This window comes from Eulemur rufifrons, chromosome 12 (assembly GCF_041146395.1).
Source record: "Eulemur rufifrons isolate Redbay chromosome 12, OSU_ERuf_1, whole genome shotgun sequence".
NCBI lineage: Eukaryota > Metazoa > Chordata > Mammalia > Primates > Lemuridae > Eulemur > Eulemur rufifrons.
In genome coordinates, this window is record NC_090994.1 from 23235419 (window position 1) to 23379597 (window position 144179).

At 36.3% G+C, this 144179-nt stretch overlaps 1 protein-coding gene across 1 annotated transcript; it reads left to right on the plus strand.

Annotated features, from left to right (window-relative positions):
• The first annotated feature begins 239 nt into the window (after positions 1-239).
• Positions 240-99313, plus strand: LOC138393671 (disintegrin and metalloproteinase domain-containing protein 5-like). Its single transcript, XM_069485050.1, has 22 exons — positions 240-248; positions 368-692; positions 1278-1357; positions 10839-10894; positions 13423-13501; positions 13773-13849; positions 15243-15420; positions 16286-16351; positions 28651-28722; positions 28913-29079; positions 29851-29932; positions 38415-38551; positions 50428-50614; positions 62860-62955; positions 70733-70931; positions 75831-75921; positions 76897-77095; positions 90513-90599; positions 91958-92069; positions 97183-97342; positions 98634-98684; positions 99043-99313. Exons 1-22 carry the CDS (start codon positions 240-242, stop codon positions 99311-99313), a joined length of 2781 nt encoding a protein of 926 aa, XP_069341151.1.
• Positions 99314-144179: the final 44866 nt, after the last annotated feature.

A 144179-nucleotide genomic window follows, 5' to 3' on the forward strand; every position in this document is an offset into this window, starting at 1 on the left:
CATATCAGCAGGGATTGTATGAGATGTTCTGTATTAAATAGCTGTTCTGTAATGGTGTAGCCAACCATTCAATCACAGCGCTTGCAACATTTTTTGCAAACGCACTTTGCCCGATTCTAGCTCAACTGTTTGGACGGTACATTCATGTAACGGGAGGAAAGATGTTTGCTATCAGTAACCTGAGCATTTTTATATTTGTTTCTTTTCCTCACTGGAACCAGAAATTAGTTTAAAAAGCCATGGCCCAAGTAAAAGATAGAAACAAAAGCCTCACCAAGCAACACCCTAACCTGAGAAGTGAAAACCAGGCAGCCTTTCCAACACTAACCTGACCCTGTGTCAATCAACGCTGAGGCTTCTCTTGCAGGCAGCTGCGCATGCGCCCCGTCCGCTCGCGGCCTCCCCGCGAGGAGCAGAGAGCGCCCCCCTGCGTCCCCCGCCCCGGGCCCTCACGTGCCTCAACGCCTCAACCGCTGTCCCTCGGCGGCTCCAGGACAGCAGAGCCATGTTCCTGCTGCTGGCGCTCCTCGCTGGCCTCGGCGGGCTGCACGCAGGTCCGGGGGACGCGGGAGACTTGCCCCCCTCGTCCACGCCAGGCTTCCGAGGGGAACTTGACTCACTTGGGGGGCTGCACTTGCCGGCCCGGGTCCCGGCCCAGGTGTTTCCCGGGTTCCGTGCTCTCCCCACCCACTGTAAGGTCTAGGGCCAAAAAGGCAGAGAGGCGGCCTCGGGCAGACTCTGGAATGGTTTCCTTTTCTGTAAAATCAACCAAAACCAAATGTGTGGTTTTTTCCACATACAAAATTCTACTACCCTAGGAATAGTTGCAGCACCATAAAGAAGCTATTAATGATTTCCCAATTTGGCACCCACTATCCTCTACCTGCTCCATTGAAAACTGCAGATCAACCTGGTATCCAATATTGTGTATTCTTTTGTACAGATGATTTCACTTTCTCGATGCATCCGTGTTTTCTCATTTCTACGCCTCTTTACAACACTGTAAATTGGTATTCAGTGTTAACTTAGTCAAGCAGTCAAAGGACCGGACTGTGTAAACTTTGTGTGCGCGTGTTTTGTGGGGAGGAAGAGAGAGAGAGGCAAGGAGCGGTCAGAAATTTGTAGCTTAAGAAAGACTGTGGAAAGGACAAGATGTATAGATTATTTTAAAAATGACTGATAATGTAGAGAAACAAATGCAAAATTAGACTTAGAAATGAATAATGTAAGATCACAAGGGTCAAAATAACATTGCTTATTTTTATTTTTATTTTTAGCTCCTCATAAAACCTTTCTGCACACCACAGTTCCTGAGAAGATTTCACCATCGGGCGCAAAAAGAGGTCCAGAAAATAATGTAATTGGCAAATAATATTTTTTTTAATCTTAAATTTTGTTAAGTTGCCTTTAATGTCACGACTGAAGACCAAAGGTGCTGAATATGGGCAGGACACACTTCTTGGAGGGAGAGCTGATAGCTCAGAACAGGTTCACCACAGGGAACATTTTGATGTGAATGAACATGTGAGACTCTGTGTGTATGTTTCTGTTGACGATGAAGGATTTTAGGGATATTTTTGTTCACCTTTTCTTCCTTTAGTAGCTGGGTTTTATTTACCAACATGCATGCCAGGTAGCTTTGAACATCCATCTCTGTTGCCTCCCAAGCAAATTACTAGCTAGATTGTGGTGTATTAGCCCTACTACAGCTTCCTTTTCTGATTCATTTCATCTTTGTTTAATTTCTTTTTTCCTGAGATTAATAATACCCATCTCCCCTCTATTATTTATGAGCAATCTTTGAGTTTCTCATTTGTCCAGTCTCTAGGATTTTTAAAAGGGCATTTAATAATGTGGAAATTCAGTGTGTTTCTTTTAACTATACCAACTTAAAAAGCTAGCTTTTAATATTTTTTAACAACAGAAAATTATTGTTAATGTGGGATGTGATTCTGTTTGAATATGTTTCCTGTGATATGAAGCAGGACCTGCAAAACAAAGAGTGCCTAAGGACCTGGAAAGCTCCACAATTTAGCAAGTAAAAACACAGGACACCCAGTTGAATTTGAATGATATCTAATTGCCTATGCATGTGTACATAAAATAGAACTATTGCATGAGCTTACTTATACTAAAATTATCTGTTGCTCATCTGAAATAAATTGCAAGCATCTAAATTAGGTACTTCTCTCTTGATTTGTATTTTCCTGATGATTTGACTTCTCTTAACAGTTCCCTGTTTTGCAGAATTTGCTTATAAAACTCTTTGCAGTTACACTCTATGTTCCATTTATATTGTAACATAATTTCTGCAGTGCTTGCATCCAATTTACTTCATTCTTTTTTTAAATTGAACATTTCTTCACGAGAAAACATGCTGGACATTAGCATTGTGAGATGGTATACTGAACATGTACTGACATAAAGTTAACAACATTACCCTTCTTAAATTGCTTTTTCATTCAGCAGGATTATGTTGCACTCTCAACTTTTTAAAATGTCCACTGACAGAAAAAGACATTGTCATCAATTTTTATTACCTTCATCTCCGATACTATGCATGATGATTCCACTTCTACCCATGGTGGAAAAATATTTAGTAACTAACGTGCATATAAAATAATTTAATTATTCAAAGTATTCAATCTATTTCAAAAGACAGTCATGGCAAGTGCCATGATACCCATTTCAAGTTGGAATTTTTCTGTTCATAAGTAATATTGTTGCTTTTAAGAACAAATTTGACACCGAAAAAGATATATTTCTTTTGTCAATTATTTTCTTCAACACAATTTTTAGTAGACTTTATTTTTAAGGGCAGTTTTAGGTTTAAAGCAAAATTGATCAGAAGGTAAAGATATCTCTCATATTAATCCTCCAAACATGTGTAGCATCCCCCATTATCAACATCCCCCACCAGAGTGGTCATTTGTTACAATTGATGAACTTACACTGGCATATCATTATCACCCATAGTCCAAGGGTTAACTTTTGGTGTTGTGTATTATATGGGTTTTGACAGATGTTTAAGGACATGTATCTACCATTGTAGTATCATATGGAGTAGTTTCACTGCCCATGCAAAAAACCTCTCTCTCTGCCTATTCATCTCCTCCTTCCCACAACCTGTAGCAACCACTGATCTTTTTACTGTCTTCATAATTTTGCATTTTCCAGATTGTTGTATAGTTGGAATCACAGTATGCATCTTTTTCATATTGGCTTTTTTCCCTTAATAATATGCATTTAAGTGTCCTCTATATCTTTTCATGGCTACAGAACACATTCCTGTGTAGTGCTGTATAATGTTCCTTTTCTGGATGTACCACAGTTTATTCATTCACATACTGAAGAATGTCTTGGTTGCTTCTAAATTTGGGTAATTATGAATAAAACTCTGTAAACAACCATGTACTTGGTTTTATGTGGACATGTTTTCATCCTTTGGGTAAATACCAAGGAATGTGATCGCTGGATCATATGGTAAGAGTATGTTTAGTTTTGTTAAGAAACTGCCAAACTGTCTTCCAAAGTGGCTGTACCATTTTGCATTCCTCCTTATTTCCTCATTCAGCAATGAATGAGAGTTTTTGTTGCTCTGCATCCTTGCCAGCATTTGGTGTAAGTGAATATTCTGGATTTTAACCATTCTTATAGGTGTATAGTGGTATATCTTTGTTTAAATTTTCATTTCACTGATGACATATGATGAGGAACATCTTTTTCCTATGCTTATTTGACATCCATATATCTTCTCTGGTGAAGGTATCAAGTCCTTTAGCCCATTTTTAGATCAAGTTGGTTGTTTTCTTATTGTTGAGTTTTAAGAATTCAAAGTACATTTTGGATCACAGTCTTTTATTGGATATGTCTTTTGCAAGTATTTTCTTAAAGTCTGTGGCTTATCTTGTTATTAACTTGAGAGTATCTTTTGCAGAGCAGAATTTTTTAATTTTAGTGAAGTCCAACTTATCTATTCTTTTTTTTCATGAATAGTGCCTTTGGTCTTATATTTAGGAAGTCATCACCAAGCTCATCATCTAGGTTTTCTTCCATGTTATCTCCTAGGAGTTTTATAGTTTTACATTTTACATTTAGGTCTGTGATCCATTTTAAATTACTTTTGGTGAAGAATGTAAGGCCTGTGTCTTATCGGGGGTTTGCAATGTCCCCGATAAAGATAGGGTCCCCTGGCAGAATGTTGCAAGAGATGAAAGAAACAGAGACACAGACACAGAAATAGCATTTAAAAGAGCGGGGAAATCAGGGACCACCAGCATTCTGGTGCCAAGGTGGCAGTGACTGAAACCCAGCACTTGCTTTTTATTCTCTTTGCCATGTTGCAAAATACAATGATCTCATGCAAAAAAATCATGGGATACAATGATCAAAGGTCTCAGGTTGTCCTAGCTAATTTGCTTCACCTTTCTAGAAGTGAAAAACACGTAATTCTTCAGTAGGTACAACCCTTTTGATCAAGGTAAACTAATTTTATCTCAAGCTCAAGCTATGTACATGGATATCTATCTTCTAACTTCAGTAGCTGTGACCTGTTTGATCAAGGAACAAAGAAACTACGTACTTTTCCACTAGGAGACTGGTTTTATATTAACTGAGGCATTGTGAAGAGAAAGAGAGAGAAGGAACTTGGCGTGGTGTTCTAACAATGGAAGCCTTAAGACCCTTCTCCTAGGCTGACATATTGCAATCTACCTCTACAGCCATGAGAAGTTTGCATGTCAGGCTGCTCCATGGCTTTTCATACATGAGACCCCTTAGGCTCTGAGGTTGGGTCATGCTTTGCTGTATTCCCAGATCACTGATGTATGTCCCCCAACTAGGCAGTCAGCATCTGCCCTTATTTCAGGCTTCTGCTCAGGCAATTCCTTCACCTCTCACAGCCTCAGACATAGCATCCCTGAGTCCCAGTGGTCTTAATCCCATCAGTGTCTAGATAACTTTTTGTTTGTTTGTTTTACATGTGGATATACTCTAACACCATTTATTGCATTTGCTTCTTTGTCAAAGATTAGTTGACTATATCTATGTGGATCTATTTCTGGTCTTTTTATTCTATTCCATTGATCTATTTGTTTATTCTTTTTTTGTTGTTATTACATTTTTTTTAAATTTCAGCATATTATGGGGGTACAAAAGTTTAGGTTATGTATATTGCCCTCATTCCTCCCCCCCCAAATCAGAGCTTCAAGCTTGTCCATCCCCTAGATGGTGCGCATTGCACTCAATATGTATGTATATATCCATCCCCCCCCCACATCTGCCTGACACCCATTAATGTTATTCCTAAATGTGCTCTTAAGTGATGATCAGTGAAACCAGTTTGATAATGAGTACATGTGGTGCTTATTTTTCCATTCTTGGGATACTTCACTTAGTAGAATCGGTTCCAGCTCTATCCAGGAAAATACAAGAGGTGCTTTATCACCATTATTTCTTATAGCTGAGTAGTACTCCATGGTATACCTATACCACATTTTATTAATCCACTTATGGATTGATGGGCACTTGGGTTGTTTCCATATCTTTGCAATTTTGAATTATGCTGCTATAAACATTCGGGTGCAGATGTCTTTTTATAGACTGTCTTTTGTTCTTTTGAGTAGATGCCCAACAATGGGATTGCTGGATCAAATGGTAGGTCTACTTGTATCTCTTTGAGGTGTCTCCATATTGCTTTCCACAGAAGTTGCAGTAGTTTGCAGTCCCACCAGCAGTGTATGAGTGTTCCTATCTCTCGGCATCCACACCAACATTTATTGTTTTGGGACTTTTTGATAAAGGCCATTCTCACTGGGGATAAGTGATATCTCATTGTGGTTTTCATTTGCATTTCCATGATGATTAGAGATGTTGAGAATTTTTTCATATGTTTGTTGGCCATACTTCTGTCTTCTTTTGAAAAATTTCTATTCATGTCCTTTGCCCACTTTTTAATAGGGTTGTTTGATTTTTTTCTTGCTGATTTTCCTGAGTTCTAAATAGATTCTAGTTGTCAGCCCTTTATTGGAGGTGTAGCATGAGAAATTTTTTTCCCATTATATAAGTTGTCTGTTTGCTCTCATGACAGTTTCTTTGGCTGTGCAGAAGCTTTTTAATTTAATCAGGTCCCATTTATTTTTGTTTTTGCTGTGATTGCCTTTGGGGTCTTCTTCATAAATTCTTTGCCTAGGCCAATGTCTATAAGAGTTTTTCCCACATTTTTTTCTAGAATTCTAATAGTTTCACACCTTAGGTTTAAGTCTGTTATCCACTGAGATTTGATTTTTGTGAGAGGTGAAAGGTGCGGGTCCTGTTTCAGTCTTCTACATATGGCTATCCAGTTTTCCTAGCACCATTTATTGAATAAGAAATCTTTTCCCCAGTGTATGTTTTTGTCTGCTTTGTCAAAGATTAGATGGCTATATGAGGATGGTTTTATATCTGGATTCTCAGTTCTGTTCCACTGATCTATGTCTCTGTTCTTGTGCCAACACTAAGCTGATTTAATAACCACAGCCTTGTAGTATAGTTTTAAGTCTGGTAAATTAATACCTCCCATTTTTTTCTTGTTGCCTAAAATTTCTTTTGCTAAATGGGGTCTTCTCTTGTTCCATACAAAACGTAAAATATTTTTTCTATATCTGTGAAAAGTGATGTTGGTAATTTAATAGGGATTGCAATGAATCTGTAGATCACTTTGGGTAGTATAGACATTTTAACAATGTTGATTCTTCTGATCCACAAACATAGTATGGTTTTCCACCTGTTTACATGCTCTGATGTCTCTTTCCTGAGTGTTTCATAGTTCTCCCTGTAGAGGTCTTTTATCTCCTTAGTTAAATATATTCCTAGGCACTTTGTTTTCTTTGTTGCTATTGTGAAGGGTATTGAGTCTTTGTTTTGGTTCTGAGTTTGTCTGTTATTGGCAAATCAATGCCTTTGATTTGTGTGTATTGATTTTGTATCCTGAGAGACTTTACTGAATTCATTTATCAATTCCAGGAGTCTCTTGGTTGAATCCTTGGGGTTTTCTACATATAATGTCATAGCATCAGCAAAGAGTGAGAGTTTGATCTCTTCTGTCCCCATTTGGACACCCTTGATTCTGCTCTCTTGCCTGATTGCTTTCACAAGGACTTCCAGCACTATGTTGAATAGCAGTGGGGACAGTGGGCAACTTTGTCTGGTTACAGTTCTAAGTGGCAATGCTTTCAGTTTTTCCCCATTCAGTATGATGTTGGCTGTGGATTCATCCTATATGGCTTGTATCATTTTTACATAGGCCCCATCTATGCCTATTTTGTTAAGCATTCTTATCATAAAAGGGTGCTGGATTTTGTCAAATGCTTTTTCTGTGTCTATTGAGAGGATCATATGGTCTTTGTTTTTCCTTCTATTTATGTGGTGAATTACATTTATAGATTTGCATATGTTGAACCATCCCTGCATTTTTGGGAGGAAGCCCACTTGGTCGTGATGGATTATTTTCTTGATAAGCACCTGAATTCGATTGGCTAGGATTTTATTGAGAATTTTTACATCTATATTCATAAGGGATATTGGTCTGTAGTTTTCCTTTTTTGTTGCGTCCTTTCCTGGTTTTGGTATCAGGGTTATGTTGGCTTCATAAAACGTGTTGGGGAGGATTCCATCCTTCTTGATGTTTGGAATAACTTTTGTAGGATAGGCACCAATTTTTCTTTGTAGGTGTGGTAAAATTTGGGTGTGAAACCATCTGGGCTGGGGCTTTTCTTTTGGGGAAGGTTTTTTTATTGCTGTTTCGATTTCAGTTCTTGATATTGGTCTGTTCAGGAATTCTATTTCTTCCTGTTTGAGACTAGGGAGGCTGTGTGTTTCTAAAAATGTGTCCATTTCCTCCACATTTTCCAGTTTGTGTGCATAAAGGTTTTTGTAGAATTCATAGATGATATCTTGTATCTCCATGGCATCAGTTGTAATTTCTCCTTTCATGTTCCTGATGGAGCTTATTAGAGATTTTTCTTTTCTGCTCTTAGTCTAACAAAGGCATGTCAATTTTGTTCATCTTTGCAAAGAACCAACTTTTTGTTTTATTAATCTCCCGTATAGTTTTCCTGTTGTCCATTTCATTTAGTTCTGATTTGATCTTATTAATTTCACTCCTTTTTCTGGGTTTGGGTTGGTCTGTTCTTCTTTCTCCAGTTCTTTGAGTCTATTCATAAATGTCTGTCTTTTGGATATAGGCATTTATGGAAATAAACTTTCCTCTCAGGACTGCTTTAGCTGTGTCCCACAGATTTTGATAACTTGTGTCTGCTTTGTCATTTAGTTCAAAGAATCTTTTGATTTCCATGTTGATTTCCTCATTTATGAAATGATAGTTCAGGAGGAGGTTGTTTAGCTTCCACAACTTTGAGTATAAATGAGAGTTTCTGTTGGGGTTGATTTCTACTTTTATTCCACTGTGATCTGAGAAGATGCATGGTATAATTTCTGTTTTTTTAAATTTTAAGACATGCTTTGTGTCCTAGGATATGGTCAATCTTAGAGAATGCCCCATGAGCTGATGAGAAGAACGTATATTCAGTGGTTTTGGATAGAATATCCTGCAAATGTCAGTCAGACCCATTTGTTCTAGCATTCTGTTTAAGCCCATTATTTCTTCATTTATTTTCTGTTTGGAGGATCTGTCCTGTGCTGTCAGTGGGGTATTGAAGTCTCCAGCTATTATGATGTTGCTGTTTATCATTTGGTTTAGATCAAGTAGGGTTTGTTTTATGAATCTGGGTGCACCTAAGTTGGGTGCATACATATTAAGTATAATTATGTCTTCTTGTTGAACTGTACTCTTCACCATTATATAGTGACCATCTTTATCTTTCATTACTTTTGTTGATTTAAAACTAAGTTATCTGAAATTAAAACCACCATGCCAGCTTTCTTTTGGCTTCCGTTTGCTTGAAATATCAATTTCCACCCCTTTATTTTCAGTCTAAATGCATCCTTGCATGTTAAATGAGTTTCCTGGAGACCGCAGATATTTTTTATTCTTTTGAAAATACCACACTGTTCTGATTGCTGTAGATCTGTGGTAAGTCTTAAAGTCGAGTAGTGTCATTCATACAACTTTGTTCTACTTCAATGTTGTGTTGGCTATTCTGGATCTTCTGCCTGTCCATATAAAGTTTAGAATCAATTTCTTTATATCCACAAAATACCTTGCTGGTGTTTTTATTGGGATTGTACTGACCTATAGATGAAGTTGGGATGAACTTACATTTTGACAATATTGAGTCTTCCTATCCATAAACATGGGATATCTCTCTATTTTAATTCTTTTTGATTTCTTGCTACTATAGTTTTATAGTTTTTCTCATGTGTACATATTTTGTTAGATTTATACCTAAGTATTTCATTTTTGGGGTTGCTAATATAGTTTTTTTTTTTTTAATTTTAAATTCTACCTGTTCATTGTTGGTATACAGGAAAGCAGTTGACTTTTGTGTATTAAACTTTTATTCTGCAACCTTTTTATAATTGCTTACTTGTGCCAGGAGGTTTTTTGGTGATCCTTTCAGATTTTCTGCATAGATGATCATGTAATCTATGAACAAAGGCCCTTTGATTTCTTCTTTCTCAATCTGTATCAATTTTATTTACTTTTCTTGTTTTATTGCATTAGCTAGGGCTTTCAGTGTGATCTGGAAAAGTTGTGGTGATAGGAAACATAATTGCCTTGTTCCTGATTTAGTGATAGAGCTTCAGGTTACTCACAAGTAAGTATGGCATTAGCCATGAAGACCCTATCTCCAAATACAGTCACATTCTGAGGTAGTTGGTGTTAGTACTTTAACTTGTGAATTTTGGGGGGAAGATCACAGTTCATCTTATATCAGTTGGATATTGTGTATGAACAGTTGTAGAGTCTCTGGATAATGTTGTGTCTTTTGAGAATTTTTTCCTTCTGTTGGTTTTGTACATTTTTAAATTTTATTCTAGTTTTTTTGTTATAGCTTTGTTGTAAGATATATGTATTTTAAATTTTATTGGTGATTTCATATTTTCCTTTAATTTTCATCTTATTTGTTTAATAACAAGGGCTTTTTAGAGGACACAATTTTAAATGTCCCCTTCAAATTCCACTTATACTCCTTTCCAGAATGCCATTCAAGGGATTCTTCCCAGAATATTTGCCTGATGCAAGGAACCTTTTTATGCTCTAATACACTTAAGGAACTGAAAAGTTTTAAATGGCTATTTCTCTTGCTAAAATAATTTTAAAAAACTGACCAAATACACAATTTAATGACCACTGCATTTCATATTATCTTCTAGGATGTTCCCTAGACATGTCTTTGCTGTCCTATTCTCTCCTACATTTTATTCCAGAGGAGTCTGGTTGCTCACACAGATAAACAAAATGCAATGGCACTTTTTATGTTGCTGGAGGTGTATTGCATTTCTTGTAGTTCTATCTTTTGGGAGTGTCCCTTCCAATGAGCAGGGCAATTTACCTTCTAAAAGGGCTAAGGGAAAGGAAACACGGGTCCCCTCACGTGAGGTGAACATCCTTGATGGTGAGTTCTGTGTGAGCCAAAAGATGACAGTTATCAGGCAAGCTTCTCCCTTGGAAATGTGAGTAATAGTGAATAGCAGGCATGTGAGTGCTTTGCCACCTAGTTCTCGATCAAGAATTCTGAAGCTTCAAAGGTCCACATAGAAAGGAAAGCCAATATAATGATTATATATTATTATTATTAATTTTGTCAATATTTTAAGGCATAATTTAGAGAAAACATTATTTGGCATGCATTATTTACAAGTATTATTATTGAATTTTTTGTATACTTTTGTTATAGGTTGCTTATATCATTACAATAGAGGGAAAACCATATTTTGTCCATCTCAAAAAGCAGTAAGTAGTTATTTTGTTTTCTCAAATTTTACTTCTTTGGTTTCTTGATTTTTAAAAGTAGTTATAAATAGAATTATTTCAATTCAAATGTATTGATACCTGTTGTTTGCTGGGTATTGGGCAAAGTCCTAGGCATACAAAAGAAAATAAAACATGTTACACAGTTAAAGGATTCATAGACAGATTAATAGAAATACAGAGAATTTTGTTATAATATGGTATTTTAATAAAAACGTAAATATTATTCCTTGGAAATCAGGGAAGACTCTTAGGGAATAGGGAAGAGGCGACTTGCATCTTGAGGGGAGATATGTATAGTTAGGTATGTAAAGAAGAGCAGTGGGGTAAGGGGACATTCTATTTAAAGAGGAAATTATGTTTAAAACAATAGAGGTGTGAGAGAGTGGCTTCTCTGTGCAAAAAGTCAATGTGGATTACTAAAGGACATATTTTCTGAAGGATAGAGGTAAAAGATTCTGGAAAGGTAGGCAGGACTGAGGTGGTAGAAGATCTATAATGCCATGGCAAGGATATTGGGAACCAAAAATGATTTTAAGCATGAACTTACATAATCACACCGAGTCTTGTAGGCTGTTTTTGAGGCAAAAGTAGAGGTAGAGGTCGGTCGATTTATGACTATATAATAGTTAAGGTGAGTGATGATAGTTGTTTGAACAATGGCATCAGTCATAGCACTAGAAAGAAAAATGCAGAACTCAAGACAGATCTGGCAGATTGGGAAAAAGCAAAGAATCTCAGATAATGTAACTGTTGCTCAAGAAAATGGACAGGTTAGAGGGTAATTAACTGAGGAACATGAACAAGGGAGATATTTGTGTGAGGAAGAGGTAAGTTTGATTTTCAGTGCCTGTAGGATATCCAAGTGAGTTTTTCCCCTGGATAGATGAATGTAGGAATTTGAATCTCTGATGATATTCAGTGGGAATATAGCAACATAGATTTAACAATGAGGATATAGATTTATAGTAAGCAGAAGCTTGGCTATAACTTTTCTTTAAAAAATGAGCATTCATGGCCGGGCGCGGTGGCTCACGCCTGTAATCCTAGCACTCTGGGAGGCCGAGGCAGGTGGATCGCTCAAGGTCAGGAGTTCGAGACCAGCCTGAGCAAGAGCGAGACCCCGTCTCTACTAAAAATAGAAAGAAATTATCTGGCCAACTAAAATATATATAGAAAAAATTAGCCGGGCATGGTGGCACATGCCTGTAGTCCCAGCTACTCGGGAGGCTGAGGCAGTAGGATCGCTTAAGCCCAGGAGTTTGAGGTTGCTGTGAGCTAGGCTGACGCCACGGCACTCACTCTAGCCAGGGCAACAAAGTGACACTCTGTCTCTAAAAAAAAAAAAAAAAAAAAAAAAATGAGCATTCACACATGTGGTGCTTATAAAAAGATTAGTGGCTAAAAATTGAACCTCGAGAAACAGCAATATTTCTGGGATAGTTAGAACAAAAAGAATAGCCAACATGGAAGATTAAGCTGGAGGGGTCGAAAAGGTAGGAAAAGAAGGAGAAAAATGAACTTGTTATAGATGAAGTGATTGGACTGCAGGGTTACTGTTTTTAAGCAGAAGCTAGATGTCCAGTGTAGAAATGATTTTTAAAATGTCTTTTGGATTTGATATTCTGATTGTTATGGATGTCTTCCAGAGACATTTAAGGCTAAATAAGAATTGAGAAAGCGGAGGAAATGTGTGTAGGTAACTCTTTAGATAAAATCTTTTGAGAATTGAAAAAAATACAGAGAATAGCAATGGTAGGACACAGGGTCAAGGGAGAAGTTATTTAGGATGTTAATTACTTGATAATAACCTTTCAGATAGCATCAGGATAAAAAGCCAATAGTTTGAAATTATAAGAGAGAAAAAAGTATGTATCTTCAGCATACGATGCAAGATGGGATCCGTAGCACCACCAGTATAAAGTTTGCTCTAAATAGAAGAAGGCATCCTCTGGAAATAGATAAGGAGTGAGGATGATAACGGGTGGTCTGGGAGTGAAGGAACATGGGGGTTATGCATGAGTGGTGTCAAGTTTTTGAATAGCTACTGAGGGAAATAAAAGAAGATTCTAATTAAGGTTATTGAGAAGAACTTGACATTTAGCAAAGCTTAGTGAATATGAATTTGTAGTAAGTCCATGCAAATATTTTGTACTAACCTTACATTTTAATTTTGAGACTCAGGTATAAAATCTGAAATCAATAAGTGATAAAGACAAAGATTTGAAAATTCTACCCTGGAAATTGGGACCTATGTTATTTCACTTTGATATCTCTAGCAATTTGGGTTGTTCACTAACCTGCATTTTAGTATTGCATGTCACTTTGATTAAAATGCCTCTCATGGTGCCTAAATAGTATAAGTGATGGAAACATTTGGAAAATAGGATATATCAAGATGATTGGCACTACTTTAAATTCCTCAGTAAAAAGAAAATTTGTATTTAAAGAATAATTTTTTCTACATTTTCTATTTCATAACTTGAGCATGTTTTTTGATTTTTACCTAGATCATTTTTATCTTCAACTTCTGTTGTTTATTCTTATGACAACAATGATGTCCAACATTCTAAATCTTTGTTAGTTCAGGTAAGACATGTCATTTTTTAATTACAGACTTGTTACTCTAGATTTATTTAAAAAGACAAATATCTTGTAATTACTGGAATATTATTTTGCACATTCACTGAAATTGAATAACCTGGGCTGGTGCTTATTTCTACCTGGTATAAATTCATTGAGTAATTGCCAATCATATTAAAGTACAAAAGTAGCTAACGTAACAAATATAAATGATACATCTGGTGTGTTAATATGAAAATATTACCCATCTGTTTTTCATTGTGTTTTATTTTTTCAGATGGATTGCAATTATAATGGATATGTTGCAGGTTTTTCAAATTCTCTTGTGACCCTCAATACTTGTTCAGGACTCAGGTTGTAGACTATTTATAGATATTCAATTTGCCAATATTATATCCTGCTAGTCTATGAATTAACTCCTCATATATCTTTTCTAATTCTGTCATCAGCTTTGTTACTTCAATTCCCTAAAGACTGAACCAGAACTACTAATAAAAAAGGGTTGATCACCCTGGTAGCATCTGGTCCTGATGGGAGGCTACTTATTGATACTGACAGGATCTGCTGCTTGAGGATATGAACAATCTTGAGTTTAGGGAGAGTTGATTGGTGTCTCTATACTCCTTTCATTTTCTCAAATTCTGTTTTTGTCTGATTTCTTAATTTCCTGGAATGATTCACAATTGTAGAATGCCTGAAATTGATAGACACTGGCTCTGCACTCAGTCACTTTTAGGCCTGTAGTACCTTCAAGTCAGCTCACAAAAACAAATGATTTAGGGCATTAACACATTAACTGCCATGTGAGTTGTATTTAACTCATGCTAGTTTTGAGCTTGGGGCCTCGTGAAGCATATGTAACTCACACGTCTCTTCACCCTGGGAGCCCCATGAACTATTTTTCAAGTTGTGTGTAACTCACACACAGAAAACAATAAAAAATAACAAATTTTTCATTAAATTAGAAAGAATCATTTTGTTTTTGAAGTTTTTATTCTATTTTCGTAATAAAACACTGGGCCCCCTGGGAAAATAATTTTTTGTAGCGTGGCAGTCAATGTATTAAACAGATTAACAGCCCTTCCTAGTGTACAGATTTTCTAAGCCAGCCTGTAGAATCTGTAGGCACTCTTTTCCTGAGTCTTAGATCCCTTCTTTTTGATACCCTTAACTGCCTTCTGGCACTTAACACATTGACTGCCACACTAGAAAAATTATTTTTTCCGTGGGGCCACAGTGTTTTATTACAAAAATAGAATAAAAACTTCGAAAATAAAAAGATCCTTTTGAATTTAATGAAAAATTAGTTATTTTTTATTGTTTTCTGTGCATGATTTATATGCAGTTAAATCGTCAGTATTAATTGTAACAATAAGAACCTCAACAAGTAAGATTTTCATGAACCAAATGCAGTCACATATGCTTCACATGGCCCTGGGCTCAAAACTAGCATAAGTTAAATACAATGCACATGGCAGTTAATGTGTTCAGCACACAGATCCGTTCCACTACCGTGCTTGCTTTAAGATAATAATAAAAACAAAAGATTTGCAATATAGGGCAATATGCATCCTGTGCTATGGTGGTCTAGTTCTAGGGTAAAAGACCTCAAAGAACAAAGAGATAAAGTAGAAAAACCAGGTGACTTTAAATCCTAAAAAAAATTCTGGCCAAATTTCTCATTATAATATTAGCTTATAGTTTGGGTAGACTCATTTCAGAATTGTTTTGGTTATTTTACATTCAGGGGAATGGTGCAGTTTAAAAACATCTCATATGGAATCGAACCATTGGAGGCTCTATCAGGATTTGTGCACATGATTTATAAAGAAAAAAGTGATAACACTAATATTCCTCTCTTAGGAGACAATGACACTTCTGCTTGGTTTAATTATTTACCGTATCCAGTCAGAAAAAGTTCAGAAGTAAGTGTTCACTTTTATTTTAACTTATTCAGTATAATTTTGTGAAATAAAAAATACGTTCATAGCCAAGTTTCAGTTGGTGACTTGCAAATCTTAAAATTATTTTACTTTTTCATGAAGGCCTTACATGACTTTTAAAATGGCTAGAGAATGAATTTATGGTCATTGTTATGTTTGCTGTTAGATGAAAGTTTAGCAAAAAATCTTGTTAATAGGGAGATGTGAATATAGGACTAAAGGAAACTAAAACATTAATTTTCACATGTGAGCAATTAGATAATTAATGGAAAATAGTCCTTTTAGGTAATTTAGGTGAAAATTCTGTAATCTAGATTTCTCAGTTAAGTTTTTATTTCATGAGAGTTAAAAAATGGATAATATCAGTGGCTTACATAGGTACATGTAAAACAAAGAGATGAATTTTTCTTTCACGAAGACCTATAAACTGCCATAAATAACACACCTGGTGTACTGCCATTGATTGTAAACTTTAGTAGTATTTTTCTAAACTATGTTGTTTGCCATAATTAAGTTCTTAATAATCTGGCCACATGAAAGATTAATATGAAAATTAGCACAAGGTGAAGAAAAGCAAAGCTTTATGTTATAACTTACAATTTCTAGTTTCAATTACTACAAAAATCAAAGATATCTGGGTTCTTATCTATCTTGGGAAATTTAACTGAAAATTCTTACTAACCAGGACATTTTTTTGAACTGGAATCTTCTGAATAGTATTTAAATTTTGTATTTGAAAATAGCCTCATTATGTAATCAGTACCAGCACAGTTTATCTCTGAATAAAATTTCAGTAGAAGATAAATTTTCATAAATTCCTCAGGATTCATATTGTGTTGTTTTTCAGAGAACTGAATTTACGAAGTTATTCCCTCAGTATCTTGAAATGCATATTATTGTGGATAAAGGTCTGGTAGGTCCCATTTTATGCATTGTTATTTTTAAAATTATTTAACATTTGTCTTTAGATTTCATGATGCAATGAAAATGTTCAACTATTTTATTTTATTTTATTACTTTTTTCTTTTTTCTTTTATTTTTTTATTATTTCAGCATATTGTGGGGGTACAAAAATTTAGGTTATGTATATTGCCCTTGCCCACCCCCCATCCCCCAAATCAGAGTTTCAAACGTGTCCATCCTCTAGACACTGCGCATCCCGCTCATTATGTATGTATATCCCAACTATTTTATTTTGAATTTTCAATTAGCACATTCGTACAAGTTGTGAATAAACCAAGTTTTTGTTGATTTGTTTATTTTGTATATAGGATTGAGTCACTTCTGTACAGCGAAGCATCTTAATTTCTTAAAGCTTGCTGACTGTTTCTCTTTTTTCAAAAGAACTGCATCCTTGGTGAAAGGATAGATTACAACTCTCTCAAACCTTCAACCCCCTCATATAATAATAGTATTTAATTGCCTCAGCCTAATTGGAAGAGTAGTATGCAAAACAAATATACCACTTCTTTCACGTAAAGGGCAGAAACAGTTATCACATGTTTTCTTCTCAGATCTAGGTAAATTAAACAAAAAGAAAAACAAAACAAAATCCTCATAATGAGAATTCATGACTATACTTTTGATCTTACATGGACTTAGGCTTTGCATACATATTACGTACGTGGCTAGGATTCTGATCTGTGAGGCTACATTTGTCCCACTTTGGTAAAGAACTGAGGGCACCTGGTGAAGTAAATAGTATTTATCTCTGGAAGAATGCAACTTCAAGCAGGGTATCTCAAGATTCCTACAGATTAGTATCAGTCATACATATATGAGCTCACAGTCCATAAGGAAATAAGCCACCATGAATGATGGTTAGCAAAACAAAAAATAATAGTTTTAGATTTATAAAACCTTCAGATACAAAATTTTATAATATATATTACAATCAGTAGCATGATAGAGTGACTATCATTAACAGTAATTTGTTGTATTTTTAATTTTATTTTTACTTTTTTTGTGACAGACTCTCACTGTGTTGCCCAGGCTAGAGAGCAGTGGTATCATCATAGTTCACTGCAACCTCGAACTTCTGGGCTCAAGCTATCCTTTTTCCTTAGGCTCCTAAATAGTTGGGACTATAGTCATGTGCCACCATGCCTGGATAAGTTTTTTATTTTTTTATAGAGACAAGGTCTTGCTATGTTGCTCAGGCTGGTCTTGGACTCCTGGTGTCAAGGCATTCTCCTGTCTTGGCCTCCCAAAGTGTTGGAATTACAGGTGTGAGCCACTGTGCCCAGCCTGTTATATATTTTAAAGTAACTAAAGAGTGGAATTGGAATGTTCCCAACACAAAAGAAATGATAAATGCTTGGGGTAGTGAACCCAGTTACCCTGATTTCATCATGACATGTGGTATGCCTGTACCAAACATCACATATATCCCATAAATATATACAACTATTATGTACCCATAATAATTAGAAATAAAACATTTTTAAAAAGTAAAAATATTTTCCCCTGAAGGAATCTATTGATTTCAGAAGAGGTGAGTATGAGGCAGGAGAGCTGAGCTAAATGTTGGGAGGAATAACAAAAATTGAAGTTCATGGCGCACTAAAGAGTTGGAGGTATTTTAATATAGCTAAGTTTACCAAGTACAAAGCCAGCAATACCCAGAAATCATAATTCTATAAAATTTCAAAATAATTAATAGGAAAAAGCAGAATTTTAAGCATAATCAATGAAAAAGTCAATAAAGAAAAAAAAATCAGTATACATTTAGCATTTGTCTCATAAATGTGGGACAAATTTAAAAGCTAAGGTTAAGATAGAAGATTTAAGCTTAAATATACATGTAATTATATTAGCTGTAGAGGGACTAAGTCCTGCAATTAAAAACCAAAGATAAAGATGAATTAAAGGCAAAAACAAATACCATCATTCAAAACACATACATACATTTTGCATATAATTGACATCTAAAATATGTACATAAATAATGAAAGTAAAAGAATAGGAAAATATACCATGTAAACAGAAATTTTTAAAAACTGGTATAGCTAGATTAATATCAAAATTATCTTTGTAGACTTGAAGATAAGTATAAGTTACCTATTGTTGAATAGCAAACCACTCCAGAATTTAGTGGTTTAAAACAGTAAACATTTATTTATTTGGCTGGAATCCCAGAGACCTTTTTGCATTTTTATCAATCCCGGATCCTTTTAATCTAAGTTGGTGGTTTTTTATTGAAATAACTATCTTAAAAGTTTGTGGGCTTTTTTTTTCTTTTCTTTTTTTTAAATTTCTTTTTAACCATTTTTTACTCACAGAGAAAAATTTTCATTATGATTTCAAAGGCATAGGAATACACTTAAGGAGATATCAGCTATTTCATTAAAACAAAATATACATTGCTATGAGGTTACCAGTGGTAGGTATGAGATTAACTGTGGCCTTGGTGCAGTCCAGTGGAGAGCTTGCTAGGGAAGGTCCTCTAGTTCTCTTTCCAAAAATAGCCCTCTAGTAAGAAATCACCCATTGCTCTGTTTTCCAGTGAAGGAATGCAGAGTTTATTGTGTTTAATAATGAATTAGATTGTAGCAATTACAAGTGCATGGTTTGAAGTCAAAGAGATTTGGGATTAGATGCTAGTTTTGCTCATTAGAACTATGTAATCATTTTCATTGTGTATGTACTTTTATTTTTATTGTGTAAAAAACACATAACATTAAATTCACCATCACCATTTTTAAGTGTACAGCCCAGTAGTATGAAGTATATACACATTGTTATGCCACAGAGCTCTAGTTTTTTTCATCTTGAAAATTGATACCATTTCCATTAAGCATTAATTCCCTCTTCCCTCTGCCCCTCAGCTCTTGGCAGCCACCTTTCTACTTTCTGTTTCTATGATTTTGACTACTTTAGATACTTCATAGGAATAAAATCAAACAGTATTTGTCTTTTTGTGGCTGGCTTATTTAGCTAGCATAATGTTCTTGAGGTTCATTCATGTTGTAGCATGTGACAGTATTTCCTTCTCTTTTCAGGCTACATAATACTCCACTGTATGTATATGTCACATTTCTTTATTCATTTAGTGATGGACACTGGGGTTGCTTCCACTTTTTGACTGTTATTAATTGTGCTGCTGTGAACATGGTGTGCAAATATCTCTTTGAGAACCTTCTTTGAATTCTTTTGGTTATGTACCCAGCAGTGGAATTGCTGGATCATATGGTAATTCTATTTTTAATTTTTAGAGGAACAGCCATGTTGTTTTTCATAATGGCTGGACCATTTTACATTTCTACCAGTAGTGCACAGAGGTTCCAATTTCTCTACTTCCTCTCTACCACTGGCTATTTTCAGTTATTTTGATAGCAGCTATACTAATGGGATGAGGTGATACCTCATTGTGATTTTCATCTGCATTTCCTTAACCTTACATTTTTTAAAGATTAGTGATATGTTCATATGCTTCTTGGCTATTTGTATATCTTCTTTGAAGAATCTACTCCTCAAATCCTTTGCCTATTTTTTCATTGCTTATTTGTCTTGTTGAGTTGTAGAAGCTCCTTATATATTCTGTATTTTAACCCCTTATCAGATATATGATTTGCAAATATTTTTTCCATTGTATAGTTTGCTTTTTTATTCTATTCATTGTGTCCTTTGATGCCCAAAGTTTTTAAGTTTGAAATAGTCCCATCTGTCTATTTTTGCTTTTGCTGAGTGTGCTTTTGGTATCATATACAAGAAATAATTGTAAAATACAAGTCCTGAAGCTTTTCCCCTAACTTTTTCTAAAAAAGTTTCTTCTAAAAGTTTCATAGTTTTAGGTCTTATGTTTAGGTCTTTAATCGATTTTGAGTTAATTTTTGTCCATGGTGTAAGTTGAATCTAACTTCATTCTTTGCATGTGGATTTCCAGTTTTCCTAGCACCATTTGTTGAAAAGACTGTCCTTTCTTGTGTAGTATTAGCACCCTTGTTGAAGGTCATTTAGTAATATGGGCAAGCATTTATTTCTAGGCTCTCTATTCTGTTCCACTAGTCTACATATCTGTCTTTATGCCGGTACTGTGCTGTCTTGATTACTCTTGCTTTTTAGTATGTTTTGAAATCAGAAAGCATGAGGTTTCCCACTTTGTTCTTTTCAAGATGATTTTGGCTATTTTAGGTCCCAAGAAATTCCATATGCATTTTAGAATGGAATTTTTTATTTCCACAAAAATGTTGTTGGTATTTTCATATGGATTTCACTAAATTGTTAGATTTCTTTGGGTAGTATGGACATTTTAACAGTATTAAGTCTTCCAGTTCACAAGCATGGAATATCTTTCCATTTATTTGTATCTTTTTTATTTATTTTAACAATGTTTATAGTTTTCAGTGTACAAGTCTTTCACCTTATCAGTTAACTTTATTCCTATTTTACCTTTTTGATACTTCTCTTTTTTAGACTACCATAAATGGTAGTCTGATTGATTGATGGTTTCCCCTAAGTCCATTATGCTCTCTTCACTTTTCTTCATTCTTTATTCTTTTTATTCCTTTGCCTCTGTAATTTTTAACATCTTGGTTTTTTCCACTGATAGTTTTTTCTGCCTCTTCAAGTATGCTGTTAAATTCCTCTAGTGAATTTTTCAATTTAGCATTGTATTTTTCAGCTCTAAAATTGCTGTTTGATTCTTCTTCTTAATTTCTGTCTCTCTTTTGATATTCTCATTTTGTTCATACATCATTTCCCTGATTTTGTTCAGTTGTCTATCTGTGTTTTATTTGAATTCTTTGAGTATCCTTGGGACAACTAATTTGAGTATTTGTATGGTAATTGATATATCTCCTTTTCTTAGGGTTGGTTTATGGAGATCTAATTTGTATTTGTTACTTTGATTCAGGTATGTTTCCTTTTTTGGTATACCTTATTATTTATTGACTTATGTTGGGACTTCTGCATTTGAAAAATCAACCACCTCTCCCAGTCTTTTCATTCTGGTTTTGTACAGGGAGGCTTCCACCAATCAGTACAGCTAGAGATCCTGAAGACTTCTGAAGGCTTTTCTAAGGATGTGTCCTCTCTGGGTTTGTGCATGTAATCTTCTAATTGTGTTCTTTGTTGTCATTGTGTTTTAGGATTACTTCACATATTCTGGATATTAATCTCTATCTGATATTTGATTTACAAATATTTCCCCCCATTCTGTGGGTTGCCTTTTTACTCTGTTTGTTAATGGTGTCCTTTGATGCACACAAGTGTCAAATTTTATGTGGGCTTTCTGTGTGTCAAATTATAGTTCCTTCCATTTGTTAAAAACCACACTCATAAATTCTTTTAAAAACAGACGTCTTTACTTTGGGAGGCCTGCCAAGTTACTGTGTGACAACACCCTTAAAATTCTTAGAAGCCCTTTTGTATACTGAGATTATTTACTAAACATAACCTTAAGTCTTTCAAAGGTCTTAATAGTGTATTATAGCTACCCCTTTGATATGAGATTACTTTTTACTTTGAGCTTGAATGACTGGAAATGAGAATTCTTGCAAGTTCAGTGTTTTTTTTCCTTTATCTTATGTTTTTCTTCCTTTACCTTATCATAAGCAGCTAATATAAGCTGATTGAAATATTCAACACATTGATTTTTGGCCGGGCGCGGTGGCTCACCCCTGTAATCCTAGCACTCTGGGAGGCCGAGGTGGGTGGATCACTCGAGGTCAGGAGTTTGAGACCAGCCTGAGCAAGAGCGAGACCCCATCTCTACTAAAAATAGAAAGAAATTATCTGGCCAACTAAAATATATATATAGAAAAAATTAGCCGGGCATGGTGGCGCATGCCTGTAGTCCCAGCTACTCGGGAGGCTGAGGCAGTAGGATCGCTTGAGCCCAGGAGTTTGAGGTTGCTGTGAGCTAGGCTGACGCCACGGCACTCACTCTAGCCCAGGCAACAGAGCAAGACTCTGTCTCAAAAAAAAAAAAAAAAAAAAAATCAAGATTTATAAAATGCCCAACAAAGAATTAGAAACTATTGTCGTAAGGAAGCTCAGTGAATTATAGAGAACTCAGACAATTAAGGGAAATCAGTAAAATAATACATGAACAAAACAAGAATATTAACAAAGAGATAGAAACAATAAAGAACCAAATGCAAATTCTAAAGCTGAATAAGACAATAACTGAACTAAAAATTTACTGGAGGGATTCAACAGCAGACTTGCTCAAGCAGAAAAAGAACCTGTGAAACTATATACCAGGTCATTTGAAATTATCCAGTAAGAGGAGCAAAAGCAAAATAAAATATAAAAAAGAGTAGAGAAAGTTTAAGGAATTATGGGACAGCATTAAGTGAACCAATATATGCATTATGAAAATTTAAGAACAAGAGATACAGAAAGGGGTAGAAAGCCTATTTAAGGAAATAATGGATGAAAATTTTCTAAATCTAGGGAAGGATTCATGAAGCTTAAAGAACATCTAAAAGGATTAACCATTAGAAGTTTACATTAAGACACATGATCAAATTGTCAGATATTAAGAACCAAGGGAGAATTTTTAGAAAATTAATTTTATTTATTTTAATACAATACAAGTTGAATTCCTTTACATGTACATGTTGTATAGTGATGGTATCTGAGCTTTTGGTGTATCCATCACCTGAGTAGTGTAGATTGTACCTCATAGGTAATTTTTCATCCCTCACCCCTTCCCACCCACCCCCCGGTGAGTCTCTAGTGTCTATTATGCCACTCTCTGTGCCCTTGTGTAGCCATAGTTTAGCTCCCACTTATAACTGGGAACACGTGGCATTTACTTTTCTGTTCTTGAGTTACTTCACTTATGATAGTGACCACCAGTTCCAACTAAGTTGCTGCAAAAGACATTCATTCATTCTTATCACTGAGTAGTACTCCATAAATAATGAATAAAGAAAAGTACATTTTCTGTATTCACTCATTGGTTGATTGGCACTCCTTTTCATATTAATTTCTAGTTTTATTCCACTGTGGTCTGAGAAGATAACTTGATATGATCTTGATTTTTAAAAATTTGTTAAGATTTGTTTTGTGGCCTAAAATATGGCCTATCTTGGAGATGTTCCATGTGCTGATGAAAAGAATGTATATTCTGTAGTTGTTGGGTGGAATGTTTCGTAAGTGTCTGTTAAGTTCATTTGGTTTAAAGCCCAATTTAAATTCTGGGTTTTTTTGTTGTTGTTGATTTTATGTCTTGATGATCCTTTCTAGTGCTGTGAAAGGAGTGTTGAAGTTCCTCACTATTATTGTTTGGCTGTCTATCTTTATCTTTAGGTCTAGTAATATTTGTTATTTGAATCTGGGTGCTCTGCTGTTGGGTGCATATGTATTTAGGATCATTATGTCCTCTTACTGAATTGATCCTTTTATCATTATATAATGACCTTATTTGTCTTTTTTAATTTAAATTTTGTTTTAACAGATATAAGTAGAGCTACTCCTGCTTGCTTTTGGTTTCAATTTATGTGGAATATCTTTTTCCATACCTTTACTTTCAGTCTATATGTATCTTTATGGGCAAGGTGAGTTTCTTGTAAGCAGTATATAGTTGGAACATGGTTTTTATCCATTCTGCCAATCTACATCTTTTAAGTGGAGAATTTAACCCATTTACATTCAAAGTTAATATTGATATGTGCACTTTTGTTCTTGTCATATTGTTAGTTGATATCTAGTTGTTTTATAATTTATTTGTTTCTTTTCTCTCTTTTTGTTTCTGTGGTTTGCTGAACTTCTGTCATGTTGCCATTTATTCCATTCTCTTCATTTTTGTTTGATTGTTTTGTAAGACCTGTAAGTTTTATATTTTTGTGTATTTTCATGATGGTGACTATTGACCTTTTGTTTCCATGTTTAAGACCCCTTTCAGCATTTTTTGTAGTGCTAGTCTAGTGGTGATGAATTCTAACAGTGTTTGTCTGAGAAAGACTTTCTCCTTCATTTCTCTAGCTTATTCTGGCAGGATATAAAATTCTTGGCTGACAGTTTTTTTGGTTTTCAAACAAAAATGCCATCCTATTCTTTTCTGGCCTGGAAGGTTCCTGCTGAGAATTCTACCGTTAGCCCGATGGGGTTTCATTATAGGTAACTAGACACTTTTCTCTCGCTAATTTAAAATTCTCTCTTTCACCTTGACTTTAGTCATTCTGATTATAATGTGCTGTGGTAAAGTCATTTTTGGAATTTATTTGCCTGGGGACCTTTGGGCTTCCTGTATCTGAATATCTAATTCTCTTGTTAGTCTTGGGAAATTTTCATTGATTATTTCCTTAAATGGTGTTTTTAAACTTTTCAATCTCTCTTTTCCCTTAGGAAGTACTGATAATTTATAGTTTCAGATATTTCAAAGTCTTTACTTATTCTTTTTTATTCTTTTTTCCTTGTTTTTGTCTGACTGGGTTATTTCAAAAGACCTGAAATTCTTTTTTCTTCTTGGTCTAGTGAAGCTTTCAAATGTGTTTTGTATTTCCTTCAGTGACTTTTTTAGCTTCAGGATTTCTGTTTTTTTTTTTTTTAAAGATATCTCTCTCCTTGGTAATTTCTCATTTATACCCTGAATTGATTTTCTGATTTTTTTGTATTGGTTTTTGTATTTCCTTTGCATCTTGTTGAGCTTCTGTAGAGCTATATTTAGAATTCTTTATCTGGCATTATGAGGAATTCTTTTTGATTGGGATCCATTGCTGGACAATTGTTGTGGTCCTTTGGTGGTATTGTATTTCCTTGTGTTCTTCCATTGATAGCTTCACATCTGATTTAACAGTGTCTTGTTCCAATTTTTTGAAATTGCTTTTGAAGGGGAGAATATTTTTTCCTGAAGATGTATATATATTGTTGGTTGAGTAAGACACTTTGGTTTTGATTTTGGGAGCATGCAGTATGGTCTTTGTATGATTTCTTATCCGTTACACCGGTTCAGTAGTATCTGTGATTTCCTTTGTGGTTAGGGAACAGTTATTAGTTGAGACTGTGGTGCAGTTTTGGTGGGGACTTGAATGCCCAGCCAAGTCAGTCATTGGGCCCCAGTGATGGAAGCAGTGGGCTGAGTATGCCTGATTTTAGATTCCAGAGCAGCTTACATGGTCATCACCATGTCCAGCTGTTGTTATTTTTTCTTTTTTATGTTACTTTGTTAGTGTGTTCTTGGGGGCTAGTTCTTGGGCCAAAAATAGTTATATTTTAAGTGAATTTTTTATAGTATATAATTGGATTATGATTTTTTTAATCCACTCTTTGTCTTTGAATTTAGTATAGTCATACAATTTACATTTAGTGCAATTACGGATATATTAGGGCTTAATGTTATCATTTTATTTTTGCTTCTATTTGTCTTCTGTTTTTTTTTTTTCCTTTTTTCTCTTTTTTAAGAGATAGAGTCACACTGTGCTGCCCAGACTAGAGGAGAGTGGCTATACAGTGGCATGAGCCCACTAGTGATCAACATGGGATTTTGGCCTGTTCAGTTTCTGACCTTGGCTGGTTTACCCTTTCTTAGGAAACCTGGTGGTCTCCCTCCAGGAGGTCACCATATTGACACGAACTTTAGTGCAGACACCCAATCAGCATAGTGCAATATAGCCCCGAACTCCTGGGCTCAAAAGATCCTCCTACCTCAGCCTCCCTAGTAGCTGGGACTACAGGCACATACCACCATGCCCAGCTGTTGTTATTTTCTTTGTTTTATTTTCACTGACTTCTTGTGGGTTACTTGAACAGTTTTAAAAAATTTTATTTTGGTTTATCTATAGTGGTTTTGAGAATATATCCTTATGTAGCACTTATATAGCGGTTACTCTAGAAGTTATGTGTTTGTATACATATTAGTATATACACATACCTTACCTCATTTTGCTGGTATTGACATTTTAGCAATAGAAACCAAACCTCTATTTATATTCTTTTATATCCACCAATTTTATAATTATCTTAAATATTTCCTCCACATATATTGAAAACCACATCAGACAGTGCTATAATTTTTCTTTCAACTGTCAAACATAGTTTCTATAATGTGAGAGTAGGAGGAAAGTTCATCATGTTTATTTTTGCTCTTCTCTTTGTTCTTTCTTAGTTTCCACTATTTTAAGATTTCTTCTTTTATAATTTCCATTCTGTTTAGAGAACTTTATTTAGCCATTCTCATAGGTAGATATCCTATTGACAGATTGTTTTCCTTCAGATATTTGTTTTCCCTTCATTTCTGAAGGATAATGTCACTGGATATAGAATTTGGCATTGACAGTTCTTTTCTTTCAGCACATGGAAAATGTTGTGTCACCTTTTTTTGGGTTTTTATGGTTTCTGATGTGAAATCTACTTCCCATTTGTATTATTTTTCCTCTATAAGAAAGTGTGTGTTCTCTCTTACTGCTTTCAAGGTTTTTTTGTCTATATTTTGATTATGAATTTGATTCAAAGTTTGATTATGACATGCCTTAGTGTGGATTTCCTTGGATTTATCCTATTTGGGGCTTGCTCAGTTTCTTTAATTTGTAGATATATATATCTTTTTCCAAATTTTTAACTTTGTCAGCCATTATTTATTCAAATACTTTTGCAGGCCTATCCTCTTTCTCATCTCCCTCTAGTACTACAATGACAAGAATATTAAATCCCACGGGTTTGAGGTCTTCTCTATATTTTCAGCTCAATCCTCTCATTTTGATTGTGTAATTTCTTTTGTTCTGTTGCCAAATTCACTGCTTTTTCTTCTGCCTTATTTGTTCTACTGTTGAGCCAATCCAATGAGTTTTTAAAAAATTTCTGTTACTATATTTTAAATTTTAAAACTTCCATTGATTCTTCATCTTCCACTTTGCTGATATAAAATAAAACCATCTACTTACAACTGACTGATCTTCAACAAAGCAGACAACAATGTACACTGGGGAAAGGAAGCTCTATTCAATAAATGGTGCTGGGAAAACTGGATAGCCACATGCAGAAGAATGAAACAGAACCCCTATTTCTCTCCATATACAGACATTAATTCAAGGTGGCTAAAAGACTTAAATGTACAGCATGAAACCATAAAAATTCTAGAAGAAAACATAGGAAAAATTCTTCTGGCCATCAGCCTAAGCAAGGAATTTATGAGTAAGACTCCAAGTACAGCAACAACAAAAATAAATAAAGGAGACTTAAATTACGAAGCTTCTGCATAGCAAAAGAAATAATCAACAGAGTAAATAGACAGCCTACAGAATGGGAGCAAATATTTGCAATATTTGCATACATCTGATGAGGGGCTAATATCCAGAATCTACGAAGAGCTCAAACAAATCAGCAAGGAAAAAACAAACAACCCAAAGTGGGCAAAGGCATAAACAGAAGTTTTTCACAAGAAGATAGAAAAATGGCCAATACATACATGAAAAACATGCTCATCATCACTAATCATCAGGAAAATCCAAATTAAAGCCACAATGAGAAGCCATCTTTTTAAAAGTTAAAAACTTTTGTTATTAATTTTGATAGTATGTTAATAGAATTTACCACTTTAATACTAAATAATATATTGATGAAATGCATTGCATTAATAGGTCAAAAGATAAGAATCTTTATCATTTTCATATGTTTCAAAAAGGCATTTGATTAAAATTCCAACTCCATTTTAATAAAAGCTTTAGTAAATAGGAAGGCTTATAAATAGGAGTTTTTCAGCATGATCTAGAATACTCATCTTAAACTGAACATCACTTAATGATGAACTATTTGAGGGTTTCCAGTGAAAAATCAGCAGCAAGGTTCACATATTTAATATTGTCCTGGCATTTCTAAGCAATTAGATGTAAGAAGAGCTTATTGGGGAGGGGGAAAGGAAGAACCTGTGTTACATTGTGACATGAAAGGAAGTTTCTAAAGACGGTATCTGGTATCACTTTGATGGTGATCCTGTCATTTAGGATTTTCCCTCTTTCTGCGTATGTTTTTTGGTTTGGGATTATATGTGTAATTTTAGAAATAAGTGTATTTTGAAACATCACATTTTAAAATTGGGGATTCAGTTTTCATAAACAATAAGTTGTGCTCCAAATTGAGTGCATTAAATGTTTAAAATCATGTTATTAAAGATTTTTATTAAATCATTATATGTTACTGATTTCCTGGATTTCAGTTGGAATGTAGTTATATGGCTACTTTAGAATATAGCATGTTATACAAGGAAAGGGATATGATATGTTAATTACATCTACTAGTTTTTAAAAATCCTTTTATCTTTTTCAGTTTGATTACATGGGCTCTGACATAAAGACTGTAACACAGAAGGTGATTCAGATAATTGGCCTTGTTAACACTGTAAGTTTTGAAACTATTTCCTTTATATATTTTGAAAAAGTATAGACAATACGAATTGATATGTGTGGTATTTTGCTATGCTGTCAAAGAGTTTCCATAACCAAAATACTGTCTCAAATGTGTATATTTTTATAAATTTAATATAATGTTCAAATTTATGTAAAGTTATTTATTTGTATTCTCCTTTTAGATGCTTACCCAGTTAAAACTGACTGTTGTAATATCTTCCATTGAAATCTGGTCAAATAAAAATAAAATTTCTACTACAGGGGATCTTGATAATCTATTATTTCGATTTTCAGACTGGAATTACATGCATCTTAAGCCGAAATCACATCAGATTACATACTTATTTGTGTAAGTGTAGTATTCTGCATTTTATAACATTAAAAGAATAACCAAAAATGGCTTAACATGTTAATTATAAAAAATAAGCTTTTACTTTACATATTGTGTTCTACAAATTTGATAGATACCATAGGATGTGAAAAAATGTAAGCTAGCCTCCTTGTCCTAAAGGAGCTATCAGAGGCAAAATTTATAATGTTTTATCAAACAACATAAAGTAAGTGATAAAAGTGAAATTCCTCAAAAATCATGAAATAACTAAAAGAATTTACTTATGAATGATATAATTTCTTTGACATCCTTTGGCTTATAAGCTTATAAGTTATCATATTTCTATATTCCTATCTCTCATATAATTAATTCTTATATTTTTATTTTCTAATGAAATGAATATATTGAATTATCCTACTATCTGAATCGAATGTACAGAAAAATCTGTTCAACTTTAGTGAATAAATGAATAAGGAGGTCATAGAAAATTTAATTTTTATAGCTACAAATGTAGAGGGAACAAGAATAAAAATTACAATCATTAGTGTAACAGCCTTTTGCAGAAATTATTAGGTCTCATACTTATTCCTGGATGTTTATTAAATTCAAAATTAAAAAATGTATATTGAAATATTCTTTAATATTGAAGCTTTGAGGAAAACATTTAAATAGTATAATTCAGAGTAGCATGGTGCTTAGGATATTGTAATTGTTCAATAATGTTTGCTTCTATGAAAATTATTATTATTAACACTTTAAAATGCACTTATGAGGAAAGTTATTTTTTAGCTTCAGGAAACATCCTACCTATATAGGAACCACATTTCCTGGACGAATATGTGATAAAAATTATGCTGTTGGAGTTGCTCTGGTATGTAATTATTTGGTTTGCACTCACTATTTTCATGTTTCAAAATTTCCTAAATATTTTAAAGCATACATAAATATATTATTTAGTTTACTCATCCTTTTGTATCTTTTGCATTACTAATTTGGAGCACAAAAATGAAATTGTGTCATTGCTTTTAAAATAAATAGAACATTTAAAAGTTGAACTGATCACAGTGTCATATTGTTTTCAAAAAACATATTTGGCCTCTGTAAGTCAAATTTTAATTTTTTCAAACAGTGGTATACTATGTATCAATATTTATTATGTAGTCAATGCAATATTTATGTTAATTAAACATATTGATTGTCAATTTTTCTCTCTAATTGAATAATCGGTGTACACTATGTGCTTTTTTGTTAATTAATATCCATTATCTAATTTTTCCATTTTAAGGTAATTTTTTATTACATTAAATTCTTTATTACATGTACAAAGAGCAGACTGCTGTAAGAAAAAACAGCCATCAAATATTTATAATCTTTTGTTTTCTGGGGAAAGGGAGAATGAGTTCTTACTGCAGAGTCACACTTCATCTGCAACCAAGTTGTATAAAATTAGAAAGGAGTGCGTGGATGCGGACAGACAGGAACATTCATACACTGCTGGTGGGACTGCAAACTAGTGCAACCCCTGTGGAAAGAAATATAGAGATACCTCAAACAGATACAAGTAGACCTACCATTTGATCCAGCAATCCCATTATTGGGCATCTACCCAAAAGAACAAAAAACATTCTATAACAAAGACATCTGCACCCGAATGTTTATAGCAGCACAATTCACAATCACAAAGATGTGGAAACAACCCAAGTGCCCATCAATACATGAGTAGATTAGTAAAATGTGGTATATGTATACCATGGAGTATTACTCAGCTATAAGAAATAATGCGGATATAGAATCTCTTATGTTCTCCTGGAAAGAGCTGGAACCCATTCTACTAAGTGAAGTATCCCAAGAATGGAAAAATAAGCACCACATGTACTCACCAGCAAATTGGTTTCTCTGATCATCACCTAAGTGCACATTTGGGAATAACACCAATTGGCTGTCGGGCAGATGTGGGGGGTGAGGGGAGGGGATGGGTGTATACCTACATAATGAGTGCGATGTACACTGTCTGGGGAATGGACACACTTGAAGCTCTGACTCGGGGTGGGGGTTGGGGGGTCATGGGCAATATACATAACCTAAACTTTTGTACCCCCATAATAAGCTGAAATAAAGAAAAAGAAAGGAGAATGAACTTAGAGTGCTTCAGAAAAAGGATGTCTGCATTGATTTTTATGCTGACCTATTTGTACAGTTGGTTGACTTTTAGTATCACATACAAAGAAGCAAATTGTCATTGATAGATTACACATGTTTAAAACCAGTTCTGGTGTGTATCTTGTTCCCATTACTATAAAAGTCACATTTATTGATTAGGTAAGTCTAAAGCCAGTTCTGGGATTATGTGTACCATGACTAAAGAATAATGTGACACTTCTTAGGGACTTTATTCTCAGTCCCTGCCTTTACAACTCCCTTAGCCAAAGCTTGAGGAAAGACTATCAGCCATTGTCTGCATCTTCATTGATATTGTTAATTATCCTTGAAAATAATATTTCTTTGCTGAGGTCTGATTTTTAGTTTGAGTGTATATGCTGGGGTGTGGGTGTGTGTAAAGCAAATAAAGCAAATGGTAAGAATTATTAAATATAAGTTGTTAGTATATGTGTTTTTCTGGTGCTATTCTTCAGATCTTAATTTTAATTGGATATTTTTATAATAAAAATTTATACATGAACTAATATATGAGTTAAGCAAATATGCTATAAAATAGCAATATAAAATTTGATTATAAGTCCAGAAATTATATTTTTATATCAGCAACAAATGGTTTGAAAATTAAATTTTATGAAGATAAATACCTATCACAATATCCTAAAATATTTTTTAAAAGTTAAGAATCACTTCCTTGAATATAGTAGCCTATTAAATTTCTTGATATCAGGTAGTTTAAGTCCTCTGTGTTCTGTCTTAATACTATTTGGTCTATATATACATTTGTATTTTTATATAAATTTTAGAATCGGCTTCTCTAGTTCCTTGAAGAAAGACCATACTGGATTAAGATCGTGATGGTGTTTAATTTGGGGATAATGACATCCAATCCACTAACATGATTTATATCTCCATTTTTAAGTCTTTTAAAAGACATTGTTTTATAATTTTTAATGTTGAGTTTCATACATCTCTAATTTTACTTTTATGTATTTTATGAGTTCTGATGTTATTGGAACTGGTATTGATTGTTTAATTTCACTTTCTATTTTTTCATTCCTGATATATAGAAATATGCTTTATTTCCATATATTTTATATATATCCTGTATCCTGAATTTACATATGAGATCCACTAATTGTTTTTATGCAGTCATTTAGAATTTCAAATATACATTATCGTGTTGTCTGTGAACAAATACAATTTCACTACTTCTTTTTCTTTCCTTATTTAACTCACTTGGACATCCAGGGCAATGTTTAATGAAAGTGATGAGAAAGGACATCCTTGCTTTTTGCCTGAACTTAGGAGGAAAATGTTCAATAATAACCATTCAGTATGAATGTAGTTATGGGGTATCTGTGTGTTTGTGGGTTTCCTTTTTATCAGGTAGTGAAAATTTCCTTCTATTCTTAGGATTCTTAGAGTTAATATCATGAATTACCTGAATATTGTCAAATAAATTTTTTTCCTTGATTGAGGTGATCATATCTTCTCTTTTTTCGGTTAATATAATGATTACATAAATTGTTAAATTTGCCCAATTTTTCATTCTTAAGATAAACTTCACGGGGTAATGTTGTATTAACTTTTTTTTATCTTGCTAATGTTTTTAAGGATTTGTTTATTTAACAGTGATATTGCTGTGTGATTTTCTTTTATTGTAATTCCTTGTTAGATTTTTTAATACTGGGGTTATGCTTCCCTTATAAAAAAATTAGGAAGTATTCCTTCTTTTCTATTTTGGGAAATTGTTTGCACAATATTGATATTATTTCTTCTTTAGATGCTCATTAGTTATTTGAGGTATCTCCATATTATTTTCCATAGAGGTTGTACTACCAGCCATGTATGAGTGTTCCTCTCTCTCCACATCCACGCCGATGTTCATTGTTTTGGGACTTTTTGATAAAGGCCATTCTCACTGGGGATAAGTGATATCTCATTGTGGTTTTGATTTGCATTTCCCTGATGATTAGAGATGCTGAGCATTTTTTCATATGTTTGTTGGCCATTATTCTGTCTTCTTTTGAAACATTTCTGTTCATGTCCTTTGCTCACTTTTTGATAGGGTTGTTTGATTTTTTTCTTGCTGATTTTCCTGAGTTCTAAATAGATTCTAGTTGTCAGCCCTTTATCGGATGTGTAGCATGCGAAAATTTTTTCCCATTCTCGTGACAGTTTCTTTGGCTGTGCAGAAGCTTTTTAATTTGATCAGGTCCCATTTATTTATTTTTGTTGTTGCTGGGATTGCCTTTGGGGTCTCTTTCATAAATTCTTTGCCTAGGCCAATGTCTGTAAGAGTTTTAATGATTTCTTTATGGTTTTTCTATTTACTTTTAATTTATTTTTGTTCTTATCTTTGTTGTTTCCTTTTTTCTGCTAACTTTGGGTTTAGATTTTTCTTTTTTAGTTTCTCAAGGCTACGAATGTTAGGCTATTTGGGATATTACTTCTTTTGAATGCATGTATTTATTGCAATGAATCTCCCTCTTAAAACTGCTTTTGTTTCATTTCATGGGTTTTGGCTTGTTGTATTTCCGTAGGTGTTTTTCTTAAGATTTTTAAAAATTTCCCTTTTAGTTTCTTTTTTGAACCATTGGTTGTTCAGGAGCATGTTACTTATTTTCCACATATTTTTCAGTTTTCCAAAATTCCTGTTCCTGATTTCTAGTTTCATGCTATTATGGTTGGAAAAAGTAAAATTTTGAGAAAATTTTGATCATCTCAAGTTTGTTAGGACTTGTTTTGTAGCCAAATGTAGTCTATCCTGGAGAATGTTCCTGTATACTAGAGAAAAATGTGCATTCTGCTGCTGTTGGATGGAAAGTTCTATAAAAAAAAAAAACCTGTTAAATCCAGTTGTCAAAAAGTTTGAGGTTTGAGCCCAGGGAGCAGGGTACGTCTCCAATTCAGAAGCCCGATGCAATAGGGCTCAGTGGCAACCCATTCCTCTGGGGAGGAGGCACCATGTAATTCCTCTGGACCTTGACACAGTAGGACCTGGCAGTATCCCATACTCTCTGAGGCCAGGTGCAGCAGCAGCAGAACCCTGGAATGGCACGGCAAAGCTGTTTGGGCTCTGGGGAACAGGGAGCAGCACAGCAATGACTCCACTCCCCAGGAAGGGGGCCGTGTATCAGCAGCTCAGACTCGAGGGGATAGTCCTGTTCTAGGCATGCAGGCTACTGTATTTGTTCAGCTTGTAGTTTGGGATGTCTCAACTTAGTCAATGCTCTGTTTCACTGGGACATGTGGTACCACATCAGCTCAGCCCTGGGTTGTGCAGGTGCTCAGCTTCACCGTGGCACTGATTCTTCCAGAGGTGAGGCACCACTTCAGCTCAGGCTGGGGCGGGGGGTGGGGGGGGGAATGAGTGCTCTGAGCACCTAAGACAATGATTCCCAGGATGCAGGGTGCAACTTCAGCTCAGGCACTGTGGAGTATGACCACTCTGGGAAGCCAAGGCACTGTTACCTAGGAAGACAGGGCATCACTTTAGTTCAGGCATGGGGGTGCCTGGCTGCTCTTTGTGGCCAAGGCACTGTTTCCCTGGGAGGCAGGGTGCTACTTCAGCTCACTCCCTGAGGGTCAGGGCACAGCAGGGACTGGGAGGGATTGATGGAGTGGCTGTGCAGCAGCTTGGCCCCACAGGGTCAGATATAACAGCAGCTTGGCTCAGGGATGACGGGCCATCGGGCAGGGGTGTTTCAGCTGTGGCAAAGCCTCAGGGATGGAAGAGTGTTGCGGATACTCACCTCTGGAATAGGACACAATCCAGCAGTGCTGCTGGTTCCAAAATGGCGTAACGCTGTAGCAGTGCAGGCTATAGGGGCAGGGCACACTGTGGGCTCCTTCTCCTGGGGGAGCACAGCTCGTTTAGCCGGGCTTAACATCTAGGAGGACCATAGGAGTCCTCAGTGGTGAGGAATGTAGATGTCCAAGGTGGTGATGGGGGCAGCTGGGGTTTTCTTACTTAACTTTTCTGTCCAGAGAAAAGTCCCTCCTGGCTCCAAGCTGATCCCGATGGGAGGATGGAATGGTGGAAACAAAGTATTTCCCTCTCTTCTCCCAGTGACTATTCTGGTTTCTGTGCTCCACAGGGTGTCTGCTACTCCTTTGATGTACTTGGTGTTCTCATTTAGTTATTTTCATCAAAATGTAGTTGCTTTTTCATGTCTTTATGAGGGGGACAAGTGGTAGGGGCTTTTAGTTGGCCATCTTGCCAATGTCATACCCCTCCCAATGTCTTTTTTTAAATGTCTTTTTCATTTCTGCAAATTTTTTTAATTGTAGTTTAAATTTGTGTTCCTTTACCCATTCTGGTTCATACATTCTGATTTCTGTAAGTATGTGGCGTTCCGTTTACTGTCCTCCCAGGCCTTGCACTTGTAAGTGTCATATACGTCAGAGCCAGTAAGGAACCTGTGCAAATACCTGTACTAGGTATTTTGACAGAAGGGATTTAGAGCAGAGAATTGGTTATACAGGTATCTACAGTCCAAAGATATGTCAAAAGGGAATAATGAGTTAACAGAGAGAGAATGAAAAGATTCAGCTATGACTCTTAGGACTAAGGAAGAGTTGGTGTTACCAGAATTGAGGTCAGAAGAGGGGACAGCCAGTCTGCGCTTGGGCCTCTCGAGAAGAGGACACTGTCTCCAGCTGCTGCTACTTTCAAGGACCAAGATCAGACTGGTTCTGATAGTACTGGAAGAAACTGTAGTTGAGAAACTATTAGTCCTGGAGTAAACTGCAGATACGGGAATGACCTTCCACTCCAGGGGCAAAATGTTGCTCGTTGGGCAATGCTGACAGAAACAACAGTTCATGGAAAAACGAAAGTCAGTTCTTCCTTCCAACTGCAGTAGTTCAGTGACCTAAGGAAAAAAAAAAAGGGAAGTGTAATTTGCAGATTCTCAGCCCTGTGATCTTATAGCAGAATATAGAAGGACAGATTTGAAATCCATTTTGTTGTTTTTATAGTGCTTATATTGATCTGATGTATCATTTTTCTTACATGATTCCTTGGAATATCAGTTAATTTGGCTGGTATTTTATACCAATAAAAAGTGGAGTCTAATTATTTCCCCTTCTGGTTAATAGAGGGAATGCCAAAGTTTGGTAAAAATCTGATCTTTTCTACAATCCATTCCTTACTTCTGTCCTCATAACTGCTTTTGATCAAAAGCTGGGATGGGGGAAGGATCGTTTGGGTTCAAGCAGTCTTCCAGGAAATGAAATTACTAACTCTGTTTTGAAGGTGTACTGACACGCTTGATGCATTACTTTATTGTTGTATTGGCCATGCTGCTTTTCTACGTGCTGGTGGCTATAGTTGAACAATAACCAACCCAGGGCAATATAGAGCATCAAAAATTTAGAAACATCTCCCTTGATCATGGCCAGCTTTGTGAGCTGCTCTTTACTCGCTACTCTCTCATGGTCATTGCTCTCTTTCTCTCCATACGTAAAACACCAACTGCATTTCACATAACCAGAAATTTCAAATTAGTTTACAAGATAATTAACTTTCTTCTATGGTGTTATTTTTGCATTATGGAGATATCGAGAGGCTCCTATTATTTTGCTTTGTGGTTGAGGGATTAATTGATCTTTTTGTTGCAGTACTTAAATATGCAAAGTAATGGCATGTGCATAATTAAGGTATATAAAGGCTGGGTTAGTCCAAATATTTCCAATTTCTAATGCAAAATTATTTAAAATTGAGAATGATAGCTGTTTTCTCTCACCTATATGGCAACACTCTTTGTCTTCTGAGCCGGACTTTTAAAAGAAAATATAAACATTAGAAATGATATGGTAGAGTACGACAATACCTACTGTTATCTATTCCTATGTAACAGGTCACACCAAAACTTACTAGATAAAAACAGTATAGTTCTGTAGGTCAGGAATCTAGGAGCAGTTTAATGGGTAGTTCAGACTCTGGTTTTCCTTTTTTTTTTTTTTTTTGATTTATTTATTTTTATTATTTAAAAATTTTTACAGGGGTACAAATGTTTAGGTTACATATAATGCATTTGCAACGCCCGAGTCGGAGCTACAAGTGTGCCCATCCCAGACAGTGCTGGGCATCACAGACACTGGGTTTCTTACAAAGGCTGACCTCAGGCCGGGCGCGGTGGCTCACGCCTGTAATCCTAGCACTCTGGGAGGCCGAGGTGGGCGGATCGTTCGAGCTCAGGAGTTCGAGACCAGCCTGAGCAAGAGCGAGACCCCACCTCTACTAAAAATAGAAAGAAATTATATAGACAGCTAAAAATATATATAGAAAAAATTAGCCGGGCATGGTGGTGCATGCCTGTAGTCCCAGCTACTTGGGAGGCTGAGACAGGAGGATTGCTTGAGTTCAGGAGTTTGAGGTTGCTGTGAGCTAGGCTGATGCCACGGCACTCACTCTAGCCTGGGCAACAGAGTGAGACTCTGTCTCAAAAAAAAAAAAAAAAAAAAAAATAACAAAGGCTGACCTCAAGGTGTCAACAAGGGCTGTAGTTAGTTATCTCAGGGTTTGACTGGGGGAGGGTTTGCATTGAAGCTCAGTCACGTGGCTGCTGGCAGACCTCAGAAAATCTATTTCCAGGCTCACTCATGTGTGCTGCTCTACAGGTCTACCTTACCACATAGCACCCTCAGAGTCAGCAAGAACGAGCAAGATAGAGAATTTAAGAAGTCCATCTTTTTTATAACCTATCTTGGAAACGATGCTCCATTACTTCTGCTGTGTTCAATTAGTTAGAAGCAAGTCGATAAATGTGGCCTACACTCAATGGAGTAGGATTACACAAGACATGAATACCAGGAGACAGGGATCATTGGGGCCTATTTTAGAGGCTTCCCACTATAGAGAGAATGTAGAATTAATTTAAAAAGGCATAATTCAAAGAGGCAATGAAATATGGTGTTCAAGGATGTTAGATTTGCTAAGACAGCTGGTGTTATTTTAAGTAATAGTATTTTGAAATTTAATATAAACTATTATGTGGACTCATCCATGTTTAATAAGTCTATCATCAAAAATTTTATATAACACTATTACAATTGCATTCATGTAGGTATTGTGACTGCATTAATAAATTTAAAAAATGAGTTTAATATACTAATTTTTGATTATAGTAAATAATGTTTTATAACTATAATTCCTAGTTAACTCTTTTTCTTTTCTTTATATTTAGTATACAGATGGTTTATCCTTGGAGTCATTTACTGTCATTATTGTGCAGTTGCTTGGCATTAATTTGGGATTAACTTATGACAATACTGACATCTGCTATTGTTCAGGAGATGTTTGTACAATGACACCAAAAGCAGTGTAAGAATTTTCTTTATTAAATATGCATATATACTCTTAAATTATTTCTTTTTTCATTACAAACATTTGTATTTCTTTTTAGTTTTTTTTAAATTTCTAATGATGGATACAAAAGAGGTGTACATATTTATCATGTGAATGTGGTATTTTGATCCAAGCATACAAATCAAATCAGGATAATTGGGGTATCCATTATCACAAGCTTTTATCATATTTCTTTTTGTAAAGAAAATTCCCATTCCACTTTATTAGTTATTTTGAAATATACAACAAATTATTGTTAATTATAGTCACCCTATTGTGGCACTGAACAGTAGATATTATTCCTTCTATCTAACTGTATTTTTGTGCCCATTAACCATTCCCTGTTCAACTTCCCTCTCCTTTACCCATCCCAGCCTCTGGTAACCATCATTCTACTCTCTCTCTCCACGAATTAAATTTGTATTTTCAAGCTCCCACATATGAGTGAGAACATGTGGTATTTGTCTTTCTATGCCTAGCTTATTTCACTCAACATGATATCCTCCAGTTCCATCCATGTTGTTGCAAATGACAAAGTTTCATTCTTCTTTATGGCTGAATAATATTCTATTGTGTAAATGGACCACACGTTTTTTATTGACTCATCCATTGATGCACACACAGGTTGATTCCAAATCTTGGCTGTTGTTAATAGTGCTGCAACAAACATGGTAGTGCAGATATCTTTGTGATATACTGATTTCCTTTCTTTTGGATATACCCAGCAGTGGGAATGCTGGATCATGTGGTAGTTCTAGTTTTAGTTTTCTGAAAAACCTCCATGCTGTTCTCCACAGTGGCTGTTCTCACTAACATTCCATTCAACAGTGTTGATGGTCCCCTTTCTCAAAATCCTTAACAGCCTATCCTTTTGATAAAATCCATTTTAATTGGGGTGAGATATCTCGTTGAAGTTTTGATTGCATTTCTCTGATGACTAATGATGTTGAGCATTTTTTTGTATACCTGTTGGCCATTTGTATGTCTTCTTTTTGAGAAATATCTATTAAAATTTTGCCCATTTTAAAATCAGATTATTTGATTTTTTTGTCTTATTGAGTTGAGTACCTTTTATATTCTGGTTATTTTTTTTCTAGATTATATTGTCCTTTAATTTTTTTTTATTTCAGAATGTTGCAGGGGTACAAATGTTTTGGTTACATGAATTGCTTTTGTACTGTTTGAATCAAAGTTGTAAGTGTGCCCATCACCCAGATAGTGTGCATTGTACCCATTAGGTATGAATTTATCCACCTCCCTCCCCCCCCACCTGCTTAATTTCTGATGAGTGTTATTTCCATATGTGCACATAAGTGCTGATCGATTACTTCCAATTTAATGGTGAGTACATATAGTGTTTGTTTTTCCATTCTTATGATACTTCACTTAGAAGAATGGTCTCCAGTTCCATCCAGGTTAATACAAGAAGTATTAGTTCACCGTTTTTCATGGCTGAGTAGTACTCCATGGTATACATATACCACATTTCATTAATCCACTCATGCATTGATGGGCACTTGGGTTGTTTCCACATCTTTGCAACTGTGAATTGTGCTGCTATAAATATTTGAGTGCAGATGTCTTTTTTATAGAATGTCTGTTTTGCCTGTAGGTAGATACCCAGCAGTGGGATTGCTGGATCAAAAGGTAGTTCTACTTTTTCTTCTTTGAGATATATCCATACTCTTTTCCATAGAGGTTGTGCTAGTTTGCAGTCCCTGCAGCAATGTATGAGTGTCCCTATCTCTCTGAATCCACACCAACATTTATTGTCCTGGGACTTTTTGATAAAAGCCATCCTCACTGGAGTTACGTGATATCTCATTGTGGTTTTGATTTGCATTTCCCTGATGATTAGAGATGTTGAGCATTTTTTCATATGTTTGTTGGCCATTGGTCTATCTTCTTTTGAAAATTTCTGTTCCTGTCTTTTGCCGATATTATCTTCTGGTTACTAATCTGTTGTCAGATGGGCAGTTTTCAAATATTTTCTGTCATTCCTTGGGTTGTCTCTTCCTTTTGTTGATTGTTTCCTTTGTTGTGCAGAACCTTTTTAGAGTGATGTGATCCCATTTTTCTGTTAATATTTTTGCCTTGGTTGCCTGTGATTTTGAGATTTTACTCAAGAAATCTTTGCTCAGATCAATGCCCTGGATGTTTCCCAATGTTTTCTCTTAGTAGTTTCATAGTTTTAGGTCTTAGATTCAATTATTTAATTTATTTTCATTTGGTTTTTGTATATGGTGAGAGATAGGGGTCTATTTTCATTCTCCTGCATATGGATATCCAATTTTCTCAAAACAATTTATTGAAGAGACTGTCATTTCCCCAATATATGTTCTTGGCACCTTGGTTGAAAATGAGTTAACTGTAAATATGTGGATTTATTTTTGGGTTCTCTCTTCTGTTCTATTGGTCAATTTGTCTATTTTTATGTCAGTACCATGTTGTTTTGGTTACTACAGTTTTGTAGTATAATTTGAAGTCAGTTAATGTGACTCCTCCAGCTGTGTTTGTTTTGCTCAGGATGGCTTTGGCTATTCTGGGTCTTTTGTGGTTCCATATATATTTTAGGGTTATTTTTTCTATTTCTGTGAAGAATGTCATTGGTATTTTGACAGGGCTTACATTAAATCTGTAGATTGCTTTGGGTAATATGAACATTTTAACAATACTGATTCTTCTAATCCATGAACATGGAATATCTGTTTTTTGTATTATTTTCATTTTTTTAATCAATATTTTATACTTTTCATTATAGAAATATGAGAAAATTCTTTTCTTCCTTACTACTTTCCAGTGTATGGATTGTAGTTTTCTGTTTTGGCCAGCTTAAGTCACCCTCTAGGGGCAAGACATATGTATTGTATAATTTTAGTGATTCTGAAAGACCTGTGTACTAAAAAATAGAAAATATTGATAAAAGAAGAAACAGATAAATGGAAAGATATTCCATCTTTATTGATGGAAGAATTATCTTATTAAAATATTCATACTGCTTAAAGTGATCTACAGATTCAATGGACTTCCTATTAAAATTCCATTGTCATTTTTCACAAAAATAGAAAAAAAATTAAAATTTTCATGGAACCACAAAAGACACTGCATAGCCAAAGCAATCTTTAGCAAAAAGAATAAAGATGGAGGCCTTGTACTGCCTGGCTTCAAACTCTAATACAAACATGTAGTAATCACAATAGCATGATACTGTCATAAAACAGACAAATTGACCAATACAACAGGATATAGAGTTGAGGAATAAACCCATACATTTAAAGTCAGTTGATTTTTAATAAAGGTGCCAAGGATACACTGGGGAAAGAAGCATCTCTTCAATAAGTGGTGCTGAGAAAACTGGGTATCCACATGCAGAACAATGAAACTAGATCTTTGTCTCACACCATATACAAAATCAGTTCAACTGGATTAAAGACATAAACATGAGCCCTGGAACTCTAAAACTACTAGAAGAAAACATAGGGTAAAACCTTCTTGACATTGGTCTGGGCAATGATTTTTTTGGATATGATCCAGAGCACTGACAACAAAAGCAAGAATAGACAAATGGGATCATATCAAACTAAAAAGCTTCTGCATATCAAAAGAAACAATTAACAGAGTGAAGAGATGACCCACAGATTGGGAGAATATATTTGCAAACTGTACATGTGATAATGGGCTTAATACCCAAAACTATATAAGGAACTAAAATATTTCAATAGCAGGAAAACAAATAAGCCTGAGATAGGACCTGATACCTATTAAAATGGTTATTATCAAAAAGGCAGAAGATAAGTGTTGGCTAGGATGAGGAGAAAAGGAAACCCTCATACACTGTTGGCAGGGATGTAAATTAATACAGTCATTACAGAAACAGTATGGGGATTCCTCAAAATACTAAAACTAGAATACCATATAATGCAACAATCCCACATCTGGGTATATATCCAAGAGAATTACACTTAGTATGTTGAAGAAATGTCTTGCACTGCCATGTTCATTTGCAGCATTATTCACAATAGCCAAGATATGGAATCAACCTACATATTTATCAACAGATGAATAGATGAATAAAATATGATTGTCTTAGTCCATTTTGTGGTACTATAACAGAATACCTGAGACTGGTAATTTATAAAGAACAGATTTATTTGGCTCATGGTTTGAGAGGCTGATAAGTTCAAGAGAGGGCACTGCATCTGGCAAGAGCCTTCTTGTTGCATCATCCCATGAAGGCAGAAGGTCAGGAGAGCAAGCATGCACACAGGAGAGGGACTGAACTTATTTTTATAATTAGGCCACTTTTCATGATAGTGGATCCACACCCATAATGCGACATTAATTCATCCATAAGGACAGAGCACTCATGATATAATCACCTCTTTATGGTCTTACTTCCCAACACTGTTGCTTTGGACATTAAATTTCTAACACACAGACTCTGGAGGACATATTCAAACCACGGCATTACACCCTGTCCTCCTAAATTCATGTACTTCTCACAATGCAAAATACAGTCATTCCATTCCAGTGGTCCCCAAAATCTTATTCCAGCATCAACTCAAAAGTCCAAAGTCCCTTAGTCTCATCTAAATCAGATATGGGTGAGACTCAAGGCTTGGTTTATCCTGAGGCAAATTCCTCTCTAGCTATGAGTTTATGAAATTAGCAAGTTACATTGTATTTTGGTGCTTTCAAAATCAGATGAGGGGACAGACATAAGATAGTCCCATTCCAAGAGGAGGAAATAGGCAAGAAGGAAGCGGTAACTGGTCTCAAGCAACTCCAAAACCCAACAGGGAAAAACAACATTGTCTTAAAGCTGAAGAATAATCTCCTTGGACACCATGTCCCACATCCTGGGCGCACTGGGGTGGAGGTTGGGCCCCCAAGGCCTCAGGCATTTTTGCCATTATGACTTTCTGGTGCTCAGCCTACCCAGCAGTTTTCCCAGACTGGAGTCTGATGCCTGAGCTTTCCCGGACTAGAGTTGCACACTGGTGGCCCTACAGTTCTGAGGTGTCGGGGGCTGCCCCACTCTCATGGCTTCACTGGGCATTGTCCTAGTGGGTACTATCTGTGGTGGTCTCACTCCTATGGCTCTACTAATCATTTCCCCAGCGGAGGCTGCCCAGAGGCTCTGCCCCTGTGACAGGTCTCTGCCTGGGCTTCCAGGCTGTTCATGACATTATTTGAAATCTAAGTGGAGGTTGCCATGTCCCTGCAGTGCTTGCATTTTGCAGGTCTGCAGAGTCAACACCACATGGAAATGCCAAGGCATACTGCTTGTGTCCTCTGGAGAGGTGGCATGAGCCACAACTGGGCCCACTTGAATCATGGCTGGGGGAGCCAAGGAGAGCTGCAGCTGAATGCAGAGTCCCAAGGTGGCCCTGGACAGTGAGCCTGTGGAGGGCAACTGGGGCCTGTTCCCTGAAACCATTTTGCCCTTCTAGTCTTTGGGTCTGTGATGGGAGGGGTATCCTCAAAGATCTCAGAAATGCCTTCAGGGTCCTGCCTTCACTGTTTAATTAATAGAACCTGGTGTTCTTTTATCCATAGTAATCTCTTTAGCGAGGAGAGAGAACTAAGAGTGCTTGGCCACACTCTTACTATTCTCTGCCAAACATCATTTTTTATTCTGTACAGGGCCAGCCTGAGAGTTTTTCAAATCTTTCAATTCTGTTTCCTTTTTAATCATAAATTCTGTTTTTAAATCCTTTCTCCCCGCGCTCATTTTACTGTACATGTCCAAAAGAAACCTTGCCGCACCTTCAACACTTTGAGGCTTAGATTTTTTTTTTCTGCCAGATAATCCTACTTCATCACTCTTACGTTCTGTCTTCCAGGTAGCCCTAGGACACAAACACAATTCCATCAATTTTTTGCAGCTGTATAACAAAGATGGCCTCTACTCCAGTTTCCAATACCTTATTCTTCATTTCCTTTTGAGGCCTCATCAGAATGGCTTGTCTGTCCATATTTTTATCCATATTCTGATCATGACCACTTAAGTAATCTCTAAGAAGTTCCAGACTTTCTCTACACTTCTCTTCTTCTGAGTTCTCACCAGAATCGCCTCTAATGCTTCATTTATGGGAATCTAGGATTTTTCCAGCCTGGTCCTCCAAATTTGTGTAGCTTCTACCCATTACTCAGTTCCAAAGCCGCTGCTTCTACATTTTCAGGTATTTCTTACAGCAGCAGTCCCACTACGTGGTACCAATTTTCTGCCTTATTCTGTTTTGTACTGCTCTAATAGAATACCTAAGACTACGTAATTCATGAAGAACAGAGGTTTATTTCGTTTATGATTCTGGAGGCTGAGAAGTTCAAGGTCAGAGGGTCCTGCATCTTGTGAGGGCCTGCTTGCTGTCTCAACCCAGGATGAAAGGCAGAAGGGGAAAAGAGCATGCAACGCAGCAAGAGAGGGGATCACACTCACTTCTATAACCACCCCACGCCCACGGTAATGACATTAGTCCACTCAAGACAGCAGAGGTCTCATGGTTGAAGCCCCTCTTAAATGTACCACCTCTCAACTCTGTTGCATTACGTAGTAAGTTTTCAGCACTGGAACACTAGGGGACATACTCAAGTCACAGCAGTGGTATTTATACACAATTCAGCCTTTAAAAAGAAGGAAATTTTGTAATTTGTGACAATGTGGATGAACCTGGTGGAGATGATGCCGAGTGAAATAAGCTGGGCACAGAAAAACAAGTCCTGCGTTATGTCGTTCCTGTGTAGAGTCCAAAACAGTGAGACTTATCAAAGTAGAGAGTGGAATGGTGGTTGCTGGAGGCTTGAGGGTGGGTGGCGAATGGGGAGATGCTGATAAAAAAGTACAACGTTTCAGTTAGACGGGAGAAACAAGTTTGAGAGATCTATTGCACAGCATGGTGATTATAGTTAATGTATTACATATTTCAAAATTGCTGAAGAGTACATTTTAAACATTCTTACCAGAAAAAACAAGTATGTAAGGTGATGGATATATTAATTAATTTGGTTTAATTATTCAACAATGTATGCATATATCAAAACATCACATTGTACCCCATAAATGTATACAATAATTATTTGTCAACTGACAATAAAATTTTAAAAAGTTAAAATTCTTTGATACTTGCATTTAAAAAACTAGCATTGTACAATATAAAAATAAATGGTAAAATTCATGCTAATAATTTAAAATTTAATTTTTGTTTAGAATGACATTAAATAGCAAACAAATAACAGCATGACAAGTTCAGAGAGAGAAAGAGAGCAAGAGAGACTGCTGAAGAAAGGAAAAAGATTTTTATTTTAATATCATTAACAGTACTTTCCCCCTGCTTTATAAACAAGGGGCCCCAAATTTCCATTTTGAATTGGTTCCTAAAAACTGTGTAGTCGTGGTTGTTCCACGTCAATATCAAGACTTGGTATGCTCAGGATGTTCAATTTGAGTAATTTTGTTCAGGGTGTAGTATTTTGTCATGTTGGTTTTATCTGCTCCTCTCTAGAAACTAGCAATGTTGAACATATTTTCATGCTTCATATCACCAATGTGTTATTTGGTGAAGTGACTATTCAGATATTTTTTCAATTTTTTAAAATAAACATTTAGATTTTCATGTTCTTAATGAGTTGTAAGATTTGTTTATATATTCTGGCTATGGTTTCTTTAGTATATACATAATTTTCAATTATTTTCTCTCAGTCTGTGGTTTATCTTTTCATTTTATGTATAGTCTCTTTTTTGAGATTTAAAAAATGTGATTAGAAGTCTAGTTTATCAATTTCTTTCTTTTATGAATTATGGTTTTATAGCACTCATATTTAGTTTTATGATATATTTAGAGTTAATTGTAGATGTGTCTAAGTTAATTTTTATTTTGGCATGTGAACTTACAATTATTCTAACACTATTTGTTGCAAAACCTAGTCTTTTCCCCACTTAATTGAATAGGCAACTTTGTCAAAAATCAATTGACTATAAATGTGTGGATCATTGGCATCTCTATGCTATTTCATTTTATTTTCTATCTTTATAGAAAAGCACACTCACTGTCTCTATTAATGTAGCTTTACATTAAAATCAGGTAGTGCAAGTCCCCCAAGATTTTTTCATATTTTCCAAAATTGTTTTGGCTAGTGTAGGTCTTTACATTTTCATATACATTTTATTATCAGCTTTCCAATTTCTACAGAAATTCCTCCTGTGATTTTTATAAGCATTGCACTGTTCAATAGTGTAGTTTGATTTCAGGAGGATTACCCTCTTAACAATGTTGAATCTTTTGATCTTTGAATATGGTATATTCATTTAGGTCCTCTTTAATTTCTTTCAGCAATGTGTTATATTTTGCATTTAACAGGTCTTGCATTTCTTTTGTTAAATTTATCCTTAAGTATTTTATTCTTTTTTAATGCTATTATGGATAGAATTATTTTCTTCACTTCATTTTTTAGATGATTCTTTGCCAGTACATAGAAATATAATTGATTTTTTGATATTGACCTTGAGTGCTGCAAACTTGCTTAATTTTTTTTAGAAGTTCTGGGAGATTTTATTTGTTGATTCCTCAAGAGTTTTGATAAACAAGATCTTGTAACCTGTGAATAAAAGCAGTTTTACTTATTTTTTTCGTTTTTGTCTACTTGCATGTCATTCCTACTTATTGCCTACTCGCACCTGAGATAAAGTCAGTCCAGTGTGGATGGAAATGGTGAGAGTGAGAGTGAAAATCCTTGTTTTGTTCCCAATCTTAAGGGAAAATCATTCAGGTTGTTACAGTGCTATAGTTCATAAAACTATAGCATGATCTTACCTATAGTTTTTGTTTTTAAAATAAATCTCTTCGCTTTTAAAATAGCATCCTTTATTCCCTCGTGCATTTTGCTGTTTACTTTTCTGTGTCATTTCATCACTGTGAGGTGTCATTGGTGACTGCTGTGCTCTCTGAGTGGGCAGAAGACATTTCCCAGTCCTAGTTGCCTCATTTTTTTCAGTGGGGGAGGGATAGTTCAGGCTTATGTAGACAAAGCCTTCCCTGGCCACACATTTGTTATTGCAGGTGCTTTCCTGCCTGTGGAAGACAGGGAATGATTTGTTTTTTATTTTCCTTTGAGTGTTTAATAGTTATTTCAATAATATCCTATATAGTAATAGAAAAATAATTTTTACAGATCTAATTCAGATTACACATTGCATTTAATTGACATATATGTCTTTATTCCCCTTCAATCTGGAACAGAGCCTCAGTTTTTCTTAGTCCTTTATGACCTTGGTAGTTACTATTTTGTGGAGAGATACTTTGAGACCATGTAAATATCCTTTCCTTTATTAAATTTTCACCCATAAATTTTAGCATCCTTTGATAGTTCTTGGTTAATTTATTACTATGATACTTGTCAAATAGTGAATGTCATTCATTCTATATTTGTACATTAGCATTCAATTATAGGAAGCTTTTTTCTTTCTCCTCCATTTATTTATTGATATATTTGTTTATATTGGCATGAACTTGAATTGTTATTTTAATCATTAGTATTATAATCTGTTAATATCATTATTTATTTGATATGCATATTCTCCGAGATTAATTTGGCTGTGCATTTGTTGTATCAGGATTCCTCTTACCGGTGTGGTCCCACCAGTTGGTGACTCTCAGTGGCAGAGGGGAGTCTGAGGCCTACTATGTCAGGAGAACACTTCCCTTGGTCAATTACTCTTAGCAGAGATTCAGATTGATCTCCCTTGCTGGTGGTGCTGTGCTCACCTGGTGTTTTCAGCAGGACTCCCGTTAGATCTTGGGGAGGAGTGAATCTACTCAGTTTACCTTTTTTTGTCAGGTTGAAAGCATTAAGCCTGGATCATTATGTTTTTCTGGGTGGGGAGATATAAGATGCTGAGCTACTTTGTTGTTCTTCTAGTCCTGGGAACTCAAACCGGTTTAAGTCTCTCTTTTGACTTTTCAGAATTCTCCTTAAGTTGCTTCGTGCACTAGTTTCAGATTTTATACTTGTATTTAGTGTGGAGAAGCAGGGTAAAGTAAGCTTATGTCATCTTGTCTGAATAGGAAATCTATAACTGATTTTTATTGGAAAGAGGTTTAATTTTGGAGAGCAGAAACTCTAAAATATGCTATTAAAGTTAATACTAACATGTTTACATAGGCATTTACGGAAGCAGTACAGAAATGAAATTAAATAGATAAAAATATATTAAATACTGGTCAAAAATTTTGAATTCAATTTTTTGGCACTAGGAAGAGGATAATAACACAATTACTAGTTTGAAGACTTGACAAAGTTCATAGGATAGGTACAAGGGGCATTCAAAAAGTTCATGGAAAATGTATATTGTGAAAAAACTATGCATAGATTTCAAAATATTTTTTGCACCCAAACGAACACATTTAACTTGTTATAGCATATCTGAAGAAGATCTAGTTTGAGGCGCTAAGAGGAATAAAACATCAGTTTGAAAAGAAACCCCTATCAGAGCAACTATAAATTGTGCTACTATTCAAGCAAGAACAAACATCAAATTTATGGTGAAGTGTGGGTGGAAGAACGTGAAATCATTGTTTTATGAAAAGTTTATGGGGACAATTTCCCAAAGCAACCAGCAGTTTACAAATGGATCACTCATTCTAAGAAGGGATGAGGATGAGATAGTGTTGAAGATGAAGCTTGCAGTGGCAGACCATCCACATCAATTTGTGAGGAAATAATTCATCTTGTTTGTGCCCTAATTAAACAGGACTGATGATTAACAGCACAAACAATATCACACACCATGCACATCTCAGTTGGTTCAACTTACACAATTCTGACTGAAAAATTAAAATTGAGCACACTTTTCACTAGATGGATGCCAAAACTCAGATCAGCTGCAAACAAGAGCAGAGCTTTCACGGAAATTAGAAAAAAAGTGAAATCAAGATCCTGAACACTTTTTTGAAGAATTGTAACAGGAGATGAAACACGGCTTTACCAGTATGATCCTGAAGGCAAAGCACAATCAAAGCAATGACTTCTAAGAGGTGGCAGTTGAAGCAAAAGCAAACCGCTGGAAAGCAAAGGTCATGGCAACAGTTTTTTGGGATGCTCAAGGCCTTTTGCTTGTTGACTTTCTGGAGAACCAAAGACTGATACCACCTGTTTCTTATGAGAATGCTTTGAGAAAGTCAGCCAAAACATTAGCAGAAAATATCTGGGAAAACTTCATCAGAGAGCCCTTCTCTACCACGACAATGTTCCTGCTTATGTCTCTCACCAAACAGGGCAATTTTATGATAGTTTTGCTGAGAAATCATGAGGCATCCACTTTACAGTCCTGATTGGCTCCTTCTGACTTATTTTTGTTTCCCAATCTTAAAAAATAAAGGGCACCCACTTTTCTTCAGTTAATAATGTAAAAAAGACTGAATTGACATGTTTAATTCCCAAGGACACTCAGTTCTTTAGGGATGGTCTCAATGGCTGGTATGATCACTTACAAAAGTGTCTTGGTATTGATGGAGCTTATATTGAGAAATAAAGTTTATGGTTTTTATTTTTATCTTTTAAATCCATTTTTTCCTGAACTTTTTGAAATTTCCTCTTATATACTAGGTCTTGTATAAAACAAAATGAATGACTAAAAAAGAATTTTGGAATATATTATTCTTCTCATTTTTTTCTTGATGGAGTTAAAAAAGTGTGTTAAACATAGTGGCAATACAATAAATGTTTTTTAAGGTTTGCTTATTGTTTTCCATGAAGAATAATGCTCTTTAAATTTCTGTTCAAAGCACCATATTAGGGGAAGTGTAGAGATAAGTAGCAATATTTTTTGTTATACTCATATTTTTATATTTTAGGCACTCTAGGGGTATAAAGGATTTTAGCACCTGTAGCTTGGATGACTTTAAATATTTAGCTTCATATAATGGACTTCATTGTCTTCAGAACAACATTCCTGATATACCAGTTTACAAACAAGCCAAACAAATATGTGGCAATGGATTGGTGGAAACTGGTGAACAATGTGATTGTGGCACTACACTGGTTAGTAAAAATGTTTTCAATTTTTTCTTAATTTTTTATATATGTGTATAATAGATATACAAGAAGATAAATACATTATCTGTTAGTAAAATAGATTTGAAAAATGCAGTGTTCTTTGAGGCATTGTAACCGGTCAGCCCAGAGGGTGGGGTGGCACAGCTCAGCCAAAGCTCTGTGTTTCTGGAGAACAGGATGCCACGTTAGCTCAAGTCCTAGCCTCTGCTGAACTAGTACCTGGTTATCCAGATTCCTGGGGGGCGTGGCACCACTTTGGCTCAAGTGCTGGGATGTGTGGCTGCTCCACTGGGCCAGAGTTCCTTGTCTCTTGGGGCTGGGATACTATGTCTGCCATGCATGGCTTCTCCACTGGGCCAGCACTCCTGGTCTGGGTGGGTGGGTAGCATGTGGCCTCAGGGGCTGGGGTTGTGGCCACTCCTCTGGGCAAAAGTTATGATTTGGGGGGAGTGGGGCACTAGGTTGGTTTAGGCACTGAGGGGTTGTGCTGCTCCATTGGCTTGGGTGTGACGGCTTCACTAGACCAACAAGACTGGTCCCAAGTAGGACATTACATGGGCCCAGGAGTTGGGGTCACAGGCATTTCCTTGGATTGAAACTCCAAATCCAGGTGGGGTTGGATGGGGGCTCTGGGTTGGTTCAGGCACCTGGAGGTACAGCTCTGCTGGACCAAGGCTCTGAGTAGCTGGAGATGGGGCACAGCAGCAACTGGGATGGAGAAGATGGACTTCTTGGTAGGCAGCTCTTCCCCAGGGGATAGGAAGCTGTAGCAGCTCAGCTGGGGAGTAGCACAACTTCCATGTGTCTGATTCAGGTGCAATGATGATAGAGCCTTAGGGATAAAGGGATGCAGTGGACAGAAAAGAGTGTGAATGGCCAAAGCAATCTTAAGCAAAAAGAACAAATCTAGAGGCACCACATTACCAGACTTCAGACTATACTATAAGGCTGTAGTAACCAAAATAGTATGGTATTGGTACAAAAATAGAGACATAGACCAATGGAACAGAATAGAGAACCCGGGTATAAAGCCATCTACCTACAGCCAACTGATCTTTGACAAAGCAGACAACATGTACACTGGGGAAAAGAAGCTCTATTCAATAAACAGTGCTGGAAAAATTGGATAGCCACATATGGAAGAATGAAACAGGACCCCTTCCTCTCACCACTCGCAAAAATTAATTTAAGATGGATAAAAGCCTTACATGTAAGGCATGAAACCATAAAAATCCTAGAAGAAAATATAGGAAAAACTCTTTTAGATATCGGCCTATGCAAAGAATTTATGAAAAAAAAAAACCCAGTGGCAATCACGGCGACAACAAAAATAAATAAATGGGGACTTTATTAAATTAAAAGGAAACAATCATCAGAGCAAACAGACAACTTACAGAATGGGAGAAAATATTCACAAGCTATGTATCTGATAAAGGGCTGATATCCAGAATTTACAAAGAACTCAAGCAAGTCAACAAGAAAAAAACAAACAACCCTACTAAAGAGTGGGCAAAAAACATGAACAGAAGCTTCTCAAAAGAAGAAAGACAAATGGACAATAAACATATGAAAAAATGATCACCATTAATCATTAGGGAAGTGCAAACTAACACATTGACTGCTACACTCAAAAAAAAAAAATCCTTGGGTTTACAGTGTTTTATTATGAATATAGAATAAAACTTTGAAAACAAAATGATCCTTTCTAATTTAATAAAAAATTTGTTATTTTTTATTATTTTCTGTACACGAGTTATATGCAACTTGAAGAATAGTTCATGTGGCTCCCAAGGTGAAGAGACATGAGTTACATATGCTTCAGGATAGTCCAGGCTCAAAACTAGCATGAGTTAAATTCAACTCACATGGCAGTTAATGTGTTAAAAGCACAAGGAGATAACACCTTTTCGCAGTTAGAATGCCTTTTATTAAGTCCAGAAACAATAGCTGCTGTCATGGATGCAGGGAGAAAGGAATGCTTATATACTGTTGTTGGGAGTGCAAATTAATACAACCCTTATAGAAAACAGTATAGAGATTCCCCAAAGAACTAAAAGCAGACCTACCATTTGATCTAGCAATCACGCTATTGAGTATCTACCCAAAGGAAAAGAAGACTTTTCATCAAAAAGACACATGCACTCGAATGTTTATTGCAGCCTAGTTCACAATTGCAAAGATGTGGAATCAACCCAAGTGTCCATCAGTTCATGTGTAGATTAATAAAATGTGGTATATGTATGCCATGGAGTATTATTCATCCATAAAAAGATGAATTAATACCTTTTTCAACAATCTGGATGGAATTGGAGACCATTCTCCTAATTGAAGTATCTCAAGAATGGAAAAACAAACACCACATGTACTCACTATTAAATTGGAACTATCCAATGAGCACAAATGTGCACAGAGGGAACTAAAACTCAGTGGAAATCAGACAGAGTGAGGGGACAGGGGCTAGGGGGAAAAACCTAGCTAATGGGTACAATGAACACTATCTGGGTGATGGGCACACCTATAGCCAGGACTCAAGCATTATAAAAGTGACCCATATAAACTAAAACATTTGTACCCCCTTAATATTTTGAAATAAAAGAAGGAAAAAGAAGGAAACATGAAAAACAAAACAGAGAAGAAAACCCACTGTGCCTATAGTGGGACAAAAATAAGAATTACATCTGAGGTTTCTTAAGAAAACACAGAGGCAAGAAGAGAATAAAATGAAATATTTAAAGTGTTCACAGAAAAAAAAAAATCTTCAACCTAGAATTATGTACTGTGTGAAGTTGTTCTCAAAAAGTGAGGAAGAAAAAAGACTTTTTCAGACAAACAAAAATTGAGGGACTTTGTTCCAGTAGATTTACCTTGCAAGAAATGTTAAAAGAGGCCGGGCGTGGTGGCTCACGCCTGTAACCCTAGCACTCTGGGAGGCCGAGGTGGGCGGATCATTTGAGCTCAGGAGTTCGAGACCAGCCTGAGCAAGAGCGAGACCCCATCTCTACTAAAAATAGAAAGAAATTATATGGACAGCTAAAAATATATATAGAAAAAATTAGCCAGGCATGGTGGCACATGCCTGTAGTCCGAGCTACTTGGGAGGCTGAGACAGGAGGATCGCTTGAGCTCAGGAGTTTGAGGTTGCTGTGAGCTAGGCTGACGCCACGGCACTCACTCTAGCCTGGGCAACAGAGTGAGACTCTGTCTCAAAAAAAAAAAAAAAAAAAAGAAATGTTAAAAGAGGTTCTATGGAGAGAAGGAAAATAATATAGCTCAGAAACTCCAATTTACATAAAGAAAGAAATAAAGGAAGAGCATCAGAGAAAGAATAAATGAAAGTAATATGAAAAAATTTATTTTTCTTATTAATCTAAAAGATAACTTCAAAAGAACAGCAAAACCACATTTGATTATATGTTTATGTATATAAATATGCATATGTATAAGTGAAATAAATGCAAATTAAGACATCAAGGAGATATCACTATACACCTTTTAAAAGGTCAAAATCCAGAACACTGATAATACCAAAGGCTGACAAGGCTGTTGAGCAACAGAAACTGTCGTTCATTGCTGTATAAGCAAAATGAGTGGGAATGTAAAATAGTACAGCCACTTTGGAAAACAGGTTGGTGGTTTTTTTATAAAACTAATTATACTCTTACTACATGTTCCAGCAATCACTCTCCTTGTTATTTACCCAAAGGAGTTAAAGACTTATGCCCACACAAAAACATGTACATGGATGTTTATCACAGCTTTATTTATAATTTCCAAACTTGGATGCAACAAAGACAACACCTATTGTCTCCAACAATAGGTGAATGGAGGACCGGGCATGGTTGCTTTCACATGTAATCCCAGCGCTTTGGGAGGCTGAGGCAGGAGGATCACTTGAAGCCAGGAGTTTGAGATCTGCCTGGGCAACATAGTGAGAGACCCCTTCTCTATAAAAATAATAAAAGAAACAAAGGAAAAAATAGGTGAATGGATAAATAAACTGTGGTACATCCAGACAATGAAACATAATTCAGTGCTAAAAAGAAATGAGCCATTCAGCCATGAAAAGACATGGAAGAATCTAAGATCTGTATTACCAGGTGAAAGAAGCCAATGCGGAAAAGCCAGTATTGTATGACTATAACCACATTACATTCTGGAAAAGACAAAACTATAGAGACAGTAAAAAGATCATCAGTTGCCAGAGGGGTTAGCGGGGAGGCAGGGAAGAATAGGCAGAGCACAGAGGATTCTTAGGGCAGTGAAACTACCCTGTTATGATACTATGATGGTGAATACATGCCATTATAAATTTTTCCAAACCCATAGCACATACAACACCAAGAGTAAACCCTAACTAATATAAACTTGCACTCTAAGTGATAATGATGTGTCAATGTAAAATCATTAATTGTAACAAATGTACCACTCTGGGATGTTGATAAGTGAGGCTATGCATGTGTGTCAGGGTTAGGGGGGGCACGAGGTAGATGGAAAATCTCTGTACCTTCAGCTCAATTTTGCTATGATCCTAACAAAGCTTTAAATATTAAATAAAATTAAATAAAATCTAAAACAAGACAACAGAAGTATTTGTTGACTGTATATATTACAATTCAATAAAAAGGAAACAAATGACCTAATCAAAATGCACAAAATAATTTGGAAAATTCATGGCAGAATAGGTATAAATAGCATAAAATGAAATGATGCTTAACATCTTTAGTCATCAAGGAAAAACCAATTAAAACCACATTATATACACCACACACATATTAGGATAACCAAAATAATAAGGCAACTCCCCAGCTAAAAATACTAAGTTTTGTTGAGAATTTAAAGGAAATGGAATCTGTATAAATTGCTAGTGGATGTAAAAATAGTTGAAAACATTTTGTCAATGTCTTATACTGCCAGTTAAATATATACTATTTGACATAGATTTCCATTCCTGGGTATTTCTCCTAAAGAAATGAAAACATGTTCACAAAATATTTAGAGCTGTTTTATTCATGGTAGCTAAATCCTACAAACGATCCAAATGTCTATCATCCTGTGAACAGATAAACAAATTGTGGTATTTCTAATCATTGGGAAACTACTCAGCAATAAAAAATGAATGAAATGCTGATAGATGCAGCATCATGGGTGAATCACAAAAGGATTATGCTGATTGAAAGAAGACATTTACAAAACCATGTCACATGATTCTGTTTATGTGAAATTCTACAAAATGGAAACTAATATTTAATGTTGAGGGGATGGTTGACTTCAACAAGTAAGAGGTACCTTTGGTTGGCAATGAAAGTGTTCTATAATTGGATTGTGGTGGTGAGTATATGAGTAAATGCATTTAGCAAAACTTACCAAACCAAATATTTTAAATTGGTGCAGTTTATAGTAGTTAAATTAGTCAAAGTTACATACTTTCAGGTATCCAAGATGAGTAGGTCCTAGAGTGCCTAGAATTACCAATACTAAATTGTGTAGTTCAGAATTTTCTGAGAAAGAAGATAGAATGTTAAATGTTCTTATCACAAAAATAAAGACAAATAGAGCAGGAGGAAACCTTTTTTTTTTTTTTTTTTTTTTTTGAGACAGAGTCTTGATCTGTCTTCCAGACTGGAGTGCAGAGGCATAATCACAGCTCATTGCAGCCTTGAACTCCTGGGCTCAAGTGATCCTCCTTCCTTGGCCTCCGAAAGTGCTGGGAATACAGGTGTGAGCCACTGTGCCTAGCAAAAACTTTTGGAGTTTATGGATATATTTATGGTATAGATAGTGGTGATGGTTTCACAGATGTATAATTATCTGTAAACTCATCACGTTTTATACATTAAATATGTACAGCTTTTTGTGTGTCAATCATCTGTCAATAAAATAATTTTCTGAAAAAGAAAATGCAAGGTAGTGGCCCCAAAATAAGGAGCTTGCTTGAATGACTTCCTAATGGTCAAAAATGTTTTAAGCACCATTTTAAGATAATGGATTATGATATATTGAATAAAACCATTAAACTAGTAATAAAATGTTGTATATAATTTCCAACTTAATAAAGAAGAAAAAAATGTCATAATAAAAATACAGAATTAATACAAAATGAAGCAAGAAAGGGAACAAAAGGAAAAACACATGTACAAATGAGACTAATAGACAAAGAATAGAAGCATGGTTGATTAAAATCCAAGTCTTGGTAATTACATTAAATGTACTGGACAAGAGGGTTGTCAGATAGGATTTAATAAAATCAAAGTCAATTGTTTGCTGCTTATAAGATACACACTTTATAATGGGACTTAGTTGAAGATAAAAGGAAGGGAAAAGATAAATTATACAAACACAAATCAAAATAAAGCAGGTGTAGCTATACTAATATCTATCAGATGAAGGAAACAATAAAACAGATGTGTTCAGACACCAGATAAAGGAAACCAAATATATTCTGGAGATGACAAAGGACATTTCTTAAGGTAGTGGTGTCCTGGTAAATGTTTAACAGCTGGGTCTCCAAATAAGAAAATTATGCCTATGTATAGGTACATAAACTCATTAAATGTTACTGATATAAAGGATGGGTAAACAACTTATGAATGATCATAAAATATACAATATCCTCTACTATAAATCCAAATAGCTAACTGGGTCTTTCAGAATGCTTTTGTTGATTTTGTAGTTAACCCAATGTATGGTTATGATTCAACCATGATTTGATAAATGGAGTTCTATCCCAATTTGCTAACTTTTTTCAAGGAAATTTATTGTCATTACATCTGCTATATTATCTACTGGTGAATTATTTTCCACCCTTGTACAAGTATATCATTAACTTAAGATGTTTTCAGCATCCAGACCAAGACAATAAACAAAACCTGATTTAGGTCCTGATTTGTAGCATTTGCCAAATTCCTTATAATTGCTTTGTTAGCAACTAGCTCACAAAATTCCTGAAAATTTAACAATTAGCTCTTGCAAGCAGAATAGGCTGGGCCCAGCATACCAGGACATATCATAATTCCAAAGTTAAGACCAGTCAAACATAGTTTCAAAATATTTTAAAGCCAAATTTCACTAAGATGAGATACAGACAAATTCACAATCTTACTAGGAGATTTTAACACATGTCTGGCAGTAAAAAATAGAGAAAGCAAATAAAGAGCATTGAAGACATACAGTGTTTGAATAGCAAATTTAAAATGACCTTATTAAAATTTGTAGAATATTTTCCTACAAGCTTCTGAGAACACATTATTTTTAACCACAATATCTAAGAAAATTATCCAGCTAGTCTTGACAAATTTCCAAGGATTAAAATTATGCAAGAATAGATTAGGTGTACATTGTTATTATCTTCTTGAAGGTATTTTGTCAATATACATATTAAATGTTTCAGTATTTTTCCCAATCACTGCCACCTGGTCCTAGGTCCTTGGCCAAGTCAAATCTAGGTCTAGAGATTATGAGATAACTGGGCTAAAATTTATTATATTTTAAAAGCAGCTGTATATTTTTAACTATACATGAATATATGATAATTATGAAGAATCAAACATTATGGATAAAACTAAAATTCCCCAGTTGGGACCATCACTCCCATCTCTGAGATCTCCACTGTTATCAGTTTTGTGTATGTCTTTCCACTTTTAATTCTATATTTAGAGATATATGTCTAAAGAAATATGTGTTATAATTATGTGGGGAGGTTTTGGACATAAATTAAATAATATTCTATGTATTTTTCTGCAACTTGCTTTTATTACTCATCGATATGCATCAAATATGTTTTTTTTTTTGTATCTGTACATAAAGGCTGCATAGTGTTCCAGTAGAAAAAAATAAAGATATGCAATAGCATGTTTACTTAGTACATTGCAATAAAGCTATTAATCAATACTATTAAAATAGCTAGACTATACCCAATATTTGAAAAGAAAAAAAATGTACACTTCTAAATTACCTGTGGGTAAATAAGTTATAATGAAAATTAGACATATCAAGACTCATCAGCCTAGCTATACCCATACTTCAGTGAAAATTTATGGACTTAAATGTATATATTTAAAAAAGGAAAAAGACAGAAAAACCAATGAGCTAGTGTTAATTTTAAGATGTTAGAAAAGATAAATCTGTTGAAAATAGGAGAACAGAAATAATAATGATAAGAGCAAGAATTACTAAAATAAGCAATCATTATGCAAATGATAGCTTGAAAGGAAGATATGGTTCCTTGGAATAACTAAAAAAAAAAAAAATTCAAATAACACTAACGAAACCAAATAAGAAAAGGCATAAACAACAAATATCAGGACTGAAAAAGAACATAATAACTCAGAACCTACAGCATTAAAGAGAGGATAAGATGAAAAATGCATAAATATGGATATTTAATGAATATACCAAATTACTAGAATGGCAAAACTTATAAATACAGACTCAATAAGAAAAACCAAAACAGACTGGTCTTATAACTAGTAAAATAGTTGTATCCATATTTTAGAAACTTCTCCCAAAGACCACCAGACCAGCTGGCTTCTCTGATAAATTCTAACTAATACTGAAGGAAGTAATAATCCAATTGTTTTCACAAACAATTCCACTAATTTTATAAAACTAGTGTAAACTTGACACAAAAACCGAAAAAAATCTTCCAGAGAAGCTCATTATAAGAAAGGAAAATTAGAAGCCAGACTCTATCATGAAACTCAATGCAGAAATCCTAATATATATTAACAAGGTAAATCTAGGCTTTTTTCAGTAATGTAGTCTTAATCTTGATTTAATATTTGATGATAAATCAGTCTTATTCACCACAGCAAAAGAAATAAAGACAAAGTTATATGACATATTCGATGTATAACTAAAAACCAATTGGTAAAATTAAACATCGATTCATAAGTTTTCTACTGCTGTATTCTTCAACAGAACTTTCTGTAATGATGGAACTGCTTTTTGTGCTGTCCACTAGCCATATGTGACTCACGAGCACTTGAAATGTGGCTCATGTAATTGAAGAATTGCTAAGTAGATTTAATTTTAGTTAAATTTAAATAACTATACGTGTCTTGTGGTTACCATATTGGACAGTGCAGCTCTAGAATCTCTGGTTTTTCATTTCTTCCAAAGAAGTGAGTTAGAAGCATTGTGAACTGGAGCAGGTGCAGAAAACATTTGTGATTTTATGAACAATTTTTAGGGTATTTAATGCTGGGGTCTGTATGTGAATACATCTGTTTGATACAATTTATTACAACAGCAAAAATATTAGAAAACGTTTAATGGGAATGGTAGTTAAAACATTGCCACACTAGAAAAAACATGTTCCCTGGGGCCACAGTGTCTTATTACAAAAATAGAGTAAAAAATAATCCATCAAAACCAAGTGGGCTTCATCCCAGGGATGCAGGGATGGTTCAACATATGCAAATCTATAAATGTAATTCACCACATACACAGAAGTAAAAATAAAGACCATATGATCCTCTCAATAGATGTAGAAAAAGCATTCAACAAAATTCAGTACCCTTTTGTGATAAGAACTCTTAACAAAATAGGCATAGATGGGACTTACCTCAAGTTGATACAAGCCATATATGACAAACCCACATCATACTGAACAGAGAAAAATTGAAAACATTTCTGCATAGAACTGGAACCAGACAAGGTTGCTCTCTATCACCACTTCTGTTCAACGTAGTGCTGGAAGTCGTAGCCAGAGCAATCAGACAAGGAAATCAAGAGCATCCAAATGGGGGCAGAAGAGGTCAAACTATCACTCTTTGCTGACGATATGATCTCATATCTAGAAAACCCCAAACATTCTGTCAAGAGACTACTGGAATTGATAAGTAAATTCAGCAAAGTCTGAGGTTACAAAATCAATGTATACAAATCAGTAGCATTCATATGTGCCAACAACAGTCAAACTGAGAACCAAATCAAAGACTCAATACTTTTCACAATAGCAACAAAGAAAATAAAATACCTAGGAATGTATTTAACTAAAGAGGTCAAAGACGTCTATAGGGAGAACTATGAAACACTAAGGAATGAAATAGCAGAGGATATAAACAGATGGAAAACCATACCATGCTCAAGGATCAGCAGAATCAACATGGTTAAAATGTCTGTACTACCCAAAGTGATCTATAGCTTCAAAGCAATCACTATTAAAATACCAACATCATTTTTTGCAGATCTAGAAAAAATTATTCTATCCTTTGTGTGGAACCAGAGAAGACCCTGTATAGCTAAAGCAACTTTTTAAGCAAAAAGACTAAATTGGGAGGCATCAATTTACCTGACTTCAAGCTATACTACAAGGCTATAGGAACCAAAACGGCATGCTACTGGCACTAAAACAGAGACATAGACCAATGGAATAAGATAGCGAACTCAGATATAAAACCATCATCATATAGCCATCTCATCTTTGACAAAGCAGACAAAAACATACACTGGGGAAAAGAATCCCTATTCAATAAATGGTACTGGAAAAACTGGATAGCCAGATCTAGAAGACTGAAACAGGATTCACACCTCTCACCTCTCACAAAAATCAACACAAAATGGATAACAGACTTAAACCCAAGGCATGAAACCATAAGAATTCTAGAATAAAATGACGGAAAAAATTTTATAGACATCAGCCTAGGCAAAGAATTTATGAAGAAGACCCCCAAAGCAATCACAGTAACAATAAAAATAAATAAATGGGACCTGATTAAATTAAAAAACTACACAGCCAAGGAAACTGTCATGAAAGCAAACAGACAACCTACAAAATTGGAGAAAATATTTTCATGTCATACATCTGATAAAGGGCTGATAACTAGAATCTATATAGAACTCAGGAAAATCAGCAAGGAAAAAATCAAACAACCCCATTAAAAAGTGGGCAAAGAACATCAACAGAAACTTTTCAAAAGAAGATAGACTAATGGCCAAGAGAGATATGAAAAAATGCTCAACATCTTTAATCATCAGAGAAATGCAAATCAAAACCACAATGAGCTATTACCTAACTCCAGTGAAAACAGCTTTTATCAAAACATCCCAAAACAACAAATGTTGGCATGGATGTGGTGAGATAGGAACACTCATACCACTGCTGGTGGGACTGCAAACTAGTACAACCTCTATGGAAAAAGAGTATGGAGATACCTCAAAGAACTCAAAGTAGAAGTATAATTTGATCCAGCAATCCCATTACTGGGTATCTGCCCAAAGGAAAAAAAAAGGGACATTCTATGAAAAAGACACCTGCACTCAAATGTTAATGGCAGCACAGATCACAATTGCAAAGATGTGGAAACAACCCAAGTGCCCATCAATACATGAGTGGATTAACAAAATGTGGTATATGTATACCATGGAGTACTACTCAACCATAAGAAAAAATGACAAACTACCTATTGTATTGTCCTGAATGGAGCTGGAGCCCATTCTTCTAAGTGAAGTATCACAAGAATGGAAAAACAAGTAACACATGTCCTCACCATTAAATTGGTAATAATTGATCAACACTAACGTGGTTATATGGGATGTAACATTCATCGGGTGTCAGGCAGGTGGGAGGAGTGAGGAAGGAATCGGTAATCCAAACCTAACAGATGTGGTGCATGCCGTCTGGGGGATGGGCACACTTGTCGGATGGTGCAAAGGCAATTTATGTATCCAAAGTGTTTGTACCCCTGTAATACTCTGAAATAAAAAAATAAAAAATAAAAAAAATTATTGAGAAAAAGAAAACTTGTAAAACAGAATAATCATTTCTAGTTTAACGAGAAAATGTCTTATTTTTTCTTGTTTTTTGTTTGTAAGTTATATGCAACGCAATCCACATTTTTGGAATTAAATTGTCAGTATTGATTGTAACAATAAGAATTTCAACAAGTACAATTTCACAAACCAACTGCAGGGTTTTGCTTCACGAGGCCCCAGGCTCAAAACTACAACTCACATGGCAGTTAATGTGTTAATAAGATATGTAATAACTTTCCAATAGGTTTTGGCTCAATAGGAATATCTTTCAAATTATATGGTATGTAGTGAGACAGCACATTTCTTTTACAAACTACTGAATAAGATGTTGATTTCTATAAATCTCATATAAAGAATGGGATTACTAGTACTGTGAATTTAAGAAAAGCTTTATACCTTGTAAAGTTGTGTGTTGTGATTTTATTTGGTGGTACCTAATTATATATGATTAAATAACACTTCGCATTTGTTTACAGAATTGTACACATAAATCATGCTGTAATCCCTCATTCTGTACACTGAAAAATAATGCAGTCTGTGGTTCTGGAGAGTGCTGCTCACAAGATTGCAAGGTAAGAGGTGATCTGTATTTGATAATAGCTTCACATTAAATTTCTTGAAATACTTGTTTCAAGGAGATGAAAAATGTTTCCATAACATATTCGGCCCTTTCCATTATATTATATCCAAGCAACATTGGGCCCACTGTCACACTTAAGTCCATCCAGTAATCTACGGAGTACATTATGAGTACTCTCATATACATAATGCCTGATGCTTCTTCTCTCCTGACTTGATTTCCCAATTCAATATATTATTACAATTTTTCTATATACCCTCTGATATTTCTCTATGATATGCCTACTGCAACTCTTTTACAATCTTATTTTTTTGACAGTATACCTCATATAGGTTCAGAAAGTTATATTAGTTCTTTTTATTGGCTATATTCATTTCACTGTCTTCTGGTAAAGTCCTCTCTTCCTTTGCAATTCAGTTATTGTTACTATCATTTAGTTTCTTTTATTGACACCATTTAATGAATTCCTGGTAGACAAGGGATGGAGCAAAATGGTGAAACAGGACTTTCTAGTGATCGACCCCCCCACAGAAACATTAATTTGAACAGCCATCCATGCATGGAAATATCTTCACAAAAACTAAGGAAACCAAGTGCGAGATCACAGTACCTGGCTATAACAGACCAAGAAAAGATACGTTGAAGAGGGTAGGAAGGACAATTTTACGTTACCTGAATCACCCACCCCACAGGCAGCATAGCATAGGGAAAGATGCTGTCCACTTGGGGAAAGAGAAGGAAGTGAGAGTAGTAGGACTGTGCCTTAAAACCAACACTGGGCCAACCACAGTAAAACTCAGCCCTGGGAAGACCCCCACAGTCCCTGAATCTAGACTAATAACTGCAGTCTGAGCCTACCCACTCCAGCACCAAGCAGGCACCCATAGGCCCTGCAAGATGGTTTCCATTTCTGGCCTGCATCGGGCAACAAATAACCCAGAGTGACAGGCAGGCTTGAGTGGCTGGGTGGTTAGATTCCAGCCCAGTGCTGCACCAACCTCAGTAGCCAAGGGATTCAAAATCAAACAGAAATTCTTGTGCTGAAAAACTACAATGAATGAAAAGAAAAACTGCAATGCAGAGCATAAATAGCCCAATTGATAAAGTGAAGAAAGAATCTTTGAACTCTATAGAAGATAAGTATTTTGAAACTATACAGTCAGAGGAGGAAAAAAATAAAAGATTAAAATATTCTTCATGTACAAGAAAGTCAAAGGTCTCCAATTAGATTTAATCCAAATAATTGATAAATGTGTAGGTTCTGACTGCTCCATTAACTGGCTATTTCCGTGTCTCTCCCCATTTCCTCAGGCCTCTGTACTCCCTGAGACACCATAATACTAACATTAGGCCAATTAATAACCCTACAATGGCCTCAAAGAGTTCAAGTGAAAGGCAGAGTTGCACATCTCTCCCCTTAAGTCCAAAGCTAGAAATGATTAAGCTTAGTGACAAAGGCATGTCAAAAGTTGAGATAGGCAGAAAACTAGGCCTCCTGTGCCAAACAGTTGGCCACGTTGTACATGCAAAGGAAAGTTCTTGAAGGAAATTAAAAGTGCTACTCGGGTAAAAATATGAATCATAAGAAAGTAAAACAGCCTAATTTCTGACATGGTGAAAGTTTTAGTGGTCTGGATAGAAGATCAAACCAGCCATCACTCTCTTAAACCAAAGCCTAGTTCAGAGCAAAGTCCTAACTCTCATCAATTCTATAAAGGCTGAGAGAGGTGAGGAGGCTGCAGAAGAAAAGTTTGAAGCTAGCAGAGGTTGTTTCATGAGGCTTAAGGAAAGAAGCCACCTCCATAATAAAAAAGTGCAAGGTGAAGCAGCAATTGCTGATGCATAGCCAATTATCCAGAAGATCTAGCTAAGGTAATTGATGAAGGTGGCTAAATTCAGTGTAGATGAAACAGTCTTCCACTGGAAGAAGATGCCATCTTGGACATTCATAGCTAGAGAGGAGAAGCCAATGCCTGGATTCAAAGCTTCAAAGGACAGGCTGGCTCTCTTGTTAGGGAATAATGCAGCTGATGACTTTAAGTTGAAGCTAATGCTCATTTACCATTCCAAAAATCTCAAAGCCCTTAAGAATTGTGCTAAATCTGTTCTTCCTGTGCTCTATGAATGGAAAGACAAAGCCAGAATGACAGCACATCTGTTTATAGCATGGTTTACTAAATATTTTAAGCCCACCATTGAGACCTATGGCTCAGAAAAATATTCCTCCAGTTTAATACAAGAGGTGCTAGTTCACCATTTTTTATGGCTGAGTAGTACTCCGTGTGTGTGTGTGTGTGTGTGTGTGTGTATACATATATGCATTTTATTAATCAACTCATGTATTTATGAGCACTTGGGTTGTTCCACATCTTTGCAATTGTGAATTGTGCTGTTATAAATATTCCAGTGCAGGTATCTTTTTTAATAGAATGTCTTTTTTTCCTTTGGGTGGATGCCCAGTAGCGGGATTGCTGGATCAAATGGTAGTTCTACTTTTAGTTCTTCGAGGTATCTGCATATTACTTTCCATAGAGGTTGTACTAGATGCAGTCCCCCCTGCAGTGTATAGTGTTCCTATCTCTCTGCATCTACACCACCATTCGTTGTTTTGGGATTTTTTGATAAAAGCCATTCTCATTGGAGTTACATGATATCTCGTGGTTTTGATTTGCATTTCCCTGATGATTAATGTTAAGCATTTTTTCATATGTTTGTTAGCCATTAGCCTATCTTCTTTTGAAAAGTTCTGTTGATGTCCTTTGCCCACTTTTTTTTTTTTTTTTTTTTTTTTTTTTGAGACAGAGTCTCACTTTGTTGCCCGGGCTAGAGTGAGTGCCATGGCGTCAGCGTAGCTCACAGCAACCTCAAACTCCTGGGCTCAAGCGATCCTACTGCCTCAGCCTCCCGAGTAGCTGGGACTACAGGCACGCGCCACCATGCCCGGCTAATTTTTTCTATATATATTTTAGTTGTCCATATAATTTCTTTCTATTTTTAGTAGAGACGGGGTCTCGCTCTTGCTCAGGCTGGTCTCGAACTCCTGACCTTGAGTGATCCACCCGCCTCGGCCTCCCAGAGTGCTAGGATTACAGGCGTGAGCCACCGCGCCCGGCCCTTTGCCCACTTTTTAATGGGGTTGTTTGATTTTTTCTTATTGATTTGCTGGAGGCCATTCTTCTAAGGGAAGTATCACAAGAATGGAAAAACAAACACCACATGTATTCACCATTAAATTGGTAATAATTGATCAACACTTGTGTGCATATATGGAAATAAGATTCACTGGGGATTGGGTGGGAGTGGGAGGAGAGGATGGGTAAATTCACACCTAACGGGTGCATGTGTGCTGTCTAGGGTATGGGCAGGTTTGTAGCTTTGGCTTGGGTGGTGCAAAGGCAATTTATGTGACCAAAGCATTTGTACCCCCATAATATTCTGAAATAAAAAAATAAAAATAAAAAATAAAGTGCACAGTATACATTAAAGTTAAAACAAAATAAAACAAAAAGAATAAGATTCCTTTGAAAATATTACTGCTTACTGACAATGCACCTGGTCACCCAAGAGGTCTGATAGAGATGTACCAGCAGATGAATGTTGTTTTCACTCCTGCAAGTGCTATATCCATTGTGCAGCCCATGGATCAAGGAATAACTTCAACTTTCAAGTCTTATTATTTAAGAAATACATTTTGTATGGATTCTTGATCCTTGAGGCCATGCATTGGCATTTGCACATTTAAAGGAGCAAGGACTTATTCCAGTGTTTGAAGACTGGCTTTGTCTGAGAAAACCCTTCACCTGTCAGCCTATCCAGAGATTCTGAGCACACCATCTGGCATGATCCATAAGTGGGCTTGCTGCTGAAGTCCTCAGGCTAGCCTTATGCCTGGGTCAGCAGTTGGGCAAACCTGGCACTTAGGTTTGCAGCATTGAGCCTGGAACCTGTATCCACAAGGATGGGCCTGGAACCTGTATATATAGAGGCAAGCCTGATGCCTGGCTTTACAGGGACAGACCTCGTGCTGGAGTGCATCTTGACCCTGAGTCTGCAGTGGCCAGCCAGAGTTGGGATTGGCCTGATGCCTGGATCCAGTAAAATTGGCCTGGAGCCTGGGTCCATGGGGGCAGGCCTGGTGTTAGGATGGGCCTGTTATCTGAGTCTGTGGAAGTAGGTCTGGGTCCTGGGTCTTCAGGGGAGGGCATGGAGCCTGGGTCTGCAGGGTTGGTCCTAGAGTCTCAGGCCACAAGGGCCAGCCTGACACCTTGGTCTATCAGGGTATATCTAGCCTCTGAGTCTTTTGGGGTGGTTCTAGACCCTGGGCCCACTGGAACCTGGGGCAATGGGGACTAAACTAGGGTTTTCCTGCTTCTGTGGCAAGCATGGAGCCTTCATCTGTGGGGGTTGGTTGCAGCCTGCTATCACAAGTGCTGCTTGGGTGCCTGTAGGCATAGGGATTGGCCTGGAAGTAGGTGCTGTGGTGACTGACCTGCAGCCTGGTTTTGGGGGGGCTGGCCTACAAGCTGGGTATTCAGATGCTGGCTTGGATGGTAGGTTCATAAGGGCTGGCTTGGGTCCTGGGGTTTGAAGTGGGTTTTTAGGGACAGTCCTGGAGCTGAGGTCCATGGGTACCAGCTCAGGGCTAGGGTTGACCAGACAGACCTGGACCCTCTGTTCATATGCGCTAGCCTGGTGCCTGAGGTTGGGCATACTGACTTAGAGCTAAGGTAGGCCTGAAGCCTGAGGTCACAGGGGGTGACCTGGTGCTGGGAAGGCCTAGAACTTGAGATGAGTCTAGAGCCTCGGGCCACAAGGCCTGGCCTGGTGCTGGACAATCCTGGAGCCTATATCCACAGGCCTGAGGTTGAGTCCACAAGTCTTTGATAACTAGGTTTTGAAACCTGGGCTGGTGCTTGGGCCTTCCTGATGCTTGAGACTATGAGTACTAGCCAGGTGCTGCTAAGGGTGGTCTGAAGCCTGGGGCCAATGGGGTCAACCTGGTGTTCAGGAGAGCTTGGAGACTGAGTATCCTAGGCAGGCCTGGGGCCCTGGGCTCTGGAATCTAGCAGGTTGCCAGGGCAAGCCTTTCATCTAAAAAAGTTTTCCTTTTGCCTTTGCTTTTGAAAGACATTTTCTCTGGTTATAGAGTTCAAGATTGACCATTTTTATTTTTAGTACATTAAAGATCTTGCTCTACTATCCTCGTGCTTGAATTATTTTCAGTGGTAAATATGCAATTATACTTATCTTTGTTCCTCTGTACGCAGTATGTCTTTTATTCTCTGGCTGCTTTTAAGGTTTTCTCTTTGTCACTGGTGTTTAGTCATTTGATTATAATGTACCTTGCTATCATTTTCTTCATGTTTCTTGTTCTTGGAATTTGTTGAGACTCTTGAATCTGCTGTTTCATTAAATTTGGAAAAATTTCAGCCATTATATTTTCAAACAGTTTTTCTATCTTTATCTCTTTCTGCTCTCCTCTGATCACTCCATATACATATATTTTAGACTGTGTAAATTTGTCTCACAGGTAAATTGATGCTTTGTCCATTTGTTTAAAAAAAATCTATTTTCTCTCTGTTTCATTTTTTAATAGTTTCTACTGCTATCTCTTCATGTTAATTAGTCCTTTTGTTTTCACCTAATGGCTTACTCTGCTTCCAATCTCATTCAGTGTATTTTTTAACCTCAGAAATTATAGTTTTCATTTCTCAAAGTTCAATTAGGGTCTTTATTATCTTTGCTAAAATTTTAACTCATTTCATTACTTTCAGACTTTTTTCCAGACATTTTAAAATACAGCCAATAAAATTCACTTTCAAACATTTTTTATGACTTGCGTACACTCTCAAAAGTCTTTCGTGATTAAGAAAAATCTTATTACCCATATTTGTATATGCGTTCTTCTACTTTTCCATTATATATATATATATGTATATATATATATATATATATATATGGGGGAAGGCTAAATTATCCATATTAATATAACTTTAAACAAATTAGCTAACTTCTATTTCACCTACCACACATAAGCATTATACCAGATTACCTAATTCTTTATCATTGCTGCACCACAGGGGAATAACTTTTGACTGAATAAACCAAATTCACATATCCCCAGGAACATGTGAACAACTCTGCTCTTGATACTGGGGTAGTGGTCATGATTCTCATTAGTCCCTGGGCCCAGCTGTGGAAAGCTCAAGCTATGAGTTTTCTGATATACCCTGTACTTTATTTGCTATGCAGTCAAGGCTGGTGCAGTGGTCAGGGGCAATAAACCAACCCACCCATCCCTGTCTTGGTTGTGGAATAGACACAGCCTTGACCATGAATTATACAAAACACATACAGACTGAAAATCTTGGCAAGAATAAAAAAAAATCTTTCAAAAAATAAAAAGAAAACCAAAACCATAAAAAATTAGGAGAAAGAAACTCAGAGAGTCACCAGTTTTAAAGTTTTAGAGCCATTTAGGAGTTAATCAGAGACCCAAGGAAAGATATCTTAACATAAGATGAGCCCATGAGGTGTACTTCTTTGTGAGCAACACAATTAATTTGATTTATTTTAGCACCTCTATCTCTGTGAAAATATAATTTTTCAATACTCTAAATTCATGACTGCACAATGAACATATGCAAAAAAAGTTTTCTCTCCCTCTTAATAGTGGAGCCAGTGGTGATAAAGCTTAGTTCATGGAGCACTTGAGGAAATAAGTATTCATAAGTATTAAAAAGATATTAGAAAAAAAGTAAGATTTCCATTTATACAAATTTGTAAAAGGAAGCAAATTCTGAAGAAACAAGTATTAATACTTTGTCATTATATGTATATGTATTTTCCTTTAGAAACAATTTTGATCATTGGTTTTGAGTTAAATATTAACTCTATAAGCTTGAGTGACACAAGTAAATATTGTGTTTTGTCTTACCATCTAACACCTGGAGAATTTGTGTGAGATTTGCTACGGGTAGCAGATACTTGTTGACAATTCAAGAAAAAGTATGGAGGAAACCTATTTTAGGAGATAAATGTTATATAAGCTGGGCCTTCAGGACCTTTGGAAGCTAGAAAAATTTTAATTTACTTTGCATGGGATAATGACAATCGCCATGAGGAACTGGGGGATATGTTGAAGAAAGGAGAGTTTGCAGAGTTGATGATTAGATGTTCCTTGGCAAAAACAGGTATACAGAAAGGGAATTCTGGAAGCTATCAGTGCACGAGTAAGTGCTGAAGAGATCAGAGATGTGTAATTATGAAAGTTATTTTTTAAGTTGTTTGCATTGTGATATGTGAAATAAACTTTCTCCTGGATGTCTTTAAAATATCTTCTTTTAAAATCCACAATGTTTTCTAAATGTTTATGATGTGGATTTATTGTTTTATAAATGGGTGCTGATTTCTGCTCTAAGGTTGATGTATGAAGAAACCGGAAGCTGCACAAGTGAGCACAGCCATAATGGGTTCCAAACAATTTTTATAGTCATTCCTTAGCTCCACTTTCTATCTTCCTATTATGGTAGTTAGTGTGCTTATTTTTGAGTTTCTTTTGCTTTTCTCACAGGCATTATCCATTTTTCTGCACAATAAATTTAATCATATAAATCTCTATATGATGCTTAAGTAATTAACAAGAAGAATTAATTTTCTTATTGCTCTTAGTAACTTGGGAAAAAAATGAATGAAAATTTAGAGGCTAAAGAGACAGAAAACTTAAGTATCACTGATATGTAATCTTTTCTTATGTTCTTTCCTCCTAGATAAAACCACTGGATGTACTTTGTAGGCGATCAGTTGACAAAGAATGTGATTTCAGTGAATATTGCGATGGAACTAACCCCTACTGTGTGCCTAACACTTTTGCACGCAATGGACAAACTTGTGATTCGGGTTCAGGCTTCTGTTTTAGTGGAATGTGTGTGACTTTTGACAGACAGTGTGAAAGTTTAATCGGAAAAGGTAATGATCATAATTTTCTTCTTAGTTCCTAAATTCTGATTATACCAAAGTCTGTTATTCAATTCTGTAGAACAAAAATGTAAACGTAATTTGTTAATGACTGCACTTGCCCTGTGTATATCAGTGTTAAAGGAAATCACAATTTTCTTGATTCTGAAAAACAAAACAAAACAAAACAACTCTTCTGAATTTATATGGGATTGTTGTTCCCACAGAAAAGGAACCTCAGGTGAAAATGCAGCTTTTCATGATCTTATATAGAATTTGTAATGGTGGGGTTTAATTTAGACTTAAAGGAAACAAGGGTTTTTATTAGAGCAAGGCAGGCTAATCACTGATTAGTTGAGTTTCAAAGGGCTTGCTGATGAGTGAGGGCTTTAGTCCACCACTGGTCTAGTACAGTTTGAGAGCTCCCTGTAAATGTGTGGATCATTTGCTTCATTGAACATGAAGTTGTTCCTTGCTTCATGAACAACTATGCAGTTCATGTTCTCTGAAAGGGTGAAACTTTTTATTCTCAGCTCTGGCCTTTGTTAACCAGGTAATAGAAGAGGCCTTTAAATATTGTTTAAATCATATGACTGCCAGGAATTTAAGGAGGCAGTGAGATGGAGGTTTGGGTGATTATTTGTTCTGCTTTCCTATCAGAATAATCATTATTTGCACCATCTGGCAAGACAATGGCTATACAGTGGCATCTAAAACATAATTGAGATACAAACAAATGACCAATAAAATTAGGAGGAATGGAAAAGTACTCCAGATCTATGCTCTAATGTTTGTTTAAGTAAAGCCAGGGCTCGGTGCTGGGCAGAAAAATTTAGAGCCAAATAGTGGATCGTCAGTCAGGTGTCTCCCAGGTTATTTGTCTTATTTACTGTTTTTTAGTATTTGGAATGATTTTAAAGTTCTTTGTGAGAACTGCAGGGTTACAGCTATAAAAATCCAGTTGTCATCAAAGGGGACCTAAGTTGATATTCCTTGCTTGCTTATTTTCTGATTCTCTTTGAAAATGCTCAGGTATATGTTGCAGTCTCTGAGATTTGCAGTCTCATTCCACACTATTTTTTCTTATAATGTCTCCTATTTGGGATATCATGCAAAAGGAGAGGACAGGAATTCTTTCATTTTGGGTTTCTACCCAGCAGCCTTCAATAATCTTTCTTCATCTGAGGAGCCAATAGATTAGGTCTACTGCCCTGGGTAGTAGGTGAATAATAAAATAATAAAACATGAAATTCTATAGCAAACTTTTTATGTATCCTTATGGCTTTGGAATATATATTTTATGACTCTTGCCTTAAACTCAATTTCCAATGAGCACCATCTATGCTAACAATATGAAGTAGGTGTTAAGTTGTTAAATTGGTAGTTTCCGAGGGAAGACTATGAGGAAAGAGTAATTTGCATAGGAATGAGGAGAAGTGAGGTGAGGGAAAAGAAGACTACAGGTGGCAACATCAAAGCAAGATGAAGAATGTTGGAGGCACAGAAGGGTAAGTTTCAGAGTGGTTTCTTTAGATTTTGCCAGAGTGTCTTTCAGGGATGCAAATTTGGGATCACAATTTTGTGCTGAAGATTTTAGACTTTTGTTCTAAACACTGACCCATGAATATTTGGTAGTTTTCTTCCCTTATATTCTTCCCTTATTTTCTCTTTCTATATACATCACCCTGATATTTCAAAAGTTCCCTATGATGGCAATTGCCACTCTAATCATCCTGGTGAAATTGTGCTGGTTAATGAGGTAAACTAAGAATTAGGAATAAAGTGAGAATCTATTTAACAGAAATTCTGTCAGATGCTGTGCTTTAGATGTAAAGAGACCAATTTTAAAACAAAGAGTCACAATAAACACAGTCTGTAAATGTTGTAAAATGGCAACTCTGTCTTTTGATTATTTCCCTCAATACTACATAGTTAATAGCCCAGATACAATCTCAGGCTATAGAAACATGGTAGGGAGGTTTTCTATGTTAAAGTGATAGTGATTTTAAAGAAACAAGACAAAGGCTCTCTTGCTGAGGATTTTTCGTGGAACTCAAGGCAAAGTTTGTTGCTTCAGTGCATGAGCCCCGTCTGATGGGACCCTCTTACATATTTTTCTTCAAGGCTGGGCTAGACATTGTCTTGTAGGATCTATATACTGCACGAGTCCCTTGAAGTTTCTTTTAAAACATTCAAGGTAGGGTCAAACATCATAACAGAAAGGACAAATAATTCCATAATTTGATTAATAAAAGAAAAAGTAACAACATATAAAGCCCACCCCACACATTTATTTTAGTTCCTCATTTTGGATTACCTCTAGAGATGCTCACCCTGATGGGGCTTGAACACAAAGGGCTCAGGGAATGTGCAGTACAGTTCCAGAGTACCAAGTTCTAATAGAGAAAATGAATGAGAGTCCTCAAGGTATTTTCAGTTGAAGACCTCCAGGAAATCATCATTCACTGTGATTTGAAAAACAAAAAGCTGAATTCATTTGGAATTCTTGCACAGACAAGGGAAAAAGAGCAAAAAGAAAGCCAACTTCTCATTAAAGAAAGAACAAGAAACAGTGCTAAGCTGTCATTTCAGCCTATACAAAAGTAAAAATGTGAACCCCTTTATTCATTTATTAAAACATCTTCTCACATTTTGAGCTAAGTGGAAAAAGATAATGAGTCTATAAATAACAAAAACCCATGATTATATACAAAGCTGCATGCTTAATAGAAAGCCTACATCTTTGCTTAAAACAATGAGAGGAAGTAACCTAAAAAGTATATTTGATGAAAAAAAAGTATATTTGATGAATGTAAAGCTTTAGCATAATATAGATTTATATTTTTATTTCAGAATATTATGGGGGTACAAACATTTTGATTACAAGTAATGACTCTGCCTCGCCCAATCCAGGGCTAGAGGCGTGCCTTTCCCCCATACGGTCTTCCTTAGTTGTAAGTTTACCCATTTCCATCCCCCCACCAGACCAGCACCCAGTGAATATTACTGAGCACCTTAGTGTTGATCACTTAATGCCAATTTGATGGTGAGTACATGTGGTGCTTATTTTTCCATTCTTGTGATACCTCACTTCGAAGGATGGGCTCAAACTCCATTCAGGATAATATAAGAGGTGCTAGATCACCATTATTTTTTGTAGTTGAGTAGAATTCCATAATATACATATACCACATTTTATTAATCTACTCATGGATTGATGGGCACTTGGATTGTTTCCACATCTTTGCAGTTGTGAATTGTGCTGCCATAAACATTCAGATGTCTTTATTATAGACATTGCAGATGTCTTTATTATAGAATGTCTTTTTTTTTCCTTTGGGTAGATGCCCAGTAGTGGGATTGCTGGATTGCTCCTTGAGGTATCTCCAAATTATTTTCCACAGTTCACCAGCAGTGTAAGAGTGTTCCTATCTCTCCACATCCACGCCAGCATTAGTTGTTTTGACGGAGGGGCCTCAACAGTCAAGAAAACAATGCAGAAAGTCCTGCCATCCTGAGCCTCAAAAAAACTGAGCTGAAAAAGGACACCAGAGAGGATGTTGTATTGTTAAAAGCTGTGGGAGATCCTGGGAGAATATCCTGCGCTTAGGGTGCTTCCCTTCTGGCCTGGGGAGCAGATAAGGCTTCCTGAGCCTCACCAGGGAACTGCTGGCTGATTGGAAAGGGCTGTGCCCTTGTGTAGGAAAGCACGGTTAGAAAACAATGACCTGTCCCTATGTGAAATTGTGGTGTTTTGCTCAAATTTGTTCATCGTGGATTTTTCCTGCATTAATTGTGGTTTTCAAAAACTATTGCATTAAGATGTTATTTATTTTGATTTTTGAGTTTATGACCACCACCACTGCCCCCCCTCCCATTTAAATTTTGAGCTATCCTAATCCTGGCCCTATAACATAAATATATATATAATTTGGGGAACTGGGAAGTTTAAATCAGATTTCATCAAATAAGTATTTTGCTTGGAGGAAAGCAAACAAAAACTACTTACTTATTGGGTGAGTTCAAGAGTAGATCTTTTCAAAAAAGAATTGTTGCTGGTGGTGGATTCCATGCACCAATCTATCTATCTGACCTGTTTTGTAGCATCTTGTATGATACATGTATGGAGTGTGTTCTTCAGGAGAGTGAGATTTACAGATCATGTTTTCCAAGTATGATTATCCTTGAAATTGTTGAAGAGAGCTCCCTGGTCGAGGGAGCTGGTAACAACAACAACAACAACAACAAAACAAAAAATCTCAACAAACAACAAAATCTCTGTTTTTATTACATGTGATGAACATGATCAATGCAACCCATTCCTAAAGCATTAAGTCCAAGTGATAGGGCAGTTATTATATACACTTGAATTTTTCATAATTTTTAAATTAGACATAACTGTATCAAAGGCCTGAAGTAGATAGGCATTGACACCCTTTCTGATTTTAAAATTCAATAATTTCTACTTAGTGATTATTAGAATACTAGGGAACAGATATGAGGATCCTAGCATGGAACAAGGAGACTTTAATCAATGCTCTGTGGGTCTGTTACCAGCATTTGCACTGTAGGTACTATTTCTCTACTGTTTTGTTTGGGATAAGAGTAAACTAAATTTTCACATTAAGTAGAGAACTAAAGCAGGACGTAAACGATTTATAGGAAATAGAGAAACTCCTTATTTTTCTAACAGTAACTAAAAAATTCCAATAATATGGCTGTTTACTGTCTCTTTGATATAGAACACAGTCTGGCAGGCTTTTAATTCTAGCTCTACTGCCAACAACTTTTTAGTGCTGAGTAATTGTAAACTTCCCTAGGGATCACGTTATAATTTCCAGGTTGAGTCTATCATTTCTATAATATAATTTAAGCTTGGCATTGTCATTTACTTCAGTTTGTTCTTTTTAGGTTCTAAAGGTGCTCCATTTGCTTGTTACGACGAAATTAATTCCAGAGCAGATATGTTTGGACACTGTGGACACCTGTACTGTAATTTTGTGTATGTATTTAGAAAATTATAATTTTGTTTGGACTGTAGGTTATAGACTGCTAAAATCCTGGAAAATATTCTGTACACAGTAAAATGGCCTTTTTGGTCAGTTTTCTTTATTACATAATCTAGGCTGAACGATATTATCTACTGACTACCATAACATGTGTTCAGTACCTATAATGTTAAACAATGATTATAAAAATGGCCTCTGTTAATTGTTCTGATGATTTAGACATTGTGTTAGGCAGTTTATATATATTATATATTTATACTATAGGCTATACATATGTATTTATATACATCAAATGTATATGGTAAGACTTATTTATTCCATTTTACTAATGAAAAAATTGAAGACCAGTGATCCATTTGCTCAAATTTTAGCAACTAGGCCGGGCGCGGTGGCTCACGCCTGTAATCCTAGCACTCTGGGAGGCCGAGGTGGGCGGATCGTTTGAGCTCAGGAGTTCGAGACCAGCCTGAGCAAGAGCGAGACCCCAACTCTACTAAAAAAATAGAAAGAAATTATATGGACAGCTAAAAAATATATATAGAGAGAAAAAATTAGCCGGGCATGGTGGTGCATGCCTGTAGTCCCAGCTACTCGGGAGGCTGAGACAGTAGGATCGCTTGAGCTCAGGAGTTTGAGGTTGCTGTGAGCTAGGCTGACGCCACGGCACTCACTCTAGCCTGGGCAACAGAGTGAGACTCTGTCTCAAAAAAAAAAAAAAAAAAAAAATTTAGCAACTAGTATAGGAAAAAGCCAGGCTGTCAGATTGTAAAAATCATTAATTTTTCACTTCCAAATTGACTCATAAAACAAAAGAGCCATATCATAAGTGTGCTCAAAAAAATTTACTGAGAGAAAACTGTTGAAATCTGGATTCAAATTAGTAAACATTTATTTGATTTAGCTATATTAGCAACCTATGTTATTTCAATAAATAATAAAATGAAATTTTCTCTGCCTTATGCTTCTAGTCATCTGCTATGTGGAAAATTAGTTTGTACATGGCCACACAGAACATTAATATCACGTCCAAATTTATCTGTGATTTATGCACATGTGAGAGGCGACACATGTGTATCTACAAGTCTACCTGGATCGAAGTTCATTAAAGGATCAATAGAGAGAGATGAAACATTTGTAAAGGATGGCTCCATGTGCGGTCCAGATATGGTAATTAGAACAACAACAACTCAAATCAACAACTCAAATGTTTTAAAATTATTTTTATGGTTATACACATTTTTTTTTTTTTTTGAGACCGAGTCTCACTCTGTTTCCCGGGCTAGAGTGCCATCGTGTCAACCTAGCTCACAGCAACGTCAAACTCCTGGGCTCAAGCAATCCTCCTGCCTCAGCCTCCAGAGTAGCTGGGACTACAGGCATGCGCCACCATGCCAGGCTAACTTTCTCTATATGTATTTTTAGCTGTCCATATAATTTCTTTGTATTTTTAGTAGAGACGGGGTCTCACTCTTGCTCAGGCTGGTCTGGAACTCCTCAGCTCAAATGATCCACCCACCTTGGCTTCCCAGAGTGCTAGGATTACAGGCGTGAGCCACCGCGCCTGGCCTACACATTTTTTTAATTTCAGCAAATTATGGGGGAACAAATGTTTAGGCTACATATATTGCCCTTGCACCCCCTCCCCTCCCTGAGTCAGAACTTCAAGCGTGTCCATCCCACAGACAGTGTTCATCGCACTCATTATGTATGTATATGCCCAACCCCCCTCCCCCCTTCCATCTGCCCAAGACCCGATGAATGTTATTCCTATATGTGCACTTAGGTGTTGGTCAGTTAAAACCAATTTGATGCTGAGTACATGTGGTGCTTATTTTTCCATTCTTGGGATGTTTCACTTAGTAGAATGGGTCCCAGCTCTATCCAGGAAAATACAAGAGGTGCTATATCACCATTGTTTCTTATAGCTGAATAGTACTCCATGGTATACATGTACCACATTTTATTAATCCACTCATGGATTGATGGGCACTTCGTTTGTTTCCACATCTTTGCAATTGTGAATTGTGCTGCTATAAACATTCGAGTGCAGATGTCTTTTTTATAGAATGCCTTTTGTTCTTTTGGATAGTTGCCCAGTAATGGGATTGCTGGATCAAATGGTAGGTTTACTTGCATCTCTTTGAGGTATCTCCATATTGCTTTCCACAGAGGTTGCACTAGTTTGCAGTCCCACCAGCAGTGTATCAGTGTTCCTATCTCTCCACATCCACACCAACATTTATTGTTCTGGGACTTTTTGATAAAGGTCATTCTCACTGGAGATAGTGATATCTCCTTGTGCTTTTGATTTGCATTTCCCTGATGATTAGAGATGTTGAGCATTTTTTCATATGATTGTTGGCCATTGTTCTGTCTTATTTGAAAAGTTTCTGTTCATGTCCTTTGCCCACTTTTTGACAGGGTTGTTTGATTTTTTTTCTTGTTGATTTTCCTGAGTTCTAAATAAATTCCAGTTATCAGTCCTTTATAGGATGTGTACTATGTGAAAATTTTCTCTCATTCTGTAGGTTGTCTGTTTGCTCTTGTGATTGTGTCTTTGGCTGCACAGAAGCTTTTTAATTTGATCAGGTCCCATTTATTTATTTTTGTTGTTGCTGTGATTGCCTTTGGGGTCTTCTTCATAAATTCTTTGCCTAGGCCAATGTCTATAAGAATTTTTCCCACATTTTTTTCTAGAATTCTAATAGTTTCACACCTTAGGTTTAAGTCTGTTACCCACCGTGAGTTGTTTTTTGTGAGATGTGAAAGGTGTGGGTCCTGTTTCAGTCTTCTACATGTGGCTATCCAGTTTTCCCAGCACAATTTATTGAGTAAGGACTCTTTTCCCCAGTGTATGTTTTTGTCTGCTTTGTCAAAGATTAGATGGCTATATGAGATTGATTTTATATCTGGGTTCTCAGTTCTGTTCCACTGGTCAATGTCCCTGTTCTTGTGCCACTACCAAGCTGTTTTAATTACTATAGCCTTGTAGTATGAAGTCTGGTAAATTAATACTTCCCATGTTGTTCTTATTGCCTAGGATTGCTTTTGCTATATGGAGTCATCTCTGGTTCCATACGAAGTGTAAAATTATTTTTTCTGTATCTGTGAAAAATGCTGTTGGTATTTTAGTAGGGACTGCATTGAATCTGTAGATCATTTTGGGTAGTATAGACATTTTAACAACGTTGATTCTGCCGACCTATGAGCATGATATGGTTTTCCACCTATTTATGTCTTCTGCTATTTTCTTCTCCAGTGTTTCATAGTTCTTGTAGAGGTCTTTTACCTCCTTAGTTAAATACATTCCTAGATACTTTATTTTTTGTTGTTGCTATTGTGAAGAGTATTGAGTCTTTGATATGGTTCTCAGTTTGACTGTTATTGGCATATATGAATGCCTCTGATTTGTGTATATTGATTTTGTATCCTGAGACTTTACTGAATTCATTTATCAATTCCAGGAGTCTCTTGGTTGAATCCTTGGGGTTTTCTAAATACAATATCATATCATCAGCAAAGAATGAGAGTTTGATCTCTTCTGCCCCCATTTGGGGGCCCTTAATTCCGTTCTCATGTTTAATTGATATAGCAAGGACTTCCAGCACTATGTGGAATAGAAGTGGAGATAGTGGACAACTTTGTCTGGTTGCAGTTCTAAGTGGGAATGCTTTCAATTTTTCCCCATTCTGTATGATGTTGGTCGTGATATCATTTTTAGGTAAGCAGTGTGAGTCTCTTTGAATTCATCTTACTTAGAGTTTATTCAATTGCTTGAATTTTATATTCATGTTTTTCATCAAATTTTGGAATATTTCAGTCTTTATTTCTTCAAATAGTCTCTCTACCTCTTTATCTTTCCTTTCTCCTCCTGGGACTCCCACACTTCATATGTTGGTCCATTTTATGGTATCCTTAGGTCCCTTTAGCTAATCTACTTTTTTTCAATGTTATTTCTTTCCCTCTTTCCCTTGGACTCAATAATTTCCATTGTTCTATCTTCAAGTTTACCGATTCCTTCCCCTGCTTACTCAAATTTGGCTTTAACCTTTCTAGTGAAGTTTTGATTTCAATTATTGTACTTTTCAGTTCTAGAGTTTCTTTTTAGTTTCCTTTTAGTTTTTCCAGAGAAACTTTTTTTCATACTTTTTGTATTTTGTTCATTTTTTTTTTACTTTCTTCGTTTAATTTTTTTGAGCATATTTCTTTATTTCTTTGAACATCTTTAAGATAAGTGTTTTAAAGTCCTCCTCTATTAGATCTGTCATCAGGTCTGTTTAGGGGACAATTTGTTGATTTATTTATTTATTTTTTTACTTTGACCATACTTTACTGTTTATTCTTATTTTTTAAATTTTTCTTCTGCTGTTGAAAAGTGGACTTTTTAATCCAGTAATATAATAATTCTGGAAATCAGATTTTCTTCCTTCCCCAGATTTTGCTGTTTTTATTGTTTGCTTATTTTGTTATAGTTTTTATTTATTTTTCTTGATTGTTTCAGGCTGTTTATGTGCCACGTTCAACCTGAGGTATGAACTTAAGGTCTCCGGAGGTCTTTTCTGAGCTTGTGCCTTTCCGTGGATATGTGTGATCATGTTCTAATTTTCTCCTTATATAGAGTTGTTTTTGAATGTTCTAATCTTTAATGTCTGCTCCAAAAGGGAGAAAAAGAGAAAAACGAAGCAGGGAAAAAAGAACAGCAGCCCTTTAAATCCTCTGGAAGTCACTTTAGCAGGAGATAAAGGGGCCTGCAACAATGGGAGAAGGTACAAAAATAATGACTGCCTTCCTCTTGTATCTCTGTGATCAGAAGTATCAATCAGTTATCATAGCACAGATTTCCAATATTTGAAGGACAGGGTCCTTTGTGCCAACTCCTGCAAGCTGTGTGCATGTTGCTCCAGGAACACATGCCAAAACTGCCTGCCATGGGGCTGGGGGTGGAAGATAGGTAGCTACTAGTCTGCTATGAGCTGAAATTTAATGAAATTAACCACAATTTACCTTCCAAATCTTCCTCTGGAGGTTGTAAGTCTTCAATAGTTACATCAGATAGATTCTGCAGTGCAATTGTTGTCTAGATGGGGAGACAGATTCCTATTGCTTCCTACTCCATCATCTTCCTAGGATCCTCTACTCCAGCCAATACATTATTAAACAGCCTCACTGAAGTATCATTTATCAGAATTTATCCAACATAGGCGTACAATTCATTGGTTTTAGTTAATTTATATAATTGTGCAACAATCCCTACATCCAGCTTAATACATTACCCTTAAAATTTCCCTCTTGCCCATTTGTTCATACTCACTCCTAAGCAATACACTAACTTCCATGGATATTTACATCATACTCTAGGTTATAATCCAGTACTAATTTTTAAATTTCATTTTTCAAATTGTTTTAGTGTTGGCCATTGAGAGTTTTTCACTTGGCTCCTACATCTTTTGACCTGCCTCTGTCATTGTGGGTTTTTGTTTGTTTGGGTGCTTCTTGCTTTCTGGCACCACAAGATATTCTAGGTTCATCTTGTACATCTTCTGTCCCATTTCCTAGAATCAGCCATTTCTCCAAGGATCCTTGGTTTGTTTGAATGGAAGATGGTATTTAGAAACCAAGTTTTGTGGTTTTTGTTTGTTTATTGCTATTGGGATGTCACTGATTCTGGTCACATTAGCAGTCAAAGGAGATATATACACACACACCTATTACGCATAAATATTTATATTCACACTTACATATGCACATATATACATTTTTTATATCTATCTATATATCTACATTAAAAAGTATAAGCTCATAATCATACAAGTTGAATTCTCAGTATAAGGTTCATTCTAGTCCCCTACCTTTTCATATTTGCATTTTTTCTGATAGGAACATACCTTTTTCATGTTTTCCCTAATATATTTATACATATTTAGTCCTAGAAAGCACTTAGAATGTAAATTAAGTAGTTTCAGAATTCCTGACTCAAAACATTGTAAAAAATGTTTTTGTTAGAATTCAATATTTTTATTTCTTTTTTGCCTTAGCCTGAGTGTATAGGTAAAAATACTCTATTCAGAAGTTACTTGGATTTATTCATTTTTTCCCCCTTAAATGTGGGTAGATTATTTGTATAAGAAGCTTTGAGATTTTTCCTTGTCCTTAATTTAATTTAATTCCAGTTTTTAAGATATAAAACATGAAATGATTCTAATGTTCAAAATTATATAATGTAATGCTCAAAGAATTATTATTTTTCCATCTTTCTTTCTCATTCTCATTGCTTTCCCAACACCAATACAGTCTTGTTAGATTCTGGTAATCTTAATTTTAATTTTTTGCACAAATGAGCAGATACATGTACATTCTTTATATTCACTTCTTTGTTATGCAAAAGGTAGTGTCCTGTAGATGCTCTTTTCCACTGTCTTCCATTTAACACATTTCATGGGAATCCATTTATATGAGTTGTAGCAATCCACCTCATTCTTTTTTATTTTCTGGCAATTTGATTTATTAAGATAAATTAAATTTTCTTTTATGAAAATAATATGCACATATCACAAATTACTTAAAAAATACAGAGGAAAAAATCATGTAAAATACCAGTACCTAAAAATAATGTTCGGAACATTTCTTTCCAAAATTTTTAGTGTTTATAATATTTTTCACTGTTTTAAAACTATAAAGGTAATGGACATATAAATATTAAATTGATATATCAAACCTTTAAATGGAGGAAAATATGAAGAAGGAAAAGCATTACCTAGATTTCTCTTACCCAGAATCTGTCACATTTAATAACAGTCTTTCTATCTTTAATTATTTTTTATTTTGAAATAATTATAGCTTTATGAAAAGTTATAAAAACAGTTCATAGGTCCTGTGTATACTTCACCCAGCTTTCTCTAGTATCTATCACTATAGTACAATTTTTAAACCAAAAGTTGATATTGGTAGAGTATTATTTAGATTTTATCTGTCTTTACTTAAGCATGTGGGTGGGTGTGTAGGTGTGTATAGTTTTGTGCAATTATGTCACATGTGTAGATTCATGGAACTACTACCACATTCAAGATAGAGAACTATTCTATCACCAAAATGGAACTCCCTCATGGTATCACTTTGGTCTCATACCTCTCCCCCTGTGTCCCTAACCTCTGGTTCTAATCAATTCTCTATCTATATAATTCTGTCATTTGAAGAATGTTATAACACTGGAATTGTACATTACGTAACCTGTTCAGATTGGTTCTTGCTATGCAACACAATGTCCTCCAGATCCATTCAAGATGCTGCATGTGTACGGAGAGAAAGAAGGAGGAGAAAGAGGGACAGGTAGGGAGAGGGAGAGGGAGAGAGAGAGGAAGAGAGAATGTCTGAGGGCAAGCAAGCACGCAGGCTGAAAATTCAGATAAGAATTTATGTTGCAGTCTTGAGTATTAATTCTGCAGAACAGCAGGATGGAAACTCAGGGTTCATATGTTGCAGTCTTAAGGAGAATCCTGTCTTTTTTGAGAAAATTTCAGTTTTCATTCCTAAGGCCTTCAGCTGATTGTATGAATCCCATTCACAATAAGAAGGGCAATGTGCTTTGCTCAAAGTGTACTGATTTAAATGGTAATCTCATCTAAAAATACTTTTCACAGCAGTGTCTGAACTTGTGATTGGCCAAAAAAACAGGCACTATATACCTAGCCAAATTGACATACAAAATTAACCATAAAAAATGTACAGTTGCTCAGCACCATTTGTGGAAAAAGCTATTTTTTGCTTTTGCACCTTTGTTCAAAAACATTTGATCATATTTGTGTGAGTCTATTTCTGAGGTTTTCTATTCTGTTCTACTTATTTTGTGTCTCTCTGCCAGTATCAAATTGTGGATTACTGTAGCTATATAGGGAACCTTAATATTGGGTAGAGTTATTCCTCCCGTTTTATTCTTCCTTGTCAAAATTGTTTTAGCTAATGTCTGGCCTGTCCCTTCCCATATAAATTTAGAATAGGCTTCTCTTTGTTTACAAGTAACCTTGATGGAATTTTGATAGGAGTTGTATTAAAGCTAGATGAATTTGTAGAGAATTGACATCTTTACTATGTTGAGAATTCCAGTGCATGAACATAGTCAATTTCTCCATTTGTGAGTATGTTTTGATAACTATTATCATCATTTTGTATTCTTCATAAAACTAATCCTGTACATGACTTATTAAGTATGCACATATATTTTTCATTTTTTGAAGCAAGTATAAATGGTATTGTGTTCTTAAATTTTTGGTTTTGCTTGTTCATTGTTAGTATATACAATAAAAATGCAATTGATTTTTGTGTGTCGATCTTATATCCTGGAGTTTTATGGTAGGAATTTTATGGTAGATTCCTTGGGATTTTCTATGTAGACAATCATGTCATTTAGAAATATAGAACATTTTATTTTTTCCTTTTCAATCTGTATATCTTTTATTTATTTTTCTTGCTTTACTGCAGTGGCAAGAACTTGCAGTATGATGTTCAGTCAGAGTGGTGAGAGGGAACATCTTTGCCTTGTTCCTAATCTAAAAGGCATGTGTATTAGGTCTTTTATCATTACATATGATGTTAACTGTAGGTTTTTTGCATATGCCTTTTATTAAGTTGAGTTAATTGTCTTCTACTGCTAACTTTTTGAGAGGTTTTATCATAATTTTGTCTCAAATTTTGTTAAATGCTTGTTCCGTGTCAATTGATGTGGTCATATGTTTTTCTTCTTTAGTTTGTTGATATGTTGGATTACATCGATAGATTTTTTAATGTAGAACCAGCATTACATACCTGATATAAATGTCACTTGGTCTTGTTTTTGTATGTTGTTGCATTTAGTTTGCTAATGTTTTGAATGAATAATGAATAATTTTTGCAACTAAATTCATGAGAGATATTAATCTATAGTTTTCTTTGTTGCACTGTATTTCTCTGTTTTTGGCCATTTTATATGATCTTATCAAATGAGTTGAAAACTACTTCCACCTCTTCTATTTTCTAGAAGAGACTTGTGAAATTAATGTTAAGTTTTCTTTAAATGTTGGCAGAATTCTCCAGTGAAACCATCTGGGCCTTGACATTGTTTTCAGGAACTTTTAAACTATGAATTTAATTTCTTCAATTTTTCAAGGATCTTCAGGTTATAAAATTCTTCATGGTGAGTTTTGATCATTCATGGTTTTCTAGGAATTGGTCCATTTCTTTGAAGTTTTTGAATTTATTCATGTAAAGTTATTCATAGGATTCCCTTATCATCTCTTTAATGGTTATAGGATCTGGAGTGATAACTTCTATTTCATTTCCAGTATTGGTGCTTTGTGTCTTCTCTCTTTTTTTACTTTCAGTCTTTCTAGAAATGTATCAATTTTATAAAAATTTTCAAAAATACTAGCTTTTTGTTTCATTTGTTTTTTATTATTTTTCTATTTTCAAATGCATTGATTTCTGCTCTTATAATTGTTTCCTTTCTTTTGCTTTGCATTTAATTTCTTCTGCTTTTTCTCTAGTTTCTTGAGGTGTAGGAACTTAAATTCTTTGAGGCCTTTCCTCATTTGTAGCATCTAGTCTTACAAAGATCCCTGTCAGAACTGCTTTAGCCAAATCCCACATATTTTTCTATTACAGTTTCATTTTCTTTCAGTTCTATGTCTATTCTTATTTTCTTTGAAGTTTCTTCTTTGATACATGATTTATTAGTATATTATTTAATTTCAACATATTTAGAGAACTACCTGTTATCTTTGTTTTACTGATTTCAAGTTTGATTTTATTATTATCAGAGAACACAATCTCCAGAAATTTATTTAAAAATTGTTGAAGTTTGTTTTATGATAAAGAATATGATACATTTTGCTTCATGTTCCACGGGCACTTTCAGAAATGTGTATTGTGCTGTTATTGGGTGGAGGGATCTGTATATGTCAATTGAATCATGTCGTATTGTTCAGATCACCAATATCTGATGGTTTTCTGTATAGTTTCTGTAAATTGCTTAGAAAACAGTGGCAGAATCCCAATTATAATTGTGGATTTGTCTGTTTCTCCTTTCAACTCTATCTATTTTTGCTTCATGTGTTTTGAGGCTCTGTTGTTTGGAGTATACACATTTAAGATCATTATGTATTATTGTTGCAGTGATTCTTATATCATGACATAATGTCCTTCTTTATAGCAGCACAATTCACAATTGCAAAGATGTGGAAACAACCCAAATGCCCATCGATTCATGAGTGGATTAGTAAAATGTGGTATATGTATACCATGGAGTATTACTCAGCTATAAGAAATAACGGTGATAGTGAATCCCTTTTGTTCTCCTGGAGAGAGTTGGAACCCATTCTATTAAGTGAAGTATCCCAAGAATGGAAAAACAAGCACCACATGTACTCACCAGCAAATTGGTTTCCCTGATCATCACCTAAGTGCACATTTGGGAATAACACCAATTGGGTATCGGACAGAGGTGGGGGTGGGGGGAGGGGATGGGTGTATACCTACAGGAATTGTATTTATTATGTTATGAGACTCTGGGTCATATGTAAAGCTATTATTTTAGTTGGAAGTTGCCTTGTTTAAGTCTTTGCCTTCTTTTGAGAGCTGTGATTTCGAAGGCAGTTTAATTTTCAGAGGCTTTGCAGTGTCATTTTGTTTGCTTGGTTTATCTGTTGCCACTGAGACTCCCAGTGGTTGTTGCTGGTGCTACCTTGAAGGACAGAAGAAGTGTCCCCAAGCCAGGCCATAGCATGTCTCTCTATGGAGGAGGGGCGTCATGGTATTCCCCCACCTGGTTCCCCCAGCTGGTTCCCCCATCTCCCTCACTCCCACAGTTGCAGTTGCCCTGTGTCTCTGGATAGGGAAAGAGGTTTCAGACCTGCAAGTTCAAACAGGCCTCCTCCTGTGCTCGTCTATTTGTTATGTCTGCATCTCTCTTTCTGGTTCCATCCATCTAACCCTGTTACGTCTTTACATGCTATGAGCTTTCCCTGTCTAGCTGCTTAGTGTAGTTGGGCCCCTCTTCCAGTACCACTTGTCTATCTTGACACCTCCTAGAAGGGAAAAAGAGTCTCTGGACTCTTAGGCGTGTGGGGTTATAGGGTAAAAGGAGCTTCCCAGTCAGGTTGCTTGTTACAGCTGGGTCCCTTTTGGTGGTTCTGCCCACCTGTTCCTTTGTTGGGTGGGAGGAAAGTCTTAGGTCCTGAGTGGAAGGAGAAGGCCTCCCTTGGCCATCTACTAAAGTTCATGGCCTATCAAGAAGAGACCTTTTTCACTAAATGTGAGCTAGGAGCCTCTAAACCTAGAACACGTATCATAGAGCAAAAACCTATCTCTATGTTATTTTCATTTCATATATGGTAGTTTTCATTCTAGAAGTTCTGTTGTTTCATTTTTTATATCTTCTAATACTCCTCTCATTATGCCCATGCAGTCCCTTACATCTTTGAGTCTAAGGAGTATATTTCTAACAGCTGTTTTAACATTCTTGTCTGTTAATTCAATCAACTTCAAGATTAGTAAGTATGATTCTGTTGGATGATTTTTTAACCTGTGTATGGGCAACATTGTCTTTCTTCCTCACATTTAGCAACTTTTATTTTGTGATAAACTTTATGAATTTATTGTTGTTGAATGATTTTTTTACTTTAAAGAGAATTGGACTTTGTTATAGCAGGCAGTTAAGTTACTTGTAGATTATTCTGATCCTTTTGAGACTTGTTGAAAAAAAAGCTTAGAGGACTTTAAACTCTTTTTAGCATATAGAGTAAATTCTAGTCTAGGTTAGATTTGCTCCACTTCTAAATTGTGACACTTCGGGGGTCTCTACTGAATGTCCTATGCATTTAGCAAAGTCTATATATTAGTTCTGGTAGGACTTTGAATGAGTCCCAGCCCTGTGTGATTAAGAAATTGTCCTTCTTACAGAATCATGATAATTTTTCTTTCTCTAGAAATTCTTCTTGCTCAGTGTCATGGATGTTTGCCCTGTGCAAATGCAGATTGTCTTCAGTCAAAAGCACAAAGCAGCCCCTATACAGATTCATGGAACTTTTTCTCTATGTAGTTCCCTTCCACAGAATAGTCTTCACAGCAAATTCTAGCTTGCACAGCTTCCCAGCTTTCACAGACGCTGATCTCTGTCTGCTTTACTCAGCCAGAAAACTAGGATGCTTGGATTATTCATCTGTATACCATAACAACTGCATTCCAGCAGAGAGCCCGGATGCTAGGAGGGCTCACCTCATTGTTTCCTTTTTCCTCAGAGATCATAGTCTTGTACTGACTATTGTCCAATATCTAAAAATAGTTGTTTCCTATACTTTGCTCAGTTTTCTAGTTCTTTTATGGTAGAAGTGTAACTGTGGACCCTGTTAATGTATCCTGGCTAGAAACAGAAGTCCTCAAAAAATTCTTTTCGAGCCTATATAAATAAATAACTGCTTTGCCATGAAAAATTCCAGAGAAATAGAGAATCAGCCACATTAAATTTCTGGTGCCACTTTGGGAATCACCCCTACAAGCCTAGAAAAGACACTTCTATGTTTACAGACCAGGGGAAAAATCGTCGGGCAAAGAAGTTTGTTCGACTCTGGGCTGGTGATCACACTTAGGCATTTCAATCGGGCCTTGAAAACTCTCAACACTGTAAAAAACGTGACCACTATATAAACATAAATTGATTCATTAATGAGGGAATCAGTTTGTAAGCATTGGAAGAACTGTATATTTAGAGGCATTTAGAAAAAGAATGTAATACAACTGCTGTGCTCAATGCAAAACCTGCTAATGTCCTATAGAGCAATAAAACCATAATTTTGAGGTTATCCTTTCAATTGGACAAAAATCACTTACATAACTGCCAGACAAAATTTACGTGGTAACACAAAACTTCACAAAATCTAGGCTCTTATCAGTAGTAACTAGCAAGTTAAACAAAATTATAATGTATTTCTTCAGATAATTAAATAATCTTTAGGTGGGTCTTACGTGGGCCTCTTAAAGAATGTTCGAATGTGACATTGAAAAGACATTTTCTCTATTTATTTAAAAGTTGTGAATACTGTATCAGCAGTATTTGATATCAGTGATCTCCATACTTCTTTTTAACAGCAATGTTACTTTAAAATAATTTTTATACATAGCATTTTTGATATTCTGACATATGTAATCCTGTGATTTTGCATAGACAAGATCTGAAGATCTCAGATGAATGATAGTAAGATGTGATCAAGCATTTTTTAATATAGCTTGCTTTTGCAATAATGTTTTTTGAATGGATATTCATTGTTTCCATAGAAAAGCCAAGTTTATACTGATTTTTGCTTTTTATAATGGACTCTTATTTATTTCTTATTGGTAGATGAATATTTTAATTAAGTTGAATATTATTAGAATATTGTATCCTGCTGTAATATAATGCATATTGTGGTTATCATATATGTAATATTATATATGAGAATAAGAAACAGTATTAACAATTAATATGACATAATGTAATTACACAGTATTAGAAATTTCTAATGTTCTATAAATTAATAATATATTTAATAACATTTTAATGCTCTAATTGGTTTAAGTTAAGAGGAACTATGTAAAGTTAAATTAACATATTTTTTGAGAGAAATTTTCTGGGTGTGCTTGCTAAATACAAATTTATTTCTATATAGTAACATTTTGATAATGCCATATAAGAAAAAAGATTATCTGTAACTTCTTGCTCATTTTGAAACATACAGAACACAAGTATGATGTGAAGTTTTCCTTCTTGGGATCTAAATTATATTAGCTCAAATCTCTATTCCAGAGTCCTGACTCTCCTGATTCTGAATATCCTGTTATTATTATATCCAAAGACAAAACTTAGCCAAAATATAAAATGTTTTCACAAAATATTAAATTTACTGAAATTTTGTACATAAACTTATGCCATAAATTGGAACAATGTAAATTCCCACGTTAAGCATTCCTTTCTTAGAGGGCTTTTTAGCTATCTCAACACCGAGAGTCTCTCATTGTCCCAATACCTCCTATAATTATATGTTATCCTGTCTTCTCTCTTTCTCCTCATTTTGTCACATAGAACAGTAAACTGTCTTCCTTTGCTGCTCATACTCATGATGTTAAAGACCTCACTCCTCTACCCTCCAGTTTTCATAATCATTGCCCTGGACCCTGCCCCCAAAGATTTCATCAGAATGGTCTCAGTGGAGTCCAGGCATGGGCATTTTTTAAATGTTCCTCAGATAATTCTTAAACTCAGTGAACTAATCAAATTAATTTTTCCAGCTATTGATATAGTTTTTCCAGCTATTTTCTAAGGGGACTTCTGGTATTAGGTGGTAAGAAAATAACACTTCCAGCTCCTTACATATGATTACATCTTTACAACCTGACTATACATAGTTTATTTCACAATTTTTCATGTAGTCACAATTATTATTCTTTTCATTGTATACTCATGGATTTTTCTGCCAATTCTGGGTAATATGAATTCTGGGATATTCTTGAATTTTTGTAACATGTTATTTGTGAACACATTTTGGCTGACTTTATTTTTCACTTCTTTTTGCTTTGTTTTCAGTATTGCTGGAGATATGACTGTAAAGAAGTTCGATTCCTAATCAACTATAAAGCGTGCGATAGTGCTACAAATTGTAATGGTCATGGAGTAAGTAACTGCCATGCCTATTTTAAGCAGCATACTTTTAACAATTCAATAAACAATTTGGGGTTTTAAATAATGAATTTTTTTGCATTATCTTGATATTTGGTATCATTTTACAGTCTGTAACTTATAATTTTGATCTTGCCTTCTTAAGAAACTTGCTGAACTATTTACTAGAGAAGATAAAGAGAAAACATTTAAGATGATTCTGGATGTATAAAACGTTTGGTAAATATGTGAGGTGGAGGTGCTGTAAGTGCCAGAAGAGCTTATGTCACCATTTAACCAAAATAATTTTTTTTTTTTTTTAGTCAGAATCTCGCTCTGTTGCCCAGGCTACAGTGAGTGCTGTGGCGTCAGCCTAGCTCACAGCAACCTCAAACTCCTGGGCTCAAGCGATCCTCCTGCCTCAGCTTCCCGAGTAGCTGAGACTACAGGCATGTGCCACCATGCCCGGCTAATTTTTTCTATTTGTAGTAGAGATAGGGTCTTGCTCTTGCTCAAGCTGGTCTCGAACTCCTGACCTCGAGCAATCCACCTGCTTCTGCCTCCCAGAGTGCTAGGATTACAGGCGTAAGCCACCGCACCCGGCCAAAATAATCTTATTTTTACATAGAGAAGGCAGAAACTGGTAAATAAAGGTCATTAGCATTTTCTTGCCAGTCTTGCTAGTTAATTTAGAGTCTGGGCTGTTCTGTGAAGCTAGCAAGTAGATGATAATTAGTGGCATGTTACTGGTAATTGCAAGGTATTTGGGTCTGGCTGTGGGGGGAGTTGAAATTTTTTTTTTTTTTAAGAAATTGATTTGGGGCCGGGCGCGGTGGCTCACGCCTGTAATCCTAGCACTCTGGGAGGCCGAGGCGGGCGGATAGCTCAAGGTCAGGAGTTCGAGACCAGCCTGAGCAAGAGCGAGACCCCATCTCTACTAAAAATAGAAAGAAATTATCTGGCCAACTAAAAATATATATAGAAAAAATTAGCCGGGCATGGTGGCACATGCCTGTAGTCCCAGCTACTCGGGAGGCTGAGGCAGTAGGATTGCTTGAGCCCAGGAGTTTGAGGTTGCTGTGAGCTAGGCTGATGCCACGGCACTCTAGCCTGGGTAACAGAGCGAGACTCTGTCTCAAAAAAAATAAAAAAATAAAAAAAATAAAAAAAAAAAAGAAATTGATTTGGCAACAGAAACTAGATGTATTTATTTTCCAAAATACGGACACGTGCAAGGGAAAAGTTGATGAATTTGTCTGTTTAAGATAAATTATCTAGAATGAGACACCCTATGGAATAACTTTAGATTATTCATTGATCTCCACTGAAAGCCATCTTTGTACAAAAATTATTTCTTTTTTTTATTATTGTAGATTTGCAACAATCTTAACCATTGCCATTGTGAGAAGGGGTTTGCTCCTCCTGATTGCGAACCACAGAAGGAAGGATTTGGAAGTATCGATGATGGACACAAGATTAAGACTCGTTAGTATCTTTAAAATTTTATTAATTAACTACCATATTTAAGAGAATAAATTATAGGTTTCAAACTAGATTGCAAGGCAACTAATGTCAACAAACATGCCTTTATTTTACTTGGAAGAGTTCAAAAAAATCTGACAATGTAAGTTTCTACTGTTCTTTCTACATCAGCATTGACATTGTTTACTGAGAAAAAGTGTATCCGATGTTAGATAATTTTTTAAGTAGAAATTTCAGTGCATATAACTTGACCAGTCAACTTAAATTGACCATTTGGATTGCCTTGTATATTCTAGTTTATAAGAGTGTCAGTAGTCATTGTTATATTAATGTCTTTGAAATCTTTCAGGCTATCTTTTTTCCTATTTATTTCATAGTTAGTTGTCTTTCTCCTGGATTGCAAGGACTCCATGCTAATATTTTGGAATATACTCTTTGTAACTTTACTCTGGTGTTCCTGAGTAGTATTTTGAGATCAAGCAGGCCTGGATGAGACAGGGAACAACAGGAAGGGGGTGCATCCCCTGGTTCTAGAAGGTATGGAGCCTACACCAAATAACTGGGAGCATAGGCAGCCCGTCCACCCTATAACCCCTTTTTTTGTGACTTTGCAAGAAAGTTGTGAAACTCCTGGGCAGACTTATCTGTAGCTTGGCTGCTACATGGGATGCATACCTAGGATGACCAAAGTTTTAGAGAGACAACACACAGCCATATCAAAGTACGTATCAGAACAAAAAAAGTATAACAATTTAATATATAACATATACCTATACACCTATATTATTATTTTCATATGAAAATGTGAAAAATAGATGTTTCTTTGAAGTATATATTATTCTGTATTATTTACTTCTTGGTTGCTTAAATGCTATTATTTAAAAAAAAACAATAGGACCAGTTAACAGTGTCAATTAATAATAGTTTATAGTATAATTAAAGAAATGCTATGTTTGAGAAAAATACAACAATATTTTATAACAAGAAACCGAAAGTTCTTATACAGAATTTATTTTAACTCTTTTTAAAAACTCTTTAGTGGATAAATTTTGAAGCCTGTCTTTACTATATATTCTTAAGGTACACAAATACAAGACTTTAAAAGAAGAACATAAATATAATAGGCATAATTAAAGAGATATTTCCCATATTTAATAAAAAATGACATGTTTCTTTGTGACCCTTGATGCAGATTATCAGAAATTTTATACTCTTTCTGTTTTGTTTTCCAATTATATTTCTCTGAACTACCTGCAGCTTTTCAGACATTCTTTTATGTAGCAGCAACACTGAATAAAACCAAATGTAAATTCATTTTGACTTGCAGCTCTACTCGTTATCAAGCCCACAGGATATAGAATGTGTCCAGTGTGATGGCATCAAACTAAATAACTTCTGAACAAAAGCGTTACAGCTTGGATAGTTGGGATTTTACTTACTCAAAACAGCAGAGTTTTAGATTTGTAGGAATTATTTTGCAGTTGTCCCCAAATGTTCACCCCTGTTGTATCTACATGCTTGTTCTGCTAGACCAGCTGTTTGTCAATCATGTTCTTTGCATCTATAACTATGTCTAGGCTATCCATATCTAAAATAGTCATTATTTGTAAATACTTCAAAGTGCCTTGGCTGTCATCATAAGTTAAATCTCTCAGGGAATGTGGTCTTTAAACACAGAGGTAATTTGAATTTATGATATCTAAGTTGAATTCCACGTACATTACAGTTTTAATAAAGAAACTGAGAAAGTGCTGTTTAACCCACTTGTCCTTTTTCTGGTGGCGGTTTTGGAGTCCTAAAATAGTCATATTTCTAAATATATTAGTCATTCTGATTGCATGAGTTGTTATAACCTACACATGACATTGGGTTATGCAGGTTCATCCTTTTCTGGGGACCTTATGGCCTCCTCACAGATCACCAAACTGTTTTGAAGAAACAACATATAAATTTCTGTTTGACTGTAAGTCTGTTTTCTACTGCCATCCTCAATGTACCTCAAAATTAGAAAGGAACACCCTTCTTGACTCACATGTTAAAAATAAGATTTTATGGCAGGCCAATATTTTAAAATATTTACTATGGCTGATGACAGTGATAGCCACCTTGTACATGTACATGATCTACATTTCCATTTTATCAAGTAAAAAAAAACTGAGTAAGTGCTTCTGTACATTTTGAATAAACTAAAAGTGACCAAAAGCTTTCATTATGAAAGCCTCTATATCACAGGAAAGCATAACATACCCACTTTAGTGTAGTGTACAAGCTCTGCAGAACACGTAGCAGGTGACATCTTTTCTTTGGTAAGATGTTTACAGAGTGAGTGGAAGTTGCAAAAATTTACGTTTCCACTATTTGCTGAATATGCATATAACTGAGCAAAGTCTACTTTGTATTTGCTCAAGATAGCAGAAATATTTTATGTTTTCTGCAGTTTTAATTAAAAGCTCCATAGGAATTAAAAAGGTTTTTCAAAACTCCATTTTTGAGCCAAAATTACCTAAGAGCTAGGGGCAGTATGTTGCTGCTGTCCTCACTTGATAAGATCTAAGAGGAATCACTGCTACACTGTGAGAGGCAATACAACTGTTACCAAATTTCTACTTTCTTCTCCTATAGGACATTTTAGTTGCAATCTGTGAATCAGGAAATGTAACTTCACTCAGTTTCATGTAGCAATCAAGGGAATGAATGATAGGGTAGTACATGTTTGTTCCTGATGTGTATCCAAGCTAACTCAGCAGTAGCTATTTTGTCAGAACACTGGTGTCTTTCTGGGAGAAAAAAAAGTTTTTTTAACTTGGGAGACCAACACAATGTGATTGATTTAGAAGTACTTGCCTGTTTCATTCCAGACGTTTGAGATTCACTTCCCATATGTGCTTTCATGGCCCCTCCTCCACCATGCCCAATTCCAAATGATGTGTTTGGCATATTGTACAATTTACTCTCCATCTGTTATTAAAATAGTACATTCATTTAGCCTTCTTGTTCAGTGTGTCTGGGTTACGCTAGTGTTAGTATTGTAATTGTTCTCATTTTCATTATCCAAGCTTAGAAAGCACAGTTATGATATCTCTAATATGAAATATTACACTAGCACTCTCTTGACACAAAGCACAACAGTTATTCCACAGTATAAGTCAAGGATGGACTGGTAACACTCATGATTTCAACACCCTTTAATTGTGCATTTAAGTCACCTCACTCAGGGTGAACTGCAGACCATAGTAACCAACATCAGCAGTGACAGGGGAAAATAACCCAAAACAAACAGCAACAGCGACTATAGAAGGTGGGCAATCCATGCTTTATTCATTTGACACCCAAACAGTGTTGCTTTTAGTCTCTATTTTTTTCATCTTCGTATGGATTTTGTTCTTGTCCCCCAACCTTCCACGCCAGTTGCCAAGAACCAGAAATTTTCCCACCCCAGTGAGGGATTCAGCAGTGCGTGAGACTTTCAGGACTGCAACTAGGACAAGACCCTTCTCAGAGCTGCGCAGTTGCTGCAGCTGCCCCGGGTCTCCAGGCTGTCAGAATGGCGCCCAGCTCAAGCTGCCCTAGGCTCATGTGCCTGTGGGATTTCACGTGGGTTCCCTTTCTAGACCAACGTTTCTGGTCTCTGTGCAATCTCCAAGAAGCTCCCACACAGGCTTGAAACTGGTGTGGATCAGTGTCTTGTAGCCAAGATCATAAAGGCTCGTTTTGAGAGTGGAGCCCTGGAGGCATCTCCCTTACTGTTTCTCCACATCCAGGAGCCTGGCACGTCGTGCCGAATCCTCTCCTAACCCACTTTTTGTGCTTCCCGTCACTTCCCTGGTGAATGCTAGCGTTCTCTCCTAGATGATCTGTTTGAAATTGAAAATGGGGTCCCACCCTTTGAAACCAAGAAGGCCATTTTATCCCTTTAGTTTGTGGTGGCAGTGGCGGTCATGATCATCTTCGAATCACCTTAGGGATCGTTATTTTTTCTTGAAAGATAAAGCATGTTCATAGCCAAATAGCTCTGTTGCCCCTTCCTATTCCCTTGGGTTCAAACTGGCAGTGTCTCTGCCAGTGTAATTTTAGTTATGCCAGTATAATCCCATATTCCTGGTTTCTGCTGAGATGGCAGATTAAATCCATGATTCACATCCACAATCTCTTTATCAAATGGTTTTCTAGCCATACCCTTGGTATTCTCTCCAGAACATGTTTTCTCATTTTTTAAGATACAGATAGGCTGAGAATTTCCGCTTAACAAGTACTTCTTTAATCCATCTCTCACCTCTTCCATTTTACCATAAGCAGTCAGGAGGACGCAGACCACACCTTCAACATTTTGCTTAGAAATCTCCTCAGCGAATTATCCAACTTCTGGGCTTGTGGATTCTATCTTCCACAAAATATTAGAATACAATTTAGCCAAGTCTTTGCTACTTTGTAACAAGAATCATCTTTTCTTTATTGTCTAATAAAATGTTCCTTATTTCTGTCTAAGACATCACCAGAAGCACATTTAATGCTCACATTTCTACCAACATTCTGCTCATTATTATGTATTCTCTAAGAAGGTGGAAGCTTTCTCTCTTCTCTTTTTGAGCCCTCACCAGAATCACCTTTAACATCTGTATTTCTGTAAACATTCCCTTTATCATAATCTAGGCATTTTCTGGCATGTGCCTTAAAATTATTCCAGTCTCTTCCCACTACCCAGCTCCAAAGTCTCTTCCACATTTTTAGGTATTTGTTGAAGGAGAACCAACTTCTTGGTACCAAAATCTGTATTAGTCATGGTTCTCCAGAGTAACAGAATAATAGGAGATATATATATATATATATATACACATACACATACACATGTATATATATATACATATATATATACACACATATATATATAAATCATTATGTGGTGGAAGGTTAAGAACTAAAAAACCCAATAAAACACTAGTAACAACCCATTTTATATATTAATTTGGTGTGTCAGTTTTTATTATATTCATTATATGTCTATATAATCTATACATGAAATGTCTAATGTTTGAGAATAATGTTGGTATGCTCTCCACCTTTTCATTTGCTTACGAAAATCTCAGACATAATTTACAATTGATATCTTCCATTCTAGCTAAAAGTTCTTTGGAGGAAAGACAAGTCACTCCTCACAAGTACAAGTTTCAACTCATTTTCTACATTTTTATGCCTGTGCTTGTTATTATTATGGCTGTTTTAATAAAACAGAAAAAAATAAGAGAGCGCTGCTACAGACAGGAAAGTGAAAGTGAGAGGTATGTATTATATTTACACATAAATACACATACATGCATATATTTACTCTTATTACAGTAAGACAAGCAAAAAGTATCCATGTTTCATTGGGAATAACCTAAGACAATAGGTAAGGCAATGTAAGGAGAGGCCCCAGGACACATTTTACACCATTTAACATGCCCTTGTTTTTTGTTTTGATGTTTTTTCTAGTTTTACTCCTTACTAAAACCACTCTGTTTAACATCAGTATCACGGTAGGAGGAGACATGGCTGCCAATGATATTTTGGAGGTTTATTTAGCTTCTTAGTTCACTGACTCTGTCAAAATAGTCATATTGTTCACAAGCTTCATGAGAATTAGATGACACACTGCATTTCAAGGGAACTTTCAAAAAATAAATTTATTAGATACAGATTTTTAAGTCAGTTGTAAACACCTTTATTAGAACACCTTTCTCAAATAAAGACAATATCTATGAAACTGCTTTCACAATATTTATTCTCCTAAGTATTGATATTGGTGATCTGTAAAGTCATTATTTAACTAAAAATTATATGTATTAATAATGCCAGATTAAGGAGACAGGAGATAGCATTGTGTAGTAGGAAGAAAATCACATTTAGCTTCAGAAAACCTGCATCTTGCACGTAAAACTGTGATATCTTGAGCAAGTGATTTAATTTTTATGTACTTAAAATTATTCTATATAGCTCCTTAGAATGAGAGATAATAGCTTTCCAATGTAGGAGAACTTTTGTGTACATCAGTTTAATGAATGAAACCACCATATTATCTGTAATCAGTTATACAAATATTTAAACATTATACTGAGCCTCTTATTTATAATTTGCAATATTTCACCACAAAAGTATTAGCATCTAGTTTTTACCTTTCAAGAATTGATGAGAAGAGAAATCATGAGTATATTTTCTGAGGAGAAAAAAATATAAAAGACTATATAGAAAACTGAAATTTTTGAGTGCTACTTTATGATTTGGCTTAATTTGACCTGAGAAATTAGGGATATCATAGAATAAGGGGACCACCTGCCCAAATGTGGGCTTACACCATCAATACTTTAAGTGTAAAATGAAGATAAGAAGAGTCACTTAGCAAAGCAAAGTAGCTGATGGCATTTGTTCTAATATAGAGATAATACCTGTTTTGTGGTATTTTATGTTGTTAAAAAGAGACATTTATTTATTTGAATCATAATGTTTCCTTGAAGAACATTTTTCATTCAGTCATTTAATTGTTCAAGATTTTAAATTTTCTTCAATTTAAAACAAATTTTATCAATTTTATAGTTCTGTGTCAGAAGAAAGCAACAGTAACAGCAACTTATCCTCCAAGCAAAGGTGAGTGTAGAACAGTGTTTAATCATTTTGTGTTGTATGTTTTCATCAGTGGTTAGGAGCTTCAGCCCCCCTCAGTTTTTGTTTTGCTTGTTCCCACATAAACATTTCCTAACTCTGGCCCAGACTGTGGGAACCACAGGGGCCAGTAGGTCCCAGGGGATATGCAAGACTCCAGAGCTTGTATATTCCAGGTGGATTGCCTTCTGGAGAGAGGGACAGAGATGACCAGAGTTCTAGCTTTCCTCCATCCAGACTCTTTTCCTCCCCCACCCCTCCCCCTGGCCACTGCTGCCGAGAGGGACAATTGAGCCAAGACTCTCAGAAGCAGTTGCTCTCCCTCTGTTGGTGCACCCACCAGTATCGAGGCTTCCACAGAGAGTGGGGCTCACACCTTTCCTCTTAAAGATCTGCAGTGGACCAAGGGATGCTTGGACTATGAGCTCTCTGGTCACCGGCCCTCCCAGGTGCTGCTCACCTGGCTGTTCCAGCAAGACACACTCCGAAGTGGAAAGACACCAAACCTGCTTGAGCACTCAATGAGCAACTCGGGACCAGCACAGTTCTCCCTGGCATGGTCAGGGATTGAACTTGGGGGACTCGGGGACTGCCCCACAGGCCAGATCCCATAACCCCAGGTGTGGATCATGTTGCTTGTGGGAGATTTGTGAACTGATGTCAGGAGGCATTAGAGCCCATGTAGGCAGAACTGAGAGGAGAGTGAAGTGTGGGCCCCAGTCACAGTACACTCGTGGAGCACCCCTCCCCCCACAGGAAAGCTGTGCTCTCAGCCCAGGGTGAGATCTTGAACAGGGAAGCTCTCAGCCCACAGCACCATTGCTTATGAGCTCAGCTAGTTTGAGCTCCTGCCTACAGCCATGTGTGGGAAAGAGAACACAGGGCAGAGGAGGGGGAAGAAGAGTGATGCCCTCTCCTGGCAGCCTGGTTGTGAGTCTCAGACGGCCCTCCTGCCACAGGCAGAATTTCTGGCTTGGAGGGGCTGCTTCAGCAAATCCCTGGTGAATTTTCCCAATGGCCTGGGAGTGGACCCTTGGCCCCTGCCAAGACAGCAACCTTACTGGCTTTTGTGGAGCCTGAAGGAAGGCTCACTCAACCCAGCCCTACCCAGCCAAACTCTTCCCTCCACTTTGCTGTGATGGAGAATAAGGACTCACCTGGAAATTCCAGGGCCTCACTCACTGCCTGGGAAATTCAAGTGCTTCTCCTGAGGGACTAGAGTTGGTCACAGGTTCCAAAAAAAGTAATACTGCAGCTGGTTATTTCTGGCAAGTGCCACCTATTTGTGTGGAGGACAACTTGTATAGGCTTTTAAAACATTTACTGACTCAATCATACAAGGCATGGCTGATTCTTACCCAAAAGCACCACCTGCTGTCTCAGAGATTAAACTGGGTGTCCCAATATAATAAACACTGTTAAGACCACGGGGTTGGGTAAAAAGGAAGAATTTCAAAGAACCCCATCTTCCCTCATCAACAAGAGGCAGGTAGTCTGCCGACACACATAGCACACCACCACTACAGCCTACAGATAACTAGAAACTGAAAAAAGGACAATGCTAAAGATATCTATAACTAAGGCATCCATTCAGAAACTAGACACCCATCAAAGTGCCAATAAGCAAAGCCAGCGGATCTTCGTCCATATGTGCCTCAGACATACCCTTAAGAGTGAGGGGTGCTTGGGTTGTTTCCTCGTCTTTGCAATTGTGAAGTGGATTAATAAAATGTGGTATATGTATACCATGGAGTACTACTCAGCTATAGGAAGCAATGGTGATATAGCACCTCTTGTATTTTCCTGGATAGAGCTGGAACCCATTCTACTAAGTGAAGTATCCCGAGAATGGAAAAATAAGCACCACGTGTACTCACCAGCAAATTGGTTTCACTGATCATCACCTAAGAGCACATTTAGGAATAACACTAATCAGGTGTCAGGCAGATGTGGGGGGGATGGGTGTATACATATATAATGAGTGTGATGCGCACCATCTAGGGGATGGACACTCTTGAAACTCTGATTGGGGGGGCAAGGGCAATATATGTAACCTAAACATTTGTACCCCCATAATATGCTGAAATAAAAAATAAAAATAAAACTACCACAAACATTTGTTTACAAAAAAAAAAAAAGTGAGGGGTAGGGGAAACTCCGTCCAAACAAAAGAAAATCCAAAAGAAATTACGGCTACGCCAGATGAAAAGGAATCAGCACAAGAACTCTCGAACATGAAAAATCAGAGTGAAAGGACACCCCCAAAGGGGCATGCCAGCTCTGTAGCAATAGATCACAACCAAAATAAAAATATTGAAATGTCAGATAAAGAATTCCAAATAAGGACTGTAAGGAAGCTCAATGAAATCCAAGAGAAAATGGAAAACTAGCTCAAAGAAACCAGGAAAAATATTCAGGAAATGAATGAAAAATTTACTATAGAGATTGACATATTAAAAAAAAAAGAAATTCTGGAAATGAAAAAATTAATTTAAGGAAATACAAAACATGGGGGAAAGCTTTAAGAATAGACCAGGCAGAAGAAAGAATTTCAGAACTTGCAGATAACTCTTTTGAATTAACCCAGTCATTCAAAAATAAAGAACAAATGATCAAGAGGAATGAACAAAGCCTTTGAGAAATATGGAATTATGTGAAATGGCCAAATATAAGAATCATAGGCATCTCTGGAGGGTGAAGAAGAAAAAGCACAAGGGCTACAAAACCTATTTGAGGGAATAATATAGAGGAAAACTTCCCTGGTCTTGTTACACATCTAGATATAAGAAGCTCAACTAACACCTGGGAGATTCATCACAAAGAGGCAATCACCAAGACAGATGACACAAACAAGTGAAAAAACATCATGCTCACTGATCAGTAGAATCGACATTGTTAAAATGTTTGGACTACCCAAAAGTATTTACCAATGCAATGCAATACCCCTCAAAATACCAATATTGTATTTCTCAGATCTAGAGAAAATAATTCTATGCTTCATTTGGAAAAAGAAAAACGTCTGAGTATTCAAAGCAATCTTAAGCACAAAGAACAAATCTGGAGGCATCACAATCCTAGGCCCCAAACTATACTATTAATAGAAGGGTATATAGTAACCAAAACAGCATGGACTTGCCACAAAAATAGAGACATGGACCAATGTAGCAGAACAGAGAACCCAGATATAAAACCACCTACCTACAGCTAACTAATCTTTGCCAAAGCAGACAACAACATACACTGGGGAGAAGCCCTATTCAAAAAACAGTGCTGGGAAAATTGGGTTGCCACATGCAGAAGAATAAACAGGACCCCTATCTCTCACCACTCACAAAAATGAATTAAGGATGAATAAAAGACTTACATGTAAGGCATGAAACCATAAGAATTCTAGAAGAAAATGTAGTAAAAACTCTTCTAGGTATTGTCCTAGGGAAAGAATTTATGACTCAGATCCCAAAGGCAGTTACAGCAACAACAAAAATAAATGAATGCGACTTGATTAAATTAAAAAAGCTTCTGCACAGGTAAGGAAATAATCAACAGAGCAAATAAACAACCTACAAAATTGTATAAAATATTCGGAAACTATCCATCTGAATATTTTATCTGGCTAATACCCAGTATCTATGAAGAACTCAAACAAATCAGCAACAAAGAAAGAAAAAGACAACCCCATTAAAATGTGGGCAAAAGACACGAACATAGCTTTTTCAAAAGAAGTGACCGACGAACATGAAAAAATGCTCAATGTCACTAATCATCAGGGAAATGCAAATGAAAACCATAATGAGATATAACCATATTAGGATAGTTTTTATTAAAAAGTCCAAAAACAATAGATGCTGGTGTGGATGCAGAGAGAAAGGGAAGCTCATGCACTGTTGGTGGGACTGCAAATTAGTGCAACTTCTATGGAAAACAGCATGGAGATTTCTCAAAGAACTTTTAGAAACCTACTATTTGATCCAGCAATCCCACTACTCGGTATCTACCCAAAAGAAAAGAAGTCGTTGTCTCAAAAAGACACCTGCATTAAACTATTTATTGCAGCACAATTCACAGTTACACAGATGTGCAATCAACCAAAGTGTCCAACTCATGAGTGGATTAACAAAATGTGGTGTATACTACTCAGCCATTAGAAAGGATGAATTAATGTCTTTTGAGGTAATTTGGATGGAACTGGAGACCATTATCCTAAGTGAATTATTTCCAAGAATGGAAAAACAAACACATGTACTCTCTAATAAATTGGAACTAACTGAGAGGCACACATGTGCATGGAAGGAAGTCCTCTTTATGAGGACTCTCCCAGGAGTCCTGTGTGCTTCTTACACATGGATAGCTAGATTTCTAGCAAGGGCAGGGAAATTTTCCTCAATTATTCCCTCAAATAAATTATCCCACCCTTGTGTATTTTCTTCTTTGCCCTCAGGGATGCCTATGATTCTTATATTTGGCTTTTTACATAATCCCACATTTCTCGTAGGCTTTGTTGTTCCTCTTATTTCTCTGTTCTTTCCCTTTTACTATTTTGTTTAGCTCACTGGTGTTACCTTCAAGCTCTGAGATTCTTTTTCCTGCCTGGCCTAGCTTATGTGTAAGGTTTTCCACTGTGTTTTGTAATTCCTTGAAAGGACTTTTCATTTTCAGAATTCGTTTGATTTTTCTTTAATAATTTGATTTCTTTAGATAATTTTTCATTCATTTCCTGCATTGTTTTTGTGGCTTCTGTGTTGGGTTTCTATTTTCCCATGTGTTTCTTTGAGCTTACTTACAATCCATATTCAAAATTCTTCATCTGTCATTTTAACCATTTTGTCATTTTAACCATTTTGTTTAGGTTGTTATCGATTGATAAAGAGTTATTGATTTCTTTTGGAGGTGTCCTTTTGTGCTGATTTTTCATGTTTCTGGAGTTCTTTGGCTGATTCCTTCTCATCCGGCCTCTTAATGGAGAGCTGGGGGTGCTAGGGCTGGCTTATCATCCTGTCTCCAAGTCCCCAAAGGTCGATCCCTGGCAGTGCCAGGGAGAGGAGTGCTGGTCCTGAGTTGCCTTTGGGATGTTTTAGCAGGTTCGATGACCCTCTTGGGTTACCCCTGACCTGTTGTCTTCACCTCTTCCCAAGGTAGCATAGTGAGTTTGGTTCCCAGCTTAACCTCTGAGCTGGTGGACTGTACTTGTGGGTATGAGTCCTCAGCTCCCCAATTGCTTGAGCTGGAGGGCACTGTGTTTAGCTACGGGGTTATTCCCCAACATTGATTGTAGTTTGCCTAGAGGAGCCAGCTGCCCAGGTAATCCTTTGTGCCTGTGGTAGGCTCTGGTTCCCCAGGGGGTGCACATGAATACCCCAAGCTTTGGGAGGGACCCTATAGCTCCCAAGGGGTTGCTTGGTCCCTTCTTCCCCTGAGATGGGGGAAGGAGCAAGACAGATTGTGGCTGGAGTGAGAGAGCTGAGGGGCTTTCCTAAGCCTCACTGGGGCTCACAGTTTGCTTATCCGGCTGCTAGGGGGGAGCCCCTGAGAAGGAGTTCAGAGCAATCTCTTCAAGCCTGGAGGGCTATCCCTGGGGGAGAAGCCCAATTTGTGTGAATACCAAGGTCCCAGGACAGGCCCCTTCCTGTCCACCGGCCCGATTTCTCTGCCCGGGTTGGGGGGAGTGCCCCCCCCCCCATTTTCTCCCTGTAACTCCACCGCCCTCTCGCGCATGCGTTCCCACGCCACCTGAAGGGAGCTCTCCACCTACCCCACCGTCCGTGTCTGGTCTCAGGGGCAGGCACGGGTGGAAACACGCCCTGCTGCAGGGAAAGGAGCCCCGCAGCACAGCGCACCGTTCTTAGTTGCTGCGGTGGGGAAGGGGCCAGGGTCTTCCCGCACCGCTCTTGCTCTTGTGTCTCGGGGTGGGGGGCACGGTCTTTCCGGCCGCTTGTCCAAGCCACCAGCAGGCAATTCTGGGAGACACGGGCAGAGAGGTAAACAGGCCTCTCAGCGGGGAGCATTTACCTAGGCGCTGTGGGGGAGGGGCCGTGGTTTGCTTGCTCCGCTCCGAGGTCGGGGTTGCGGGTCCGGCCTGCCCATCCGAGCACCCGCGGGCGATCCCGCATGAGGCTGGCAGCGCCCCGCACTCTCGCAGTTGCTGCGGGTGGGAAGGGCCACGGCTGGAGCCAAAATTGCTTTCTGTAGTCCCAGGAATAGGGCGGATGCAGAGGAGGAAGCGTCCAGATGCATGAACGGCAGTTCTGTGGTCCCTGGTGGCAATTTCCTGTGGGGTGAGAGCTGCTGTGTCCCACTGCTCGCGAAGGCACCCAAGTGTTGGAGGGGACCCCCCCCCCTTTCACTCGGCTCCGGGTTTCTCTGGATTTGGTCCACACCGCTGTTGTCTTCTCTCTTTCTTCCTTTTTCTCATCTTTGCTGCCCTTGTGAGCTATTTCTGTAATGAATACGGCAATAGAAGTAGAAAATACATGATATGCACATATGGAATTAGAAGGATTTTAAGAATCCCTTTAGTATGAGGTATGCTTAGTATATTTTAACCTTCTCCTATCTCTCACTCCACTAATTATTCTGTTACTTAAATTGAGATTTTAGACTTAGCCTACTGTTAATAAATTCTTGCCTTTTAAACATTATTTACCTGGGTTCTAAATATAGTTTGTCATTTTTGCACTTAAGTTTATAAAAAAAAATTTTGAATTCATTTATACTTAACTGGTTCATAGTTCTAAAGGAAGATTTTAGCTTTTCCTGGTGTTAAGATCCTTTTCCAGCCAGAGACTTTGAAATGTCCAGATCTTGCCTTTCTCATTACGCTCTGCTCTTAATTTATTCAATACATTTTTTGTGTGTATATGTGTGTAAGTCATTCTACCTCTTACTACAGCAGTAATATGTAATAATCATTTATTTAAAAATACAGGTATGCAAAATAATGAAATAATCATCATTAGTCTTGGCATCTAGGGATGATCCTTGTTAAGAAATTTCAATATATAGATACATACATCTGTGTGTGTGTGTGTGTGTGTATGCGCATGTGCATGTTGGTTTTTTTATCTAATGTAAAATGTAATTGTAGTTAGAATTACCATTTTTTTCTTTTTTATTGTAAGATAAAATCATTTCTTATATTTAGTATGGAATTCCCAAGACACCTTGTTTATTGCCCTAGACAGGTCTCGAACATGGATAAATAAACACTTAGGGTATTTTACCACTACTATTACAAAACTAAGAGTATTTGCAGTTGAGGTAACAGGTAATTTTTTTACTGGACTTAATTTTTATTTCCTTAATCTTTTCCTTTCAATTGCCCATGCTTTTTAAATTACTTGAGCTAGAAATATGTTAGCTACAAAAAAGAAAAATGAGCGACACTGGCATTTTACTTGTGTTTTGTTTTCTCCTACAGTGACACTCTCTAACAACACTGAATGGTAATACCTGAGAGAGGATAGAACCAAATACATCATCAGAAACTGGCCTGATCCAAGAAGGACAAAACAACATCTGTCTTACTGCTGTTGTCACTACTGAGGGTTTTAAACCATGAAATAATAAACCATCTGTGCCTGAATCTCTCAACTTATGTCCAGTGTCTTCTCTGAATTTCCAGTCCCAAGTTCTACCCTATCTGCCCCAACTTGAATCCAGAAGATGGTCTGAGTCAGATGAAGGCAGCCTCAGACCCTCATTTCATGAAGCCAAGAGGGTCTGCCAGCGCAGCCCCAAAGAGAGAGTATCTGTTTTCCCTTCTGCTCCTTATGGTGTCCTGAATCTCCCTCCCTCAGTCTGACCTGTCCCCTTTCCTTCAGAGTTTCTAGCGTCCAGCTAGTCTGTGACTTGTCTAGCGGCATTTGTTCAAATCTGAATCCAGTTCCTCTCATGTTACCACTTCTCCTTTTTGAAAGCTGATACCCACTTTAGTGTGTTGAGAAACCCATTTTTAAAAAGTAAATTTATCATGAAACCAAGTAAGTAAAATCTTCAGGACCACTTCCTTGTCCAGACCTTCTTCACAGTCATGAACCTAATTTTGTATTCTTAGATGTCATCAAATGTTCTATGGTTCAGGCCCCACTGAACCTGGATCACCTCTACTGTTCACCAATTCCCTTGGCAATGGTGTGCTGGAGCATGTTCATACCAGCTTCTCAGACCTGATCATTAGAATTTCAGAACTTTTTCAAGTCAGTTGTTAAATAGCCATTATTAAAAACATTACTTAAATTTAAATAAATTAAAAACCAATACTCAAAACATATCATTTCTTAATTATTTCAGTATATTTTATTTTTGCTTTTGAGGTTATGGCTATTGTATCTTTATGGTGTAATTACTTTATTATGGTGTGGACTTGCATCTCTTCCCAACTCTCCTAGATATAGCAAGTGGTAGCTTGAAATTAGCCTCCATTGAAACTGATAAACTTATAAGTCTGGGCTTCCTCACCTCCTCCACCACCACCACAGAGACATCTATATAACATATAACACCACTGCCCTTGTGTTTATCTCAACTTCCTTCTGTTTTTCTTTTCACTGGCTTGTTGAAGGTAGTTTTCTATCATGGCTCAAATCTATCCCCAACTCTTCCTGGATCAGAATACTCAATTGGCCTCAACAAATTGGGTCAGAAGGAACAGACGTCAATACAATGAAGACCCTATATGACAAACTCACAGCTAACATCATAGCTGAATGGGGAAAAGTTGAAAGCTTTTCCTTTAAGATTTAGAACAAAACAAGGTTTCTCACTTTCACCACTTTTATTCAACATAGTACTGGAAGTACTAGCCAGGGTTATTGGGCAAGAGAAAGAAAAAAATGAATACAAATTAGAAAGAAGTCAAACTGTCCCTGTTTGCAAATGACATGATAACATATATAGAAAAGACTCCAACAAAAGTCCTAAAGACTCCAACAAAAGCCATTAGAACTAATAAATGTTAGTAAAATTGGAGAATACAAAATCAGCATACAAAAATCAGTAGCATTGCTATATACCAATAGTGAACTATCTGAAAAAGAAATCAACAAAGTAGTTCCATTACAATAGCTAAAAAATAAAATATCTAGGAAAAAACTTAATAAAGGAGGTTAAATCTCTACAATGAAAAATAAAAAAACACCGATAAAAGAAATTGAAGAGGACACAAATAAATGGAAAATTGTCCTGTGTTCATGGACTGGAATAATTAATATTTTTTAATTGTTCATGTTACTTAAAGCAATCTACAGATTCAAGACAATCCCTATCAAAGTATCATTGAAGTTCTTCACAGAAACAGAAAACACAAACTCATATGGAAGGGTAAAAGACCCCAGATAATCAAGGTAATCTTGAGCAAAAAGAACAAAGCTAGAAGCATCACATTACCTCACTTCAAAATGTACTATAAAGCTATAGTAATAAAAAAATCATGGTATTGGCATACAAACAGACACATAGGGAATGGACATATTAGACAGAATAGAGAAATTTCAACAAAGGTGCCAAGAATACACATTGGGGAAAGAATAGTCTCTTCAATAAATGGTGAAACTAGGAAAGCTGGATGTCCATATGCAGAAGAATGAAACTAGACCCCCGTCCCTTACTATGTTAAAAATAGTTACTCAAAGTGGATTAAAGACTTAAATGTAAGACACAAAACTATGAAATTACTAGAAGAACATAGGAGAAATGTTTCATGAAATTGTACTGGGCAAAGATTTTTGAAGAAGACCTCTAAAGAACAGGCAATAAAAGCAAAATTAAACAAATGGGATTACATTAAAACAAAAGGCTTCTGGACAGCAAAGGTAACAATAGAGAGGAGAGAAGCTACAAAATGGGAAAAAGTATTTGTGAGGTATGCATCTGTAAAGGGTTAATATCCAGAATATATAAGGAACTCAAACAACTCAATTAAAAAAAAGACAACTCAATTAAAAAATGGGCAAAAGTCCTGAATATACATGTCTCCAAGATATAAAATAGCCAAGAGACATATTGAAGAACAGGAATTGATAGTAGGAAAATGTGTGCTCTCTTTGATTCTAACTGATGCTATTTGCTTCTGTGACTGTGCTTGCTTTTAGTTGTTTGATAAATATAGTTAATCAGAATGAAAAACAGTTATAAGAGCAAGGGTAACTCCATGATAGGCAAGGCTTCCTGGATGTGAGAAGCTAACAGCCTAGTTCTGCTTCTGTACATATGGCTTGCTGGCTTGGTGCTTAGCGTAAGTGGAGCCATGGCAGGCTTCACTAAAGTTAAGGAAAACAAGGCCCCGGGGAGGTAACCGCAAGTTACTTCCTGATAAAGGGCTGGAGAGTCCAGGGGCCTCCAACCAACTAAGTAGATAAGAAGGGCAAGACATGATCAGCGCATGAACGGCTTGTGCAGGGCGTGTGTTCCCAGTATCGCTTGTAACCAAAAACTAGAAGGTATGCAACAACACCCCCCCCCATCGGAGACCCTCATCTTCCCGTAAATGACGTTAACTACAACTGGCGCCGGTGCGAAAAGCCCGAAGCTTAGAGTCAACCAATCAGGAGCCAATGCGATCAGCCACTTCTAAAAGAACAAATAAACTAAAGGGGGATGGAGTGCAGACCAGTATGTCGTGTGCAGACTAGTGTGTTGTGTGCAGACTAGTATATCGTGTGCAGACTAGTATGTCGTGTGCAGACTAGTATGTCATGTGCAGACTAACGTGTCGTGTGCAGACTAACGTGTCGTGTGAAAACTAGCATACAGAAAAGTATAAAAGCTTAACCTTTACCCCAGGGCGGGGTCCTGGTTTGTGGAGAGACCACTGCATTGGCACTCTGGGACTTAGACCCTAGCTCGAGCTAGCCAATAAACTCCTTTGCCTTTTGCAGCCTCAGTGACTCTGCCTCTCTGTTCCTGGGACCGAGGGGAACTGATTCTAACAATATGAAAAAATGCTCAACATCACTAATCATTGTGGAAATGCATATCAAAAGCATAAGGAACTATCATCTCACTTCAGTTAAAATGTCTGTTATCAAAAAGACAAAAAATAAGAAAGGCTGGTGAGGATATGGAGAGAAGGGAACTCTATGCACTGTTGGTGGGAATGTCAGTACAGCCATTATGGAAAACAGTAGGGAGGCTGTACCATGTGATCCAGAAATGCTATTACTCAGTATATATTCAAAGGATATGAAATATGTATGTTGAAGATATATCTGCACTCCCATCTCTATTGCAGTGCTATTCACAACAGCCGAGATATGGAATCAACGTAAAAGCCCATCTACAGATGAATGTATAAAGAAAATGCAGTATATATATATATATATATATACACAATAGAATATTATCCAGCCATAAAAAAGAATGAAATCCTGTCATTTACACTGACACGGATGAATCTGGAGGACGTTATGTTGAATGAAGTCAGGCACAGAAAGACAAAAGTTGCATGTGGAACGCATATGTGAAATCAAGTAAACCAAGTCAAATAAACTTTAATAGAAGTAGAGCAGAATAGTGGTTACCAGAGACTGGGGGCACTGGAAGAAGTGGGTTATCAGGTACAAAGTTATAGTTAGACAGGAAAAATAAGTTCTGGTGTTCTGTTACAAACAGTAGGGTGACCATAGAAAATAACAATGTATTTCAAGATAGCTAGAAGAAAAAATTATGAATGTTATTCCAACAAAGAAATGATACATGCTTGAAGTGATAGGTACGGTAATCACCCTGATTTGAACATTATACAATATATACATGCACCAACACATCACACTGTATCCCATAAACATATATAATTGTTATATGTCCATTATAAAGTTTAAAAAAACAATAAAAATACCCAATTGTCTATGTACCTAGAAAATTTGACATGGTTTGGGGAGAGGCTAAGAGCCACATCTGTCAGAGGCAAAAATGGTGAATTTCAGATCTGCTCTCTGTTACAGATGGTGGAGAAGCTGCAAAGAGATACTATGGTTGCACCACCAAAAATGACAAGGCTACCCAGTTTTTTGTCTAATGATCTTGTCCTTAGAGCTATTTAAATACTGATGAGCTGAGAGGTCTGTGAACATCATGTAAGGCAAATATTTACCAGTAGCTGAGATTAACTACCAAATTGATGAAAGCCTAAGGTAAGTGAAATAAAATGGCTCTGAATTCCACAATAAGCAAGATAATGATGTATTTGTCTTCCTCCGTCTGACTTGTATCACTTAACATAATTTCCTCCAGGTTCATCCCTGTTGCACCAGTATTCTCTTCTTTAAGGCTGAATAGTATTCCATTGTGAATCTACACCAGATTTTGTATTCCTTCATTCACTGATGGACACTTAGGTTGATTCCTTGGTTTTTGTGAATAATGCTGAAATGAAAATGGCAGTGCAGACATCTCTTTGAAATACTGATCTTATTTTCCTTGTAGATATACACAGTAATTGGACTGCTAGATCATATGGTGGTTATATTTTTAATTTTTTGAGGAATCTCCATACTCTTATTCATAACGGCTGTACTAAATTATAGTCCCGGTACAGTGTACAAGTCTTTCCTTTTTTCTACACCCTCACCAACACTTGTTATCTTTCATCATTTTTGATAACAGTATTCTGACAGGTGTGAGGTGATTGTATTTTGATTTTAAATTTGAATTACTTTAATTATTAGTGATTTTGTGCATATATTCATGTATATCTTGGCCATTTGTATGTTTTATTTTGAGAAATGTTTATCCATGTCTTTTGCCTATTTTAATGTGTTTGTTTTCTTGCTACTGAGTGGTTTGAATTCTTTACATATTTTACATATAACCTATTATGGGATGTATGGTTTGCATATATGTTCTCCCTTTCCTTGAGTTCTTGAGTTGTTTCTTGACTCTGTTAGAAGCTTTTTAAGTTTGATGTAATTCCATTAGTCTATTTTTGCTTTTCTTGCTGTGGTTTTGGTGTGTTGTATTGAAGAAATCGTCACTGAAGCCAATGTCATAGAGCTTTTTCTCTGTTTTCCTCTAATAGTATTACCCTTTCAGGTCTTACTTTTCAGTTGTTGATCCATTTTGCATTGCATTTTTTACATGATGTGAGTCAAGGGTCTAATTTCAATCTTTTACATGTGACTATCCAGTTTTCCTAACACCCTTTATTGAAGAGTCTGTCCTTTCCCTGTTGTATGTTCTTGGCATATTTGTCACAAGTCAGTTAACTAAATGTGTAGATTTATTTCTGGGCTCTTTATTCTGTTACATTGGGCTATATGTCTGCTTTTATGCCATTATCATGCTGTTTTGATTACGATAGCTTTGTAGTATATTTTAATGTAAGGTAGTGTGTTCCCTCCAGCTTTACTCTTTTTGCTAAGGATTGCTTGGGTTTTGGGAGTCTTTTGTGGTTCTTTATGAATTTGAGAATTGTTTTTTCTATTTCTGTGAAAAATGTTATTGGAATTTTGATAGAGATTGCATTGGATCTGTAGATCACTTTGGGTAGTACAGACATTTTAACAATATTAGTTCCTCAAACCCATGAACATGGCATATCTTTTCATTTATTTGTGTCACCTTTAATCTCTTTCATGAATGTTTTATAGTTTTCAGGGTACGGATATTTCACTTCCTTGGTTAAATTTAGTGTGTATAGAAACACTAATAATTTTTGTGTATTGATTTTGTATACTGCAACTTTATTTATTAGTTCTAAAATTTTGGTGGACACATTAGCATTTTTTATGTTTCAGATCGTGTCATCTGCAAACAGAGACAATTTAACTTCTTCCTTTCTGACTTGGATGCCTTTTATTTCCTACTCTTGCATAACAATTGTTTTTCCTTTAATAGTGTTAGTAGAGGCCTATCAATTTTATCTGTCTATCTATCTATCTATCTACTTATTTATTTTACAAAGCAACCACATTTGTTTACAAGATAATTGGATACAGAATCTGCTAACCATTATGGTGTTTTGGAGCCTCTGATGTTAGAAACATTATCACAGATTCTGTACACAATCTTTGTACTGTCTCAGTTTTTATTTCATTTCCCTTTCTGCCTTCCTTATTCTTCCTCCTCCCCCTCCTCTTCCTCCTCCTTCTTCCCCTTCTTCTTCTTCCTCTCCTTCTCCTTCTCCTTCTCTTTTTCCTCCTCCTCCCCCCCTCCTTTTTTTCTTTTTTATTCTTCATATTTTTAGAGACAGGATCTTGCTCTGTCACCCAGGCTGGAGTGTAGTAGCGTGATCACAGCTCACTGTAACCTCAAACTCCTAGTTTCAGGGGATCCTTTTACCTCAACCTCCAGAGTAGGTAGTGTAAGGCTGGCGGTGGGAAGCCCCTCCCCAATAAAAAAAGAAAAACCCTGCTAAAGGCAGATTACTCTCTGCAGTGGCAGGCAAAAGCCTGCCTCAGAGTTACATCCTGTCATTGCTAGCTGAACACCCCAGCCCAGGCTCAGCCACATCCTGCTTTCTGGGACCTAGACACTGGGCTGAAAACAGCACCTGCCGCCGTTCCCAGAAAAAGCCCCCTCCACTTATGCCCCTCACCGCATCTAAAACCCTTGCCTCAGTCCCAGACAACTGCGACTTCCCGAGTCCCTGGAGCGCTCCAATTCCCCCAGGGCTCCAGAACCTCGCCCGGGTCCCTCCCTTGGGATCTGTTACCCTCACCCTGGAGCACTCCAATAAAGCCTTTTTACTTAACCCTTTCAACTCAACTTTCTTTCACTGGTGCCGACCATCCAAAAAACCTTACATTTGGTGCCGAAACCCGGGAGGGGTGTCTTGGTCGCGCCGGGCCGTTTTGGCCCGCAGCTGCGCCGGCCCCTCCGACGACCTCTACGCTTGAATCGGGACCACAACCGACTGCCGGAGGGTCCCTCTTCAGTTCCCCGTCAACGGTGAGTCCCCCCTGTGTTTGCCTGACTCATACTTCCTTCCGGACACCTCTGTTTCTGGCCGGGATCCTGGATCCCTCCGGAACTCGCGGGGCCCGCGTCAGAGGTACTCCCCGGCTCCGGCCTGGGATTGAGAAATTTGGGGACGCCCGATTCCTCTCCTCCCTTTTAGTCCGTGGCAGTGTAATCTGAGTGGAGATGTCCCTCCGTTTGCACTCGCCCTCTGACCTCGGGCTTGTTCCTGGATTCTCCGGTTGGTTCTTGGGATCCTGGATCCCTTCTCTTTCTAGTGTGAGTCCAGCACCATGGGCAGCCAAATTTCCCAAATTCCTCCTGAGACTCCCCTAGGGTGTCTCCTGGCCAATTGGAAGGGTCTGGGTTTGGACATTTGGCCAAAACAGCTAGCCTTTTACTGCAGCATGGCCTGGCCAATATACAAACTGGACAATGACTCACGCTGGCCCCAAAAACGGGACCTTCGACTTTAAAATCCTCCAAGATTTAGACAATTTGTGTCACAGAAACGGCAAGTGGTCGGAAATCCCTTACGTTCAGGCTTTCTTTTCACTTCGCTCCGCCCTTCTCTCTGCTCAACTTGACATCCAGCGCGGGTTCTCCCTGCGCGCGGGACCTGCGCCTTCGGCCTCCACTTCCTCTTCCTCCCATCCCCGCCAGGGCCTCCTTCGGAGGCTCCCTCTTCCTTCTCCGACTCCCCTGAGTCTCTCAGCTCTCCCCCTGTTCTGCCGCCTCCATATCCTACACCCCCTACCCACCATCTCACCCTTCCACGCCACCCACTCACTCGCCACCACCATCTCCTGTCAGCCAGCACAATCGCTCTCACACAAACCCCTGGGACCGGCCCCTCCTCTGTCCCTTGCAGGAGGTGGCAGGCGCCGAAGGGGTCAGACGTATACGTGTTCCCTTCTCTCTTTCCAACCTCTCCCAGGTCGAGAAGCGCCTGGGCTCCTTTTCTAACGATCCTTCAACATACACCAAGGAGTTCCACTACCTAACACAGGCATATGATCTTACCTGGCATGATATCATTGTCATACTCTCCTCTACCCTTACCATTAATGAAAAGAACGTGTCTGGATGGCAGCCCAGGCACATGCTAATGAGGTCCATCTTATGGACTGCTCTATGCCAGTGGGGACTGAGGCTGTCCCCTGCAGAGAGCCGGACTGAGAGTACCAACCCAACACCCCGGCTGGCCAGGAAGGCAGGAGGCAGTGAGACCACATGTTGCAGTGTGTTCCTGCCGGCCTCCAGGCCGCTGCTCACCTTTAAAACACTAAGAGAAATTACTCAAAGGCCTGATGAAAACCTGGCAGCTTTCTTAAGCTGCCTCACAGATGCTCTGGTCCAATGTACCTGCTTAGATCCAGCTTTCCCTGCAGGGACTACTGTCCTTGCAACTCATTTTATTACCCAGTCATCCTCTGATATCAGAAAGAAACTCAAAAAGCTAGAAGAGGACCCTCAGACCCCTGTCCAGGACCTGGTGAATATGGCATTTAAAGCCTTTAATTCCCGTGATGAGCAGGGAAAGGCCCAAAGGAGGCCCATGTTCGCCAAAAGGCACACCTGCAAGCCCAAGCCTTGGTTACAGCTCTGAGGCCGGCAGGGCCCACACAGCCATCAACCTCGTCTTCATGGCTCTTCATGAGTCACATGGGCAAATTTGGGAGTTGTTAGTATGAAACGTGCTGTGGAAATTCAGGTTGTGATATCAGCAAGCTCGTTCTGCTCAGACTACAGTCTGCCATATTCGTTCCAACTGATCTTACAAGTGGAGGGCGTTTCAGTAAAACGTTTCTTTCATTATCTGACAGCCTGTAAACTTAAGAATTTCTCTTAGTCACTGGATCATTAACTTTGGGGCATGGTTTCATTGATAATTTTGTTTCTCCATGTCACAGTTTCATGGCAGGTTTTATTCACTGTGGTGGAGGAGAAAGGGAAAAATAGAAATGACAAGTATTATTGCTAGCTATTATTTCTAGCAATTTCCTACATGCTACCACTGCCTTAATAATTTATTATCTTTGCAAATAAGAAAACATCAAGAAAATGGAACTTTTTAATGCTGGTACAATTTCAGCATTATTCACACAATAGCCAAGATATGGAATCAACCTAAGTGTCCATCAAGGGATGAATGGATAAAGAAAATGCAGTATATGTACACAATGGGACAGGATACAGCCTTAAAATAGAAAGAATTTCTGTCATTTTCAACAACATGGATGGAAGTAAAGGACATTATACTAAGTGAAATATGACAGTCACAGAAAGACAGATACTTTATGATCTTACTTATATATAGAATCTAAAAAGTGAATCTCATAGAAACAGACAGTAGAATGGTGGTCTCCAGAAGGAGTGGGGTAGGGGAAGATGGCGAAGAAGATGTTGATCAAAGAGTGCAAAGTGTCAGACTGGAAGAATAAGTTTTATTGATGTTATGCTACTTGGTGACCACAGTTAATAATAAGGTATATTTCAAAATTTGTAAAATAGATTTTTAATGTTCTCACCACAAAAAAAGAAAAAAGAAAAATCAGTGAGGTGATGGGTATGTTAATTAGAATAACTTAATCTCCCTATTATGTATACATAGATCAAAATATCACCTTGTACCCCATAAGTATACACAATCATTTGTCGATAAAAATTAATTTACTAAAAAGAAAATGGAGCTTGATCCTAATAAGGCAATCAAAAGTACTTTTCTTTGATCATACCTTTCTTCCATTACTAGATTATAATTAGTGGAGGAAAGGGAAATGAAAAGTTTAATATTTAATATTTCTTGTCTTTGCAAATGAGAAATCAAGAACATGGAATTTTATCTTGATAAGGCAAACAAAAAGTGCTTTTCTTCAATTGTGAACACTGCTAACAATACTCGATTATAACATAGTGTTATGATGGGAAAGGAAAGCTTCAAATGCAACCTGACCGTGTGTTGTTAACAGTGACTCTGAACAGCGACTAAGAAGCTGTGGGGATGGGGATGGCGGCAAGGCGAGGGTAGAGAGGAAAACACCCTGGGGAAGAAGGAGCACGCAAGTGCCTCCTTGAACTTTCTGACAAATATCCTAAACTGCACACGTCCGACACCTAACTCCTCTTTTTTCCCACCTCTCACACGGCCCTTCTTTAACCCCAGTGCGCCCTGTTGCAGGGATGAATTGTGTCAACAGTTGTAAAAATAAACTCTACTCAGCATTAAAACTTGGACCTGCTAGATACTGGTATAACTGGGCCACTGATAGCTGAGAAATTATTTTTAAAATAAGGCAGAAAGTGATCATAATTGCTGAAAAGATCTCGTGGCAATGAGGATGGGGTAATATGTGGTAGAATCATCCTAATTTATATTTTTCAAAAAGCTTTTTTGAGTTGCAATCCACATGTAACATAATTCACCCATTTAAAGTGTAAAATTGAAAGATTTTTAGGATGTGCACAGATATGTGTGACCATCACCAATTAATTTCTGATTAGTTTCATCTCATCAGGAAGAAACCCTGTTCCCTTTAGCCATCAACCCCCTCCCAGCAGTTCTTCATCCCCCACCTCCCCTCCCAGCCCTAAACAACCACTACACTAATTTTTTTTTTTTAATCTCCAGAGATGTCCCATTCTGTGCATTTTATATAAATGAAAACACATATAAATATATGGTCTTTGTGACTGGCTTTACTCACTTAGCATAATGGTTTCAAGGATCAACCATGTTGTAGCAGTATCAGTGCTTTATTCCTGTTGATGGCTGACTAACATTCCATTGTTTGGATAGACCACATTTTGTTCATCCATTTGGACATTTCAAAAAAGAAACTCTTTTCCTCCTTGATGAGGTCCTCCACCCCTGTCCCAGGAGCATTCTTGGTTTTCTGATGGAGATATTGTAGGTTCTAAACAGACTCGAGGTGGGCTGATGGTTCCCTGATCCGTGTATAATGCTTTGAGATGTGTAGAAGTGCATCCATCGCAGCAGGAGGGAGAGGGGTGGAGGAGGAAAGCAAGAAAATCTTCCCAGAATAGCTTAGCTTCAGTGAAGACAGAGCAGCAAGTTCAGGTTCCCTCAAAAGACAAGAAATATTCTAGGTATCAGTTTATACAGGGATAAGGGAGCATCACCTAGTGATGGAACAGGTACCTAAGAGCAGGATTCAATGTGAGCAATTCCTTTCAGGTAGAGTGTATGCTATTAACTCTATGGGAGTTTTGGGGTTGGGCTGCCCCCGCTATTTTCCCACTCAATACCCCGAAGCCTGGGATGGACAGGGCAGGGGAGTCATGAGCAATTGGAGAGGTGTGGGCTGTAAGTGTCCTCTCTTGAGATGGGACCATCAGCGAGGTCATAGGAATCTGAGGAATCTGAATGTTTTCAGCTTGGGATGTAAAAAAAACTCTAGGGTTAAAAAGAGGCAAAGCTGCTTATTTTCTACTTAAGGATCATGGCAGGTAGAAAAATCAATAGACATACGCTTGCATACTTTCAGTCACGAGATTTATTTTGGTTTGTGAAATTGAAAGCTTTAAGCCACAACGAAAAGAGAAAAAGCAGGGCTGTTTCTTTTTTCATTCTTGGATCAAGCCAGTTAATCGTGGATTTCTTGGTAATGTCCTTTCTCTACCTTTGAGCTTTTTGATATATTCACGTATCTACTGTCGTAAAAGAAATATAGAAAAATAGAAATGCTAAATTTTCATTGTTAATAAGAACTATCTAATTTTACAATGCAACTACAGATGTGGCAATTTGTTAGTTAAATAAGGTACTGCTTATACTGTTGTAATCTATGGCTGATAGTCAGGAAATACTTAAAGCAAAGTTTCTTTTTCATGAATAGTTTGTGATAGCCACATTAAAAGTAAATGTTATAAATTGATATTTACATATGGTTCATTTACACAGTCTCTAAACCTCACTTTGGTAAGTGGATATCACCAATAAGAAAACAGAGGGAGAAGAACAATGTAAGCCTATGAAGAAATAGAAAATAGCAACTATTAATTTTTTTATATTTATCTCCAGAAGAAAAGTACTTTCAAATCCATCTGTGCATTTCCAAAAGGTTTTCTGCATATACACGTTCAAAACTCAACTCATTCTTCACTCCCTTCCACTTACTTCAACCCAAATTAGTTCCTTTCTTGCTATACTCTATGTCATTAGTAAAAGGTGTTACTATTCATTCTGTCAGAAAAGTTGAGGTCTTAGTAGTTCTCTCTTTTATTTTAACCCAAATACATCCATCCAGTCACCACTCCAGTTGAATTTACCTCTGTCGTTTCTCTCAAAACATTTTTGTGCTTTTCCTCTCATCCAACCTTCATCACACCTTTCCTGTGCATTCAGTAATCTCTTAGCTGTGTCACTTGTCTTCAATTTTTATGGAATTAATTTCCCCTACGTTATCCCAGTGAAATATATAAAATGCAAGCTGTATCTTTCCAAATTCCTCTCTTACCATGTCAAAAATACTTTGACTATGTCCTAATTCACATAGAAGAACATTTAAACTCCTTATCATGGCATACCATACACTTGTCTTGCCTCACGGTTACCTATGCAAATTTTATCTCTTGATATTTATAAAATTAAACTTACAAAGAGTTAAGAGCACAAACTCTGGAAACAAAGAGGCCTTGTTTTACATTATAGCCTTTCTGTCTTCCTGCTCTATAGCAATAACCATATTATTTAAGCACTTTTTCTTTACTCTACATCCAAAGTGTCAATGCATTCTGTTGGTTCACCTTCAAAACTTATGCTTAAGTCCATCCTTACCACCCCTAGTCTGAAATACCTTCTTTTCCTTCCTGGATTATTGCAGTAGTTTCTCCACTTCTACTCTGCCATCACAGTGACTATTTTCAGCAAACCATCCTTTTAAAGTGTGAGTCATGTGCTTAGAATCTAAAAGACAGATGGCTACCAAAACCTCCAAGACCCTATATGAGTTTTACTTCTCTGACAGAATAACTACTGCAACACTCTTGCTGAGTCTGCTCTAGATAACCTGGCGTCACTGTAATACCACAAACATTTCTGACATTCTTGTGTCATATCATTCATGTGCTTAGAAAGCTACCTTCCAAATATGTGCATGGATAATTCTCCCAGCTCAATGAGTATGTAGGATAGAGTTCATTTACAGTTAGAATTGAAAAGCTCAATTTTTATCTCTGGGAAAGCCTCGATGTCTGTTTTTGACTTTTTGCCAAGATAAAGGCAGTGAGCTTTATGGTGTGCTGTTTAAAATTAAAATAAGGAATCTTGGGAGCTCGTGTCTCTCTGACCCCCACTGCTTGCCTGCATTCTCTTGTTGCACTGTGTCCTTTGAATTTAAATAAAACCTAAGTGAGTTGGCCCTGTCGAGTCACATGTATCCTTTCAAATATATATATCTAGTAAATATTTCACCTAGGTCAAATTATTTGCTTACATATCACTTGCTCAATAAGGTCTACTCAGAAAACCATATATAAAATCACTGTTCCTCTCTCAACATCAACTCTCCTAATCATCCATACTGCTCTAATCTTTTCTACATGATTATTCACCTTTCAATTCACTATATAATTGATGTGTATGTCTATTATTCATGGATTAAAAGCATAACCCACTCTCTCAAATTCTTGGGGCAAGACTTCAATGCAACCATAAGGTATTGTTGGTAGCAGGAAGTTGTGAAAAAAAGAGAAACTAAAGGAAAACAAGGTATTGAGTTGGTGACTTACAACATGAGTGGGAAGAAGTCAGGGAAATGTCAAGCTTGATATTGCTCTAGGAGGACATGAGTGAAGTTGAGCAGTGGTTGGGGGGAGTTCAGGGTCCAGGTGAAGACACGCAGCAGGATGGTGAGACCATGACTAAAGGACATGAGAAGACAGCTGTCCAAGTGCCAAAGTCCTCAGCTAAGACATGGGCTTTTAATAACGTTATCAAAGTAGAGGTAGAGATTGGTCTAGGCAGAAATAAAGCTATTTCACATTGAGGTTAGGAGTTATGGATGTTTTGTTTGGTGGTAGATAAGGAAACAGAGATCCACTGACTTAACTAACAATCAAAGTCAGATAAGGGGGATGGCAGATAAGTAATTGGATGAACACTTGATCTCACTCTTGGTTGAAGTTTTGAATTTTTCCATTTACTCCCAGTCATAGGCCTAACATGTTGAATATCATTATTTCTTTACACATGTGAATTAGAACTTTGAACAGCATATATGGATGCCTATTTTAAGCTATCTTATAGTAAAGATAGCTTTACTGCCTTGGAGCCAGAGTACATTTGACATTTTTCCTGACATCTATTTGGTCCTCAACCAATGTAAATTCCATCCCCATCCGCAGTCTTATGTCAGGGTATGTCTGTCAGGCATGTGCACTTTGGAGTCTCATTGCCTTAAGTTAGACCCCAACTCCAAAACTTACTAAAATTCTATAATGGAAGAACTATTTAATTCTTTACATCCATTTTTCTCATTTCTAAAATAAGGATAACAATATCTATGGAGTCATAGGAACAGATGTAAACCTGGGGAAAGAATCTGTGTAAATCTACCAATTGGAGACTTAAATGAGGGAGCAGGAGATACGATTGTTCATAAATATTTCAAGAAAATATTTAAAATCTTTTTAAATTCATTTCTGATTACAAAAATATTTCTTAATAAATTTGTGGCTAATATCAGTTAATACTGAACATTTATAAATTAAGATAAAACAAAATTAACATAAAATACCTTAGTCCTTGCTTTATGATATTAAAAAATATTAACAAATAGGAATTAGATGATGATGAAATATGGAAATAATAATTTTCTCATACAAATGTATTGTTAAAAATTTTTAAAAATTATATTATGAATTATATCATTTGTCAATAATTTTATTCCTTCAATTCACCTTAAGTCTATGACTGGTTGCTGTCACCATTGATGACTTCAAATGTAGATCTGTAGAAAAAGAGATAGCATTGGTTTTATGGTTAAGAAACATTGTAATCATAGGTAAAATCTACAAAGTTAAAAAAGTTAGATTTGCGACAGTTTAAAGGTATTCAGCATTTTTTAAAATTTCTTACTAAAAATCCATCCATTATTTTTCTCTATCTATCTACATGGAATATGGAATAAGATGTTAATATATCTGTCATAATTCTTCTCTACACTTTAAAAAGATAATATAGATGCATATCTTCAAATTCTTAAATTATCATTTATCTAATTATAGTATTTCTACCAATAGCTGTGAAAGAATTAATTAGTTGGACCATAATTTCACTTTCATTAATGAGGCCCTTAATGAAGCCTCTATGTCTTTCAGCTATATTTAGTTACATTTTATAGTATTTATACAGCCTACATTTTTTTCTTGAGATTAGTTTTGACCACCTAACTCAGGATTACAAATGCAGACAGAACACTGGCTGAATTTAGGCTACTTCCTTCTGTCTCTAGGGAATATGAAATAAGAAAGAACGACATATTCCTGACCATCCAGTTCATTATTGCCCTTTTGTGCTTCAGCTTTATAGCATTTTTCACCCTCACCACCCTGAAACCACTTATTGTTTTAAAACTTAGGCTGTTGAGACCAGATTTTGTCATTTTTAACCAATGGCTTCTCACTGTAACATTTGTTCCAAAAGTCAGATTTACTTCTATCAACTACTCAGATATTTCCAAGATACCTTAAGAGCAAGCATAGGAAGATTCATGTTAGCTGTATTATTCAATTAAGTCAATTTGTAACAATTTGATGATTATGCATATGTCTTAATGTTAATACAGCATACAGAATATTACTCTGAATTTAACTATTTGATGCTAAGTTATTGACAAATAAAATTAACTAACTTGGAAATGGAGGAGGTAATGGAAATTTTATATAATTATCTCCATCTACACCAGTGAGAAACAGAGAACAATTTTCCTTTAGCAGAAAACAAGGAGAACCACTTACCCTTACTTCCGCATTCTCATTTCCCTAAATATTCACTGAGTTGGTATCAATGTTACAGCAAAGAAAAAAGTTGTGAAAATACCTTAATTATAATTTTAATTTTAGAAACGTGAAAAATACTGATTATGCACAAAATATAGAGTACCTTGTGTATTCTACCTCATTCTGTGCCATGTTCTATTTTCTTTTTTTTCTTTTTTACCTTTTACATATTCTAGACAGAAAATTTGCTTCCCTTACTGTCTCTATTAGTCTCTGTGGTAAAAACGATTGCCAATACATGGAAAATTGGCTTGCTTGGGAAGTCACAGGACCTCCTACAACAATTATAGGTAACCTGGTTTTGTAAGTGAAATGCAATGAGAATATGCTGAGCAGCTTTAATTGTTCTTGGCCCTGTAAGAACATGTAAGATACCTAACTGCCTAAATTCTGAAAAAAAAATTTGATATATGTGAAAGCCTTCCTATTCAATATTTCTAAACATTTACCCAAACCATCCAAAAATTCCTACTTGGAATATTCTGAATTACACTCAAATTCTTTCAAGAGTACATTTGTAATATTAAATATAAAAAATAAGTTTACTTACCCTTCACGTACAGCTTCTGTTCTGTGCCAAAGTACCTTCATTTTATTCCAGTTAAGACCAATGATGGCAGTTAAAATGAGGGAAGGTAGAAGAACATAGAAACCAATCAAAAGGCCATTTTTTTTATCAGTAGCATGTTGTTTCACAAACATGGGTACCCTCTTTCCTGAAACATGAGAATATCTTTCAGCTTTTTCAAAAATGATATTTAATTTGTGCTATTAAATTGAATTTTAATATTTAGAATTCAAATAATACAGTTAGAGAATGAATAAAATAAATTTGATCAAGTTTTCCAATCTTCTGTGACTGTGCCCCAAAATGCATTATATATTTATGTCAAGTCAGTACATTATACATATCATTGACAACATGTAATCATTGACAATATACAATACAATTGAAAAATTTACTTTTAATCTTTTATGTCTATTTAATCTTTATGTAATATATTCTAATCTATTGTATTCTACACATTCTCTTCTATTTCTACTTATAGTACATTTACTGATATTATTATCGAATAAGTTCTTCAGTTTAAAAAAATAGAGGTGAAAAACTGTTATAAAATTATTTTTATGAAAAATTATTGATGGAGCTGAGGGCTAATTTAAAAAAAATTAATGATAGTAATTGAAATTGAAGGAGACACAAATAAATAGAAAGATAGTTGTTCATATGTTCATGGATTAGAATTGATATTGTTTAAATGTCCATACCACCCAAAGTGATCTACAGATTAAAAACAATCCCTATCAAAATTTTAATGCTGTATTTCACAAAAATAGAAAAAAATTCTAAAATTCATGTGGAACCACAATATAAACATATAATGGTGGTTACCATAGTGTGGGAGGGAGGGTGAATAAGGAGATGTTGGTCAAAGGATACAAAGTTTCACGTAGACAGGAGGATTAAAGCATAAATATTTGATGTGATAGATATGTTAATTAAATGATTCAATCATTCCACATTGTATACATACAGCATATCATAACATGCATGACATATCATAACATCACTTTTACCCATAATTTGTCAGTGAAAAGCTATAAAAAGTATAAAATCATTTTAAAAGTAGTGTAACTTGTTTCAAAATTGATTTTATGAAAAATTATTGACATATTTGAGGACTAACTTTAAAATCAATTAAAAATAGTAAATTAGGCAAAATTTCAACATTATAAGGTGATATTGTTCCAATTTTGATTATATTAATTAGAAAAATAGATATCTCTCTCAGTCACATAAAACACATAAATATTAAGAGAATTAGAAAAATAAAATCTATTGAATCTTGGTCCTGTTAAATAAAAGACATTAACCATACAACTAAAATACAAAAGTAATAAATTAAACAACTTGGCAAGTATTATCACCAAAATAACTATTATCATATTAAATGTAAATGAACTGAATACCCCCCAAAAAAGACAAGGAATCGGTCACTTTAAAACACACAGACACGGGGTGGAAAAAATAGCAGAGTGGAGGTAACCTCCTGGATTCCTGTTCCCAGAGAGGGAGGCATAGATCTGGTCTGCTACACATGAGTGGATCGCTCCCCTGCAAGAACAGCATTATGAATCGGGGGAGAATCAGAGTGGGACATAAAAAGCAGGAAAAAGAAAAGGTCAACAGAAGATAAGATCTCGAAATCTGGAGAATGCGAAACAAACAATAGAGAGTAGAGCGTGGGGTGGCTGCTCCCACCTGGCCAGTGAGTGAGGTGGGATCAGTTTCACAGGAGAACGTCTTCCTTCCCCACTGACCTCCACATCCACTCAGACAGGGATCTGCCTGAAGGCAGTGCAAAATCACCGTGGGAGATGTGGGGCTCTGTGGAGAGGAGACAATAGTGGGAAGCATCGTGAACTCCCTGAGATCTGTGCCAGGACTGCGCTTGGCGGGGACTGGTCTGGGCTACTGCTGGAGGCAGTTAGGAGACAGGTAAATTGCCTCTACCACTCAGAGGGTCCAGATTGATGGAGGTGAACACTAATTAGGGGACTCTAACCTGGAAACCGTGGCGGTCTAGTAGGCCCACTCAGGGTGGATCAGAAAGAGTGAGAGCTCCTGCTGGACAGGTGTGCGATTGTGGGAAGGCAACATAAAAGAGACCAAGGGGCATCCTGTTGACTCAGCCCCCTGACCTGGCACCTGCCAACTCCTGAACAGTCACCTCCAGTGCTAGAACTCTGCGGGCTGGCGGTCGCCATTTTCAGGGTCCACAACCCAGCCGCTGTGGTGTGATACGGTGTTGGGTGGCTCCCTTCCCCCAGCCCAGGGACTCTGGTGACAAGCTCCACCCTTACATGACCTATGGTCAACTAGCCAGACCTGTTTTGATGTGTGAACTCTGAGTGTTTCCCTAGTCATGGGAGGCTAACGCCTGTGGGACCTACAGGTGCTGGGGCATGGTAAGTTAACGCCTTTGGGACTTACAGGTGCTGGGGTGGTGGGCCAACTGTGGCACCACCCCCTCCCCCTAGCCAGCATCTTTTGCGTCGACAGTGGTAGACACCACCTCTGGAGGTAGGGAGAGACAAGAAAACCACTCTCCCTCTGCAACTAGCATGACTCTATGGGGCCTTGGCACAGATCAAAAGTTGACAGCCCAGTGACTTTGCTCATCAGACCGGTTTAACCATTTGGGAGGATCAAAACTCTGGGGCTGAATTTCTGCCTCTGGTTGGTTGCCAACAGTGGGATCCATGGTCAGGGAACAAAAACCTTGTCAAGAGGCCAAAACAGGCTCCCCAAGTAACCCCTCCCACCAGGAGTAGCTTCCCAACTGTGGTAAAAGAACCCTGAACAACATATTAGTGGCTCTTCCTAGCGGCAGATCAAGCAACCATAGAAGTACACACATCCAGGCTGGCAGGCAGCAGCTTCAATCTACCTGCTTCTACAGTCTCTAGAGGAACAGAGCCTACACATGGTGTGTTACTTTCCAAAAGAAAACTGAAAGGTGGGAAGCAATGGCTGATCTAGATGGGAAGGACTCAGCGAAAGAACTCTGGAAGTATGAAGAATCAAATGGAAAACACACCCCCAAAGAGGAACACCAGCTCTCTAGCAATGGACATTAACCAAATTCAGAACCCTAAAATGTCACAGGAAGAATTTTAAACATGGATTGTAAGAAAGCTGAATAATATGCAAGAATGAATGGATAACCAACACAAAGAAACCACATACACACACACAAAAATCCAGGACTTGGAAGAAAAATTCACTAAAGAAATTGAAATATTAAAAAAAAAATCAAACTAAACTCCTGGAAATGAAGAATTTATTCAGGAAACTACAAAACACAGTGGAAAGCCTCAAGAGCACGGTAGATCAAACAGAAGAAAGAATCTCAGAAATCGAAGATAACACCTTCCGATTAAATCAGTCAGTCACAGAGACAGAGCAAGGAAATAAGAGAAAAGACCAGAGTCTGCAAGAAATGTGGGATTATGTGAAGAAGCCTAACGTGACAGTTATGGGCATTCCTGAGGGTGAAGAAGATAATACACAAGGGTTGGATAAGCTATTTGAAGATATAATTGAGGAAAACTTCCCAGGCCTTGCTAAAACTCTAGATATACAGGTTCAAGAAGCTCAAAGGACCCCTGGGAGATTCATTGCAAATAGGAAGACACCACGTCATGCAGTCATCAGACTCACCAAAATATCCACTAAAGAGCCCCTTCTTCAAGCTGTAAGGAGAAAGAAACAAGTAACACACAAAGGAAAGCCCATCCAAATAACGCCAGATTTCTCAGCTGAAATCTTACAATCAAGAAGAGACTGGGGCCCCATTCTCACTCTTCTGAAACAGAATAATGCCCAGCCTAGAATCTTGCACCCAGCTAAGCTAAGTTTTGTATATGAAGGAGAAATTAAGACATTCTCAGATAAGTAAAGACTGAGGGAATTCACCAAGACAAGACCAGCCCTCCAAGAGTGCTCAAAAGAGAGTGGCACATGGATCATCACAATAAACACTCATGAATGTAAAACCACTCAAAAACTAAAAATCAAAGCCCACATACCACAATGGCTCAAGACAGAAAACATAGCAATGAAGTTCTACCCAACAGGATGAACAGAAATATGCCCCATCTATTAGATCTCTCAATAAATGTGAATGGCTTGAATTCCCCACTCAAGAGACATAGGCTGGCCAAATGGATAAAAAAATACAAGCCAAGAATGTGCTGTCTTCAGGAAACTTAGCTAACCTGCAAGGATGCATTTAGACTGAAAATAAAGGGGTGGAAATCAATATTTCAAGCAAACAGAATCCAAAAGAAGGCTGCCATGGCGGTTTTAATTTCAGACAACTTAATTTTTAAATCAACAAAAGTAATGAAAGACAAAGATGATCACTATATACTGGTGAAGGGTACAGTTAAACAAGAAGACATAACAATACTAAATATGTATGCACCCAACTTAGGTGTACCCAGATTATAAAGCAAACCCTACTTGATCTAAACCAAATGATAAACAGCAACATCATAATGGCTGGAGACTTCAACACCCTGCTGACACCACAGGACAGATCCTCCAAACAGAAAACAAACAAAGGAATTATGGACTTAAACAGAACGCTAGAACAAATGGGCGTGACTGACATTCACAGTACATTCTATCCAAAATCCACTGAATATATGTTCTTCTCATCAGCTCATGGGACATTCTCTAAGATTGACCATATCCTAGGACACAAAGCATGTCTTAAAATTAAAAAAAATAGAAATTATAACATGCGTCTTCTCAGATCACAGTGGGATAAAAGTAGAAATCAACCCTAACAGAAACTCTCATTTATATTCAAAGTTGTGGAAGCTAAACAACCTCCTCCTGAATGATCATTTCATAAATGAAGAAATCAAGTTGGAAATCAAAAGTTTCTTTGAACTAAATGACAAAGGAGACACAAGTTATCAAAAGCTGTGGGACACTGCTAAAGCAGTCCTGAGAGGAAACTTTATTTCCATAATTGCCTATGTCCATAAGACAGAAAGATCACAAATAGACAACCGAATGAATCAACTCAAAGAGCTGGAGGAATACGAATAGTCTAACCCCAAACCCAGCAGAAGAAGTGAAATTAATAAGATCAAATCAGAACTAAATGAAATTGACAACATGAAAACTAAATGGAAGATTAATAAAACAAAAAGTTGCTGCTTTGAAAAGATCAACAAAATTGACACGCCTTTGGCTACACTAACTAAGAGAAGAAAAGCAAAATCTCTAATAAGATCCATCAGTAACATAAAAGGAGAAATTACAACTGATGCCATGGAGATAAAGGATACCATCTATGAATAACTGCAAAAACCTTTATGCACACAAACTGGTAAATGTGGAGGAAATGGACAAATTTTAAGAAACACACAGCCTCCCTAGGCCCAATGAGGAAGAAATAGAATTCCTGAACAGACCAATATCAAGAAATGAAATTGAAACAGCAATAAAAAACCTTTCTAAAAAGAAAAGTCCCAGACAAGATGTTTTCACACCCAAATTTTACCACACCTACAAAGAAAATCTGGTGCGTATCCTCCAGAAGTTATTCTACAACATAGAGAAGGATGGAATCCTCCCCAACACATTTTATGAAGCAAACATAACCCTGATAACAAAACCAAGAAAGGATGCAACCAAAAAAGAAAACTATAGACCAATATCCCTTATGAATATAGATGAAAAAATTCTCAACAAAATCCTAGAAAACTGAATCTAATTGCTCATCAAGAAAATAACCCATCACAACCAAGTGGGTTTCATCCCAGACATGCAAGGATGGTTCAAATATGCAAACCTATAAATGTAATTCACCACATAGAAGCAAAAACAAAGACCATATGATCCTCATAATAGACGCAGAAAAAGCATTCAGCAAAATTCAACACCCTTTTATGATAAGAACACTTAACAAAATGGGCATAGATGGGGCCTACCTAAAAATGATACAAACCATATATGACAAACCCATAGCCAACATCATACTGAATGGGGAAAAACTGAAAGCATTCCCACTTAGAACTGAAACCAGACAAGGTTGCCCACCATCTCCACTTCTATTCAACAAAGTGCTGGAAGTCCTTGTGAGAGCAATCAGGCAAGAGAGCAGAATCAAGGGTGTACAAATGGGGGCAGAAGAGATCAAACTCTCATTGTTTGATGATGATATGATATTATATCTAGAAAACCCCAAGGATTCACCCAAGAGACTCCCGGAATTGATAAATGAATTCAGTAAAGTCTCAGGACACAAAATCAATACACACAATTCAGAGGCATTCATATATGCCAATAACAGTCCAAATGAGAACAAAATCAAAGACTCAACACCCTTCACAATAGCAACAAAGAAAATAAAGTACCCAGGAATATATTTAACTAAGGAGGTAAAAGACATCTACAGGGAGACTATGAAACACTGAGGAAGGAAATAGCAGAGGACATAAACAGGTAGAAAACCATACCATGCTCATGGGTCAGCAGAATCAACATTGTTAAGATGTCTATACTACCCAAAGTGATCTACAGATTCAATGCAATCTCTATTAAATTACCAACATCATTTTTCACAGATATAGAAAAAATAATTTTACACTTCGTATGGAACCAGAGAAGACCCCGTTTAGCAAAATCAATTTTAGGCAATAAGAACAACATGGGAAGTATTAATTTACCAGACGTCTAACTATACTACAAGGCTATAGTTATTAAATCAGCTTGGTATTGGCACAAGAAGAGGGACACAAACCAGTGGAACAGAACTGAGAGTGCAGATATAAAACCATCCTCATATGGCCATCTAATCTTTGACAAAGCAGACAAAAACGTACTCTGGGGAAAAGAATCCTTATTCAATAAATGGTGCTGGGAAAACTGGATAGCCACATGTGGAAGACTGAAACAGGACCCACACCTTTCATCTCTCACAAAAATCAAATCTCGGTGGATAACAGACTTAAACCTAAGGTTTGAAACTAGTAGAATTCTAGAAGAAAATGTGGCAGAAACTCTTATAGACACTGGCCTAGGCAAAGAATTTATGAAGAAGACCCCCCAAGGCAATCACAACAACAACAAAAATAAATAAATGAGATCTGATCAAATTAAAAAGCTTCTGCACAGCCAAAGAAACTGTCACAAGAGGAAACAGACAACCCACAGAATGGGAAAAAATTTTTGCATGCTACACATCTGATAAAGGGGTGATAACTAGAATCTATTTAGAATCTAGGAAAATCAGCAAGAAAAAAATCAAACAACCCTATCAAAAAGTGGGTAAAGGACATAAACAGAAACTTTTCAAAAGAAGACATAACAATGGCCAACAAACATGTGGAAAAAATGCTCAACATCTTTAATCATCAGGGAAATGCAAATCAAAAGCACAAGGAGATATCACTTATTTCCAGTGAGAATGGCCTTTATCAAAAAGTCCCAAAACAACACATGTTGGCGTGGATGCGGAAAGACAGGAAAACTCATACACTGCTGGTGGGACTGCAAACTAGTGCAACCTCTGTGGAAAGCAATATAGAGATACCTTAAACAGATACTAGTAGACCTACCATTTGATCCAGCAATCCCATTATTGGCCATCTACCAAAAAGAACAAAAGACATTCTATAAAAAAAGACATCTCCACCTGAATGTTTATAGCAGCACAATTCACAATTGCAAAGATGTGGAACAACCCAAGTGCCTATCAATTCATGATTGGATTAATAAAATGTGGTCTATGTATACCATGGAGTATTACTCAGTGATAAGAAATAATGGTGATATAGAATCTCTAATGTTCTCCTGGATAGAGTTGGAACCCATTCTACTAAGTGAAGTATCCCAAGAATGGAAAAATAAGCACCACATGTACTCACCATCAAATTGGTTTCACTGATCATCATCTAAAAGCACATTCAGGAATAACATTAATCGGGTGTCAGGCAGATGTGGTGGGGGGAGGGGATGGGTGTATACCTACATAATGAGTGCGATGCACACTGTCTAGGGGATGCACAGGTTTGAAGCTCTGCCTCCACAGGGGGAGGGGCAAGGGCAATATATGTAACCTAAACTTTTGTACCCCCACAATATGCTGAAATAATAATAGAAAAATGAAAAATTAAAAAATTTATTGTTGTCTTAAAATCTCCCACCCTTAAGCATTCTTTTTTGGGGTAGCACTACTGTCCAATGAATGATTAATGAGGGCAGCACTGCTAATGCTATTTCTTAATTTTATAAGAAAAATAAAAGAATTATAAAAAATCTCCCACTCTTTATAAAAATTAGCTCAAAATGTATCATGAATTTAAATGCAAAATAGAGAATGACACCTTTTAGAAATATCATAGCAGAAAATATTTATGGCCAGGAATGACATAGAATTCAATATATGTGACACAAAAAAGATACAAAAAGAAAAAAAGGTCTTATCAAAATAAAATTTAAGAAAATATATTAGTCTGAGAAAATAATTTACAGACTTGGATAAAACATGTGCAAAGCACATATCCAAAAAATATAACATGTGTCTAGAAAGCATAAAATCTCTCAAAACTCAACATTTATAAAAACACAAATAATCTAATTAAAAATGAGCAAAAGATATGAATAGACTTTTCACTGAAGAGGATATACAGATGCCAAATAAATGCATTAAACATGTTCAGTATTATTACATATTGGGAAAGCACAAATTAAAACCATGGTAAGATATTAATATAAACCTATTAGAATGGCTCAAATAAAAAATGGTGGTACTATCTAATGTTGATGAGGATGCCAAAAATACTGGGTCATTCATGTAGTATTGGTGGGACTCTCAAATGGTACAGACATTCAGGTTTCTTTAAAAGAAGTTTTGACAGCTTCTGTTAAAGTTGAATAAATAGAAATGTTTCAGGAACCATGGTTAAAATTAAGGGGAGGCCTAGATTAGAATTAAAAATGTGCACAAAATTTTGCTTGACAGTGTAATTTGGAGCTCCACTGTCATATATAGTAGCCACTAGCCACAAGTGGTTAAGTTTAAAATAAAATAAAATTGAAATTTCAATTCTGTAGTCGCACTATCCACATGTCAGGGCTCAATAGCCACATAGGACAGCGGAGATGTAGACCATTTCTAGGAAGGCAGAGAGCTTTGTTGGAACACACTGATCCAGAGACCAACCTGAATGAGACCAAAACCCATCATCCACACTTCCTCCTGGTGATAAATGTAGTAGATCACAAAAAGGAGGAGCATATCCAGGATCACAGTGACAGTTATGGAAACTATTACAAACCTAAAAAACCAAAATCAAATAAAAAATAAGAATGTTTATATGCAACATAAAAATTAAGTGCATTGCTTGTGATTGTTAGTCAATGTAAATTCTTAAACTAATGTAATTTAGTACATTATATAAATAGATTTTATTCTAATTGAAAAATAATTTTTAAAATAAAAAGCAATATAATAAATGTCCATGCAATACCTCTTAAACACCAGAGAGGTTTCCTCTCATCTCTTGTAATTTTAAATAAAAGTAAATAATATTCTTGATACAATTGAAATGCATTATGCTAGAAACGCATATAAATTTATGAAGCTACAAAGTGGTTGGAGGAGAAATTGATTATGAATTGTGCTAGATTTAAGAAAAATAGCTGTGATTAGAGCCAACTTTTATAGAAAATGAAAAAAAAAGTAAAAAAAGAAACAGAAAAGAAACTGTAAACAATAGGATGTGTAAGTGATTTGGGGGAAAATGTTTCAAAACAGTCAAGTCACTTTTTTTCTGAATTACTATATAAACTATGAATCATCAGTGTGGCAGTAGACACTGACCACAAAGTGTAAGCCAAATGCATGTTTGGAAAAAACTGTAAACTTTACAAAGTTTCTATAACCCAGTAGAAATTTTGACAATGAGTGGACGAATAGAAATAAAAGTGACAAAGGTGAACATACATACTTAAGAACTGTATCATTAATTATCAAATAAATGCAAATTAACAATACATTTAGCATATAGAGGAGTTTAGAAAGATTGATAGACTAGTTTAGCCAGAATATGAAGAAATGCATTTTTTGTACATGATAGGTGGGAACAAAACCAGGCATAACATTAATATTTTTTGAAGACAATATCATACTTATGAAAATATTAATGGTGCATATATTTAAACCACATTCATTGCTCAAATTTAATATGTCAGCTAAATGTGCAAAGATGAATGAATGTACAATGTCTGCTATACCACTAGTTGCAATACTTAAATTAAAATTTAACATTATCCAAAAGACCAACAGGAAATGACTTTTCAAATATAGTGTAGAAGATCCACACAAAGAAATAAATTGAAGCTGTTGAAGGACTTAACAGATCTGAATGAATATTAAGTGTGTATTTGTACTAATAAATATGTACAAGTGCACATACACTTAATTATAAGTAAAATGTACATGTATGTGTAAATTAATGTGTAATCCTTAATAAATCCATTTTTACAATTCATAATCTGAAATCTAACATTATAATATGGAATTATGATTTATTTTGCATTTTTCCACAAGGATCAAAGCTTATTTACTTATCAGGCAGATGGCAATCTGATTGTACATATAAATTATGTAAAAATCATGTTTCCCTTATTTAACTACAATTTCTAAAAGAAATTCCAACTTTGGATAATCCTGAACCTTATTATTTTCCTGGAAAATGTTATTGACATGGATTAAAATGACTATGCTTAAAAACAGAGTAACTGTTACATACCCCATGCCCCTGGCATGTTTTGTTTGAGTCACAAAGTGTTAGGTTTTTATTTTCCAGCCTATTTTTGCAATATCCATCTTGGCATACCTAAAATGTTAAAGCAACTAACATCAAAAAATTTAAATGCAAAGTCAAAAGTTGAGCACCTGCATTTTGTTCATGAACTATATGTGTGATATATACACACAACACATGAATCTGGATTCCATGACATTTGTGCATTCTAATAAAAGAGCTTTAAATCAACATAAAAATGGTATGCTATTATTTCATAAAATATTATATTATCTTATAGTCCTGTGTATAAGAATGACTAAGAGGAAAGCAGTTAATTTTGATTATTTATTCACTGATTAGTTTATCTATATTGAAAAGCTATGTATTGATTAGCTTATCTATATGCCCCAAATAAATTTCTTTTCAATTATAAAAGAATTGTGCTGAGATGTGCTTGACTCTCCTAGCCCACATACATGAAGTTTGATAAACTCTTCTCCTGATCTAAGTTTTACAAATAACAAATTCAAAGAGCTTTCTATCACAACCATTGTTAAACAAATTTGTAGTATTAGAATAACACCTATCTCCATGTAGTATAGTATTCATTTGGTATATTACTATGTTAAATTTGAGTGTTTTATTTAGAAATTTTATTCTAATTAATAAAGAAGATATATATATTTTATTCATATTGATAAATAAGAAAAATTGTATATCTATCTAATCTATCTATATTCATATAGGTATGGATGAAGATGTAGATATGCATTAAATTTGATTTTTCCAAAGAAGCCACATTAAATAAAGGTAAGTTAAAGAATTTTCTATTTTCCTACCTCTTGGAAATCAAATCAACAATTTAGAATAACAAATGAAAAAAAGTACATCTTTGGTGAATTTTTAAAATAGCTATGGAAAGGCTCCAATTTGACAAACTTGGGCACACAAAATAATTCTCTTTTATTAATGAGAGTAAAGAAGAATAAAAAGAGGCATATTTTTAAAATTTCAGAATATCATGGGGTACAAATGTTTTGGTTAGATGAATTGCTTTTGCACTGATTGAGTCAAAGTTGTAAGTGTGCCCATCAGCCAGAGAGTGTATATTGTACCTGTTAGGTATGATTTCAGAATCCCCTCCACCCTTGATTGAATTCTGTTGAGTTTAACTTCTAACTATGCACATAAGTGCTGATCACTTAGCTCCAGTTTAATAGTGAGTACATGTGGTTTTTGTAATAACCATTCTTGTGATACTTCACTTAGGAGAATGGTCTCCAGATCCATCCAGACTATTGCAAAAGGAATTAATTCACCTCTTTTATGGGTGAATATTACTTCATGGTGTACATATACCACATTTTATTAATCCACTCATGACCTGATGGGTACTCAGGTTGATTCCACATCTTTGTGATTGTGAATTATGCTGCAATAAACATTCAAGTGCAAGTGTCTTTTGGATTAAATGAGTTTTTTTCCCCTTTGTTTAAATACCCAGTAGTGGAATTGCTGGATCAAATGGGAGGAGGTCTGCTATTAGTTTCTTCAGCAATCTCCATACTATTTTCTATAGAGGCTGTAGTGGTTTGCAGTCCCACAAACATTGTGTGAGTGTTCCTTTCTCTCCACATCCATGGCAGCACCTATTGTTTTGGGTCTTTTTGATAAAAGCCATTCTCACTGGGGTTATGCAATATCTCATTGTGGTTTTGATTTGCATTTCCCTGATGATGAATTACATGGAGCATTTTTTCATATTTTTATTGGCTGTTAGTCTATCTTCTTTTGAAAAGCTTCTGTTCTTGTCTTTTGTCCACTTTTTAATGGGTTTGTTAGATTTTTTTCTTGCTGATTTGTTGAATTCTTCGTAGATTCTGTTTATAAGCCCTTTATCAGATCTATATAGCAAGTGAATATTTTCTGGCATTCTTTAGGTTGTTTATTTGCTCTGTTGACTATTTCCTTGGCTGTGCAGAAGATTGCTAATTTAATCAAGTTCAATTTATTTATTTTCGTTTTTGCCATGATTGCCATTGGGGTCTTTGTCATAAATTCTTTGCCTAGGCTGGTACCTAGAAGAGTTTTTCCAATACATTCTTCTAGAATTCTCATGGTTTCATGTCTTGGATTTAAGTCTTTTTATCCATCTTGAGTGGTGAGAGATATGGATCCTGTTTCAATCTTCTACATATAGCTTACCAATTTTCCCAGCACCATTTATTGAATAAGGATTATTTTCCCTGGTGTACATTGTTGTCTGCTTTGTCAAAGATCAGATGGCAATAAGAGATTGGTTTTATATCTGGGTTCTCTGTTCTGTTCCATTGGCCTGTGTCTCTATTTTTATGGCAATAGCATGCTACTTTGGTTCCTATAGGCTTATACTATAGCTTAAAGTCTGGTAAAGTGATATCTCCAGTTTTGCAATAGCAGTCCTAAGGGGAAGATTCATAGCCTTAAATCTAAGAGACAGAAAGTTTACAAATGAACAATCTAATGAATCATCTCAAGGAACTAGAAAAGGAAGAGCATATAAAACCCAAACCCAGAAGAAAAAAAAAAAAGAATTAACTAAAGGAAGAGCAGAATGAAATGAAATAAAAAACAAAACAACACAAAAATACAGAAGATCAGTGAAAGAAGAAGTTGGTTCTTTGAAAAGATAAACAAAACTGAAAGACCTCTTGCTAGATTAAGCAGAAACAGAAAAAAAGGACCCAGTAAAGTCAATCAGAAATGAAAACGGGGATTTTACAACAGATACACAGAAATACAAAATGGCATGTGAATACTATAAAAATCTCTATACACATAAAATCAAAAATGTTGGCAAAATCATTTGTTAAATCAATTGTTAAAATGTTGATACTACTCAAAGTGATTTACAGATTCAGTGCAATCCCCATGAAAATACCATCATCATTTTTTTTTTGTGGATATAGAAAAAATAATTCTACACTTCGTTTGGAACTAGAAAAGAACCCAGATAGCAAAAGCAACCTTAAGCAAAAGGAAAAAGGGGCATTTTGAAGATAAGAAATTTAAGAACTTCTTGAGATTTTGAAATAAACCTGAAGGCCATTTATGGATAAAATGAAGTGAGAAAGCACCACATCGATGACAATGGCAAAAGAGAGAGACTAGTTATCAGCCTAACAATGGTTTAGAAAAGCTGTGGCCTCAGAACCATAAGGAAAACCTGAGGAAGAAATGCTGAAAGGGCAGGAATGGGAAAGGTGGCTAAATCGTGGTATTATCTATGGAAATATGTCCACAAAACCACAAAACTACTTATTTTTCAGCATCCATTACTCACCTCTCCTTCTCTTTCTCAATTACAGAACTCAGGCAACACACTTGTTATCCCAAGAGAGACGATTTAGAAGGGCAATTTCTTTCCTAAAGCAATTGAATTGCTGTTGACTACAGAATTCAGTCTTCCAGCGGGGTCTGTCCTCTAGAGTAAGCACTATTCAATTAAACTACTGGAAGTATCATGGCCCCAAAGCCACCTTCCAAGATGAAAACGGACATTTGACAAACCCTTGTCACATAGAAAAATATCCCAGTTAGGTCCCAATGAGGTTTTCAACATCTCTAATCATCAGAGAAATGCAAATTAAAACCTCAGTTAGTTACCAACTCACACCTGTTAAATTAGCTATTATTAAAAGTATAAAAACTAACAAGTGTTGGTTATGATGTGGAGAAAAAGGAAACCTATACCGTTGTAAATTAGCACAACCTCTTGGGAAACAGTACAGTTCCTCAAAACACTAAAAAGAGAATTATCATTATAATCCAGCAATCCCACTACTGGGTATATACTGAATGGAACTGAAATTCGTATGTCTGCATTTCCATGTTCATTGTAGCACTATTCAAAATAGCCAAGATATGGAAACAACCTAAATGTCCATCAACAAATGAACGGATTTTTAAAAATTGTGACACACACACACATACACACTGTTGAACCTTAACAAAACCCAGGAAATTCTGTCATTTGCAAAAATGTTGATGAACCTACATGTTGTTATGTTTAAGTGGAATAAGCCAGGCACAGAGAGATAAATGCCTTATGATCTCATTCATATGTGAAATCTAAAAAAGTCAAACTCATAGAAGGAGAGAGTAGAATGGAGGTTACCAGAGGCTTGGGGGGCTGGTGGTCAGGGAAAAGGGGGAAACTCGGTTAATGACTATAAATTTACAGTTAGGAATTTTTGTGTTCTACGACATAGCAAGGTGAGTATAGTTAATAATAATGTCTTGTATTTTTCAAAATAGCTAAATATTTGAGGTGATATATATGCTAATTACATCAATATATTTACTTCATAACACATACATGTATCAAAACATCACATTGAATCCCATAGAAATACACACTTATTATTTGCCAATTAAAAAGAAGACTATAAAAATGATGTAGGAGTAAACTGTCATGCCAGCCCAGCCCAGTGTTCCCACAACATCAACAAGGAAAATCCAAATAAATGACCTGAATCATACTTTACAGGCATCATTGATCTTTGAATGCAATGCATATCCATCAACTAAAATTCCAAACTGGGAGGACATTTCAAAAGTCAGACAACAATCTCTCTGCTTTTCTTTTCTTTTCTTTTCTCTTCTCTTCCCTCTCTTCTCTCACCCACTTTCTTTCTTTCCTCCATAGAGACATTGGTGAGGATATTTGCTTAATTCCGATGTTATGTGGGATAGTAGTTAACTATCACAGCAATCTTCAGTGGCATATGTATGTCTATCTTCCATCTGGTTTATTTCAATTGTGGTCACTGTAATTGTCTTTTTCCTGTACATAAGATACCATTTCACTCTCATTACTTTTAAGACACATTTTTTTTTTTTGGTCTTTAATTTTCAGAAATTCTATTATGCCATATCCTTCTGTGGATATCACTAGGTTTTTCCTACATGAAGTTCGCTCAGCTTCTTGAATCTGTAGGTTTATTCCTTTTGCCAAGTTTGTACACTTAGGTATAATTTCCTCAAATACTTTTTTGTCCTTAACCTCATTCTCCTATTCCTCCAGAATGACTATGCCATCAATGTTGTATCTTCATTTATACTCCCACATGTCTGAGTCTCTATTCTTTTTTTTTTCTTCAGTCCATTTTCTCTCTGTTCAGCTTTCTGATTCTTTCCCCAGTCCTCTTTATTCTGCTCCTGAATCCAGCACTGTATATTTTGATTTTTATGTTTTTAAGTTCTAAATTTTCTGATTGATTCATCTTTGTATCTTCTAATTTGGGCTGAAACTTTCTATTGCTACATTAGATTAGAACATGTCTGTGATTGCTCATTGACATGTTAATGATGGCTGCTTTACACTCTTCGAAAACAATTCTAATATCTGTGTTATAATGTTGGTATTTGTTGATTGTTAACTCATTCAAGTTAAGATTTTCCTGGTTCTTGATATGAAGAGTGACTTTTTATTTTTATTTTTATTCTTATTTCAGCATATTGTGGGGGGGTACAAAAGTTTAGGTTACATATATTGCCCTTCCCCACCCCCCCGCCTGAGTCAGAAAGAGTGACTTTTGATTGAAACCTAGACATTTTGGATATTATGTTATGAGACTCTGAATCTTGTTAAACCTTCTGTTTTAGTTAGAACTCTAGTGGGGTGAAAGGAGCACTGCCTCATCATTGCCATGTATGTTCAGAAGTACAGGTTCCATTAATACCTGGGGTGTGGGGGGCTCCTAAACATTGCTACACTGTGTGAGAACAGGCTCTCCACTAGGTCTCTGTTCATAACACCATGGGAAGTATGGAGGTAGGGCACATTTTTTTTATGTGCCCTTGGCTGATGTGGAGCAGTTAAGTTTGCAAGTGTACTGCTTTGCTGGGCTGCTCCTTTGGCTTGAGAAGGCAAGCTTTCTTTGGGACTTCTTTTTGTCTATGCATCTTGGCATTTCTGAATTGCTGGACACTCTGGCACTTACTTTGGGACATATGAGGCAAAAAGAAAAGAGAATTCACTGTTATTTTTTTCCTTAGTTTCTGAGACCTTAGCTGGTCTGCCTTTTTGGTCACCTTTCAGAGTCTTCTTATGGTTTTACACATAATGTCCAGGTATTTTTAGCTGTACATGATGGAAGGAAGAGGAAAAAGTATGCCAGGTCCATCTTTCTAGATTCTCAAATCCTTCTCCAATGTTTTAAAATTATAATATAATGTACTTAGTTAATCATAATATATTTATCATTTTTTTTAATAACACATTTTGTGTTTTATGCTTCTTTAAGAAATCTTTGAGTGTACCAGACATTTCACTTAAGTTTCCTTTGAGAATCTTTATGAAAATATTTTGATCTGCATTGCTCTGAAGTAATATTTTCTGTTATGGTCTATGGGTCAGTTTCTTTATCTTTTTACCAATACTGCATTGTCTTAATTATTTTAACTTTATCATAAATCTTGACACTTAGTAATGTTCTAGCATGTATGTAGGTCTTCTTTGATTCTCTAATAATCCTTTATAACTTTCGGTGTAAAGATTGGGGAGAAACTATTTGCAAACTAACCATTTGATAAAGGGCTAATATCCAGAATCTCAAACAAATCAGCAAGAGACAAACAAATAAACAAACAGCACCATTAAAAAAGTGTGCCAAGACATGAGCAGAAGTTTTTGAAAAGAAGATAGCCAAATGGCCAATAAAAATATAAAGAAATGCTTAACATCATTAATTACCATAATTTGCATCATAGTAATGCAAATTAAAACCACAGTGAGATATCACCTTACCAGAATGGCCATTACTAAAAAGTCAAAAAACAATTGATGGTGGCATGGATGCAGAGAGAAAGGAAGGTTTATATATTGTTGGTAGGACTGCAAATTAATGCAACCTCTATGGAAAAGAGAATGGAGATTCCTCAAAGAACTAAAAGTAGACCTACCATCTGATCGAGGAATCCCACTACTCGTTATCTACCCAAAGGAAAAGAAGTCATTTTATCAAAAAGACAGCTACACTCAAATGTTTATTGCAGCACAATTCACAATTGCAAAGATGTAGAATCAACCCAAGTACCCATCAATACATGAGTGGATTAACAAAATGAGTTTGTGTCTACATACACACACACACACACACACACACACCCACCCCATGGATTACTATGCGGTCATAAAAATAATGTATTTTGAAGATATTTGGATGGAACTGGAGACCATTCTCCTAAGTGAAGTATCTCAAGAATGGAAAAACAAACACCACATGTACTCTCTAATAATTTGGAACTAATTGATGGGCACACATGGATACACAGAGAAGTAAAAGTTATTGGAAGTCAGGGATAATAGAGTGGGGAGGAGGAAGGGTTAAAAACTCTACCTAACCTGTATGATGACACTATTTTGGTGATGGGAACTCTAAAAGACATGACTCAACCATTATGAAACCTATGCATATAACAAAAACATTTGTATACTCTTAATATTTTGAAATAAAAAAATAAATAAACTGAAGAAACATGTTTAAAGAAATCTATAGAAAAATACAAAATAAAAACTAGACGGTGAAGAGTTCCTTCGACAAACAAAAATTCTGACCTCTGAATCTTAAGATCATGTAGTAACCAATATTTGTAACACCATTTATACATAAAAATATTAAGATGTCTCTCTCTCACATATATTTGCACACACATATACACAGACACACAAACACACACATACATGTAGTATCAAGTAAAGTTATTATTTACCTTTTCCTCATCACATATACTACCATTGTATGTATAGGAAATATCTTTTACTCCCATTTTGTATCGATAAGATGCAGACACACATATTTTGCCTCCGTAGAAAACATATTGAACATCATAATTTTCTGGTGATATTAGTTGTGTACTTTTCCAGTAACAAACTAACTTTCCACAAAGAGCATCCCTAGAAAAATAAGGCAAAAAAAAAATAATCACCATTTGTCACTTAAATACACAATATATTAGGTAAATTACAGTTCAAAATATGAGGATAATTGAAAATGTTACTTTGATCATACAACCAAAGAAATTCAAAATATATAACATTTTATAAAATACAAGATGTAAATTCTCCTGGATATCCTAGGTGCATCTTTCATTTGTGTAAAATAACTCTTTGAAACACAAACACACACACAAACACACACGCACACACTTGTACATGCATTTGGAAAATGCATACTTTTTAAAAATACCTACGTAAAAAGACAATTTCTACGAAGACAGTTTCCAAAATTATCTATCTGTGAATTCACTTCTTGTGTACATACATAATCAGCACTCTGAGCAACTGAAAACATAAATAAAGAAGTTCTAATTACTCATATTTAAAAAATCATTATAAACTAGAATTATAAATTAATATTGGCACATCTTAATGATAATAATTCTGATTTAGTACAATCCATTTGAATAGTAGAAATAGGAGACTTTGTATTTTAGTGAAGAAATTATTGAGAAGTCAGTCATTTGCTCTCATATGCTATTTTAATGTTCCACTCTCTACCAATCACCTGATATTTGATCAAGGGCCTATTCCTTTTTTTTGTTTTTAACTTGAATTATAACTTTTATTTATTTATTTATTTATTTTTGTTTCAGAATATTACAGGGCTACAACTGTTTGGGTGACATAAATTGCTTTTCTATAGTTTAAGTCAAAGTTATACATGTGCCTATCACCCAGATAGTGTGCATTGTACCTGTTAGGTGTAAATTTACCCATCACCTCCTCCCCCCACCACCTGCTTGATTTCTGATGGTTTTACTTCTATATATGCATACACACATTGATTAATTAGTTCCAATTTAGTAGTCAGTACAGGTGGTGTTTGTGTTTTCATTCTTGGGATAATTTATTTAGAAGCATAGTCTCCAGTTCCATCCAGATTGTTACAAAAGTATTAAATCACCATTTTTTATGGCTTAGTAAGTACTCCATGGTGTGTGTGTGTGTGTGTGTGTGTGTGTGTATTACATTTTATTAATTCACTCATGTATTGATGGGCACTTGGGTTGTTTCCACATCTTTGCAATTGTGAATTATGTTGCTATAAACATTTTTGAGTGCCGGTGTCTTTTTAATAAAATGGCTTTTTTCCCCTTCTGTAAATACCTAAGTAGTGAGATTGCTGGATCAAATGTCTACTTTTAGTTCTTTGAGGTATCTCCATACTACTTTCCATAGAGGTTGTATTAGTTTGCAGTCCCACCAGCATTGTATGAGTGTTCCATTATCTCTGCATCCCCACCTGCATCTGTTGGTTTTGGATCTTTTGATAAGAACCATTCTCATTGGAGTTAGAAGATATCTCAGTGGTTTGATTTGCATTTCCCTGATAATTAGAGACATTTAGCAATTTTTCATATGTGGTGGGCCTTTAGTCTATCTTCTTTTGAAAAGTTTCTGTTCATGTCTTTTGCCCACTTTTTAATGGGATTATTTCATGTTTTCTTGCTGATTTGCTTGAGTTCTTTGTAGATTCTGATTATCAACCCTTTATCAGATGCACAGTATGCAAATATTTACTCTCATTCTGCAGGTGGTATATACACTCTGTCATTATTTCCTTGGCTGTGCAGAAGCTTTTTAATTTGATCAGGTCCCATTTATTCATTTTTCTTGTTGCTGTGATTGCTTTGGGGTCTTCTTTACAAATTCTTTGCCTAGGCCAATGTCTATAAGAGTTTACCCAACCTCTTTTTCTAGAATTATTATAGTTTTATGCCTTAGTTTTAAGTCTGTTATTCATTGTGAATTATCTTTTGTGAGTGGTGAGAGGGAAGGATCTTGTTTCAGTCTTCTAAATATGGTTATCCAATTTTTCAAGCACCATTTATTGAATAGGGATTTTTTTCCCCAGTGTATGTTTTTGTCTGCTTTGTCAGAGATCAGATAGCAATATGTGCTTGGCTTTATATCTTGGTTCTCTGTACTTGTCCATGTCTCTGTTGTTGTGCCAGTACCATGCTGTTTTGATTTTTATAGCCTTGTAGTATAGCTTGAAGTCTGGTAAATTGATGCCTCCTTATTTGTTCTTTTTGCTTAAGGTTGCTTTGGGTATTTGGGCTCTTTTCTGCTTCCAAAGGAAGCATATATATTTTTTTCTAGATCTGCAAAAATTGACATTGGCATTTTACTGGGGATTGAATTGAATTTGTAAATCACTTTGAGTAATATATTTTAACAATATT

Coding starts and splice junctions, on each gene's coding strand:
- LOC138393671 (XM_069485050.1), top strand. Junction 1,358..10,838: donor AAAGAGGTCCAGAAAATAAT/GTAATTGGCAAA, acceptor CTTTTGTTATAG/GTTGCTTATATCATTACAAT. Junction 77,096..90,512: donor CCATGTGCGGTCCAGATATG/GTAATTAGAACA, acceptor CTTTGTTTTCAG/TATTGCTGGAGATATGACTG.